At 43.5% G+C, this 142,980-nt stretch overlaps 4 protein-coding genes, 1 long non-coding RNA gene, 1 other non-coding gene and 1 pseudogene across 11 annotated transcripts in view; 2 read left to right on the top strand and 5 right to left on the bottom strand.

The window, feature by feature from the left end:
• The window catches only part of Mdm2 (MDM2 proto-oncogene), a 19,066-nt gene extending 1,654 nt beyond the window's left edge, over positions 1 to 17,412 (bottom strand). Inside the window, exons 1-12 of the mRNA XM_040754827.1 lie at positions 17,190 to 17,412; positions 16,652 to 16,726; positions 16,442 to 16,526; positions 11,123 to 11,197; positions 8,131 to 8,264; positions 7,706 to 7,755; positions 5,079 to 5,146; positions 4,643 to 4,736; positions 3,363 to 3,511; positions 2,522 to 2,677; positions 1,498 to 1,575; positions 1 to 153 (exon numbers count right to left, since the gene is read on the bottom strand). The exon at positions 1 to 153 is cut by the window's left edge and continues 1,654 nt beyond it. Of these exons, the coding sequence (XP_040610761.1) occupies positions 1 to 153; positions 1,498 to 1,575; positions 2,522 to 2,677; positions 3,363 to 3,511; positions 4,643 to 4,736; positions 5,079 to 5,146; positions 7,706 to 7,755; positions 8,131 to 8,264; positions 11,123 to 11,197; positions 16,442 to 16,526; positions 16,652 to 16,726; positions 17,190 to 17,197 (1,125 nt within the window). The 5' untranslated portion in view covers positions 17,198 to 17,412. The remainder of the gene's footprint in view (positions 154 to 1,497; positions 1,576 to 2,521; positions 2,678 to 3,362; positions 3,512 to 4,642; positions 4,737 to 5,078; positions 5,147 to 7,705; positions 7,756 to 8,130; positions 8,265 to 11,122; positions 11,198 to 16,441; positions 16,527 to 16,651; positions 16,727 to 17,189) is intronic.
• A 21,176-nt stretch (positions 17,413 to 38,588) lies between these two features.
• Positions 38,589 to 55,300, bottom strand: Slc35e3 (solute carrier family 35 member E3). Of its 3 annotated transcripts, XM_005081497.4 has the most exons (5): positions 54,668 to 55,294; positions 53,558 to 53,668; positions 49,922 to 50,080; positions 48,378 to 48,460; positions 41,409 to 43,336 (listed from the first exon to the last, which is right to left on the bottom strand). In XM_005081497.4, the coding sequence occupies exons 1-5, from the start codon at positions 55,067 to 55,069 to the stop codon at positions 43,150 to 43,152; spliced, it is 942 nt and encodes a 313-aa protein (XP_005081554.1). In that variant the 5' UTR covers positions 55,070 to 55,294; the 3' UTR covers positions 41,409 to 43,149. The 3 variants fall into 3 exon arrangements, with proteins under 3 accessions (XP_040610760.1, XP_005081554.1, XP_021089404.1); XM_040754826.1 differs by lacking the exons at positions 41,409 to 43,336; positions 48,378 to 48,460 and adding an exon at positions 38,589 to 38,939 and having other exon boundaries at positions 54,668 to 55,300; XM_021233745.2 differs by lacking the exon at positions 53,558 to 53,668 and having other exon boundaries at positions 54,668 to 55,297.
• On the bottom strand, positions 51,722 to 51,880 carry LOC121143397. The gene has a single exon (XR_005880599.1). It is a non-coding gene; the product is annotated as a U1 spliceosomal RNA (small nuclear RNA).
• A 47-nt stretch (positions 55,301 to 55,347) lies between the features above and the next one.
• Positions 55,348 to 92,059, top strand: LOC110342978. Of its 2 annotated transcripts, XR_005880472.1 has the most exons (5): positions 55,348 to 55,444; positions 58,656 to 58,796; positions 69,548 to 69,789; positions 91,446 to 91,547; positions 91,669 to 92,059. It is a non-coding gene; the product is annotated as an uncharacterized LOC110342978 (long non-coding RNA). The 2 variants fall into 2 exon arrangements; XR_002385167.2 differs by lacking the exons at positions 91,446 to 91,547; positions 91,669 to 92,059 and having other exon boundaries at positions 69,548 to 69,962.
• Positions 57,952 to 95,768, bottom strand: Nup107 (nucleoporin 107). Of its 2 annotated transcripts, XM_005081498.4 has the most exons (28): positions 95,637 to 95,768; positions 94,806 to 94,897; positions 94,303 to 94,389; positions 93,209 to 93,324; positions 91,213 to 91,357; positions 90,225 to 90,328; positions 89,444 to 89,571; positions 88,810 to 88,858; positions 84,739 to 84,810; positions 84,082 to 84,170; positions 81,146 to 81,224; positions 79,426 to 79,539; positions 78,127 to 78,217; positions 77,915 to 77,991; positions 76,336 to 76,395; positions 75,175 to 75,320; positions 75,014 to 75,062; positions 72,452 to 72,521; positions 72,043 to 72,161; positions 70,817 to 70,855; positions 70,196 to 70,346; positions 68,772 to 68,884; positions 67,399 to 67,501; positions 64,001 to 64,161; positions 62,709 to 62,834; positions 61,928 to 62,041; positions 58,504 to 58,671; positions 57,952 to 58,228 (listed from the first exon to the last, which is right to left on the bottom strand). In XM_005081498.4, the coding sequence occupies exons 1-28, from the start codon at positions 95,642 to 95,644 to the stop codon at positions 58,121 to 58,123; spliced, it is 2,778 nt and encodes a 925-aa protein (XP_005081555.2). In that variant the 5' UTR covers positions 95,645 to 95,768; the 3' UTR covers positions 57,952 to 58,120. The 2 variants fall into 2 exon arrangements, with proteins under 2 accessions (XP_005081555.2, XP_040610759.1); XM_040754825.1 differs by lacking the exons at positions 57,952 to 58,228; positions 58,504 to 58,671 and having other exon boundaries at positions 62,699 to 62,834.
• On the top strand, positions 66,051 to 66,491 carry LOC121143272 (annotated as a pseudogene).
• Positions 95,769 to 106,039: 10,271 nt separating the features above from the next.
• Rap1b (RAP1B, member of RAS oncogene family) lies at positions 106,040 to 137,157 on the bottom strand. Of its 2 annotated transcripts, none has more exons than XM_005081499.4 (8): positions 137,015 to 137,157; positions 114,536 to 114,617; positions 112,998 to 113,066; positions 111,544 to 111,600; positions 110,100 to 110,240; positions 109,297 to 109,440; positions 108,355 to 108,471; positions 106,040 to 107,354 (listed from the first exon to the last, which is right to left on the bottom strand). In XM_005081499.4, the coding sequence occupies exons 2-7, from the start codon at positions 114,590 to 114,592 to the stop codon at positions 108,385 to 108,387; spliced, it is 555 nt and encodes a 184-aa protein (XP_005081556.1). In that variant the 5' UTR covers positions 114,593 to 114,617; positions 137,015 to 137,157; the 3' UTR covers positions 106,040 to 107,354; positions 108,355 to 108,384. The 2 variants fall into 2 exon arrangements, with proteins under 2 accessions (XP_005081556.1, XP_005081557.1); XM_005081500.4 differs by having other exon boundaries at positions 137,006 to 137,091.
• Between the last annotated feature and the right edge of the window lie 5,823 nt (positions 137,158 to 142,980).

Here is a 142,980-nt window from a genome sequence, read left to right as displayed (position 1 = left end):
GCCTTCTGCCTCCAGCTTGGCCTCTTCAGAGGCGTCCCCTCTATCTTTCTCCTTATCTTCTGGAAGCCAGTTCTCACGCAGAGTCCAACATCTGTTGCAGTGAGGTGGAAGGGGAGGATTCATTTCATTGCAGGAGGTACATTTCCAATAGTCCTTCAATAAAAGAAAACATTAGCTCTTTAATTATGAGGTCAGAACCTTCATTATGCCTAAGGTAAAAGTGTATCACATAATTTAATTTTCGACATTTCATGTATTACATAAAACAGGCAAAAAAGAACATGAGGAATGTGTTAATACTGTATCCCAGAAATCAGCTCAGAGTAGATTTAAGGCACTTTCCCTACATGTACACACACAAAAGGAGAACTATATGAAAATAATAGATGTTAGGTTCTTTGACTGCAGGTCTGGGATCAATCCCTAGCACTGTTTGAAAAGAAAAACAAAGGCAAAAAAAAGTCATAAACCTCTAACTATATTAATTTTGAAAGGTTTTTAAAAACATAGTTGGGCTGGGGAGACAGTTCACTGGTGGACTGCTGTTGGACATGTGTAAGACTCTGAGTACTTTTGTCTTCCTTCTCATAGTGGAAAATCCCAAAGCTACAATCACTCATTGTGGTACTGTGCACCTATCAAGTTGTATCGGACAAGTTTGAGGACAGACACAGTTATCCACTTAAGGGAAGTAAATGGCATAGCATTTTTTCCTCTGTATTTAAATCTGTACCCACTTCCTTCAAAGCTCAATCCTGAACACAGCCCAGAAATTACATGATAAATCCAGATGAAATCTGCTTTTCCCAGATAAACCCTTCCAACCCACATGCTCTAAAGGCCGCAGTTCAACTGAACACCCCTTTTCCATCCATAAGAGAAGTCTACAACAATTCTGTCAGCTACTAGAGCTCACATTTACCACTCTTAACCACAATCCAAAATATATGCCCTACCTACCTTGTCCATCATCTCCTGTACTCTAACTGCTCAGTGTACCCCCTCATCCCAATTTCTCTCTACACAACTGGAAAGGCAAACCCTTCCATACATATCTCTGCCTGGTCACTGAACACATCCTTCATAAACTGAAGGATAAATTTTGCCTGAGGACACTTGCTAGTGTATCCTGAATATATACCCAGTTTACACTGCCCAGCAAGCAGCCTAATATAGAAGCAATGGGGGTAGACTATATACTCTCCCACACTGACTCTTTGATTCTTGTTGAATGTGGCTTCCACTCTTACCCAAAACCAAACATAAAGGTTTTACAAGGCAGGGAATCGACATTTCAATGTTTTAAATTCTACCCCATGAAACCAAACAAATGTGGCAATAGATCCCACTCTACCAAAGAAGGAAATGTTCTAAGTCATAAGAGTTGAAAAGTTTTAACTGTATAAAATTGCCTCACTTTAAGAAGTAAACTAAGCACATTTTCACAGTTCTGATCTCAGCATTGTTTGTATTTCTATCAAGTATCTGCATACTTACAGCTAAGGAGATTTCCGGATCTCCTTCAAAGGAATCTACATCACTTTCTCCTGACTGATACACTGTGACTCGATAGACCTAATAAGACAAATTTATTAGTATCAATTTACCACCTTTAACCAAGAAAGTTGAATTCTTAGTAAGTTCTAAACAAATAGCTTGAGCCACTACTGTCCATGAGAAGTTCTGAAGGGAAAGTCAAACTCAGTTCCAGTCAAGTAGAAAATATAGGACACTAAACTCTTCACCCACCATGGCAAGTTGTTAAATACTTAAATCAAACAAAATATTCAAGAAAGCCTACTTTATAAATTTAGTTTAACCAGAAAACAATGAGAATTGTTAAAGGTATAGTTACACCCAAGAGAGATACACAGATACTGACACTTTTAACTGTTGCATATTTTATGTTTGTGAAAAACAAATTCAGAGAGGGCCAGAGAGAAGGCTCAGCGGTTAAGAGCACTGCCTGCTCTTCCAAAGGTCCTGAGTTCAATTCTCAGAAACCACATGGTGGCTCACAACCACCTGTAATGAGATCTGGTGCCACCTTCTTGCCTGCAGGCAGGCAAAACACTATATACCTAATAAATAAATCTTAAAAACAAACAAAAAAACCAAATTAGTATTAAGAAGGGAGGGACAGAAGTGGTGGCACTTGCCTTTGATCCTCCTACTCTGAAGGCAGAGGCAGAAGCAGGCAGATCACTGTGAATTGTAAGCCAGCCTGGTCTACACAGCCAGTTCAGGGTCACCAGGGCTACATGGTGATACTGCCTTATACAAACAAACAAATTAATAAGTCGGAGAGCCAAATGGAGAAGTGTGTGGGCAGGCTACTACATGAATGAACACCAAAGTCTAAGTTTCTGACTTAGTAATATGAGACTATAACAAACCAGGCAAAAAGAAACTGTTATACAATTTTGCCTTAAGTCAACAAATCAAAAAGCCAGGATCAAGTGAGTCTGAATGTACCCCATGTATCCACCATCTTATTAAGATGGCCAGCATGGAGACCCACCTCGTCATCCTCATCTGAGAGCTCCTGCCCTCCTTCACTCAGGCTGTAATCTTCTGAGTCAAGAGACTCAACTTCAAATTCTACACTGAATTGATCAGAAACTGAATCCTGATCCAGCCAATCGCCCGAGTGTTCACTTACACCATCATCAAGATCCTATGGAGAAAGAATAAAGTGAACTGAAGTACACTGCCTCTGGGCTTCAGTAAGAGCTTCTTAATTCATCCTGTGCCACTATTTCCTCCTCCTGGTCACACTACAGACTGGCACATTATTTGAATCTTCCCTACTCAAAATTTGTCTACTACACAAAGGAAGAAAAAAGGTCAAGGACCCTTAGCATTGAAGTTGCACTCATTATGGCTGCATTAACATTTTCAAATGCCCCCAGCTAAACCCACTCTCCACCCTACTCAACAGCCCCTCCAGCCAGATACAGTTTCCTAATCCTGACATTAACTTTCCCGAATTAAGATGATCTGAGTTTCTAAATCTCACTCACCTTTCTTTGGCTAAGCCTCTAACAATACATTTAATGACCTTTCCTACTTGTAAATGGAGTTCTTAATTTATCTAGATAACAAAAAGCCAAAGTCAGATACAGAGGGAAATGCTGAAAGATCAGAGAGAAGGAACAAGCCACAGCCATACCTTAACCTCCTGGGTGTCTCAGCAGACAATAGTGATTTCCTGATTCTCCCTGCTTATATCCTGTTTCTGTCCAGCTACCTCACTTCCTGTCTGTCTGTATAGACCTCCAGACCTCTATGGTTATTTAATGGCAAGTTCCATTCTATGACCCTCAGACAGGCTTTATTTGTACAAGTAAGATATCACCTACCTGATTTGAGGGGGTGTCTGTGGACTCGCTGCTGCTGCTTCTCTCACAGCATATCTCTCTTAACACACACAAAGCCAGGCTTTCATCAAAGGAAAGGGACCTGTGGCGCTTCCTCTGTCGATCACCAGGTAGCTCATCTGCATTTTCTTCTATATATTAAAGAAAATGGGTAGTTAAATCCCTATATTGTGGCTACCTGTTTGTAACAAAATTTAATTTCAATTAATTTAAACAGAAAGTCAACCATTTACATCCCAACGTCAACTGGCACACTGGGATCTATCCAGCTAAGTACATTTAAAAACTTCCAACATTTTTTCTGAACTTTTCCTCTACAAGTTACAATAAAGTAATCCATGTAGAGCTTTTACTGCCCCAACAATATGCAATTTCTCTGTCAACACTAAGCTTTAAAAAAAAACTAAGACTATGCAAGACCCGGCTGGTGAAACCCAAGAGGCAGCTCACCTGAACAAGGGGGAGCTTATGAACCCCAGACTGGTGACTGAGAGGCCAGCATGGGACTGATCCAGACCCCCTGAACGTGGGTGTCAGTAAGGAGGCCTCAGAAATTTATGGGGCCTTTGGTAGTAGATCAGTGTTTATCCCTGGTGTACAAATGGACTTTAGGAACCCATTCCATATGGAGGATGCTCTGAGCCTGGACACATGTGGGAGGGCCTAGGCCCTGCCCAGGATGATATGACAGGCTGTGAATATCCCCCATGGAAGGACTCACCCTCCGTGGGGAGCAGAGGGGGGATGGAGTGGGAGTTAGAGGGCAGGGGAGGAGGGGAGGGAGAGAGAACTGGGATTGACATGCGAAGCAAGCTTGTTTCTAGTTTAAAAAAAATAGAATAAAAAAAAAAAATAAGATTATGCAAGGTATAGTGGTGCACACCTTTAATCCTAACACCTGGGAGGCAGAGGCAGGTGAATCTGTGAGTTTGGGGCCAGCCTGGTCTATACAAGGATGCAATCTCAAGAATTAAACAGAAAAAAGATTTTACATCCTTTCACTAAAAGAACCAAAATTAGGGCTTGAAAGCAGTGGTTCTCAACCTTCCTAATACTGCAACCTTTATAACATGGTTCCTAATGTTGCTACTTAACTGTAATTTTGCTACTGCTAAGAATCATAATGTAAATATTTCTGTTTTCTGACAGTCTTAGGCCACCCTGTGAAAGGGTCATTTGACCCCAAAAGGGGTCTCAACTCATAGGTTGAGAACTGCTGCATTAGAGGATGAACCCCCAAACAAATAATTAGTCATATACACCTGTCTCACTAATTGTTCTCCTTCTAGATGAGGTAGATGGTCTAGAAACTGAATCTGAAGACGACTTCTCTTCTTGTGGCTCCTGCACAGGATCCTAAGTACACAAAAAACATAAAATATGACAAAGTAAACACACATCACAGGCTCTTCCAAGTTCTGTTTTATATAACCTTCTCAGCTTTCAAGAACTATTTGTCATGAAGCTGGAGTCTCAGAGATTAAGAATATGTGCTGTTCTTGACTGGATGATTTTGGTTTCCATCACTCATGTCTGGGGCAGTTCACAACCACCTGTAACTCCAAGCTCCAGGTGATATGACATCCTTTTCTTGCCCAAGGATGCACACACATGCTCACACACTCACAGACAATACACACAAATGAGATTTTTAAAGAGAAACATTGTATTAGAGTAAGAAATGAATTTAACTATCACCTTCTGTTCACTGCCTCCTTCAGGCTGACATCTGCTCTCACTCACTGATGTGCCGGAGTCTGAAGACTCTAATAAGAGAAAGTAAAAACTTACTCAAAATGAAGAACAAGAATTCAGCATATACCAGTCTAACACAGCCCTGCACAAAGTTTAACCTTTCAACAAACATTAACCATGCATGTCCCAAGTGTCATTTGCATGCCAAAACAAAACTTTAAAATAGCCTGAACTACAAAGTGAGTTCTAGGACAGTCTGGGGGGTGGGGGGTGGGGTAGGGAGAAGTTATACTAACCGAGGAAACAAAAGCAGTGCTTGGTAGATGTGGGGGAAAGAGACTGAAGAACTGTAATAGCCTAGGCCCAAGATGGTGTATGAAAGACATTGTGACAGAAAAAACAGTATGTAAGAAAGCACCCAGACACAAACAGTTCCTGTGGCACAAAATTAAAGACTAATTCATTGTCACTGGAATGGAAGCAGGGTCACTGTGCAAAGAGCCATGTGTGCTCAGACAAGTAACACAAGATGTCATTCTTCTGAGCAGTTATATAAACTCACCTAAGGCCACCTTGTAATCTCTCACCACTAAAAAGGTTTTAGTTTAAAAAATAAAGCTCACAGAACTATTCTCCCCAAGGAGCAATCATAAAACTCCTATATACAGTTGGGTAGTGGTGGTACAAGCCTTTAATGCCAGCACTCAGGAGGCCCAGAATCACTAGGCAAGGTGGCTCTCAGAAAGGACACTGTCGCCAAAGCCTGATGACCCGAGTTCAATCCAGAGTTTGATCTTCAGGACCCACATGATGGAATGGGAACTGACTCCTCAAGTTGTCATTTCACTTTCAAATGCACATATAGCACATAAAATGTTCATAGACACACAAATAAATGTAAGGTTTTGTTGTTAAGGAAAATCCTGGAACTGGAGAGTTGGCTCAGTGGATAAAAGCACATACTACTCTTACAGTGGACCTAAGTTCAGTTTCCCAGCAAGCATGTCAGCTGGTTCATAAGTCAACTGTAATTCCAGCTCCAGAGAATCTAACACCTGCACTTATGTGCACATACCCACATACAGGGACATACACATAAATGAAGTTTTTCTTTTTTCTTCTTCCTTTGAGACAGGGTCTCATTATGTAGACTTGGCATTTGTCACACCAGGCTTCATAATTAAATGTTTTCAAAGGCAGGTTGGAGTGATGTTTCTGGAAGCTGAGAGCACTGGATGCTCTTCCAAGAGGCATCAGCAGCTCACTCACAATAGTCTAACTCCAGTCCAGGAAATCAATGCTGTTCTTCAGCCTCTGTGGGCACTGCACACCAGAGGTGCTCAGACAAGACATACAAGCAAAACCCCGTAAAATGAAAAAAAACTTGTTTTTAACTGGGGGGAAGGGAGAGTTCAATACAGGTTTCCTTGTGTAACAGCTCTGGCTGTCCCAGAACTCACTTTGTAAACTAGGTTGGCTTTGAACTCAGAGATTCACCTGTCTGCCTTCTGAGTGCTGGGATTAAAAAGACACGTGCCACTACCTCCTGGCATTTTTAATTTTTGAAGAAAGAATGAGAATGAACCATAGAGCTATTGAGGCAGCTAACTAGCACAACACTTTCCAAGTACAGATGGGTCCCTGTGTTCAATTCCCAGCAGTGCTGAATAAATGAATGAATGCCATGTGGGTTGTAATCCCAGCTACTTAGGAAGAAACAGGAAGACAGTTCTAAACCAGTCTGCGTAACTTACAAAGATCCAATCTCAAAACAAAAAAGTAATACAGGCTAGAATTATGGCTCAGTGGTTAAGAACACTGGCTACTATTCCAGAGAGTCTCAATCCAATTCCTAGTACCCACTCAACAACTCGCAACTATCTGTAACTCCAGTTCTAGGAGACCTGACAGCGTCCCTGTCCTCACAGGCACTGCATATAGATGGTACAGACATACATGAAGTCAAAACAGTGACACACATAAGAACAATATTAATTTACAAAAAAAATAGTGGGCACTGAAAGAACTGACTAAAAAAATAAGAAAACCAGAAATACAAAATATGTCTCTGTGGTGTTTTGTTTTACCTTTTACTTTACAGTGCTAAGGGTTACAGCCACAACTGCATACTTTCAAGGAAAGCACTTTTTTTTGGGGGGGGGGGTTTACGAGACAGGGTTTTTCTGTATAACAGCTCTGGCTGTCCTGGACTCACTCTGGAGACTAGGCTGGCCTTGAACTCACAGCAATCTGCCTACCTCTGCCTCCCGAGTGCTGGGATTAAAGGCGTGCGCCACCAACGCCCGGCTTGGAAAGCACTCTTAAAAGTGTTTTGTTTTATGTTGGGTGGGGCAGGGGGAGGACTGGCGAGATGGCTCAGAAGGTAAATGTGTAAAGAGAACTAATTCCACCAAGTTGTTTTCTGACTTCCACATGGGCATCATGGTACCTATATCGCACACCACAGATGCCTGTCATATACACACACAATAAGCTACTCATTTTTTTAAAAGCTCAGGTTTCTCAGCTACATAGTGCGTTTGAGGTTAGACTAGGACACATGAGACCTTGAATCAAAAAGAACTGTCTTTAAAGTTACAGTATTTTCATAGCATTCAAAATTAACTTACCTTGCTGGCTTACGACCACCAAGTTTCTGTAGATCATTATATGTATTTTCCTTGTAAGGAAAAGAAAATTACAAACAGAGAACCTAAGGCTGAGAGAAGTCAGATCCACTTACACACCCACACAACTAACCCTGGACTCACATGACGGGAGGAGGGCTGACTCCTCAACTCCATACCCAATGGCACACGCACAATTAAAGCAGACTAACTCAACAGCGGGTTTTTAAGATTCCAGAGTTCAGGTTTCCAAACGACATACTAACCCCACCCCCACCCCCACCCCCGAGAGGGGGCAGGACCAGGAGGAGTGCTAAGGGTAGTAGAGCACCAAACTGAAACCCCATCCTGTCACTTGCATACACGGCTACAGTCTCTCTGACAGAGGGGGAGACAGAGGGGAGCTGCAGCTTTACTGGCTCTTTTACCTGTGGTCTTTCACAGAGAAGCTCGGCACTCCAAACAAATCTCCTAGAAGATCGTTTGAACAATACACAATGTGTTGCTGCTTCTCATCATATAATCGTTTAGTCATAATATACTGGCCAAGATAAAATATAATCTGAAATAGAAATAAGGTTTCTACGTATTAAAGAACATTAAATATCAATTCTATGTACTTTTACCCACAACCATGTACTAGACAGTAGTTTGTCTAGACGCAGCTCTTCTGAACACATTCATGCTGATGAAAACAGAAATAACTGATTCTCAATATTACTTAAATGTATTTCTTGCTTTTCTTTTTTCTCATAAACTTTAATTCTGCCCAGAAATCTAGATACTAACATACTAACAAAGGAAGGCAAAAATAGAAAAAAAATTAAAATATGGCAGTGAATTAGAGCAATGACAAATGTAACAAACATATACTTCAATAGCTCTGAAGTCATCCCAGAGAACTCCCATGGGGTAGTTCAAAGTTATCAAGTGATCTACCTAACTAGTCCGCGGCTCCAACTATTGCTATTAAACGAATGATATTCCATGTGCTCTGCTAGCTCAGCTTTAACCACACCTTTCCCATTATCCCAAAGCCACCCGTCAGTCAACAACACAAATCCATGAGCACTCTATAGTGCACAGTGCAAGTGTCAGTGCAGTCTCATCATCCAGACACCCCACACAGTTGTTATCACTCCACAGAAATGAAGAGGTCGCCCCTTCATTTCTGACACCCAGCACCCCAAAAAAGAAGCAAGCATAAAAAGGATGAGGAAACCACCCTAGGACTGACTCTATTCCAGTGTACTTTCTACTATCTCATACTGGTTTCCACTACTTTCTCAAGTGCCCCAGGATAAAGATCTGAAAACTGGTACAGACAATATAAACAACTCTAAGTCCCACCTCCACCATTCATCCAGGAATTTGTCCTAAACATTGAAATGTTTTTCCTTGTCAATACTTCCTAAATAATACAGCATTAACAACTGTTTAATATACGTTACAGGTAATCTAGAGATAACTTAAGGGAGGCTGTCTGTACACTACAAAGTTTCATTTTTAAGGAAGAGACTTTGAAGACAGGGCCCTAACAGCAATGCCCTACAGACAGCAGAGGAAAGTCACCGAGCCACTACAGACAGCTTGGTACGAGTACCCTACACTTTTTTGATGGCCTTGATCAATTTTCTAGTCTATCTACTACTAAATCCATACTTTGTTTCCTTTAATTAATCTTATAAAGGTCAATCCAGTTATTGACCATAAAACATCACTTAACACTTAAGAGACTGGGTAGCTAAGCAGGGGTTCAGCAATCCTAAAAGGAATGTTTCTACATGTCCATGGATCACAGACACTGGTGACAGGCAGTGGGACAGACAGGAAGAATAGGTTCCTCCTACAAAGGATCCCCTGAGACATTTCTAGCCGTATGACTGAAGACAAGATTTGGGAGTCTCTTCCTGTTCCACTAACCTGTCACAACAGTGTTTTAAGTAAACAAGATAAAAACACTTGTATGTCATTTACACTGAAATTGTCTACATCTGCCCAGCATATTTTTATGAACAAACTTGAAGGTAAACAACAATACGTTGTATCCATGAGACAGGACACAGGCTCATGAATCAGCTCACTTGAGAACTTCGGTACAATCTGAAGTCCGGGATACCCAAGAAATCCTGAGATAAAATTTAGGGAATCCAACAATTTGGATGGGGGGTAAATCCTCAATTTTAGTTTTCCCTTCAATTATGAAGACAGGCAATAAACTACAATATTTATAAGTGATTTTTGTTGCCAATAAACATCAAAATGTTTTGATCAAAATGTTTGCCTCAAGCACACACATCAACAAAATCTTTAATCCTCACTACATTAAAATCAAATGTATTAAACTGCCAGTATTTTCTTACTTTAAAAGCCATATACTGGGGCTGGAGAGATGGCTCAGAGGTTAAGAGCACTGGCTGCTCTTCCAGAGGTCCTGAGTTCAATTCCCAGCAACCACATGGTGGCTCACAGCCATCTGTAATGAGATCTGGCGCCCTCTTCTGGTGTGTAGATGGAGGCAGGGTGTTGTGTTTGTAATAAATAAATAAATCTTTAAAAAAAAAGGCATATACTGGGCAGGAGAGACGGCTCAAAAGGTAAAGGTGTTTCCTGCCAAGTCAGATGAACCTTGTTTGGTTACCCAAGATTGACTTGGTAGGACAGAACTGACACCCTCAAAATGTCCTTTAATCTCCACTGTGTATGTACATACTCACACATAAATATAGCTTTAAAAATTAAAAAGAAGACAGCGGTTTAAAAGTTAGCAACGGCTGGGTGGTGGTGGCGCACGCCTTTAATCCCAGCACTCGGGAAGCAGAGGCAGGTGGATCTCTGTGAGTTCCAGGCCAGCCTGGTCTACAGAGCGAGCTCCAGGACAGCCTCCAAAACAATACAGAGAAACCCTGTCTCAGGAAAAAAAAACAAGTAAAAAATGTATTGTCACAAATTTGCTTACTGTTACAAATTTAAATGACTGAGAAGTTATGGATGGATCTGAGACTTTTTACCAGTTTGCCAAATGAGTTCACAGCACAAAAACAATAAGAATTCTATACTTCTTTCTGTTTGGGTTTCCAGTTAAAAAAAAAAAAAATGAAGCGCACTGCTGAGTGTGGTAACACACACCTTTAATCCCAGGCAGAAGCAGGACGATCTCTGTTAGAGGCCAGTCTGGTCTACATAGTGATATTGAGTTCCAGGACAATCAGAGAGACCTTGTCTCAAAAAAAAAAAAAAAAAGTCATACAAATTAGTATTTTTAGCTTCAAAATATAGTTCAAATGGTCACAAAACAATGTCCCCATTTGCTACAAATTCTTTCTGTATGACCAATCTCACCCACAAACTTGAAAACTACTATCTATGCACGGCTGTGACTATTAAGATATCAGTTCCCTATCTCTTAGTTCCGCTCACCTCTTTCATAGTATAGGTATCTTTCTGCGCCCCGACAGACTTTAACAACTTCAGAAACAATGGTTTTGGTCTAACCTGTAAAAGAAAAGAAGAACTGCTGTTACACCCATGAAAACACTCTATGGCATAAGCCCTGCAAGTCTGTCCAGAAAGCAGCCCAAAAGGGGCGGCAAATACCACATTTAACAACTTGTTACAAGTCAGACCTCAAAAAGTTGGGTTTTACACTAAGTGCAATAGACTCATAAACGGAATAGCACACATCACCAAAGAGGAGGGAAAATGCTTTGGAAAAAGCTATTATGCAATTATCATAAAATCATTCATTACTATTAGTAGTGATCACAGGGCTCAGAGATTAAGCACTCACTGCTTTTGCTTAGAACCAAATTCAGTTCCCAGCACCCACCATCAGGTACCTTACAGCTGCCTGAAACCCCAGTTCATTCCAGGTGATCCAACATCCTCTTCTGGCTTCTGCAAGGTTTGCACATATGTGGGAGTGTAGCACTATTTTCTTTCTCCAGCTCTATTACGTTTACTACCACATAATCTAGTTCCGATCCAGTATACAGTATACTTATTGTACTGCACAAACCCAATGGTCTGCTGTAAGGAAACTTACAGAATGAAGGAGAAAAGAATACGTCTTTAGGATTAAACCTATCACCAATCTATTATACACTGCTCCAGAACGAATCCAAACCAGAGAGGTAATAAGCAATTCAAAGACTGTAATTCATATTCCTCAACTACAGCTCAGTATTTTCTTCCTATGATTTACACCTCAAATACCCACTTATCATTTACAGCGCACCCAAAAAGGCTAGATACTGCCACCAAAAAAATAAAGAGAGACACAAGACCTTTAATCTAGCCAATTTAAAAGCAAAGTACTATATAAACTATTGGAGTGAATACATAATAAATTTCATTTACAAAAAACAGGTCAAGCTGGGCAGTGGTGATACACGCCTTTAGTACCTGGCAGAGGCAGGTGATATCTGTGAGTTCGAGGTCAGTCTGGCCTACAAAGGGAGTTCCCACCAGGTCAGATTTTCCTAGAACCTACAGTTTGTCTGACTCTAGCTTTCCCAGTAGTAAGATATTAATTGGTGGGGCTGAAGAAAAACCTTAGGGGTTAAAAGCACTTGCTGCTTACAGAGGCCCTGAGTTCGATTCCCAACACTCACATGATAGATCAAAACTATCTGTAACTTGAGCTTCAAGGTATCTTACGGCCTCTTCTGGCTTCTGTAGGCACCAGGCATCCACATGGTAGGTACACATACACACATGCAGGAGAACATTCATACACATAAAAATCTGTAAAGAAAATTGGACAACTGCCAACTAACTGGCAAGTGTGGTCCATAGAGCGGCTGGTGAGCCCAGCCTAGCACCAGTCTCCAGCAGTACAGCAACAGCAAGGAGCAGCATGATAAAGTGGCCCTGAACTTGCTGCAGCCACCTAAGTCTGAAGTCACAGTTTATCAGTGGTCATGCACTGCTCTGAAGCTGCTCCTCTTGTTACAGCTCCAACAACCATGGTCCTATTAGCCTGTTCTCTGTAACTACGGGGTGCCCACAAGGACAACCTTTGATGTTTTACCTAAATGTACTTCTGTGCACAACTCATGTCCCTGGCCCCCAGGGAGGCCAGAAAAGAGTGTTGAATCACCTAGAACTGGAGTTACAGATGGCTGTGAGCCATCACATGGGTGCTGAGAATGAAGTCAGATCAGCTGAGGAGTAGCCAGTGCTCCTAGTCATAGTCACTTAGCTATCTTTCCCTATTAGGACAGATTTTTGGGGGTTTTTTTGTTGTTGTTTTTTCGAGACAGGGTTTCTCTGTATTGTTTTGGAGGCTATCGGTCCAGCCCAGCCTCGAACTCACAGAGATCCGCCTGCCTCTGCCTCCCGAGTGCTGGGATTAAAGGCGTGCGCCACCACAGCCCGGCTCAGATTTTTGGGTTTTTTGGGGGGGTTTCTTAGAGGGTTTCTCTGTGCAGCTTTGGAACCTGTCCTGGAACTCACTCTGTAGACCAGGCTGGAGGCTAGACCAGGATGGCCTCTGCCTCCAGAGTGCTGGAACTAAAGATATGTGCCACCACCGCGCGGCATGGTATGTTTTTTAACTTTTATTTTTCTGTGTATTGGTATTTTGCCTACATGTATGTATGTATGTAAGTGCACCATGTGCATACAGTGCCTGTGGAGGCCAGGAGATGGCCCAGGATCCTCTGGAACTGGCACAAGAAGGCTGAGCCACTTTATGCTGGGAATCAAATTTGGGTCCTTTGCAAGAGCAGCAAATGCACTTAACTGCTGAACTCTCTCTCCCCACTTTCTTTTAAAGACTATTTCTAGCACAATTTCAAAATGTTCTTTTAAAAGTGCATTTACTCCTCAAGAGCACACAAATAGGTTATCAAATACCAAATGGTCAACCCTGAAAACATACAAATGGAATTATTCCCACATAGCAAGTTGTATTTAGAAGTGTGTATGTGTGTGTGAGTGTGTAAAAAAAATTAATGAAAAGGGCAGGGGCTGGATAAGTAGCTCAGTGGTTAGAGCACTGACTGCTCTTCCTTAGGACCCAGGTTCCATTCCAACCCAGAAGCACCCACATGGCATCTCACAGCTGTCTGTAACTCATATTCCAGAATATCTAATCCCTTCTTAGACCTCTGCAAGCACCATGCAAATACATACTGCACACCCAGCTACATAAGACAATAATCTTAAGAAAAAAAAAGAGAAAGTATATTGGAAGCTTTGGATGATGGAATCAGAATGATGGTATAATTATAATCTCAAAAACAAAAAGTTTCAAAAGAAATGGGAACCAGCCAGGCATGGTGGTACATGCCTTTATTCCCAGCACTCAGCAGTCAAAGAAAGGCTCCGGGGATTGGTGGTGCACACCTTTAATCCTAGCACTCAGGAGGCAGTGGCAGGCGGATCTCTGTGAGTTTGGGGCCAGCCTGGTTTACAGAGTGAGTTCCAGGACAATCTAGGCCACACAGAGAAATCCTCTCAGAAAAACAAACAAAATGTTTTCTCTTCTAAGATTTGAAAATTACTTTTTAATTCTTAATTCCCATGTCACTTATGCTATTCTTCTCTATAGCGTGTCAATTTTAGCACATGTATTGCCCAAGCAAACACCTCCTAATTGTATTAACTCAAATCAAAACTCTACAATAGAAAAGCTTTACAAAAGTTGGTTTAAAAACAAAACAATAATTATTATTAAAAGACAACACTCTGTGTAATCTTATACTTAAGAATAAAAAGACAGGCTAGAGAGATAGCTCAGAGATTAAGAGCACTGACGGCTCTTCCAGAGGTCTTGAGTTCAATTCCCAGCAACCACATGATAGCTCTCAACCACCTATAATAGGATCTGATGCCCTCTTCTGGCCCGCAGGTATACATGCAGAGCATTCATATTCATAAATACAAATACAATAAAATCTTTAAAAAAAAGAATAAAAAGACAATTCTGTGTAAAGATCTACATGTAAAAGTTTTAAAATGCTGGGCTGGAGAGATGGCTCAGTGGTTAAGGGCACACTGTCTATTCTTCCAGAGGTCTTGAGTTCAATTCCCAGCAACCACACGGTGGCTCACAACTATCTGTAATGAGATCTGGTGCCCTCTTCTGGCCTATAGACAGAACAAATAAACCCTAAAAAAGGAAAAAAAAAGTTTTAAAATGCTCCAGGTGGTGGTGGTGACATAATCACAGGTCTACAGAGTAGGTTCCAGGACAGCAAAAGCTACACAGAGAAACCCTGTCTCAAACCCAAGTTCCAAAACGCTACATGGAAACACAGTATGTAAAAGCCACTGAAACAGATAAGTCTGCTGACATCAAGTTGCATACAGTACTAAAATAATAACTACACTTGTGTTATACAAGACACCAAGAGCTGGGCGTTGGTGGCGCACGCCTTTAATCCCAGCACTCGGGAGGCAGAGGCAGGTGGATCTCTGTAAGTTCGAGACCAGCCTGGACTACCAAGCGAGTTCCAGGACAGCCTCCAAAGCCACAGAGAAACCCTGTCTCGAAAAAAAAAAAAAAAAAGACACCAAGAAAAACGCAAAAGGGGATGAGGAAAAGAGGGAGAAAGGGAGAGGGAAGGAAGAGGGGCATTACAGAAAGATATTAGGCAAACCTCAGGATAAACAATTACTTAACAAATGAAGTGTTGCTTCATGGGAGATCTGAGGCACATAGGGCATATATACTGAAACAACCGTCCAACAGTAATAATAGAAATTGGCTCACAGTTTTATGACATATTTTATAAAGAACTAGGAGTCTGAAGATTTACAACACAGAAATGATAAATGTTTAAGGAAATGGAAAGTTAACTACCTTGATTTGCATGCATATACCAAATCATAACATTATTCTTCATAAATATGTACAAAATGGGAGGGAGGGAAGGAAGGAGGGAAGGAGGGAGGGGAGAGGGAGAGAGGGAGAGAGGAAGGGAGGGGAAGGAGGGAGGGTGGGCAGGCTGGCAGGCAGGCTGGTTGATTCAGTGCTGTGCTGGCAGGCTTGAAGACTACCATAACCTTTTGCTGAACCAGTTACCAGGTAGCAATCAAATGTGTTTATTCAGGTCTTAGGATTACTTATCTCCCTATCTTTCTTAAAGAAGAATCACATACTTATTCTACTCACAAACAGGAGAAACATTTACATCTACCAGCAGGTCATAGTGTAAGATCATAGCTCAGCTCAGTGGGATAGTGCTTATGCACCCACACCCCAAAGGCTGGGTGGGGTTCAATGCCTGACACCAAAAGCAAGTAAGAAAAATGTTCAAATGGTGTACTTGTGTTAGTGAATGCTAAGCAGGCATTAAAAGTAACCCTATAGTTCACTGGCAAGTTGTAGAACACCACTGTATGTTAATACAGAATAGGATACAAGATACATTTCTATTTTTATTTCATGCATTTCTGTAGTGACTAGAGTCTTCACAAGGAATATGAATCACCTCTGTGACTTTTAGGTTACTATTTAAGAAGCTAAACAGTGGTAGGACGAACTAGAAAATGCATGTCATCAGCGTCTGCATCTACACCTGATGCAATGGAACTCATTTTCCAAGTCTGAAAACAGGTTCTTGCTGTTAATTCTCTAACGCAATTACAAGTGTGAAACACTTTCTATTTAAAACACACGATTACATTTTTAGGGCTGTGCTCTAATTTTGAAGTTTAAAGTTCTTACTTGACTACCTGGTTAAAAAAAAAAAAAAGTTACTTTTACACACTCAAGACAAAAATACCAACCAGAGTCTCTTGTTCCGAAGCTGGAATCTGTGAGGTGCCTTCAGCACCATCAGTAGACACAGACATGCTGGTATTGCACATTGGCCTACAGGTAGGGAAAAAGAGAAACACACACACGATAAAAACTCGAAATGGTAAAATATGTGCGAAAAATCACAAAGGAGACAGAAGGCGTCCTTAACGGTAGATGTTCTGCGGGCTGCTCCTTACCTCGATGCACGCAGGAGAGGCTCCGTCGTCGCCGGGGAGGTCCCAGGTGTCCCCTCTGCGCTGGCCAGCGCACAGCTGCGGACAACGACAGGGTTTAAATAGCTCCAGCGGAAGAGGCAAGTCAGGACTTAGCTCCTACGACAGGCGACGCCGAACTTGTCTCAACTTGACCAGCCCAGCAGGAAAAGCTGAGTCAACTCCAAAAAGGGCTGCCCCGGCTCGCCCCTCCCAGAGGACCGCGAGACAGGCACCTGTTAACCCCCGACCCCAGCAGCGAGCCCAGAGCGACCCCGGAGACCACCCTCCGCCCAGTGCGGGCCGCGGGGCCTGCCGGGAGACCCCGGCTCACCCCCCCGCCCCACCCCCGCCCCGCCGCGGGCGAGCCGCGCCAACCGAGACCCCGCCCTCCGGCCACTCGCCAGCAAACGGTCGCCCCGCCTCACGCCCCGCTCCCCCGCGAACCGGCCCGGAGGACGCGGGAACCATGGGGACCCCTACGCCGCCCAGCCCGGGACGGAGCGCTGCTTCCGGCGCGTACCTGCTCATCCCCGCGTGTCTCCCGACCCTTCACGGGACGCGCGGAGGCCCGGCGGTCCGGGTTTGGGCTTGGGCGACCATTTCGCTCCGGTGCTCGAGCGGCAGCGGCTCCTCACTGAGAGCGCGGCCGCCTCTCGGCTACCCGGGCCCAGGACGCCCCCCCCACTCCTCCCCACACAACAAACCGGAGCTCGGCGGCGCGCGCCTCCTACCGCCCGCGGGTAGAGCGCCGGAAGCCACGGCCCATCCGGGCACCTGGGAGCGCGCGCGCACGTCCGGTGGCCGCCTCCCGGACCAATGGGAATCGGGCTTGGGCGGGGCCTCGGCGGCCGCGCAGTCCGTGCGCGCGCATGAGGCGGGGAGGGGCCGGCGCCGAGCGCAGGTGCGGCGCGCAGGTTTTTAAGGAGTTGGGGTTTTGTTTTGTTTTGTTTTGTTTTGTTTTTTATTCTATTTCGTGTGTTGGTTACAGCTCAGACCGCAATGGTAGCGAGGCAAATTAGTATCCGAAGCGTTGCTGTTACCAAAACGGAAGCAAGAATAACAGCTGTGTGGTATTTTAAGCCCACCCCGCCAGCAGCTGGAGTTGTAAACAAATGAGTTATTTTCAGATTTTAAAATAGAGGCCGGGCGGTGGTGGCGCACGTCTTCAATCCCAGCAGTCGGGAGGCAGATGCAGGTGGATCTCTGAGTTCGAGACCAGCCTGGTCTACAAGAGCTAGTTCCAGGACCCCCTCCAAAGCCACAGAGAAACCCTGCCTCGAAAGGGGGAAAAAAAAAAGTAAAAATAGAGCTGGGGGCCCGGCGTTGGTGGCGCACGCCTTTAATCCCAGCACTCGGGAGGCAGAGGCAGGTGGATCTCTGTGAGTTCGAGGCCAGCCTGGTCTACAGAGCGAGTTCCAGGGCAGCCTCCAAAGCCATAGAGAAACCCTGTCTCGAAAAACCAAAAAAAAAAAAAAAAAAAAAGCACGCATAGACGTACGTACACCCCCCCCAGTGTTGACAATTTTCTAGTTGGTGGTTATCATGGGGGCTCGAGTTATGGAAAGAACTGGACCTTGAGGCTGAAGCCAGATGTAGTGATGCGTCTGTAATCCCAGACACCAGCAAGCTGTCTCCGTCTGTTTGTTTGTTTGTTTTGTTTGTCTCGAGACAGGGCTTCTCTGTGTAGCACTGGCTGTCCTGGAACAGACTCTAGACCAGGCTAACCTCAAACTCAGAGATCCACCTGCTTCTGCCTACTGAGCTTTGGGATTAAAGGCATGCACCACCACCATCCTGCAGGCCAGAAGGGGGCACCAGATGTCATTACATGATAGTTGTGAGCCATCAGGTGGTTGCTGGGAATTGAATTCAGGACCTCAGGAAGAACAGCCAGTGCTCTTAACCACTGAGCCATCTCTCCAGCCCCAGGTCTACTTTTTAAGAGTGTAGAATGTAGAGTGTCATAAGGCTCTTATTGGGGACGTCCTGCGTTGTTCAATCCTGGGCACCAAAAGCAAAAGCCCCAGATCTTAAATCTTAAAAACAAAACAAGTGAGCCGGGCGTTGGTGGCTCACGCCTTTAATCCCAGCACTCAGGAGGCAGAGGCAGGTGGATCTCTGTGATTTCAAGACCAGCTTGGTCTACAGAATGAGTTCCAGGACAGGCTCAAAAAAAAAAAAAAAAAGAAAGAAAGAAAAGAAAAAACTTGTACAATCAAAAATAATCAGGAATCTGAGACAGGAAGATAGCTTGAGACGAGCAATGCAAAACTAATATGGATAACACTAATAACCTATCTCAAGAAGTGAGAGGAAAGGACTCTTGTTCTTTGTGGTTTGGGCCAGGTGTGGTGGCATAGGCCTTTAGCCTCAGCACTGTGGAAGAAGAAACCTGTGAGTTCAAGACCAGCCTGGTCTACATAGTGAGTTCCAGATCAGCCTGGGCTACATAGAGAGACCCTGCCTCAAAGCAAACAAAGGTAACATCCTTGGGAGATGAAGTGGCTCAGGCGGTAGAGTGCTCACCTAGCACACGTAAAGCCTTGGCTCCATCCCCAGGACCACATAAACCAGGCATGATGATGCACATGAGCCATCCCAGCACGGGGGAGGTGGAGGCAGAAGGGTCAGAAGTTCAAAGTCAGCCTTGGCCACAGTGGGTTTGAGGCCAGTCAGAGACAACATGAGACCCTGTGGGGAAATAAGTCCCACCATTGTTAACACCAGAGACTTGGTGTGACTTTGAAACCAGGCCTTTAAAGTATCAAATACAGCTAGATTTCTGATTGTTAGACTCTACTCCTGACATGAGATGAATGAAAGCCTCAAGCTGGGTGTGGTGGCACGTGGCTGGAATGTCAGCACTCACAAGTCTGAGACAGGAGTTTCGCCTGGTGTATGAGGCCACCCTGGCTTATGTAGTAAAATAATGGATGGACAGATGGATGGGAGGGAGGAAGAGAGAATAAGAAAGAAGGAAACTTCAAGTAGTAGAAGTGTGTGTGTGTGTGTGTGTGTGTGTCTGTCAGTATGTGTGTGTGTCTGTGTGTCTGTGTATGTGTGTGTGGTGTGTGTGTCTGTGTCTGTGTGTGTGTGTCTGTGTGTGTGTGCGTGTGTGTGTGTGTGTGTGTGTGTGTGTGTGTAAAATGCTAGACCTGGTAGTATACACTTGCAATTCCAGCATTCAGGAGACTGATGCAAGAGGATCTAAAGTTCAAGGTCAGCCGAGACCAAATAAAGAACAGAGGCTGACCTGGGCTGTGTCAAAACTACATCCCAAACGAAAGACTCTGTGCCTGTTGGGGGGAGGGTTAATCCCACCAAAGGCCTGCTAGTAATAACCATGGTTATTGTGAAGGTGCTTGCTTAGCATGTGTAAATTCCTGGGTTTAATCTTCAGTCTTTCAAGGATTTAGTACTCCATTGTGGCGTGTACAAGAGTAGACCAATACATGCCTCCCCCAGATAGACTTCGCGCCCTATTTTGAGGTGGCTTCTTACAGGAAGGGTGGACACAAGTATCCCTCTGAAAACCATCCCCTTGGATAAAAGTCCACCTGTCTACGTTAGTGCATGGCAGACAACAAGCGGGGGCATTTGCCAAGACATGTCCAACCAGCCACAGGCTGTCACCGCTCTTCCCAGGGCGGTGCTAACATTCCAGAGTCTGCACAGCAAAGCAACCTTTTACCTCACCCTCACCTGCTGGCCACCTACATCTAGAAACCCCAAGCCCCTGTGTCTCCCTGTAGTTCAGGATATTAGACAAGCTCCAATTGCTGGGCCCTTTGAGTCTCACATTTTGTGAGGTTCCCATGTTTATGCACACAATAAATTTGTTTGCCATTTCAAACGTCTGTCTGCCCGCTGTCTGCTGAGTCTTCAGAGGAGAGGAAAAACGTTTAACTCCCAGCATTACCACACACCAAAGCACCAAGCACCAGTGAGAGGCTGAGAGGTGAACAAGGATAGGCATACCTCTTGCTGTAATGGATCCTACCCAAACTCTTTCCAGCCAAAGAAAATGCTGATGCCATTGACATCAGTAAGACTAGAAGAAGCAAAAAGTTGAGTTGTTAAGATTGGAGTGAGGAAACATCGCAGAGCACTCAGTCGAAAACCTGGAACTGAAGCTTGAGTTGGAGGCGGAGCTTCAAACAGCCAAAGTATAACTAAGAGGAACAATTAGGAAGCCAGCCTACGCAGGGCCAGAGAGCCACAGGACCAATACTGCCTATGTTAAGGACCGTGAGGAACAAGGAGTCAAACTAGATCTGCTCTCTCTAAAGCAATTGCTACAGTAGGGATAGAGCATGCCTGGCACGAGCAAGCCTCTGGTGTTAGAATCCAGACCAGACTGCTGCTCAGTCACGCCCACCTGCAGCAGCCTTTCCTCCAGCTGCAAGCTCCTGTATGCCCCATACATCCAGACCTTAAGATCCGATCTCAAGAGAAAGATGCGGAAGGCGCAGAGGCAGCATCCTCACTCCCGCAGATGGACAAGTTGCTGGAGTCTCCCCCAGGCCAGGCAGGTACCTGGAGAAGATGGTGGTTGAGTAGAGAAAAATGTGATGTTCTACAGGCATACACCTGTAGTCTCAGTTGCTGGGGAGATAGAGTGCTGTAGCATGGCATTTTTCCTCCAGAAATAACATGCTCGGCCAATCAGCATCTTGGAGCAGAGGTCGCCATGGCCTGGTAGCCATAGCAACTAATCGAACAGAACACTAGAGAAGTAGTGAGATCTGTAATAATGCCAATGGACCTATCAGCACTCCTTAGCAGAGGGATGGATGGAAGGGTGTTACGATCCTCACCTGGGGTTCCAATCATTGCCCCTTCTTTTTCCCTCCTCAATGGCAAGCAATTTGGTGAGAGACTAGAATATATACTATATATAGCATATAGGAAGGGGTAGATTAACTAAAAGGAGGACTCCATGACACAACTTGCATTAGGTCATTATCCACGAGGAGGTGGGCTGTACAATGATGCAGCTGTTCGGCGGGAGGGGCAGAGGGGCAGGAGGGGCGGAGGGGTGGGGGGACACGGCACCGACAGGACTCATTCTCATTCTCCTGTAAGTAACCCCTCACCCGTGTTCTGCAAGTAAACCCAATAAACTCACTGTTTTGTCAAGTTGGATTTTTGCGGTGTTAAACATCAAGAGGCAAAGCAGCAGCCTGCTGGTCCTGAAAGGGAGCAGGCACCTCTTTCTCCTCCGTGAGGTTTATTAGAGGGACCTCGAGGTCATGATTGGGCCCTAGGGGCATGGGGCACGCTAGACAGAAGCAATGCAATATCAGGAGATCTGAACAAGATAGGACCTGAAAAAGAAAGACAGGTGAGGGGGCTCCCTTTAAAGCCTGGAAAGAGGGGCTGGAGAGATGGCTCAGAGGTTAAGAGCACTGACTGCTTTTCCAGGGGTCCTGAGTTCAATTCCCAGCAACCACATAGTGGCTCACAACCATCTACAATTCAACCTGTGTCCTCTTCTGGCATGTAGGCAGAGCAATGTATGTGTGATAAATAAATCTTTAAAAAAAGCCTGGAAAGAGAGGGGGGGCAGCCATGAAAGGCAGAGTTGGGAAAGACCAGAGAACAGATTCCTTCGGAGAGCCTTTCCAGCAGCCCCCATCCCCACGCAGGAATCTCAGCCCAATCCCCAGGACAAAGGAAAGATCTGGGTTTTTATAACCTCTTAGGAGAGGCAGGAAGTTTCACATCACATTGCATTATGGGACTAAGAACACGAAGAAGCCCGGTGCTGGCTAGGACCATCAGCCAGAATCTGCTCTCAGGCCACAGCCCAGACAAGCTTCTTAACCCTCTGTCCCAGAGGAAGCTGCAGGAAGGCGTGACCTACTTCAGGTTATGGGATCTGGCCCAAAGGTGCAGGCCTATGTTCTAATGGGTGTAAGTGTACTTTGGCCTATCATTGGTACCCCATCTGGTCACCCATCTCCCTAGAAAAAGGAAACATGACAGAAGGCAGAGGGATTACTTGAATCCAGGAGTTCCAGGTCAGCTCAGCACTGTGGCCCCAAATATTGTGTTTCTAGTGGCTGTGTGGACAAGGGTAGAGATGGTAAACATACTTTGGAGTGGACGTTCAATATTTCTTTAGACTGCTTAGCCTCTAATCCCCTTCTCTGTACTTACAGCATTCTCTTCAAGTGTATTGATGGGAGGTAGCACAGTCTCCCACTGCTAAAGCAAAAGTCCACATACTCGCTTTCCCAGTCCAGGGCAGCTGGGGCAAGAAGGGCAAGTTACCTTGACTGAGATCATCTGCTGATAATGGGAAAGCCACGATCTCACAAAAGATTTTGCAGGCTTTACCATCCAATGTCCTACAGATGGTAAGTGTTCTCTCTGGACTGGTTTGGGTCATACCTTTCCATGTGGTTCTGGCCATGCCCGACTCCTCTCAATCTGTTCAGTTCCCAAACTATTTCTTAGAGTAATCCATGATTCATTGAGCTAATTTTTTAAAGCATACTTTCTCTGCATCACTCAAGGTTAGTGTTGCTTTCTGTGCTTACAGCTATCACGATCAACTGATCCAGCTTTTCTTTTACTTTTTCTTCATTTTTAGATTTATTCATTTTATTCCATGTGCATTTTGTCTGCATGTATGGGTGTGCACCACGTGCATGCTTGGTGCCCTCAGAAAAGAGGGTACTGAATCCCCTGGAAATGGAGTTACAGATGGTTGTGAACCACCTCCTGAATCCTGGGAAGTGAGCCCAGGTCCTCTGCAAGAGTAGCAAGTGCTGTTAACAGCTGAGCCTTCTGTCCAGCCCTGGTGCAGTTTTTCATTGAGTGAAATAGAGATAGCACAACCTAAAACTGAGAAAGTCTGACAGTCACAACATTTTTGTTATGCAGTTACAGTATTTTTGTTTAGTTTTGCTTTTTGGTTTTTAAGACAGGGTTTCTCTGTGTAGCTCTGGCTGTCCTGGAACTTACTCTGTAGACCAGGCTGGCCTCAAACTCATAGAGATCTACCTGCCTCTGACTCCTGAATGCTAGGATTAAAGGCATGAGCCACCACTGCCCAGTAGTTATAATATTTTTGAAAGATAGGCTTGCATGGACTTCAAATTAAAATCTCACAAAAGCGGCACTGCCTTGTGGGACTGCCTGGCAGTCTTGGGTTGCATGAAAGTTCTCCTCCCAAGGTGAGTCTGGAATACTTCTGACCATGCTCGGTGCGTGTCTAGAATTGCTTCCCTAGAGAGCTGCAGGCTCAAAGCCTGTTCTGTATTTGTACTTTGACTGCTAAGGGATTTAGAAATCTCTAATCATAGCCATGCCTAATAGCATAGGCCTGTAATCCCAGTTAGTGAGGAGCTGGGGGAACATAGTTCACAAGTTCAAACCAACCTGGACAATTTAGTGAGCCTACATCTCAAAGCAGAAAAATATCAAGAGAGCTGAGGGTATTATATAGCTCAATAGTAAAACACTTGTCTAGCATGTGTGAAGGCCTGGGTTCAATCCCCAGGACAAGGAGGTTTTGGGGAAAAAACTAACCACAGTTGGCTCCGGGGGTCTCAGCTACTGACCTATGAAGTGGTTAAAAATACACGTGGGCTTCGTTGTGATAGAGAACTGCCCATGCATACTTGGAAGCTTGAACTCTGTCCTAGCTGGACGTGGAGGCCAACCTCTGGTCATCTCTGTGGCATTTGTTATTTCCCAAAACACCACAGTATTCTTTGTTTCTTTATTGTGAATTGGTGGAGAGTATCATGGACAGAGGTAATGCCTGACATTTGATGTCTTGCTGGTCCCTAGATTGTAAGCTAAGCAGCGGAAAATTAGGCCTAAGAAGCCAAAATGACAGACCCTGGAGTGCATTGTGTCTTACTGGCTCTATGACCATGGACGCTGCTATGAATACTGTAAGGTATTGTCATCTGAAACTATATTTAACTTTCTACAGCCCAGAGAAGCAGCTAGGAAAGCGGCACTTTTATTTTGCCTGCATATATTGGTCAGGGAGAGCCTGCAGTTTATTAAGAGAGCTAATTAAATGCAAATATTATTTAAATGTGGTTGGATCCGATGACTCAGTAAGTTAATTTAGGCAGTATCCAATCCCTCGGAGGAGTGATGTTCAGTATTTACTTTGGATCTCTCTCTCACTCACTGTTTTCACTCTAGGTTGATTTCCTAGTATTTCAGAGGAGAGGCTTCCCAGCCACGTGCTCTGCTATGGGGCTCCTAATCACTCCGTTCCCCATCCTGGTAGCTACTGATGCTATAGTCTAGAGGTTCAAACCTTATCCCTAGGAATGAGGTCTCATCTCATGTTGCTTGCTCTGGAGCCCCGTGGCTTCAGACATCCCTATTATTGTTATGGTGGAAGTTGCACCCCAGCCCCTGGCATCCATACACCCAAAGAGTCTGGAACGTTCTGGTGGAAGTTCCATCCCAAACACCCTCCCCTATCTCCCTCCAAACCCTGCTGTATCTCAGAAAGCTGCCAAATGATGACACCTCCCCAAGAGATGCTCAAGGTCACTCCCACAGGGTATTTAAACTGTACCCCAGAAAAGGCTGAGAGGCTTATTAGGGTGCAGAAACTTTTCAATTGTTTAGACTTTAGGCCTCTCTTTTTCATTTTTGTATATAAAAGAAAGTATCTCTCTTGATTTCAAGTTGTGTTGTCTCTCTGTCTCTACACATATTTGTTTATGGGTTTATGTGAAAAGTTTCTGTACTCTGCCAATACACCAAACTAAATCAGAGCAAATCAAACCAAATAGAAAAAGCCATATTTAATGGATACGATGCTCCCAGATGGCCTTCCAGCCCCCCAGAGAGGAGGTGGAAAAGAGAGGCCTGAAAACCATGAGTCTGTTTTCTGGGGTATAGCTTAAACGTCCTGTGGGAGTGGTCTTGAGCATCTGTGGGGGAGGGGGCTATCATTTGTTGGGCTTTCTGAGATGCAGCAGGGTTTGGAGAGAGATAGGGGAGGGGACTTGGGTGAAACCTCCACCATAACATTCCAGACTCTTTGGGTATATGGATGCCAGGGTGTGGGGTGAAGCTTCCATTAAAAGCAGAAGTATATTTGGCTAGAAAAAAACATGAATTAAAATTTTTAAATAAAATTTAAACAAGTAACAAATAATGCTCTAAAACAAAAACAAAAAACAGGAGCATGCTCAAACCACTCTCTCTCAGATTTACGAACTCGGTTTACCAACTAAGCGGACTCCTCCTCGTTCCTCTCACACATTTCTCACGTTTGCATGTGGTCCTTACAAAACCCGTGTAAAGGAAAAAGCCCACCTGCTTTAGAGTCAGCTCCCAAAGGTTGAAGGCTGTTCCCAAGAACCTCAAAAGCTCTCCAGAGGTCCCAGATCATGCACGGCTTTGCTTCCCATCAGCTCCCACAATGCTCTGTCAGGGCTGATGATTTTCTAGGATGGCCAGAGAACTCAGGAACACTATGTATGCTTACTGTTCTACTCTAAAGATATGACAAAGGAACTTGCTATGTAGCCCAGGCTGGCCTTGAACTCATAGAAATCTGCCTGTCTCTACTTCTCAAGTGCTAGAATTTAAGGTGTCCACCACCATGCCTGACCTTGTCCCAATCTTTCAATGTATAGCACAGTAAAAATGATTGTACATTTGGTTGCCAATCTACCTACCAACCAACTCAGCATTCACATTTTTCCCTGAGAAACCCTACAATGGGCATGTTTGGACATGTTTGGACATGTTTTCTCCTAAGGGTGTTAGTCCCTTTGAGAGGCAGAGGTCACTGTCTAGACTTGCTGAGTCACCCTGTCAGCCTAGATTGAGACACAGCTCATTCTACTCCCCTACCTCAGGAATGTGAAGAGTTCCTTTTCAGGACCTCCACAAAACCTGGGTTTGTGTTTGCCACAGAAAAGAATTCCAGGATAGATCTGGGCATGGTGGCACATAGCCACGTTTAATATAGATCCTGAGTATGTGTGTGTGTGGGGGTATTAGAAATTAAGATGGGGGGGAAGAGGAAAAAGGGAGAGGGAGCATTCGCCCCCAGGATGAGTGTGGGCTTCTCCAGGTAGAGTCTCAATTAGGACTCTCTAAAGGCTGAAGAAAGAAGAAAAGCAAATCTCCCCACAGCATTGTTCAGAGAGTGGCTTATAAGAGTAAATGTTAAAGAATGTTCTCTGGGTTCTGGGCATGGGGGTGGAGCTCACACAGTCAGTCTTGGCAGCAAGCACCTTTTACTTACTGAGGCATCTTGATGGCCTCAAATTGTCCTCTAACCTCCACAGGAAGGCCATGGCACACATTCCCACAGGCACACACAAACAACACTTACATGCACACACAATAAATAAACATGCCATTTCTTCTTCTCCTCCCTTTCCTCCTCCTCCTCCTTCCTCTCCTCCTCCTCCTCCTTCCTTTCCTCCTCCTCCTCTTTCTTCCTCTCCTTCTCCTTCTTCCTTGGTTTTTTGAGACAGGGTTTCTCTGTGTAATACCCTGACTGTCCTGGAACTGGCTCTGTAAATCAGGCTGGCCTCGAACTCACAGAAATCAGCCTGTCTCTGTCTCCTGGGTGCTGGAATTAAAGGTGTGTACCACCACTGTCTGACTTCATACTTAGCCTTTTGAGTGTGTGTGTGTGTGTGTGTGTGTGTGTGTGTGTGTGTGTGTGTGTGTGCTCGAACACTCTTGGCAAACACTGTACCACTGTACCAGAACAGAGCCAGCTTGGTCTACAGAGTGAGTTCCAGGACAACCAGGGCTACACAGAGTAAATCTGTCTCTAAATAAAAGCATGTACCACCATATCCAAGCCCATATGTTTCCCTTCATTTTTTTAATTAAAAATTAAAATATGATGGGCGTTGGTGGTGCACACCTTTAATCCCAGCACTCCGGAGGCAGAGGCAGGCGGATCTCTGTGAGTTTGAAACCAACCTGGTCTACCAAGCATGTTCCAGGACAGGCTCCAAAACAATACAGAGAAACCCTGTCTCGAAAAACCAAAAAATAAAAATAAACAAAAATTAAAATATAATTAATCATTTCCCTCCTCCAACTCCTCCCATATCTACCTTGTGTCAGTTTCCACAAACACTAGTCTTGGAATCTTCCAAGGCCTTTGTCTTATATGTATTTGGTGTCTTCAGCAATAGGTAGTATTTCAACCACTGAGAGGTAACCAAGGACAACAGCGAGTTCCTGAATTGTTTTGTAGTCACTTGGACTAGCATGGTGAACAACGTGAACACAGGTCTCTTGTGCCTGGTAATGGGGTTTTTGTTAACTAGTCTATGGCTCTTGTGGGGAACTCCATCAGTCCAAGTGGCATAACTTCATTTTTATACACACACATGCACATGTATGTGTGCGTATGTGTACTTATACGTTAATGTATATATCTATGTACATAAATATATTATATATATTTATGTATTGTGTCTAATTTTAGGTAAATATGAAATAGTATGATTCCTTGAAGCTTCAGTTTTCTTAAATTCTTATTCTGTGGCTCTATTCTCAGGCTTCCTAAGTACATATAAGGTACATTTGCTGAAGGAATGAATGACCAAAAATTAAACTTTTATTTATGGTCTGGAGAAATGGCTCATCAGTTAAGTGTACTTGTTGCTCTTACAGTGGACCTAAGTTCAGGTCCCAGCATCCACCTGGGGGTTTAAACCATCTGTGACTCCAGTCTCAGGGAATCTGATGCCCTCTCCTGACCTCCGTGGGCACCAGGCGTGCACGTGGTATACAGACATAAATGCAGGCAAAACACTCATACACATAGTTCGAAAAATTAAAACAGAGTTTCTTTTCCAGTAGCAGGCCTCAAACTCAGGGTCTCATTCTGGGCAAGTCCTTTACTACTGAGCTGTACCCCAGCTCAAGTCAGCCATTTTCTCCCCATGGGGTATTGTTGAACAAATGATTTCTTTGTGCAGAAATACATGAGCCTACAGCTTAAACAGAGTTCAAACACTTAACTCAATTACTCCAAATATTTTTAAAGAGTTATCTGTGTGGGGTGTGGGCACACACGTGTGTGTGTGAGCATGTGCATGTGAATGCATGTATGTGTGTGTGTGCACATGTGTGTACATGGGAACACGGATAAGTGGATGTGCTTGCTGAGGTCAGATGAGGGCATCAGACATCCTCCTGTACCATTCTCTGCCTATTCCTTTGAAGAAAGGTCTCTCCCTGAACCTAGAGCTGTGTTTATTGACTGACCTAGAACCCAGCAAGCCCCAGCTATGCTATCTTCCTACTCTGATCTCCTGGGATCTGGGGCTCCAGCCGTGTACATGGTGCTCAGTTTGTTACGTGGATGCTGGAATCTAAACTCCAGTCTCACGCTTGCACAAGTGATCTTCACCATTGAATCATCTCTCTAACCTTCAAAATTATTTTACTAAATTCCTATTAACCACAATACCCTGGGTGGGGGAGGGACAATATAATTGTTGTAAAGATCACTTTTCTTTTGCTTAGTTAATTCATTAATGTTGTTTATGAACATGATAAGGTATGTGTGGTTACACACTGACTGTCATAAGACTCTGTGGTGTCCATTTTCTCCTTCTACATTTTTGTTTTGCCGGGGCAGGGTTTCTCTGTGTAGCCCCAGCTGTCCTAGAACTTGCTCTGTAGACCAGGCTGGCCTCAAACCCAAAGAGATCCTCCTGCCTCTGCCTCCCAAGTGCTGGGACTAAAGGTGTGTACCAGCACCCAGCCCTCCTATCTTTACACAGGTTCTAGGGATTAACTCTAATCACCGGGCTGACCTGCAAGCACCTTCACCCACTGAGCCGTCTCACTGGCTCTCAAAGATCACATTTTTTTGTAGATAACCACAGAGGAAGTTCAAAGGGTTTCAAGGGAAAGTATGGTAGCTGGAATTTTTAAGTAGAATATTGGGGAGACCACACTGTTTATACTTTAAAAGTAAGACGAGCTATCATTACTTGGAGAGATCATAGATGGCCAGGGTCCTGCTCTTCCAACTGAGGTTTAGGTGACAACACAAGGTCTTGGGCTGTGTGAAAGTGGTGTACACCTTTTATCCTAGCACTCCATGAGTTCAAGGCCAGCTTTGTCCACAAAGCAAGTTCCAGGACAGCCAAGGCTGTTACACAGAGAAATCCTGTCTCAAACAGACAAAAATTCTAGGTTTTTCCAGAACACTGGGGAACATCGGGCATTTCGGTGCTTTCCAATTTTCTTGCTGTGATCAATACTGCTGTGTTAAACTTCCCCACATTGGATTCCTTGTGCACAACTCTGCTTTCTTAGGATAAACCCCTGCACATGGACCTTCTGGCTTAGAAGGGGCATGAACATCTTTGTGGCTTTGCTGGAATGCATTCCATGAAGTTATGTGTTTAGAGTCTCATGATCATTGTAAGAGAGTACTCTCCCCCCCACTCCACTCTTAGCAAGACTAAATTTGAAAAGACATACTTGCAGGTCTCTATAAAAACAAAATGCTTGCCAGTTTGTTTGATTTCTATTTCACTGAAGAACAATTTTAGCCAGAGGGAAAGACTTGCAATGTGGCCTTTATAAAAAAAAGGGAATTTTCTTTTCTTTTTTAAGATTTATGTATTTTTATTTTATGTGTTTTTATTTTATGAGTGTTTTTGCTTGCATGTGTGCCTGTGTGGCATGTGTGTGCAGTGAGCGGCCATGTGGGTGTTAGGAATTGAACCTGGGACCTCTGGAAGAACAGCCAGTGCTCTTAACCACTGAGCCATCTCTCCAGCGCAGAAAAGGCAACTTTCTTTACATTACACTGCAGTGGCTAGTGAGATGGTGGCTTTTGCGGCAGCAATCTGGAACTGGGGTGGAAGGGTTTGCCAGGGGTTTAAGTTTGGGTTTACCGTGGGAAGAGGTGTTGTCAAAGGCTAAGAAACGATGTGACAGCAAATGAAGAGGCAAAGAAAGTAAGGAAAAAAGAGGACGGGCAGCAAGAGGGCCCAGGCTCTTCCACAAGGGGTCTGCTAGAGCCTGCTTTCCTTTCCTTTGCGGTTGTTCTAGTGTTTTCTTCAAACACTTATCAACTGCAGCTCCCATCCTCACCAGAGGAAATGGAAGCAAGGACAACTCCAGGCAGAGGAGCAACCCCCCTGGAGCCAAGATGAGAAAGACACACAGAATGTTTTCTGTTTGAAAGGGCTAATTCGTGTGTTGCAACCTGCTACGTCACCAGATCTTAACGTTCTGACCTTCAGTCTTTCCTTCCTTCCCAACTGTCCCCTCCCTTGGTTTCTAAATGGTCACTGTGATGATTAAAACCAGCAGGATCCCTCCAACCTCTCAGTGAAGTCTGCTTAAATCCTAACAAGCAGCATTGCTGACTATGTATTTTATGTATTTCTTCCTCTTTCCTATTTAAGAGAATTCACTGAGCTACAAAGTAATGCTGAATACTGATAAACACCATTTGTGGGAGTTTATACATTTAGTCTGGGCACCTACCTGCCTTGAGCCTAATAGACGAAACCAACAGAGAACATAATGCCTGCCAGAGAACTTGTCCTTGGCTGCTGGAGACTCTGTAACCAATTAACTGGGTGACCAGCCAGGCTGTGGCCAGTATTTTTGCTGTCTGTGTCTCACTTTGTTCTCCTCCGACTGTTGTCTATTAATGTGTTTGCGTGATTGTCTTGGCAGGAGTGAATACAGTTCAAAGAGAGTCTTGTGTCCTTCTCTCAGGCTACCAGCAAATTAAATTGGAATTTCCCAGGAGTCTCAAGCCGGGAAAAGGAAAGGCAGAGGCCTGGTGCAGCCGGAGGAGGAGCTTGTCTCCAGGAAAGAGATTTCACGGTTCTGACACTTTGTGAGACAGGGACTCAGGCAGTGATGAGCAGGGCTCCAGGCTGCTTAGCTCTCTGAGCATACCTCTTGTCCTCTATTTAAACCTAAGATTCGTGTCAGGACCTCAAAGATGGACTTAAGGGGTCACAGAGTGTCTTTATGTGTTTCTTTCCAGTGTAGCCACATTGAACAAAGTCCTCCCCCGAACTCTTTTCTGGTTTTTCGAGACAGGGTTTCTCTGTATAGCTTTGGAGCCTGTCCTGGAACTCACTCCGTAGACCAAGCTGGCCTCAAATTCAGAGATCCTCCTGCCTCTGCCTCCCCAGTACTGGGAATTAAGGCGTGTGCCACAACCGCCAGGTCCTTTTCTGGTTTTCACTGTTACTTGTCTCTTTAATTGACCCATTGAAGATTTGTTGCTGAGTCTAAGTTTGTTAGGACTTCCCACCCCGGTTCTGTTTTTTTTTGTTGTTGTTTGGTTTGGTTTTTTTTTTTCGAGACAGGGTTTCTCTGTGGCTTTGGAGGCTGTCCTGGAACTAGCTGTTGTAGACCAGGCTGGTCTCGAACTCACAGAGATCCACCTGCATCTGCCTCCTGAGTGCTGGGATTAAAGGTGCAGCGCCACCACTGCTCTCCCAGCTCTGATTTTAACAGTATCGGTGACATTTGGCTGAAGTTCTTAGACTTCACTGTGGTTCTGGGAGCTCCCTAGTCCACCAGGTCTATCTGTTTTGTTTTACTTTGCTCGAATAAACTTAATTTAATCTTAAAACAAAAATAAAAAACAGTAAACACAGAAAGTTTGTGTGGTAATGAAAAGCCTTCCCCAGCTACTCAGTATTGCTTGAACCTGAGGGAGTTCAGGGCTAACCTGGGCAATACATGAGACTGTCTCAAAAGGGAGACAAAAGTGTGTGTGTGGGGAGACTTTAGTTGTAAAAGGATGAAGTGAGAGGAAGTTTGTAGTTTCTCTGCCAGTAGCTTTAGATTTTGAAAGTAATGGGTCCACCTAATGGACCAGAAAAGTCTACCTGGGGTTTTGTTCCCAATCTTAAGGACTTTTGTGTGATTTCAAAGCTATCTCCATATGATTTTTAAAAATGACTTCTGAAAAGCTACATAGTCCTCATGTCTACTCACACTCCTTAAACGCGTCTTGTTGGGTTTATGTTGTTTAAAAGCTCACCCCCAAATGCATCACATAAAAACATGAACAAATGTTATTAAATGACAGTCTGCTTTAAAAGTCACCTTGAATTTTCATCATAGTTGAAAATAAAGTTAAGCCTGGTGGTGGGGGGCGCACGCCTTTAGTCCCAGCACTCAGGAGGCAGAGGCAGGGGGATCTCTGTGAGTTCGAGGCCAGCTTCATCTACAGAGCCAGTTCCAGGAAAGCTGGGGCTACACAGAGAAACCCTGCCTCAAAACACAAGAGAGAGAGAGAGAGAGAGAGAGAGAGAGAGACAGAGAGAGAGAGAGAGAGACAGAGACAGAGAGAGAGAGAGTTATTTAGTTATTTACTTGGGTATGACTACATATAGCCTATGTGGTCAGTCACATAATGACTGCTGAGTATACCCTCATCAAGGTTCTTGAATGGCTGTTGTTATCCTGCCCAGGAAGGAAACATTTTAAGAAGGAATTGGCCATTACCTAAAGGTTGTTTGTATTTTTGGCACAGTGCAGGCATTTGGATTATAGCCTCTCTCTCTCTCTCTCTCACACACACACACACATACATACACACACACACACACACACACACACACACACACACACACACACGATATATATATGGTCTTTCACGCTTGTAGTGTTGTAAGGGGGGAATGATTGCCTGCTATCCAGTCACAGACTATGATGAAGCATTTGAAGACAAAGAACTCGGTTCTTAAGAGGCCAGCTGGGATCATGAAAACTCTGATGGAGACACTATGAGTCACGATCCTGATGACTCAGCCACAGCATTTGGTACAGTCAGTATCACTGCTCTGTGTCATCTTGTAACATTTTAGTGTTTCACTTTGTTCTGGTCAGTAAACCAAGAGCCCTTCTGCTTTTTTGCCTGAGTACAGAGAACTACAGGCAGGAAATGCTTTTTGTTGTATTTCTCTGTCTCTCTGTCTCTCTCTCCCTCCCTCCCTTTTTTGGCCTCACTATGTAGCCCTGGCTAGCCTGAATTCAGTATACATGCTGGTCTCACAGAAACCCACCTGCTTTTGCTTCCTGAGAGCCTTGCAGGAAACTCTTAATCCATGCTGCTTACAGAGTAAAGAACTGATAATATAGGGAAAGCTGATAATGTAGGGACTGGAGAGGTGGCTCAGTGGTTAAGAGCACTTAGCTGGTCTTCCAGACGTCCTGAGTTCAATTCCTAACAACTACATGACGGCTCACAACCGTCTGTAATGAGACCTGATGCCCTCTTCTGGCCTGCAGGGATACATGCAGACAGAACTCTGTATACATAATAAATAAACCTTAAAAAAAAAGAACTGACAATGTAGCTTAGTGTTTGACTAGCATGTACAAGTCCCTGGGTTTGATCTCCTAGTACTATCAGAAGGGAGGAAGGAAGTAGATTTTTTGTTTTTGTTTTTTGAGACAGGGTTTCTCTGTGGCTTTGGAGTCTGTCCTGGAACTCGCTCTGTAGCCCAGGCTGGCCTCGAACTCACAGAGATCTGCCTGCCTCTGCCTCCTGACTGCTGGGATTAAAGGTGTGTGTGCCAACAACACCCGGCTAGGAAGGTTGATTTTAAAAAACAACTATTATTAGTTGGGAGACTCTCTTGACTGGTCAACTAGTTCACTTCATGTATTTCTAGCATTTTAATGAGTGCCTGGCACAATCAATAAGTCACTGTAGAGTAGTGAATAAAAGACAAAACAAATAAGGACCTAAAGATGTGGCTAAATGTACAGCCTAGCATTTGTGAGGACTCGGGTTCAGTCCCCAGCACCACATACACACACACACACACACACACACACACACACACACAGTGGATCCATTTTCGCCTCACTGATATGTGTCCGGTTAAAGCCCTCATTTTCTTGTTCAGTCCTTCATCAGACAATCACTGAACACATGTCCATGCCAAGCTATAGGCTAGCACTGTCTATAAGGGTAAACCGAAATGGCCGTGCCTTTATTATGCCTTTATAATGTCCGATGTTTTCTTCTGGACTCCCTGGTACACTCACATGTATACAGATCTACACACACAACACAAACGCAAATGGGCACATATAAATAAAGAATAAATCATTTGGTTGCTGTTTTGGGTTTTGAGACAAGGTTTCTCTGTGTACCTCTGGCTTTCCTAGAGCTCATTCTTTAACCAGGCTGGTCTCGAACTCAGAGATCTGCCTGCCTCTGCCTTTCAAGTGCTGGGTTTAAAGGTGTGCACCATCACTGCCCAGCCTTAAAAATACTTCTTTAAAAAAGTGATTTTAAACACTTTTATCAGAAGTAGCCTGAAGTTAGTAAACTTGCCTAATAAGTTAACTGGCCCCTGGGTGGTGGTGGCATACACCAAGTCCCAGCGCTCGGGAGGTAGAGGTAGGCGGATCTCTGTGAGTTCAAGGTCAGCCTGGTCTACAGAGTAAGTTCCAGGACAGTCTCCAAAGCTACACAGAGAAACCCTGTCTCATAAAACAAAACAAGGCTCCGTTCTCTTTCAGACCACCAGTGTGCTAGGTAAGCTGTCTACCACTGAGTGACATCCTCACATCTCTATTATTTTTTTTCGCCTTAAATTCTACTTTGAGCCGGGCGGTGGTGGCCCACGCCTTTAATCCCAGCACTCGGGAGGCAGAGGCAGGTGGATCTCTGTGAGTTCGAGGCCAGCCTGGTCTACAAAGTGAGTTCCAGGACAGTCTCTAAAGCTACAGAGAAACCCTGTCTCGAAAAACCAAAAAAAAAAAAAAAAATTCTACTTTGATATTGGTAAGCAAGCACTATCTTACTTAGATTTCCTCCTTTCTTCTGTCTTTTTAGGAAGTGTCTAATGAAAAAGTTAAACTTCATCCATTGAAAATTGTTTTTTAAATTAATATGAACTTCATATGGTTTGGACTACTGCATGTTTGACTATCATCAGGCTCTTACTCTGTTTTCTTTCTGCTGAATTCTCTTTGTTTTTCCTTTCTTTCCAGATTTCTGTTGAAGGAGTGAGGGAGATGTTGGTGCTGCTAGTATTCATCCAACTCTTGCTCAGGTGGAGAAAGAGCTTGCTGCACAGTGTGTACTTGTGTAGAGAATGGCCAGGCACGGTGGTGAACGCCTTTATCTCAGCACTCAGGAGGCAGAGGCAGGCAGATCTCTATGAGGTCAAGGCCAGCCTGGTCTACAGAGTGAGTTCTAGGACAACCAGGGAAGCACAGTGAGACCTTGTCTCAAAACCAAAACAAAAAACAAACAACCCCCCTAAAAAAACACCCACACATACACACAAAACAAACAAACTAGTGAAGCAGGAGGGCCTGGTAAAGTGCCTGTCAAGCAAACATGAGAGACTGAGTCTGAATCCCAAACTCACACATAAAAAGCTGGTGGCTGCATCTATAATCCCAAAACTGGGCAGGGTGAATAGCCCTGAACCTTACTAACCAGCCAGTCTCCAAAACAGTGAGTCCCAGGCCCCAGTGAGAGACCCTATCTCAAGACGTGGAGGGCAATCGAGGAAGACAGCCAATAGTCTCTACACGTATGTGTACATACATATATGTGATCAGCATACACATGTGCATACACTTATACACTTGCAGGAACACACACACACACACACACACACACACACACACACACACACACACACATACACACAGTAAAAATGAGATCAAGTCTTTGCCTGAGTGAATTCCAGGAAGCTACCAGTAGACGGATTCTGGTCCTTTGTTATCCATGTTTTCCTGGCCTGTCCCAAATGGACAGGAGTCAAGGAACCATTGTATCTGAGAAAGGAGACTAGGTGAAAAAGGGCAGAGATGGTATGCGATCTGTCCCTGACGGGATGAAGCCGACCGAGTCAGCCGGGAGAGCTGTCACAGGGCTTCTGGGGTCACCTGACAGGCTCACTCTGGCTGTGGAGAACTGCTAGTCTGAGGAGAGGTTATGGAGAGCAAGGGAGAATGTTGGGAGAGCCTGGGGGGAGGGGGCTGCAGTAGTTGGATTCCGGATGTTTGGAAGAGTCGGCCAGATTTCCTGCCAGATTAGAAAGGCAAGAAGAAGCATTGACAATGACCTCAAGATGCTGCAGTGAGCAAATGGTAACCCAATGTGGGGCGGAATGACGATTGGTCGTTAGGAACTCAGAGAGTTCACAGTATCCCTGCAGTCCTCTGAATGAGTTATGTATGCAGTCACCTAATCTTTCTGTTCTTCTGGCTCTGTGTTCTGTCACCAAACTCCAAGGTAGCTAAGAAAACAAGCCTGGAAATTCAAATCCCCTAGCGTGAAGACCCACTTTTTCTTCTTTTTCAAGACAGGGTTTCTCTGTGGCTTTGGAGGCTGTCCTGGCACTCTGTAGACCAGGCTGGCCTCAAACTCACAGAGATCCGACTGCCTCTGCCTCCGGAGTGCTGGGATTAAAGGCGTGAGCCACCAATGCCCAGCCATGAAGACCCACTTTTAACCCAGCAGATAAGGCCAGGCTGAGACAAACACAGGCTCCCTGATCCACGTCTTGTACTCAGAACTCGGACTGTCTCTCCTTGTGGGTAGGCCAGTCCTCCTTAAGTGCATGAGAAGGACCACTGTTTCACTTCTAACCCTTTTGAATGCTATAAAACACTACTTTGACTCAGATGTGGTGGCGTGTGCCTGGAGTCCCAGTGACTCAGGAAACTGGAGAAGAAGGATTCTAAGTCAGAAGGTCTGGGACCTTAGCCAGACCCTGCTTCAAAACAAGTAAGAAAAGGAGGGACTAAGGACACAGCTTAGTGGCAGATCACTGGCAGTCCCCCTCCCTGCCACCCTCCAAAAAAGAAAAAAAAAATTTGTAAAATATAAAATCAGGAACTGTGATTCACCGGCTCCTTGGGTAGGAAAATCACTGTAAGGTTTGGAAACTCAGACTGCTGAACACTTCTCCACCGGGGGAGGCTAGTGTTGGGAGAGGACGAAGTAAGTGTGATGACACTGAGGAACCTTAGGGTGGCGGGCCCTGTGGAGTTCTCTGGGGTCATGTAGCACAGTGTAGGGAGGAGAGGAGCTGTGGCTCATGCATTCCTTGGCCAGTTTCAGTGCAGAGAGCAGAAGAAACCGTGAGTGAGGTACTGAGCGCGTGAGCCCGAGTGCGTGAACACAGAGTGTGTGAAGCCCTGAGTGTGTAATCTCTGAGTGTGTGAATCCTAAAGAAGCTGGGCCTTGCATGTGATAACTGGTACAAGGCACCGTGGGAATATGGATGGGCTGGAAGAAAGGGCTTTTTCTGTAGTCAGGACAAACATGGTTGCTATCCGAGCCAGCATATACCCAGCTTATCTGCAGGTGACATCAAAGGCCACAGGCGCATTCCTGGCGTGAATGGCACTAGGACCAACATCCCATTAGGATGGCTGTGTGTGCACAGTATGCTAGGAAACTACACACGTGGAGTGGGAGAGGCGGGCCAGGATACTCGGTGACAGTCAATGGTAGCTGTTGGCTCAAGATAACTTTGTTCAGTTCAAGCTGGAACCCACAGTCTCCTCATTGAGCTCTATCTTCCTATGGTGCTGCAGGAGTCTGGAGCGCTGTCTTCCTATGGTGCTGCAGGAGTCTGGAGCTCTGACCTCCTATGGTGTTACAGGTGTGTGGAGCTCTATTTAGTGTAGGTTTTCTCTGGAGCAGTCAGTGGGTCTCAACTTTCCTAATGCTTCGACAATTTAATACAGCTCCTCGTGTTGCAGTGACCCCAACCATAAAACTATTTTCATGTGATTTTGACACTGTTAGGAATTGTAAATATCTGATATGCAGGATGGTCTTAGGTGACCCCTGTGAAAGGGTCATGTGATCTCAAAGGGGTCATGACCCACAGGTTGAGAACCTCTGCTCTAGCTCCTCATACGTCACACTAAAGCTCAATTCCAAGACTTGAGTGTGACCTTTCCATCTTAAAACATTATTCAAAACAAAACAAATACAACATCCAGATGTTCAGCTATGCCCGAAGCTACAAGGCACCCTCAGCAATTAGGACTTTCCTTTCCAACCTGGAAGAAGGGGAGGCCTGCAGCCTGGAGGTGGAGATGCTGCTGCAGCAGCCACGCCCCTGCCTAGGGTCTCTTCAGGGCTCCAGGGACTCTAGACATCCTCAGCTGGACTGGGACATGAAAGAGCTGGAGCGAGGCACGAGCAGCCACATCTGTTCCTCAGATCAGACCAGCAGCAGATTCCCCGGAAATCTTCAAGTTTGCTCTTGTGTTCCACTGGCGAGACAGACAGGACCAGCCCTGACTAGAAGGCAACAGAGACAGAATTACTTCAGCCTTTAGAGCGGATGTCAGCAAATACGGATGCTTCGGATGAAAAATCATTTCACCTTTTTGTCTTTTTTCCTTCCTCCCACATTTTTTGTTATATAAAACATCTGGAGGGCTGGAGATGAATGGCTACGTGGTTAAGAGCCTTGCTGCTCTCAAAGGGGACCCGGTTCTTTGCCCAGCATCCACGTGCTGGCTCACAAACATGTTTACTCCAGTTCCAGGGCATCCAGTGTCCTCTTCTGGCCTCCGTGAGAACCAGCCAATTTGTGGTGCAGACATCTCTGCAAGCTAAACACTATGCACATTACCTTTGTATTGATTCCTCCAAGTGTGGTCAAGGAGTCTCTCCATAATTCACTAAGATGTACGGGTTGTGAGGGTGGCCTTGCTCAACCCTAGCCAGAGACAGATAGACAGACAGCCCAGTCTTGTCATGGGGGTCCTCACTGTGCTGACGTGTATCTCACAGACTGCCTCTGTGTCCTCCAGACCGACCTGGTAAGACCTGTGCACACCTCTCCTGCATCAAATGTAGGCCTGACTTCTAATTGAGGAAAGAGGAAGTACAAAAACAGGAAACTGACTTAGGGGCGAGTCAGACAAAGGAAGAGTAAAACGTAGACACATGCTTAGTACATATGATTTAGTTTGAAAGGAGAACCTTAAAACTTAAACATTTGGCCAGGTGGTGTGGTGACTCGAACCTGTAACCTCAGCACTCTGGAGGTGAAGGTGAGAAGACTTTGGCATCCTCAGTTACTTATATATCAAGGCCAGCCTGGCTACGTGGGACCCCGTCTCAAAACAAGCAAACTTACTGTGGTGTGAGTGACTAATGTTGTTGGGCAATAAATTTTAAGACATTGGTGATTTTAAAACAGCAAGTCTTGGAAAGTATTTTTAAAGAACACAGCAAAGGAAGGCTGCATTTCAGAGGATTTCTCAGTTTATATTATCACTGCTATTGAGACAGCACCACACACACACATAAACACATTGAAAAGGGACTTGGAATTTTACTGTACTGGGGCTGTGGGTCTGCAAGCAGAACAGTCCAGAACATCCACACACAGAGACACCCATCTTCTTCATGAGCTCTAGTACGGAAGATACTAGAGGTCCTTGTTATTTTTAGCAAGACTTGAAGTTCAGTCATTTGACATAGGATAAAAACTAAACGCCGTTCTATTGGCAACAAAAAGACAGTCCTGTGTCTAGTCTGCTGCTGTGCTTGCCAGGGCATTGCTATATTCCCCTCATAAATTTTCTTTCCAGTTTGATGCTCATCTGCAGGGTGAAAAAATGCTTACCAGCCTGTAGTTCTAACAGTACAGTTTATTCACTTATATAAACACACCTTTACTCGTCTCTCCTTCAGACACCAGCTATTTAGTATAACCCACACACCTTCCTGTTTTACCACACTCGGTCCCCAGGTTTTAATTACAGTTTGTACATGACACAAATCAACTCGTGATCAGCTCAGTTGTCAGATGATCTCTGTGCTGGAACATTTTCCTTCTGCCCGCTTTAGGGAAACAGTTACATACTAACTTAAACATTCATACACAATGCTTCTTAAACATGATACCAAAGACCCATATGGTAGAATGGCATGTTCTGCCATTCTTAGCACAACGGCTCTGTAAATGGAGAACAGTAACAACAGGAAAGCAATACACCGATATACAACAGACCAACATGAAATCCCCCAAAATACGTGTTTAATGAGACTCTGTATTTTAAATGCGCCAGGAAAAAAAAATCCTAAAACAGGCACATTTCCTTTCCTGTTAACAGGATCTCAGAATTTAACTTAGGTTGCCCCAGAAAGCCAGGTGGTCTATACAGCGAAGGAACTTTCAACGTGTTTCCTGATTGCTTGAAAGTTTTGTTTTTGTTTTGGCAGTTCTCGGGATAGAACCCATGCTTTTTTATTTGGTTGAAAAACTAAAAACCGGGGCTGGAGAGATGGCTCAGAGGTTAAGAGCACTCGCTGCTCTTCCAGAGGTCCTGAGTTTGATTCCCAGCAACCACATGGTGGCTCACAACCATCTGTAATGGGATCTGGTGCCCTCTTCTGACCTGCAGGAATACATGCAGGCAGAACACTGCATACATAATAAAGAAATAAATCTTAAACAAACAAACAAACAAACTAAACTAAAAACACCAGGCGGTGGTGGCAGGTGGTACACACTTTTAATCCTAGCACCTGGGAGGCAGAGGGAGGTGAATCTCTATGAGTTGAGGGCAGCTTGGGCTACAGAGAGTTCCAGTACAGCCTGGTCTACAGAGAGTTCCAGTACAGCTTGGTCTACAGAGAGTTCCAGTACAGCCTGGGCTACAGAGAGTTCCAGTACAGCTTGGGCTACATAGAGAAACCCTGTCTTGGAAAACCAAACCAAAACACAATCAAAATAAAAACTCTAAAAAGCTAAGAGATATTAAGTTACCTTTCTCTGTGAAAAAAAAATCGAAGATAAAATTTATTGCCACAATGTAGGTACACACATGGCTCTTTGTCATAAGCTGTTTTCTCACAGGAAGTGTATGTATAGAAAAGGTTATTTCAAGAGGAGAGATCCTACTCTCGTGAGGTCATCAAGGGCTGTTTTTAATGGTGAAATGTCAGGTTAACGGCAGACATACACTTTTGCAATCAAACACACAGTGCCCTATTTGCTGGAGACCATGTATTTTGCCTACATCTCAATTAAAAACATTTGAAACCTCACACAACTAGCTAAATATTAGCTAGATTTTTACTTCTCTTTCACATCTTTCCTATGTGTCACCAAGTCTCAGCCTAGAATTTGAACGGCTTTTGCTCTGACTTTTGCACATAATTCAATCCAGTTTCCAATGCCATCCAGTGCTCCCCCACACTGCTTCATTATGTGGAAGGCAGGGAGTGCTGCAAGGGAGGCCGTATTAGAAATCAGTAAGATGATATGCTCGGGCAAGCTGGAAGAGCAGTTACCAAGGTAAAGAGAGCTGCCCACTCCATGTACAGTCTGCTTTTGTTGTTGCTGGGATTGTAACCAGGACCTCATGCATGCTAGGCAGGTCCTCCACTGTTGGCCGATCCCCACCTGCCCTATAGGCTTTCCTTTGAGCCCTTTTCATCTCGGGGTTTTGTTTTCATGGGGTTTTGTTTTTTAGCTCCATAAACAGAGGCTGGAGTTCACTGTAGGCTCAAAGTCACAAGAAAACCAATGAGCCTCTCATTCCTACCAGTCCTGCCGGCCCCCTCCTGTTTTCCAAACATCAAGGATTAGAGACACACAAACCCTGCCCTGTTTAACAGGGAAAATATGCTTGTATTCGTTTTCTATTAAAAAAAGCAATACTTTCATAGCTGTGGTTTATTTTATAATCATGTCTATGAGAGTTTGCTTTCTATAAATATTTCAATTCTACAATGAAATAATAAAAGCTAAAAGCCAGCTGTGGTGGCAGGGACAAGCCGATCTCTTTGAGTTCAAAGCCAACTTGCTCTATGTAGAGAATTCTAGACAAGCCAGGGCTACAAAGTGAGATCCCATCACAAAACATCTATCACTGCCCAGTTGATAAAAGCTAAAATAAACCGCTCTTTAATTTAAATTCTGTCCAGGTCTGTGGGTGCAGCTCAATGGTAGTGTTTGTCTAGCAAGTGCAAGACTCTGGACTCCATCTCCTGTACTGCACACCCTGACTAGCATATAATAACCCTCACAGTAGGAAACTATGGACGAGAGGGCAGGAGTCCTGAGTGCCCTTCCTGGGGAGACGTGACCCCCAAGCCAGGGCCCACCTGCAGCACTGCAGCGCACAACCTTCGTCGTTCCTACAGAACCGGACTTTCCTGTATTGTAGTTGGCAGAACGAACCATCCTACATGTAGTTCATCTTATTTCTTTGAAGGTGCTGGGGTGTGAGCCCAGGGTCTGATGCATGCTAGGCAAACACTCTACCAACGAGTGACAGCTGCAGCTTCATAAAGACTTCGAAAAGAAGCGTGGACCATTTTGGTTTCAGAAAAGCAAATCGATGAAAGTTATTAAAAGCAGCCATCTTTGTGAAGAAAATACTTCTTGTAAGTCACTGAGTGAACTCTGCATGGTAGCTCTTCCATGGACTTAGACATTTGACGTCTCTCATTGTTTTGGTACAGCTTTTTTTCCCCCCGGCAGCACTCAGGGCCGTTGGACCAGCTTACTCTTGCTTCCTTCCTGTTCGCTGAGTTTAAAGTGGGTATACGTGAGGATGCCGAACAGTGTGCATAAGATGCCGAGTCCCTGGTTAACTGACAGTGGATCCTTAAATAAAATGTATCCTCCACACAGGGTGATGCAGAACTTGAAGTGTCCGAACATGTTGTAGCTGAGTGTTCAGGTAAGGAGGCAAAGGAGCAACCAGCCAGATGTGAGGGTTACACAGGTGCACACTAACAGTGTAGACATGGAAAAGACTATGGCTGGGAAGAATGTCATGCAACAGGGACTCAACAGTTGCTAGGCACTGTGGTGCATGCCTTTAATACCAGCACTGAGGAGGCAGAGGCAGGTGTATCTATGTGAGTTCCAGGCCAGCCTGGTCTACAGAGCGAGTTCCAGGACAGGCTCCAAAGCCACACAGAGAAACCCTTTCTCGAAAAACCAAAATAAATAAATAAATGAAAATAAAAATAAATAAAAAAGAGAGAGACCCTGTCTTGACCCCCCCCCAAAAAAAGAACAGAACAGACAATTTGGTGACATGCTTGGCCAATCTTACTTTCTTCAGGCATGGTCTCAGCAATTTACAGACAGACTTGAAAATGGCAACACTGAATTAAAAATTGTGTGTGTGTGTCTGTGTGTGAGTGTGTGTGTGTCTGTGTGTGAGTGTGTGTGTGTCTGTGTGTGAGTGTGTGTGTCTGTGTGTGAGTGTATGTGTGTGTCTGTGTGTGAGTGTGTGTGTGTCTGTGTGTGAGTGTGTGTCTGTGTGTGAGTGTCTGTGTGTGAGTGTGTGTCTGTGTGTGAGTGTGTGTGTCTGTGTGTGAGTGTGTGTGTCTGTGTGTGAGTGTGTGTCTGTGTCTGTGTGTGTGTCTGTGTGTGAGTGTGTGTGTCTGTGTGTGAGTGTCTGTGTGTGTGTGTCTGTGTGTGAGTGTGTGTCTGTGTGTCTGTGTGTGAGTGTGAGTGTCTGTGTGTGTGTGTCTGTGTGTGAGTGTGTGTCTGTGTGTCTGTGTGTGAGTGTGTGTGTCTGTGTGTGAGTGTGTGTGTCTGTGTGTGAGTGTCTGTGTGTGTGTCTGTGTGTGAGTGTGTGTCTGTGTGTGAGTGTATGTGTCTGTGTGTGTGTCTGTGTCTGTGTGTGAGTGTGTGTGTGTGTCTGTGTGAGTGTATGTGTGTGTGTGTGTGTGTGTGTCTGTGTGAGTTTGTGAATGTGAAAGTGATGCCCGTGGAGGTCAGAAGAGGATGATGGATTCCCTGGACTGAGAGTGACAGGTCGTTGTGGCCACCAGATGTGAGTGTTGGGAACGAAACTGAGGTGTCTGCACGAGCAGGGTGAGCTCTCACCTGCTGAGCTGTCTTTCTATCCCCAACACCACTTATTCTTCCGGATCGGATGTAAACTACATAGACACACACTCCAAAGCCACAAGAGACGGCCTCAAGTATCCCTCATGACCTCTTCAAGAGGCGACCCTGGGGAGGAGGGACATCAGAGCGAGGCACAGAAAGACGTCTGCACAGCAGTTCCTGGCTGTGCTATGCTATGGAATGGCATTCCTAACAAACTGTCACTGGCAATGAGCTGAGATGTGCCAGGTGCCAGGGAGCTGATGCAATGAAAACTGCCTAAGACCAAGAGGGCAAGGGAGAGAGGAGCCGACGGGGAGTGAGAACACAACCAGCCGCTCTGTTAGGAGCTCTTCATAAGCATCTCACCTTCTTACTTCACAACTGGAGGCCCAGGGAGTCCAGTGACTTTAAAAATAGTACACTTATCATTTATGTACTCTGTGTGTGTGTGTGTGTGTGTTCGTGTGCGTGCATGCATGTGTGAGGTACATGTATGGAGGTCAGAGGACAACGTGAACTCAGGTAGGTCATCAGGCTTGGCGGAGGTCCACCTGCTGAGTCATCTCACCAGACCGGCTGTAATAACCAAGGGACACAGTTCAAGTGTTGGGAATCTAAACAAAGGTGCACTTACTTAACTCCAAAGTTCAGGCTGTAATCTAATATATTGCCAGCAATTCATTACTGGGCTAAAGTTTTTTCCCAAGTCATTGTTCATATAAAAAAAAAAGTCAAACCACATACACAATCAACCCTCAGGCATTATTCTCCTGACGCATTTTATACATAATTACTTTTCTATCTAAACTAATGCTGTGTTGCCCTTCAGATGCATGTTACAAATCTATGTGTTCTTCCTAGAACCACTCTGCCTCAGTTTCCCTGCCTATTAAATGGTAAGATGATCTTGTGTCTTATTAATTATTAAATAATTAATACCTGCTAAGCTTCATAGTAAACGCCATCCCACTAACTCTAAGTTATTAAGAGTATAAAAGCACCTGTGTTTGACAGCACCGCCCAGCACTGTAGACGTCACTGCTCCTAATTTCTCTGCTGCTTCCTTTGCACCCCACTCTGTTTGCAGAGATGGGGACAATGAGCTGACTGAGCCCAACCCCAGTGACCTCAGTGTAACCGCATGAGCTCCCACAACACACTTGGATCACAGGAATGGTAGACCCAGGCAGAGGCCTGCCTCCATCTGACCTCTATGCTCAGGCTCTCTGCTTGGCTTCAAAAGCCATGGGGCTGGACATGGTGATGCAGGCTTGTAATCCCAGCTCCCAGAAGGCTGAAGCAGGAGGACTGGAGGCCAAGGTCATCCTCAGCTCCATAGTAAATCTGAGGCCAGCCTGGGCTACATGCGACTCTTCCAGGAAACACAAAAGTACCAACCAAAAAGTGGCCCACTCGCTGGGCGGTGGTGGCACACACCTTTAATCCCAGCACTCGGGAGGCAGAGGCAGGCGGATTTCTGTGAGTTCGAGGCCGGGCTGGTCCGACAGCCTCCAAAACAATACAGAGAAACCCTGTCTTGTAAAAACAAAACAAAAACAAAAAGGGGGGGCCCACTCAGGGGCAGCCTTCAGGGGAGCATGGGTATCTCTCAGGATACCTGCTTCTGTAACACTTGAGCTTTTAATACTCCCAGCCTGTCAGAGTCATTCAGGAAAAGGGAAAGCAAATTTTTTTTTTTTTTTTTTATGAGACAGGGTTTCTCTGTATTGTTTTGGAGGGAAAGCAAATTTAATGGTGCTCTTCGGAGACCTTTTGAGGAACTAAGACAAACAGCACAAGCTCCAGATCTCTCCTGCTCCATTCAAGCTTTGCCTCACCCCAACTCTGCTCAAAACTGTCAGTGGCCTTGCTTCACTAGGTCTGGGACCAACTGCCAATCTTCCTCTGACATGGCGCTCCCTACCCCTGCTCCTCAGGTGCAGTCACCATCAATCTCCTCTCTCCTCCCCTCTGGAGCTCCTCTGCCTATCCCCTCCCATCTGGGAACTCTGAAGGTACAGTGCCCAGGGTCTGGTCTTTGCACATCCTTTCTGTGACTTTTTGCTGGGTAATCTCAGTCACCGCCCACATCCCATCTTCACAATGACTCAGGACTACTGTGGTTGGGGCCTGGTGCCCGAACCCTACAACTGGCATGCTACCTGCACCTCAGCTCTCCTCCCTAGACAGCCACTGCAATACATACGGGACCCACTCTTACTGCTTTGCATTCTTCACATCCTGCTGTCCAGGAAACCCGTTGGTGCTATGTGGGAGTGTTGGGACGCCCAGTACTTCTCACCATTCCCTCTGCCACGTAAGAGTCACATATACGTGTGCAGGCAGCATGTCTGTGTGTGTAGGCCAGAAGAGGACATCATATCCTCTAGAGCTGAACTTACAATTGTGAGCTGCCTACAATGGACGCTGAGAACTGAACTCAGAACTTCTGCATGAGGAACAAGCACTCTGAGCCGCTGGACCTACAAGCTAGTACTTATGAATTAGAAACTGCAGTGGCTCCCGATGGTTTCCCTCCTTCTCACCTTTTCTAGTCCAGTTTTCTTCAACCATATGAGCAATGGCTGCTGACAGTTGGGGTGGGGCTTGGGGTGCTCCTGGCATCTAGTGGCAGAGACATGTCATGCTGCTGGCCATCTTTGAAGGACAGCATAGGCCCCCAAACAAAGCAGTCTTGGCCTCAAGGTGGACAGTGCGAGTCAAGAAACCCTGCTCAGCACCACAGGCACCCACAGTCTTCCATGAGGACGTGGGACCATGTCACATTCCCGCTCTAAACTCTCGGGTCATGAAAGCTCCACGTGACCTAGGCTCCTGCTTCTCCATCCATTCCCCTGCTTTCTGTGTTCACCCACAGCACAGTTCTCCTCAGGCCCCTCATCTGAGATCTCAGTCTGCATAGCCTAGGCTGACTTCAAACACATAGCCTGCCTCAGCCTTACACGTCCTGGGATTACAGGCACACCCAGCTTTAAAAAGTCAGTATACTCTAACTAAAACGTTACTAAACTACCTCTTTCATATGAGGAAATGCATTCTTCACACTTGCTTACAAGTAGGGCAAAGGGAAATGCAATGACAGAGAGAATGACAGGCAGGATGGTGAAAACTGGCAGTGGAATTTGACCTTCATCACATAACTTCATTTTTTAAAAATTTGGAATATTAAGAACATGTATTTATTTGGAAGTAATAACATCCGTTTCCAAATAAATACAGACATACCCCAAAATCAGGTGCCCAGGGTATGAAATTACCTTTCATTACATAAGCTGACTACACCTCTACTTTATCACTGTAGATATCTGAAAACCAACTCAAACCAAAGCCTCCACTCCATTATTCATTCAATAAATATCACTTAGACTCACTACTGGCAAGTCATAGTGCTAAGTAGTTTTTATAAGAGAAAAGGTCACTACTACTTAAGAAGATTCAAAAGTATTCCTTTACAGAAAGCAAACCCATTTCCTTAGTTAATAAATTCCATAGACACTAGTGTGGAAAGACAGTCTTTAAAAATTAAGGGACTATAGCGATGTCTCAGCAGTTAAGACCACTTGCTGCTCTTCCAGAGGACCTGGGTTAGAGTCCTGGAACCCATTTGGTGACTTACAGCCATCTGCAATCCTACTTCTAGGGAATCGATGGCTTCTCTGGCCTCTAAAGGCATCAGGCATGCATTGTGCACAAACATACATGCAGAAAAACTATATACTAACGAAATATAACAAAGTAATAACCCAGCCTACTTAAGAAAGGCCATATAAAATGTTAAACTCAAGGTGACAAACGGGAAACAAAGCCTATACACATGTGAAAGTACATGGAAAGGATACGTGACTGGTGATGTGTTCCCAATGATCCAATAAATTGATAAGTTCACCATGAAAGCGATTACTCCAGACAGCAGTACCATAAGCTACAAATGAACCAAGAGAATTATTATAACCAGGAATATCTCATTAGGAATATGCAAAAATGCAAACTTCATCCATTTAAACAAGATGTCACATGCTGGTAACCCATCTATACATATAAAGGTAGATGCAGGAGGGTCACTGTAAATTTGAGGCCAGTGGTTTATGGAGTTCCAGGCCAGTCAGAGCTGCAGAGTCAGAGCATGACTCAAAACAAGCACACAAGACAAATGAACACACACCCTCAAAAAAAAAAAAAAAGAGTTTAGAAAATCAATTTGAGTTAGGCAATGGTGGTGCACACCTTTAATCCTACCCCCACTCCCACCCCCGAGAGGCAGAGGCAGGCAGATCTCTCTGAGTTTGAGGCCAGCCTGGTCTACAGATCGAGTTCCAGGACAGCCAGAGCTACACAGAGAAACCCTGTCTCGGAAAACAAAGCAAACAAATAAAGAGAAACTGCTTGAAGAGAACAAGCATCGTGATGGGGATGGCTCAGTGGGTAAACCGCGATGACCAAGTTTAGATACCCAGAACTCAGGCAAAAGCTGGGAGTGGCTGTGTCTGTAATCTCCATGCTGGAGAAGTGAGACAGGAGGATCGCCAGGGCCTGAGAGAGACCCTGCTGTAAGACAACGGTGGAGAGAGTAACTGAGGAAGACACCAGTGTCAACTTCTGGCCTCCCTGTGCAGGTGTATGTATCCCACACCATACATACACAAGTCAGGATAACCAATGTGTTCACACATTAGTTCCCACAAACGACCTCAGGTGGATAAGCAGCTGAGAGCACAGGAGGGCAGAGTGAATGGCTGGCTCTTTACACAGCTGGTAAAGAATAGCATTAATATCTAGACCCGCTTTGAGCTTCTCCCCCACTCTCCTCGGCCACTTCTCCGTTACCTAAGAGGGAGCCTTAGACAGCAAGTTTACAGCCCAGGCAATGGTTCTTGAGAGCTACATTGTTGGTGGGCAACCAGACAAGAGGTTCTACATGACTCTCAAGGCAGGAGGTCAGCACCAAAAAATGGTAATGTGACACCTTAGGGTTCTGGGGCCTCCACTTTCTTCATATTCCTATGTATATTCAAAAATCTATCCAATGAGTATGTACTATTTATATGACACACTAGGCCACTGTTTTTACAATCACATCATACAAATATAAAATTAAAATACAATGCCCAAATTATGTGTGGACTCCAGTTTGGCATGGACGAATGGTAACTGGGCATTGGAAAGTGCGAACTGTAACTGGTTTGCTGTCCCAGGCTAGGCCAGCCCCCTCATCTTCCTGTGCCTGTCCCCTCATCTGAAGATAATCCCCACCTGGCCTCCTTAGAGAGCAACAAGGGGTCAGATGTGAGAACAGAATTGACGTTGTGCTCTAAAATCCAAAAACCGCCTAAGGAAAAGAGTGTGACTACTGTAGTTTCTTGGCACCAAAACCATCAGAACTTACCAAAGCAGTAACTGACCAGGGGCCAAATATTCCTCCCTCTCCAAACACCGGCTCAAAGAAGGGCACAGTGACCAGCAGCATGGCAGAGGACATGGGAGCCTGGTAGTACAGCAGCTGCATGGAGTTCACTTGTAGCTCATGCTGCTTGGCTCCCACCCACTGAAAATCAGGAGACAAGACAAGTCAGGGACAGAGAGAAGCATCGTTCAGTCAGAGCTGCGCAGGCTAGGGGAAGATGACACGCCTCGTTATTCTAAGGGGTTTTAAACTGTGGGGAGACACCAGTGACCGTGAGCTCCTCAGATAAAGGAGCTCTGTGAACACAGTGTGTGACATGTTCTAAGTGGACTCCCACGTGTGGCGTTAAAGGTACGTGGGCTTCAGAGCCCCTTTAAAAATCAGTCAATGGCAGATGACATTCTCCTCTCCAGAAACTCTTCCAACACACCTGGACACACAGAGTAAACAGAAACCCTAAGACACTGACTCATTCAGTGAAAACCTCAAAACCTTATATCCCATGTCCGCAAAATACTTCACAGATATGAAGAGTCGGCAGTTTGAAGCAGATCTGGCAGAAACAGCCTGGCTTTTGAACACCTCTGCCGACCCGTTTCCTGAGTCTAGGTATCTGTTACATGAAACAAGTCTACAGGAATTCAGTGAGACCCAAATGGAGAAACAGGAAACCTGAACCACACTCCCGCCAGCCTTCACTGGAGTCCTCTGAGAATATAAAGGACAAAGAAGCGATTCTTCCCCAGCCTGCTTATAGGAGTGGCACTGTGAGCAAAAACAGGAAGGCTGTCAGTCACGCAGGCTCACCTTCCAGCCCGTGTAGCCACCCTGACTGCCACACTCTTCACACTTCCCTTCCCTTCGTGCCCTCCACTGCCACTAAACCATGGCTCTTAAACATAAGGCTCGGCAAAGCCTCTTCCCAGGTTTTTGCTGGTGTCTGCAGAGTAAAGACATTTCCTGAGTGGCAGCAAGACTTTATCATCCAATTCTAACCACTTAGCACCACCCTCCCGCAACACACCTATAGTCTAGCCTCACTGAACTCATCAGGTTCTCCCCAAATGTTCAATGCTTTCACACACATTAAAGCACGGGCCTCGACACTTCACAGCCGAGCAAGCATCCACGCCTCCAACTGAAAGGAGCTTTCCCTCTGGTCTAGCCCAGTCATTCCGAGTGCACAACTGCCATTTCTGCCTTGGCACTCCTCAAGACCTTTCTGGGCATGGAGGGATACTACCGAGGCAGGCTATGGACTGCCAAGTCTGAATGCATGTCTTGAAGGGAGGGGCTACAGTTGCTCTTCCTCATCATGGGAGCATAAAGATGTCTGTCACACAAACAAGCCCACCACGCCTCCAGCTAAGAGCCGAAGATACTTCTGTCACCTTCTCTTAATGTTCCCAGCTGCACCAGAACAAATAACTTAGAAACCAAAGAGGATATGAGAGGCAAATATAATATTGTTCAAAAGAAACTTCTCTCCTAGCTGGGCGTTGGTGGTGCACACCTTTAATACCAGCACTCAGGAGACAGAGGCAGGTGGATCTCTGTGAGTTCGAGGCCAGCCTGGTCTACAGATCGAGTTCCAGGACATGGTCCAAAACAATACAGAGAAACCCTGTCTCGAAAAACCAAAAAACAACAACAACAAAAAAAAACAAACAAAAAAAAACCAAACAAACAAAAAAAACAATAGAGAAATCCTGCCTTGAAAAACCAAAAAAAAAAAAAAAAAAAAGAAAGAAAGAACCCTCTCCTCCCTCCCTTTTTTTTAAATGGGAGAGCTTGAACGAAGTCCCCCACTACCACAAATTATGTAGTCAAGTTTCCCAAATTTGGGGAAATCACAGGGCTAGTACATCTGGAGTACAATGTGTATGCCTCGCCCTGGGAAAACTACCTTTGTGATCATGGTATCCGCTAAAAGATATCTGTGTGTGTGGTGGTGGGGGGTCCTACCTATTCTGTCCTGGTGCCTTTACTGTTTTCTGTGACAGAACCTTTGCTCATTGGTCTTCAGTCATTCCTTGATCAACCTTGCAAACCTCAGGGATACAGAACCTTTTGATTCTGATCTACGAGAGTTTGAAACCTACAGGAACAAAAGTGGCCAAACAAACAATAACAAAATAAAAAAATGGTGAGTGTTGTGAGCTGGGATTATGTATAAGGACTAAAAGAAACTCTAATATTTAACAAGCAGACCAGGTGTGGTAACACATCCTTTAATCCTAGCACTTGGAAGGCAGGTAGATCTCCATGAGTTTCAGGCCAGCCAGAGCAACATGGTCCTGTCTCAAAACAAAAAAACCCAAAACAACCAAAATCAAGTACAACAAAAGTAAAAAAGAGGATCAGTGGGTAAATGTCCCTGCTGCCAAACCTGACTGCCAAAGTTCTATCCTAGGGACCCATGTGCTGGGAGAGAAGACTCTGGTCTCTGAACATTGCCCTCTGACCTCTATCTGCACACGGTGACTGGCATGAGCATGCACACGTGTACTAGTGCATACAAACAAAATAAGTATAAAAAGTAAAAAGTAGGGAGCTGGGGATGTAGCTGAGCGGTGGAGTACTTGCCTAGTGTGTGCAAGGTCTTGGGTTCCACCCCCAGGACAACATCCTAGAAGTTTTGGTAGTTGTTGAAGTTGTTAGCCAGCTGGGTGAGTTGTAGCTCAGTGTTCAGTGCTTGCTTAGAATGCAAGAAGGCTGTGGGTCCCAATCCTCAGCGCCCCACCCCCAGGGATAGTAGATGCTTCTGGGAAATCACTACCAGCAAAGATACTAGGGTGTAGTACTAGGGTGTAGTACTGAACAAACATTCCTAACCAGAATGCCTGCCTTTATCGCCTGTAGATACTTGTGACAGAGTTGTTGTAACATTGGTTACATTTGGCTTTGATTCCCCATGCAGGCACACCCAGAATTTCCAGACCAAGGTTTTCAGTATAGTGGGAATACTGTTTCACTGTTCCTTAACCTGTTATTCCCTCCCCCCCTATACAGGACACAAAAAGCAGCTTGTTGGGAATTTATGGTAATGAAGTGACTCCATGAAAAGTTTAACTGAATCCTGGCTACAGGCAAGACACTGTTTGTACAAGAGGTTAAAAACCTAGAAGCCACGCTATTGACCTAGACAAATTACTAAATGCCAATCAGAGTTGTAACACCAATACTTCTTTTGAATTTAAAGTTTTTACATTTGATTTTTTTTCATGTTTAAATGTTTGGAAATATATGCGTTTCTTAAGAGCAACTTTACACATACAGAGTATATGACAAATATAATCAACAAACTTATGAAGCAAAGCCTTATTGCTCATTTTGTAAAGACTTCCCATAAAACAAAACAAAACAACAAAACAAAAAACAAACTTGTCTCAAACTCTAATGGTTAAGCACGCGTATCGTGCACTTACAAACAGGCATTTGGTGAGCATCAAACCCAAGTTTCTCTGTCTCCTCTTCACCAGGAGTTAGACAACTTGTCAATTATGCTTTCTTCCCAACAGTTTATTGTCTCTATACTGTATTTTCTAAACCTTGGGATACAGCTTCAAAATTTACGAAATCTGCTAAAAAGGCACATAAAGAAAAAAAATTACCAACCACTTGATAAAGGGACGTAACTAATACACCAAGGGCAGCAAACACCATTCCAAGGGAATGAAACTTCACATCGTAATAAGAATTTAGGATTACACCTACAGTTATAGGAATCTGTAAAGAAAAAGAGCAAATGCTGTTGAGATTAAATTCAAAAACAGTTTCTTACAAAACTAATGAAACACATCTCTGGGGAACACTGAACTGTATGTTTTCTTTGTTTGGGAAAACTGCCAATACCATACAAAATAGTGTAATTCTCTACAGACATTCACATACAATTCTATATCTGGGAGAAAATAATGAATCCATGCATTGGGCTTTTTAAGGAAATACTATGCGCATTTCCAGGTAAGTAAATGGATCTCCAAACTAGTACTTAACATAGGAACATAAACATGTAAGAAGGAAATACTAAGAAACACTAAAAATTACTGCTAACGTTATTTCAGTGATTTTTTTTTTTGTTTGAAGACACAGGCACTCTCAGCAGTATGCTACTGAAGGCATATCCTGAGATATTTTATGCAAAACCATTTTATAGTTATCATATGTTGTTCGATTCCCCGGGGGTAGGAATTTTTTTCCTTTCCAGGTTAAGCTTTTTTTCCCCTTGGTTTTTCGAGACAGGGTTTCTCTGTCTTGTTTTGGAGGCTGTCCTGGAACTCTCTCTGTAGACCAGGCTGGCCTCGAACTCAGAGATCCTCCTGCCTCGACCTCCCGAGTGCTGGGATTAAAGGCGTGTGCCACCGACGCCCGGCTCCAGGTTAAGCTTTAGCAGGTACTCTGATGCTTTCAACTGTACCAACTAAGTCAGCTCCTCCGCCCCCCCCCCCGCCCCCTCACCAATTTAGAGATTTCCATCACAATAGTAGTTCTAAAACCCACAGGAACACACCCTTTTACTGAGTCAGTTGAGTGCCAAATGGCTTTTCCAATCCTCTCCAAAATAAGTCTGACGGTAACTATCTTATAGACTCGTGTGTGGAGTCAAGAGGATGGTAATTAGCTGCCGGGGTGCCAGGCTATAAGCAAGGTACATTCAATTTTCCCGGGGAGCAAGACAATCAGGTTGGTGGCCAGGGACGCGCTCGCGCAGCTGCAGCTACTCACCAGCGTGAGCTGTATTCGGATGGAAAAGCTCTTCTGGTACCAGAAGGTCTGGATGGCTATGATCACTGGCGTGGTCATGGCCTTGGCCAGCTGATAGGTGCCTATGGTGTTGTTCTGTAGAGAAAGGTTGGTGAAGACCACAAAGCCACAGAAGCTGAGGGCCAGAAGCAGGAGCTTGGAGAGCGGCAGACTTTTGGGGGCAAAGATGTCCAGTTTCTGGCAGATGTATAAGCCCAGCCAGGTGACCACGAAGTGCACCAGGGTGAGGCTCATATTGGGGAAGCCGTGGTGTACATAGATCCATTTGTTGAGGAACACGATGCAGATGGACACCAGCAAGTTGAACAGGAGCCCGGCGGCGATGCGCCCGTTGCCCCGAACCCGGTCGGCCAGTGATGCCATGACGCCCGCCGGCGGCGGAGCATCACCCTCGGCCAAGCCCGGGCTGTCCAGCCTCCCCGCGGGGCGCCCGGCCGCTCTCCGGCTGCCCGGGCCCTCCAGCGCCGCGTGCCGCAGCCTCCCGCCTCTCGGTCCGGCCGGAGACAGGCATGCGCCAGCCAGGTCCCGGGCCACCGCGGAGGCTGGGCGGGATAGGCCGCCGCCCTCGGAGCGGGTACCCGGCTGCTCCCCGACCCCGCCCCTGCAGGCCACGTGACCTTGCTCGCACTTCCGCCGCGCAGGCGCACTGGGCGCCGATTGCTGCCCATCGGGTTGACCAATTCTGCTCGGAGGAGCTCTTGGCCTCTCGTGGGGTGCAGGAGGTGATAACTATCTGTGGTAGGTCACCCGACTTCCCCGACAACGTCTCTCGGGCTTTGCAGATCCGGCGACGCAGACTCCCCGCCAATTTTACACTCCACGGGTGCTGAACAGTTTTAATCCTTTGCAGACAGGAAAGCATTACTTACTGAAAGTGTATTTTTAAATTGCTTTAAAGGTCTAAACATATGGAAGACTGGAGGAGACAGTCTAGTCGTCGTATACTCAGAATGTAGATCTGAAACTATTTTGGCTTATTTGAGATATGATATCTTTCACCCACGAATTCTTTGTAAACATAAGAAGCAAGTACATTTTCTTTTTTTTAAAGATTTATTTATTTATTACATATACACCAGATTGAATTGTAGATGGTTGTCAGCCACCATGTGGTTGCTGGGAATTGAACTCAAGACCTCTGGAAGAGCAGTCAGTGCTCTTAATCTCTGAGCCATCTCTCCAGCCCGCAAGTACATTTTCTTGTATGGCCAAGATATTTGCACTTCAAAGAGGCAAGTATGAAGTCCAACTTTAAAGTTTTGGAGGTGGAGAGGACTTTTAAGCTTTGTATGCATTATTATTTGCAAATGAAAATTTGTATTTGTTAGTATTCAGGCATCTGCACTGGCCTGTCCTTGAGGTTCTGACAGGATACACCCTCAGCTGCAGCCACTAAGAGCACCTGTGCACATACACTACCTTTTTGTTTCGTTTTCTTAATTTGTCAGGGTTTCTCTGTGTAGCTCTGGCTGTCCTCAAACTCACTGAGATCCACCTGCCTCTCCTTTCCCAGTGCTGGGATTAAAGGTGGGAACTATCACTACCCTGCAACTATGTTCCCTTTTAAAAGGGCTCTGCCCACCTCCCATTTTTCTCTCAACTTCTCCCTCCCTCCCCAGAGGCTAGTCTTCCCTCCCCAATTCTCCCATATAAACACCCCCAGTAAAACACCGCTCCACCCAAGCTCTGTTGTGCACCACTTTTAAAATTACAACAATATTCAGTTTTCTTTTTCTCAACTGTCACTGATTCTTTGTGGATTTCACATCGTGCACTTCGATCCCTCTCGTCTGTCCTTTATTACCCACATATATATTCAGTCCTTCTGCTACGGGTTTTTTGAACACCATGTAAAACCTTTATTTATTTATTTATTTATTTATTTATTTATTTATTTATTTTTTGGTTTTTACGAGACAGGGTTTCTCTGTATTGTTTTGGAGGCTGTCGGTCCAGCCCGGCCTCTGCCTCCGGAGTGCTGGGATTAAAGGCGTGCGCCACCACCGCCCGGCTATGTAAAACCTTTTTATCTTGAAAAAAATGTAAAGGAAGTTAAAAGATTAGTGTTATAAACACTCCTCGGTCCTTTAGACAGTTCCTATTTTACTCCGTTGCTTTAACTGTGTACTTTAATTTTAAAACTGTTTCAATATAAAGTGCAAATTTTATGACTTTCAACCCTAAAAATTTCAGTGTGCATCTAAGGATGAGGGAGGGTACTTCCCTACATTGCCACAACTCCAGTGACCACACCTAAGAAAACTAGTATAGGTTCAACACTACTACTATATAACCTTGTTCTAGAATTTAAAAAGATTTTTAATCATGTGCATTTGTATGGGTTTGTGCACATAATTGAAGGTGCTCTTGCCAGGGGGTTAGATCATCTTAAGATGGAGTTACAAGTGACTGTGTTTTTGGTCCACGTGGGTGCTTGATTCATTTTTATGTGGTTGTTTGCTTGAATGTATCTGTTTATCATTGCATAAGCCTGGTGCTCACAGAGGCCAAAACAGGACATTAGATCTTCTGGAACTGGAATTACCGATGGTTGTGAGCTACCATATGTATGCTGGGAAATGAATCTTGGACCTCTGGAAGACTAGCCAGTTCTCTTAACTGCTAAACCATCTCTCCAGCTTGAGTGGGATGTCCTTCTGCATGTTTCTCTTTGGTTGATGAATAAAACACTGTTGGGCCGATGGCCAATGAGGCAGAAAGATAGGAGGGACTAGGAGAGGAGAATCTGGGAAAGGTAGGCAGGAGAGGCCGCCAAAACAGTTGTGATGTAACAGGCAAAGGAGTTGCAGGCCCTGCATTCTCCCATAAGCCAAGACCATGTGGAAATAGATTAGTTATAGGTTAAGAATTAAGACAGAGCTAACCAATAAGAAGCCCAAGCCATCAGCCAACAGTATTATAATGAATACAGCATCTGTGTGTTCATTTGGGGCAAGGAGGCTGTGGAACCAGGCTGGCGGGAAAGAGTTCTTGTAACACCAGCTCTCTTTGAAAGTACTCGTGCTAGATTCATCTTAACTTTACTATTCAGAAAAATACTAAATTTTATGATAATTGAGAAATTACTTATCTGGCTTGAAAATAAATAGATTCTTTAGTCTCTATTCTCTTTAAATATGTCAGAAACTTTTGATTACAGGAAAAAATAATGTAATATTTAATTTGTTCTATTACGTAAGAGAAAAGTAGCATTTATAGAACAAAAAAATTTATTTTGTATAATTTCATTAAAAATACTTAAAGAAATACTGATATAATACAAAATTCAAATGCCTAAGTTTTACATTTTCCTGCAAAATGCCAAAAAAAAAAAACCAATAATTACAAATATGTATATCTGAACAAAACCAAGCAAGCCCCGCACCGTGTTCGGGGCATCAGAGAGGTGATGAGTTATGACTGAACGTCATATCCGAGTGGGTCAAGCCCCTGGTCAAGAAGCATCAGAGAGGATTCCCTTAACTTCTGCAGCAGTTTCTTTAGTTCTTCCTTAGAAAATACCTGACATGTAAAAATAAAAAAGAATTAAAAATGAGAATATCAACTTTTTAAAAACCTGATCAATCTTAAGAAGATCTATGTCGCTTGAAGATCAGAGACCTCGTGCTGATTTTCAGGGCATATTATATACTTCCATTCATACACAGAGACAAAGTTTTTTAAAAGTACACTAAAGTTGGAATATTATTTTCAGAAAATGCAAGAACTAAAAAATGTAAACAAGTATTCACAAAATATAGGGCAAGCATATCAAATATTAAAACTCCAGAACTCACCAAGTACAGTTTGTGGCGCTCAGAGGACACCATGTCGGCCAACTGTAGGCACTCCTGGTACTGCCCAGTGCTATGCAATATGGTGTGCAGCAGAAAACACAGCATGGGCAGACAGAGCTTTCTTAGTAAAACCATCTGATGTGTTCTTTCAGGGTCTTCCTCAGCGTCCTACAGACAGACACCAAGTCATCATTTGAACAACTTTAAGTGAAATACCCTTACCAACAGAAAAGTCAACTACAGCAAGGTCTCAAGGCTCACACCTGACAGCCCAAACCCCAGCACTCAGGAGGGTAAGTTCAAGTTCAGGGCAAGCCTGATCTACATAGTGTGCCAGGCTGCTACACAGATCCTGTCTCAAAAATATAAAACACCACCACCACAACCAAAAAGTCGTCAGTCACATTAGGAACCAATAGATTTAACCAACAATAAGTGGAGAATACTTCAAAGGAAAAGTTGCATCTGTACCAAGCACGAATACTTTCCTCTCTTACTAATATTTGCTAAGTGGTACTGTATAACTAACAACTGGTTAGCATTTACACAAGAATGGGTATAGGCAATCTGAAGAAAATTTACAGACTGGGAGGATGTGTGAGGGTTTCATGAAAACATCATGCATGCCATTTCATATCATGAAAGGGAGCAATCTTGTATCTACCCTGGTCCTCTTAACCAGGAGCCATCTCTCCAGCACCTTCATTTGTATTTTTAAAGATGGATTTTATTTGGGGTGTGTGTGCCTGCCACATGTGAATGGTTGCCTGAGGAGGCCACGAAAGGGAATTGGATCCCCCAGAGCTGGAGTTACAGGTGGTTGAACTGCCAGACATGAGTGTTCAAGGTCAAGCTTGGTGTTCTGGAAGGAAGGGCAATGCCCTTAACTGCTGAGCCACCTCTCAGTATTCATAAAATAATCATTCATTGCTTTCCATCTCTTGAGATTCCAAACTATTTTATAGCTTTTATTATCTAATCTAAAATTAACAGATAATCAAAATTAAAAAATATATATCAATATAATCCTCAAGTTTTGTTATTTTACAACATTTGGATCTTCAACAAAGACTAAGGAACCCACTGAACATTTAAAATTATGCTGGAGTTTTATTACGTACTTTAGGATTAAGAAATACCCCAAGGGCTGCAGATTCAGTGGTGCCATGCTTGACTAGCATGTGTGAGGCCTGGTCTCAATTCCAATACCATGAATAAACAACTCAGAAGTGACCTGAAAAATTGTTATCTGTAGGAGCATCAATCAGAGGCCCTAACCTAGCCCTGTCCCTGTTAATATTCACTCTTGTCAGAAAAGAGAAGCTAGAGAGGTGGGAAAATGTAGCAACTAAGTTAATTACAGAGAAAGCAATAAATGTGATATGAAGGGTGGTGGAGGAAAAGACCCCAGTGCATACGACTTGCAGAATGGAGTAATGTTTAAAATGACATCCCAACTATCCAAGACGCAGCATTCTTGGCTCCCTTCAGGGGATGTCTGCAGACACAAAACTGAGTTAGCATTCTGTCATGGTCAGGCCTTGCTGTGATTTCAGTGTGAAATGTCGCTCACAGGTTCCAAGTGTCTGAGCACTGGGTGGAGCTGTTTAGGAATGTTCTGGAAACTTTAGGGAGGTAGAGGCTTCAAGTGGGTAATAGGGAGAGTGAGGGCTTGAGGTTTTATAGCCTGACCACACTCCTTCCTTCCTGACTGCAGACATACCAGCTGCCTCTCACTCCTGCTGCCAAAGACTGCAACCCTCAAAGTGCAAGGCCAAACAAACCCGTCCTCTCCTAAGCTGGTTCTTAGTAGGCATTTGGCCTCACACTAAAGAAATGAGACTAAATTCCATTAGGTGGGCATGCATGCATCTGCAGGTGGTCCTGAGGTCTAAGACAGTATACCTACCTGACAATGATCACAGCTAGCAAGAAGGGTCAGGTGGGAGGAGGGGTGAGCAAGGAGAGGAAATAGATCACTTTCTTACACAAATAAAAAAACGGAAAACTATAAATACAGGACGATATGAGGGATGGCAGGAGAAAAGACATCAGAAATACCACCAAGAAGAGTATCTAATGCTGGCCTCAGTACCTCTCCCCTTCTTACACTGCCTTGTCTGTGTCTTCCTCTTCTCACAGCCCTTCCACAGCTAGCTCTCTCTCTCTGTCTGCCCCCCCCCCCGTGTGCTGTGGGTCCAGCCCAGGACTCCACCGTGCCAACCTCACACTCCAGCACAGCGCTACCCGCAGCCAGAGTGATTTGTTCATCTGGGCTCACAACAAAATCTGCTGCGCTTTCCTTCTGTGCTTAATTGTCTTGTAGGGAGGAACAAGTGAGGCTGCCCTTGGCCCCTAATCCTCTTGCTTGAGCCCCCAAATGTTGGGGTTACAGACATAAGCCACTTAATACTTCTGCAGCTCATTCCTACTCTGGAAGCGGCATTTAAGGAAGAATATGCTGAGCCATGACCCGCCAAGTCATCTAAGTGGGAGGCTCACAGGGATGCTGCTGCTTTATGTCTCCAAGTATTAGACTCACCTATTTCTAAGTTAAGTTACACACATTAAAGCTTGACTCAGGCTTGAGGGCATTTGTCTGTAAACCAGTAGCCAGGAGGCTTTCAAGTTCCAGGGCAGCCTGGCACAAGTGAGTTCAAGGCATGCTTGAACTGTATAGCTAAAGACCCTAATCAACTCAACAACTAGGTCAATAAATGAATCGATAAATATAATTTTAGGTCTAGAACTTTTTAAAAAATTAGATTTTAGTTAGTCGGGAGTGAGTATACTGAACATGAATAGTTTACTCAAGAATGAAACACTCCTAATCCAAGGTGGTATTTTCAGTTAAACTTAAAACATGGGGGTGGGGGATGGGGAGTGGGTTATAACTACTAACTTTATATAAAATCTTAGATGTTCTTATGTAGAGAAGGAACATTAGAAGATACAGTGTATATAGTTCTTGTTACTGGTGTTGGCTTTTTAAAACTTTCTTAGGAAGGGGCTGGAGAGGTGGCTCAGAGGTTAAGAATACTTGCTGCTTTTCTAGAAGGCCTGAGTTGGACTCCTAGCACCCATGTGACTACTCACATCCATTCCCTAACTCTAGTTTCAGGGGATTAGATGCCCTTTTCTGGCTTCCATGGGCACCAGGCACATACATGATACACAGACATACATGCAAGCAAAACACTCATATGCATAAATAAATATTTAATAAATTAATCTACTTGTGTGTGTTTATATGTATGTGTAAGGGTCTGCCTGCATGTGGAGGCAGAAGTTGTTTCTCTCCACCATTTGAACCCTGAGGACTGAACTCTTGTCACCAGGATTGGTAACAATGCCTTTTCTGACTAAGCCACCTCACCAGTTTGTTAATCTTATTTTTAAAGCTATAACAAAACACATAACTTACCTCTCTGACGTCTACCATCCATCCTCCATCAACAAACAACAGGACGTTGTACATTTTCTCCTTTACGTCGGCAGTGAGGGCATCTAAATGTCCTTTCCAAATACTGTGGTCCATCTGAAGAACAAACACAAGAAGCTGTGATGGACCCAACAACACTCCTCTTATTTTGTCCTTTCAATACAGGGTTTTTCTGTGTAGCCCTGGCTATCCTGGAACTCGCTCTGTAGACCAGACTGGCCTAAACTCACAGAGATCCACTTGCCTCTACCTACTGAGTCCTGGGATTAAAGGTGTGTGCCTGGCGACAAGAATGTCAGCCTTAAGAGTTGATAATTTAGCCAGACATGCATATAAAGAAAAACTATTAATGAATAGCAGATAGATGAAATATTAAAACATTAATTTAGTAAATAAATACTAAGGTCTAAAGGCATTTCTTCCTTCTTTCTTATTTTGTTTTTCTGAGACAGGATCTCACTATGTAGCTCTGGCTGGCCTGGAATTCAGGATATAAAACAGGCTGGCCTTAAACTCACAGAGATCTGCCTGGCTCTGGCTCCCAAGTCCTGGGACTAAAGGCATGAGCCACCATGCCCAGCAACATTTCTCAAGATTAATTACCTATAGAAAAATGAACACGATTCAAAGCAGAATATGTACAGGAAAATCCCATTCCAATTAGAACATAAATGCTTAAAAAAAAAAAAAAAAGATGACCCCCTCAAAATACATGCAATTTTTTAAGATTAAAGAGGCTCATCTCAGACTCACATTAACTTACTTCGTATTTCTTTTCCTTGTGTTCAAAAGCCACTTTCTCTGTAAAAGTTGGTTCAGATATCAATGTAGGTTTTTGTGGGGCCGAATTCATATGCTTAAACCACTCATTGAAGGTCTCATGGGCTTCCTAAAACACCAAGTTAAACAAAATGAAACACATGCTTTTACATTTTGCTTTTGAGACAGGGTCTTCTTTAGACCAGGTTAGTGGAACTCACATGAAAGCCCAGATTGGTCTCATTCATGACAATCCTCCTGGCTCAGCTTCCTGAGTATTGTTGAGACTACATAAAGTTTTCATACTTTCATTGCTCAAGAGGCATTTAAAAGTTCTAGTTCTTAGAAATAATCCTCACTCAAAAGTTACAGGAAAGCGAATGTTCTGTGAAGTAACAGATGCTGATAAGGTGTGCTGGCTGTTTCCCACTGTGCTCGTGCCTATCTTGCCACTATCACTATGAGGCAGGTGTGCTTACTTCTCTTCTTGATTAGCCTCTTAGCTTTTACAGTCAAAGACAGAATTCTACCCTCAAACTTAGCCCTACTTCATGTCCATAGCAATCACTTATTTGCTGAATAAACCTTGACTGGGTATGCTATTAATTTACTCTAATACATATGGAACATTTTGTCTTTATGTCGTTGCCAAGAACAGAAGCACTAAGGCTGACACATACAACCTTAAAGTTTCAGGGGGCTGGAGAGATGCTCTTCCAGAGGTTGTAAGTTCAATTCCCAGCAACAACAAGGTGGCTCACAATTATCTATAATGAAATCTGGTGCCCTCTCTTCTGGTGTGTAGGTATACACGCAGGCAGAATATTGTATACATAAATAAATAAATCTTTAAAAATTAAAAAGAAAGAAAACGTTCCAGGCATCACATTAGTCAGCAATGGACAGATGCATGTCTACCACAAGGTCATGGTATCAACCCCTGTGAGTAAGCCACCACTGCCATCACAGAGGACCTTAGCATCACAGAGGACCTTAGGTAATCAATCACCACTTTTGGAAAAAGTTCAAGGGCTGGAAAGATGGTTCAGGGGTTAAGAGCACTGGCTGCTCTTCCAGAGGACCTGAGTTCAGTTCCCATCACCCACATGGCAGCTCACAAGTGTCTGTGACTCCAGCTCTAGGGGTTCAGATGCTCCTGGCCCCCACAGGCACCTGCACTCACATGCACACACACACACGCACCTATATACAATTAAAAATGAAAAGTTATACACGTAGTCAAGTTCCAAGAGTGGATTGGGAAAATCAAAAGACTAGTTTCCTTTTCAGTCTCACCAGATAGGCTCTAATACACAAATGCTCTCGGATAGCATTATCATCTTCAGCAGGAAGTGGGCTCTCCATGCCTTGCTCTTCCCACTGATTATAGATTTCTGCAATGGAATCCTGAGGAATTTTCACAAACACTTCTTTTGCAGCTTCATGTTTCTTTGATGCTGTGGAAAAAAATATTAAAAATATATGGACTTCTACATACTGTTGTCCTGGAACTTGTTATATAGATCAGGCTGGCCTTGAACTCACAGAGGTCCATCTGCCTCTGCCACCAGAGTGATGGGATTAAAGGTGAGTGTCACCATACCTAGTCTGTGTACTGCCTCTTACAGTATCAAAATCACTGACTACTACATGTTTTCATTTCAATTCCCATAACTCTCCAAAGGTCTTGGAGATCTCTGATTCTTTCCCAGTGTAAGGTAACACAAAAACAGTTACTTTCACATACACCTATGTCTTAAAGAAATGACATTTCCCAAAGTCTGAGGCTATGACACTATATACAAAGCTGATTACTATAGCGAGAATTTACTATTAAATTGGTTTGGTTTCACAATACAAAGCCTGATAGAATAGCTGGCTTTCTCCCCTTTGGTGGGACTAGAAACTGTGGGCTGTATCTTCCCCCAGATACACGCCTGCTACATAAGCCCTCCCTGGGGAAGTCAGTTCTACAAGGTTTAACTAGTGACACAGCAAAGCCAGAGTTCCTCTCTAGAACATTTTTTTTAAATGGTTGAGTCACCATGTGGTTGCTGGGAATTGAACTCAGGACCTCTGGAAGAGCAGGCAGGGCTCTTAACCCCTGAGCCATCTCTCCAGCCCTAGAACATCTTTTAAGAACAAGATCAGAGCAAGTTTTATTCTGCTTATGGGTTTGGTCAAATAGCTTTTGATCTATGCAACTTAGAGTTCAAGTCTATCTGTTAATGTATATGGAGAAGCACACAGAGCCACAGCCTTTCAGAGAAATGGAAGAGGCAGCGTCATCTGTTCAAACAAGGCAGGCTTTCTTGGCAGGATGAGTGTAAGCAAGTGCCTGTGATTTTCAGATTGCAAACCATGTTGGAAAGTGTCTTAATTTCTTTTCTGTTTCTATGATAGAACAGTCCAAGAGAAGGCAACACAGGGAAGAAAGGTCTACTTTAGCTCACAGTTCCAAGTTACAATCTACAAGACAGCAGAAAAGTCAAGGCAGCAAAACCTCAAAACAGCTGGTCATATCATATCCAAAGGAATGCTTCACATCGCATACACAGTCAGGTGTGCAGAGAAATGAATGCATGTGTCATACCCATAGTCAGGGGCGCAGAGAAACGAATGCAGGCACACTCTCGTGCTCGCTGGCACGCAGCTTGATTTCTCTACTGCAGTATAGTCCTAGAAGCCCTGCCTCGGAAATGGTGAACTATGTAACTGCGTCTTGATCTCTGAAGCATTAGTTTCTCTTTTCTTAGTTCCTGTTTCTAGGCTGTCACAAATTTGGTATCGTGGTTTATAAAATATAGTTTTGTTTGTAAGATGTAGTTTTACTTTAGGACATTACTAAATAATAGATTTCCTAATAGTTCATAAAACCAATTCACTTTGAGACTGAACAGCATGAGGAAGCCTTTATAACGAGTGTCTGGATGGGATTCCTGCACAGCTTTGCTCAGCTGTTTGTTAGCATATGGCCTGCTACGTGGGGCTCGATGCTACGCACCTCTCTGTGGGAATCCTCAGCCTTTTACACACACAGCTTCTGCTAAAGAACTACTTACTGACTTGGGGCTGTGGAAATGGCTCATCGGTTGGGAGGACCCAGGTTCAATTCCCTGCACCCACATGGCAGCTCACAACTGTCTGCACCTCCAGTTCTACAGGATCCATATATGCATTTAGGCAAAACACCCACACACATAAAATAAATTAGAAAAACAAACTACTGACTCGAGAGACCATGTAACTTGTGCTTTGTAGGAGTGAGGGCCTAGCGGAGGGGATGAGTCAGAAGGTAAAGATGCTCATTGAGGCCTTTTTGCTGGGAAATGGCTACTTGCTGTCGATGGGCAAGTTCATGAAACCAGGAAAGTGGTGATGGTCCTGGCTGGACACTACTCTGGACGCAAAGTCATCATCGTGAGGAACAGGATGATGGCACCTCAGACCGCTTTTACAGCCATGCTGTGGATGTGGCTGGAATTGATTGCTATCCCCAAAAAGTGACAGCTGCCACGGGCAAGAAGAAAATTGCCAAGCGATCAAAGATCAAGTCTTTTGTGAAAGTTTATAACTACAATCACCTCATGTCCACAAGGTACTCTGTGGACATCCTCTTGGACAAATCTGTTGTCAACAATGATGTCTTTAGAGACCCAGCCCTGAAATGCAAGGCGAGGCAGGAAGCCAAGGTCAAGTTTGAGGACCGATATAAGACAGGGAAAAACAAATGGTTTTTCCAGAAGCTTCTCTTTTAGGTATATTTTTGTTTCCATCATTAAATGTTAAAAAAAAAAAAAAGATGCTCATTGAGAAGTCAATATGGTGGAAGGAGAGGAGTTGTAAGAAGACTAAACTGTCCTCTGACCTCCATACATGCACCATGGCACACACATACTCCCCACTCAAAAACAAAAACTAGTGGGGCGGTAGTGGTGCACGCCTTTAATCCCAGCACTTGGGAGGCAGAGGCAAGAGGATCTCAGTGAGTTTGAGGCCAGCCTGGTCTACAGAGCGAGTTCCAGGATAGGCTCCGAAGCTACACAGAGAAACCCTGTCTCAAAAAACCAAAACAACCAACCAACCAAACAAAAAACAAAACAAAACCCCCCCAAAACTAAACAGATATAGTAAGGACAAGCACCTGTCACCGATGAGGGACAAAGGTAAAAACTGTAACTTTAGTATCACGGACTGAGTGTGCCAGAGATAATTAGCATAGGTCTGTCACTATCAGGTTACTCAGTGCTCACGAGTGTTCTGCCTACATGAATGTATGTGCATCATCTTGGACCTGGTACTCACAGGAGCCAGAAGAGGCCCTGGATCTGGAACTATGGATTGTTGTGAGCAGCCACGTGGGTGCTGGGAATTGAACTTGGTTCCTCCACAAGAGTAGCAAGCACTCTCAACTGTGAGCCATCTCTTCAGCCCCAGTAAACAGTTACTGATGAATGGATGACTACACAATGCTGTAGTCAATTCAGACGGTTTCTCAATGGGTCACTGACCACTGAGGGTGCACAGCGGGAGGCAACTGATTGCCAAGAGCATCCTGCTCCCCGGTACTGAGGAAACTTAAATCAAGGGTCCCACCTTCCCATTTACTTACGAAATAGATGAAATGTTCTGTAAAAGCAAAAGCTAAAAGAAGAGAACTTATGGATCTGATCAAATGTGAGAGCACAGCCCACCTAAGAACTTTCTCATGATGGCGTTGCCTTGCTTCAGGGCCTCTGCCCTCTGCGCTGGGTCGAACACCAGCCAGTCAATCACGTCCACCTTTACACGGTCCTCCTGTTCATTGGAAGCAGAGAAAACCCTTTATTTCAAAGCTACCTTGCAAATGAGGGGAACATATAACACACTCTAAATGGAAACATTTTCCCAACATGATATAAAATTATGAAAGAAGCCAGGCAGTGATGGCGCATGTCTTTAATCCCAGTACTCGGGAGGCAGAGGCAGGTGGCTCTCTGTGAGTTTGAGACCAGCGTGGTCTACAGAGCACGTTCCAGGACAGCCTCCAAAACCACAGAGAAATCCTGCCTCAAAAAAAACAAAAAACAAAAAACAAAACGAAAATTATGAAAGAAGCCGACAATCCTCAGTTTGTTTTATTTAACAGCTTTCCACTAAATTACTGAAAGAACTCCCTGTCCTATCAATGTGGAATTATTCACTGTATGTCTCACCGACCTAACTCATCAGATATGGGACACAGAAAATAACTCTGGGGCTCACAAGTGCTAGGCAAGCACTGAGCCACCGCCAACCCACGCTGTTGCCCTTCTGAAACGTCACCTTTTGTCCTAAAGACAGACGTCAGCAGATTTTAAAGCATCTGCCAGACCCGATGAGCAAAAAGCCAACACTCAGGTCTGCTCAATAAAAGAATCCTTCTTGACCAGAATTCATAGTTTCAATAAAACCTTAAAACTGCTGCCAACTTTTGTCATTTAAAAGGCCTTGGGGGCTAGAAAGATGGCTCAGTGGTTAAGAGCACTGGCTAATCTTCCAGTGGTCATGGGTTCGATCCCCAGGGTCTACATAGTGAGTCACAATTGTCTCCAACTCCTGTTCCAAAGGATCCAGCACATTCTTCTGGCCTCCTTGGTCACCAGACATACATTCATGCACGTAAAGCACCCATGCACATAAAATAAAAAGGTTTTAAGAAGAAAATATGTACAGTAAAAAACGTATAGCCCTTTATAGTGACATGCAGTTTTTTAAAAAGAAGCGCATGCCTTTAAACGCGGCACTTAGAAGGCAGAGGCAGGTGGATTTTTGTGAGTTCAAGGCCAGCATGGTCTATAGAGCGAGCTCCAAGATGGCCAGGGCTACTTGGAGAAACCCTGTCAAGAAGAACCAAAAAAAAAAAAAAAAAAAAAAAAAAAAAGAGAAAAGAAGAAACCCTGCCTCAAAAAAGCAACCCCCCCCCAATGCCCCCCAACCTCAAACAAACAAAAGGCAGAAGCCAGGGTATTTTAAGGAAGGAGTTCACCAAGGAATAAGAAAATAGTTTATAAGTTACATGAAATTCAACCCCCCTCACCCAAATTACCTCAGTAGTGCCAGTATCTAGGGATGGAGCCAGGTCATGGTGACTAAATTCACCATTATCTTTCTTTCGAATATTCTCAACTACAGTTTTTGTTATTGTTGCAACATCCAAATCTAAGGAATTTTCAAAAATGAAAAACAAAAAACAAAGAGTAATTATTAATGTGAATATTCTCTAAATAGTTACAACAACTTGGTAAATCTGGAATAATTCTTTTTCATATTTTTGGCATTGAGGATTGAATGGATGACTCTACAAAGGTTAGATAAGCATTCTGCCACTGAGTTACGTCCCCAAACCTTCGAACAACTTCTTAAAGATGTAACACACAGTGAGATGGTTCAGCAAGTAAAGGTGCTTGCCACCAAGTCTAATGACCCGAGTTCAGTTCCCAGGGCCCACATGGTAGAAGGAAAGCAACTGCAAGCCATCTTCTGCTCTCCACATGACCACCATGGAACCTGAACACATATGAACTGCCAAAAATTTATTTTAAATAGATACACTTGGGAAGACCCTACAGAAAACATCACAATTTGAAAATATTTTAGGCTGGCTGTGGTGCCTATACCTGTAATGCCAGCACTTGGTAGATGAGTCAGGAGGATCACTGAATCTGAGGCTAGCCTGGGGCAAGTTCCAGGGCAACTAGTCTACATAGTGAGAGTTTTTCGGTAAAAATCAAAGCCGAAAACAGAAACAAAATTTTTACACAAGTTGTTTTCATTCTCCAAAAGAATTTCACTGAGACCTTTACTCCTGCTTTTCTTCTTCAGAAGAAGACAAGCCCGAAGGCCCATCAGCGAGCTGAGTGCATGCTGCACAACAAAGAACGAGGACCCGGGTTCAGACTGCCAGACTCAGCCTGGCAAAAGCTGGACGCAGTAGCAGCAGTGTAACAGCAGTGTTTCTATGGGGAGGAGGGAGGCTGCGACAGAGAATCCCAGAAGCCCTGGGACCAGCCAGCCTGGCTTATGCAGCAGGAAAACAACAGACCCTGCCTCCAAACAGGGTGGAGGTAGGGAACCAACATCTAAGGGGGTTTTCTGACCTCACACATGTGCTCTGGCATGTTCATATCCTGGCATGAGCAAACCCTTCCTGTTCTTTATACACAATCACAATTTTTTAATGTGAATAGATGTAGGGGACAAATATGAATAAAATACCTGTAAGTAATCATTCAAAAAAGTCATAACAAACTCATTATTTTATACAATTACTAAAAAGAAGTAATAGATGAAATTCTTTTCTTTCAAAATATGGATTCTCTGTGTAGCTCTGGAGGTTGTCCTAGAACTCACTCTGTAGACCAGGCTGGCCTCAACTCACAGAGATCCACCTGCCTCTGCCTCCTGAGTGCAGGGATTAAAGGCGTGCTCACCACTTCCTGGCAATAGGTGAAACTCTTAACTACTTTTTACCTGCTTCCTTAGCCAGCTCCAGGCACTGCTGCCGTTGCTCAAATTCTGTAACACCTTCCAAAAACAGTGCATACTGGGCAACGGCAAGGTCTTGAGGCAAATGACACGTGTAAAATGCGATAAGGTTTGTGTGCTTCTCACTTATTAAAAGCTAAGAAACAAACAAAACAAATCAAAGTTAGCAACTGCTTTGAAAAAAATTGGCTTCAAAATTTCAAATACATTTAGGAAAGACTCATAGATATGTATTTCAGGTTGTAATACTTTGAAATTCTAGAAATTGTAGTTAGAAGAATTTAAAGATTTCTATGGAGTCTGGTGGTTTCCATATGGTATTATGGCTGTATCATCTGGGGGTAGAGGGATGACTCCATAGTTAAGAGCACTTGTTGCTCTTGTAGAGGACCCAGGTTTGGTTCCCAGCACCTATATGGTATTTCACAACCATCCAATATTCCAGCGCCCTCTTCTCACCTCTAGGGCACATGCATGCATGCACATAGAAACATTCAGGCAAAACACTTATAACACATAAATAAAAACAAATCTTAAACAGTGCCATTTTATTTTTGTTTTCATTAAAATAGACAAAAAATCAAATTGTAGATTCTTAAACCTTACCTGTATATATGTCTTTAAAACTTCAATGGAAACTTCTTCCTTCATAGGAAAAAATCAGTCCAGTTATTAACACAACTACTTATAGGTACAATAATATAGTTTCTAATAAAAATTCTAATTTGAAGCCATTTAAGGATTTAATATTTCACTAATCTAAATGCTTATCAAAGCTCATGTATTGCTTCATTTCAATTAAACAAAATAAAACAAGGCAACTGCTGGGCAGTGGTGGTCTATGCCTTTAATCCTAGCATGGGGGTGGGGTGGGGGGATGTGAGGGTGGAGTGGGGGGCTAGGGGGTGTCAAAGGCAGGTGGATCTCTCTGAGTTCAAGGTCGAGGTCAGCCTGGTCAACAGAGCTAGTTCCAGTACAGCCAGGGATACACAGAGAAACCACCCTGTCTCGAAAAACTACCCCCCCAAAACCAAAAACCCTCTTTTTTTTTTCTGTTTTTACAAGACAGGGTTTCTCTGTATTGTTTTGGAGGCTATCGGTCCAGCCCAGCCTTGAACTCACAGAGATCCGCCTGCCTCTGCCTCCTGAGTGCTGGGATTAAAGGCGTGAGCCTCCACCGCCCGGCCCCAAAACCCTCTTTTTAACATTTATTGTGTATGTGTGTATACAACTTGTAGGGGGTCAGTTCTCTTGTTCCATTATGTGGGTTCCAGGGATTGAACCAAAGTCACGAGATTTGCTGCGACAGGTCACTGGCCCTCTCATTCTTTGTGGGTGGATACTGTCCATGATTTACAGAGGAAGGAAATTCTTACATACTCTGTCCATGTTTCACAGAGTAAAAAAGGAGTTCTTAGATAACTATGGTAGATACTGTCCATATTTTACAGGGGGAGGAAGGAGTTCTTTTCACAGAGCTAGAAGCCACTGACCGAGTAAGGATCTAAATTCAAGATTCTTAACTCCAAAGCCCAAACTTGTCAATAATTCTGCCACTATGCTATAATATTCTCCCACCAAAATGTCATCAAACAGAAAAATGAAAAACAGAAAGGATTTTAATTCTCACAGAATTAATTTTGGTTCCATTAGCTTTAGCTAGGTAGCAACAAGGACCAAATTCTTCAAAATTGGGCAAGCCTCAGCATCTGTGGCCAGAGAACCTATCAAGTCAGTGACAATGAGTTCTCGGTGGGTGACCACCGAGATGGTCCTGATGACAGTGGTAACCACAAGCATGAGGGCAGGACACCCTGTCGGTGTTTACCTACTTTGGTCTGTAGGCCCAGGGTGCGGAAGAACAAAACAAGGTGGGTCATGAAGCGGAGCAGGTGTCCAGGAAGATTGCTTCTGCTCTTGGAAAGCCACTTGCTAAACTCATCCATCAAACCTACAAGGTGTCACACAAAGTTCAACAGTGAGAACACAGAGAAATGAGCATCCCAAGGGGTGTCTGGGTGTCTCACTGCCAACACCCACACCATGGACACTTTCCACCTCCAGATATCTGGGCAAAGCTCAGATTTGGCTTTATAGTGACAAATAAACACGTTTACACTTGAGGCGGTGGATGACTATAAGATGTAGTGTGTCATGTGTACTGCTTCAAGAACAGTTACTACAAAGAGGACTGCCCAGAAAAGAAGAACCCAGGCAAAGTAAAATAAAGCTGCATCTTACCATCAAGGTCTCCCAGGATAAGGAATTTCTGAACTACATGGTAATGTTCTTGATTCTCTTCCAGAACTCTCTGAAAAAGTTTTACATTTTCGTAAGTCTTCTGTGTTCATTTTGAAGGATGTATGTATTCATTGCTACACTGAAAATGATATACGAAGCTAAAAATGAACATGAGAAGGATGCTGCCTTTAGAATATATCCATAGCACAAACCCAAAACTGAACACTATCTTCCATAAGACAATCTAATATTAGGGATTTTCTTTCTTTCTTTCTTTTTTTTTTGGTTTTTCGAGACAGGGTTTCTTTGTATTGTTTTGGAGGCTGTCCTGGAACTCACTCTGTAGACCAGGCTGACCTCAAACTCACAGAGATCTGCCTGCCTCTGCCTCCGGAGTGCTGGGACTAAAGGCGTGTGCCACCACCGCCCAGCTATAGGGAATGTTTTTAAAACATCCATTTATTTACCCTGCGTGTGTGCATGCACATGTGTGTGCACACATGTGCCATAGTGCCACTAGAGGTCAGGTCAGAGGACAGTTTGTGGGACTTCAGATGTCCATCCCACATGCGGGTCCTAGAGAGGACACTCAGTGGTCAGGCCCGGCCTGGAATCTTTACCCGCTGAGCCACCTGTGGGCCCCAAACTTACTATTCTAAACACTTGGCATACCACAGCAAACTAGAAAGAAAGGACCCATGAGTCTTAGGCAAAATAAATTACAAGATAATCTTCAATACAAGCTGCACTACCCAAAATAATTTTGAAGCTGCTTTCTTCTACACGTCAGGGAGAGACAACAGTTGGTGGTAAGACAGCAGCCGGCCGTGCTTTAAATATATTCTAATTTTTTCTTAACAGTCTTTTAACATTTCTTTCTATATTCAAAACATTTGCTCTATCTGGCACTAAACCCAATTACATGGCATTAGTCAAGGCTGTTTCCTTTCAGATGGAAGATCAATACTGCCAGGACTGTTACCTTACATAATCACTGTTTCCTGTGAATCGGAAGGTTCAGGCACAAATACCAATACAAATACAAATACAAGCCTGCTCTAATTTAGACATACAGACTCGCTCTGATTTAAGACACACAGGCTCACTCTGACGTAAATACACAGGCTCGTTTTGATGTAGACTTACTCGCTCACTGATTTAGACACACAGGCTTGCTTTGATGTAGGCATCCATACATGCTGGCTATAACGTAAACATATATGCTCGCTGATGTACACCTGTGGGCCACTGATCTGCTTACCAACACTAACCACACTGCACTGCTGTGTGCTCACCGAGTGAGGAAGTGAAGTGCCCTGCTGCCTTTTCTGAATGTTTTAGGAAACTTAGCCTTTTAAAAAGACACCAATAAGCCGGGCGTTGGTGGCGCATGCCTTTAATCCCAGCACTTGGGAGGCAGAGGCAGGCGGATCTCTGTGAGTTCGAGGCCAGCCTGGTCTACAAAGTGAGTTCCAGGACAGCCTCCAATGCTACAGAGAAACCCTGTCTCAAAAAAGACACCAATAGCAGTAAGCTCACTCATCTTAACACACAAACTCTACAGCACCAGAACCAACCCGAATATCTTCTAGTGGGAAACAAAACAAAATAAAAAATCTCTACACCTAATTCTACAGAACATATTACAGCTATCAAGAACAGTGGAAGGAGAACAACTAACAACAAAGTATAATGACATGTATATGAAGATACTACGACAAACCCACCACCTTGAATGCTAACCTAAGGAAAAAAACATATCTTTTAAAACAAAGAGAACATTAAAGTCAGGTATGATGGCACACACCGGAAATTCCAGCACCTGGAAGTCTGAGGCAGGAGGAGTACCAGGAATCTGAAGTTAGTCTGGGCTTAATTTTAAGTGCCAGGCAGTTAGAGCTATTCAGTAAGACCTTCTCTCTTAAAAAACAACAACAACAACAAAAAAAAACTAAAGAGTTGGCTAAAATACAGCAATTAACTTGGAAAGATTACCACTAAGTAAAAAAACAAGCTATGAAGCCATGTGATCTGAAAAACCCCATCACTGTACTGCAGTGATCACTGTACTGCGGTGTCTACACCACACAGAAACCAGACGCTGTACTGCAGTGTCTACACTGCGCACACTTATTTGAAAGGCCGTAGAGAAGACACAGGATGTAAGTGTTGATATGGTTTACTGTCTGAGGAAACAAGAACAAAAGGGTTGGAAGGTGTAGTGACATTGGTGTTACTGACACATTTGCTTTAGTTACTGGGGGGGGGGATCCTAAAGAAGTGTTTTTCTTTTTGTTTTGAGACAGGGTCTCACTATGTAGCCCAGCCATTCTTCGAACTCATGGCAGTGTCCTGTCTCAGCCTTCCGAGTGCTAGGATAACAACATGGACCACCAGGCACTATCCAACAAATACTATTTTTAAGGTCTCCTATTTTGATAAGAAAGTATGAAGAAAAGACGAGAAAGGAGAATTCCACATTTTCTTCCTTTTAGCTATGGTGCATAACTACATAACATTAATTTCATATGTTATATGTAACAGGCTTATTTTAACATTTACCTTTTTATCAGTGGCTTGAAGTTCTTCAAAAATCTTTTCTAAGGTCCAGCTTCAAAAGAGAAGAAACAAAAGGGACAGAAATGGTAACATGAAGAGTGTTGCACAACAGACCTCCAGAGCCAGTGGAGACCCCCCGGACCCACTCAAGCTGCCACACTCACTTCGCTTCCATGTACTCTCTAGGGAGCTCTTCAGTCTCATCCAGTGTCATTACTGATGTCCGAATCTCCTGCTCTACCAGGCTGTCCACCATCACCCGGAAGTAGGCCCACACTGTGTCTTCCCAGGTGTCACAGACAGGAAGAAGCTTTTCATCCATTCCAAAACAAACACAGATACAGTCAACAAAAAAGAAAAGGAAACCAATAATATTCACTGATAAGGACGTTAAAACCATCTTATAATGACAGAAACACTGTGGGGTTAAAAATTACACCAAATAACCCTTTCTCCCCCAAACTACATTTTTAAAAAAGATTTAATTACTTATTATGTGTACAGTGTTCTGCCTGCATTTATGTCTGTGTGTCAGAAGAGGGCACCAGATCTCTTTATGGATGGTTGTGAGCCACCATGATTGCTAGGAATTGAACTCAGGACTTCTGGAAGAGTAGTCAGTGCTTTTAACTGCTGAGCTATCTCTCCAGCTGCCAAACTAGAATATTTAAGAAGTCTGTATGATTAAGATTTTTTTCCATACCAAATTCATAGTCACAATTGGCTTTGCATGCTAATATCAAAGGGTATTCCAAATTATTATAGCATCCCTCGGAACAGCTGTTGAAATGTGAGGGACAAAGGGATTTTGAGGAACACATATATGGGCTAAGTCCAAGCATGCACTGTGCCTCAGCAGTACATTTCTAGATGGATCTCTAGGTTCAGGAGCCATCAGTAAATGGGTGCTGCAATTCTTCTTTAGGAATTAAAGTCTGACTTCATTTATGTAGTCAGGCATGACTATAGCCCTAGCACTGAGGAGCTGAGGTAGTAGGAGCGTAAGTTCAAGGTTGCTCTGGTCTACAAAGCAAGACCTTAGTCTCAAAAACCCAAACAAAACCAAACAGCAAAAACGCAAGTGTGAGACCAGATTAAGTGATGTATCAAGCAAAATAACATCAAAATGAGCAAACCACCAAAAAACCCAAACAGAAACAAACAGCTAAAAGCCATGTGTAGGTGGGAAGTGTGCAAACAAGCAGCTTGTCACCGTCCTGCTTTCTGACCGTCTCAGCACAGCTGCTTTCAGGAAGCACCCCAAGTCTGTCACACAGAACCACGAGAATGTCTCAGTACTTGGTGAACACCACGACACTACGTACCTGCTTGAGGTTCCCACTCAGTGCTGCGTAAATCGCTCTTTCATATTTATTGAAAAGTTCCTAAATGATGAATGAAAGGATTTGAGATTGTTACTTTTCCTAGCGTGCTACTTTTCGTCACTATTCTTCCAGATTGAACCTGGTCACTTGGTTCCTAAGCTTCAGTGACACATGAAGGGGAGCAGGAAGGAGGACTTCTTTCTCTGTGGATTTGGAGGCTGTCCTGGAACTAGCTCTTGTAGATCAGCCTGGTCTCGAACTCACAGAGAGCCACCTGCCTCTGCCTCCTGAGTGCTGGGAATAAAGGCGTGAGCCACCATTGTCCAGCCAGGAAGGAAGGACTTGTAGTTTAAGAAAAGAACTCCCAAAATCTTCAGGAAGAAAAACAATCAAACATTGAACTCTAACTGAAAGCAAGGCTGAGTCCCATGTTATTTGGATTATTTATAAACAGTTGTCTACACAGAACCTAGGCAAGGTGTTTGCTCTACAGTTTCTCAGCGTCAACACTCCTGACGCTGGGGACAACACCAAGCCAGGTGTCAGTTTACAGATTCCTAAGTCCTTTACTCCATTTTATTTCAAGGGCTTTGGCAGCGGTCTTTCAAGATGTCTAGTCATCAAACAGGACACTTGGGAGACTCCCCGTTCTAAATCTCTACCATCACAGGCTGGCCCTTAGTGGTGCTGACAGCTCCTCATTACTTCCTGTGGCTTCAGTCCATCAAGTTTAGTCTGCACCCTCATGCTACTCTTCTTAAACACTCTTGCTCTCAGCTTTCTGACACCCAATTCAACAAGCAAATTCCAGGTCTTTCCAAAACCCAGTGCCCACTTCATTGTATTAATATATATATTAACTGTTTGACAGATTAAAACTCCGTTACAACTTGTACTGCCTCTAAGAAAACTTTAGTTTTCATTATTGTGTGGAGAGGAAGAGACAGGGAGAGGGTGTGTGGGTGGAGGTCAGAGGGGACTCTGAGTCAGTCCTCTCCTTCTAGGTGGGTTCCAGGCACCAAATAAAGGCCGTTGAGCCATCTCTCCAGCTCTCACTCTCACCCACTGTTCATGCACCACTGATGACATTTTGAAGTATTTCCTTGTAACCCCACGACTTTCCCATAACTGAGATTTCCTGCATTCTGTGGTAACTTTAGGGATGTGTTCACCACGTCGTAACAGAATTGGTACTTCCTTTATGAGCATTCTGTCTAACTTCACAGATCTCCCATCCCTTTAGCTTCCCAACCTATGTATTTACCTTCAACTCCATTCCCAACAGCCCACATCTATTAAGTTCTATAGAGTTAAATGGGGATGTCCTCTGAGAAGCCAGCTTTGAGCTTAGCTCACAGTCTTCTCTAAGCTCATATGGTTGGTCCTGTATGCTTCTGCCTCACAGCAAAGTTAATTCTTAGTACCTGGTGTCTGAACAGTTCCTACATCACCAGGTCTATTGCTTCTCAATACGGGGACTTTAGTCATGTGTTACACTGAATGCTTCATAGCTCCTCAATGCACCTTCATTTAATTAAACTGGGTGAAAGGGGTCTCAGTGAGTGTTTCATTATCTTACATCTTCAGCCATTCTCCAGCAACTAATCTTCCAAATCCGTCTATATGGATTCCCTTCAACAGGCTCTAGCTCTGTTCCTACGAAACAGTAAAGAAATTCACAATTTAAAATGAAACACTTCAATCACTTCTACAAAGAAAGGCTACCATGCACCAAGACTGCACACTGAGCTAAATACCTCCACACGCTCCTGAGAATGAAGCCTAACATACCTCCATTAACATTAGGGTCATGATAGAGTTTCCAGCCTTCCAGGGTTGCAGCGCGCCATGCTTGCCCACAACGTTTGCAGAGCCGTTGTGCCTTAGGAAACAAAAACGCACAGTGGCATCATTGACACAGAACTTAGCCATGCTAAGTAGCAAAGCAAACCCAGTATGACAAGATTAGCTACCAAGTGGCACCAATGTCACAGAGGATGAAGGCAACTGGTAATGGCATTCCACTTTACCCACAGACCGTATCTATCAGGGGCTGTTCCTTTTTTCTTTTGGCAGGGCTAGGGATCAAACCCAGGACTCCATGCATGTGAGGCAAGCACTTAACCAATTGTGCTATATCCTAAGCCCCTTATCTTTCTAATAATTCCTTTCTTTCTTCATTTTAGGCTAGCAGGGTACTACAGCACTATCTCATTAACATGGATTTTTACTATAAATTTATTTATTTACTATAAATAAAAGGATTTGATGACCCTTGATTTGTAGAATAAAAAAAATTATAAAGAATCTATAAGGGGCTGGAGAGATGGCTCAGAGGTTAAGAGCACTGACTGCTCTTCCAGGGGTCCTGAGTTCAATTCCCAGCAACCACATGGTGGCTCACAACCATCTACAATTCAATCTGGTGTCCTCTTCTGGCATGTAGGCAGAACACTGTATATGTAATAAATAAATAAATCTTTAAGAAAAAAAAAAAAGAATCTATAAGATGGGCAGTAGTGTTGCACATCTTTAATCCAAGCACTCAGAAGGCAGAGGCAGGTAGATCTCTTGAGTTTGAGACCAGATTGATCTACAGAGTGAATTCCAGGACAGCCAAGGCTATACAGAGAAACCTATCTCGGAAAACCAAAAATAAATAAATAAATAAATGAGAATAGCGCTATTACTCATTTAGTTCATTGGCATTTCCTTAAATTCAACATAGTCCAGAAGGAATGGTAGAGTCAATGTAGCCTTAAGTATGTGAGGAGCATCAGCCAGTGTCACGCTGAAAAATGAGAAGAGATAAGGAGGCTGTAACCATATAGAGGAGACTAGAGTCTGCAGTGCAATGGAGGGGCAAAGCTTGGCTTGCTGAAGAATCAGCTAAGAGTTTTGGAAACCAGAGTGAACTGCTCTATGAAGGTTCACAGACAATGTGCTTTATCATAAATGCCCCAAGGCAGCAGACACAGCACACTAGATGGGATCACAGCTCAGGAGAAGCACAGTCGGGGCTACAAAGACTCTTCCAACTTTGGTCTATGGCACGTAGAACCTGAACAAGCATGGTATCGCATCACTCACCTCTTCTGTCATTCCAGCTCGAATAAGAGTGAAAAGATACTTGAGTAATCTAACTTCATCTTCTCTATCCAGGTCATCAAGCGGCATTTTCTGTCTGATAGGAGCATCAGGGTCCTATAAAAAAACGCACCATTAACTGTAGATATTTGGAACCTACATACATTTAAAATTTTGTTCATCCAGTCATACATACGGTGCTAGGGGTCAAACTCAGGGCCCTACTGCTGAGTGTATAAGCTACAAAACCCTGGCCCTATATAATCTACGCATTTCAAAAATCATCATGACATATATGGTATTTACATAGAGAAACAAACTCCTTTATAATCAGTTAATAAAGAGAAGGAAGTGTCACAAGGGTTCCTAGTTGGTCTATTTGTCTGCTGCCCACGCCCACGCTGAACAGACACTGTTGGTCCAACATGGTGCATGCCGAGTGAGCCGAGTACAGCACCACTCTCCAGCCCAGCCAGTTAGCACTACCTATCTGAGCCCATTGTCGCTGGACGTAGAAGACACCTAGAGGATGGACAAACAGAAGGAAGGATGGAAGGACTCTAGTCTGACTAGAAAGCTTGAAATTTCTGGGAACACAGGGCAAGAGAGCTTACTAAGTACTCCTTCCTCCTTGTGACCACCAAGTCCTCCTTGTGATTACTCCCATGTAAGCACAGATGGAGATGGAGGCATAGCTCAGTGGTAGAGCAGTTACCCAGCATGCACATGGATTCAGTCCTCAGTGTAAAACAAAACACAGGCAAACAAGTACAATACCCACTCCTTCAAAAGATAAAACAACAAACCCAACTACACACTAGTTACTAATAAACAAGTAAAAATATCCCAGGGCACTGGGGGTGGGATCCTCAAGTTCAAAGCTGGCCTGAGCCACACAAGGATCCTGTCTCAAGGGAAAAACAAAACAAAACAAAAAAACACAAAAAATAGGGTTGGAGAGACGGCTAGTCAGTTGATCAGGAGTTCTGTTCTTGCAGGAGACCTGAGTTTGGTTCTCAGCACCCAGGCCGGGCAGTTTCCAACTGCCTGTAACTCCAAGAGACCCAATGTCCTTCTGGTCTCTGCACACAAACACTTATATGCACAATTAAAAAGAAATCTTTAAAAACCAAATAAAAAAAATGCCACAAACTTCTAAAATCATGATTCTTACCACATTTGCATGTTTTTGAACATTTAGCATTAATACTGAACATTCAGTCTTTAGCAGCAAGTAACACACACAATCATGATGAGTTTCATAGGCTCAGCCTATGGTGGTTAGTGCCATTCCTGGGCTGGTGGTTCTGGGCTCTCTAAGAAAGGCGGCTGAGTCAGGCGAGTGGCGCATGCCATTAAACCCAGCACTCAGGAGGCAGAGGCAGGCGGATCTCTGTGAGTTCGAGACCAGTCTGGCCTACAGAGAGAGCTTCAGGACAGCCTCCAAAGCCACAGAGAAACCCTGTCTCGAGAAAAAAAAAAAAAAAGAAAGAAAGAAAGAAAGAAAGGAAGAAAGAAAGAAAGAAAGCAGGCTGAGCAAGCCAAGATGAGAAGGTCAGTGAGCAGCACCCTCCATGGCCTCTGCACCAGCTCCTGCCTCCAGGTTCCTGCCCCGACTCCCTTTGGTGATAAACAGTGGCATGGATCAGATAAACCCATTCTCTTGGAGTTGCTTTGGTCATGGTGTTTGTGGCAGCAGTAGTCACCCTAACCAGGAACTTACCAATTCAGTGACAAGAGGCCGGACACTTCCTATGTAAGGCAGTAGCTGCCGCTGTTTTAGGGTGTGGAGGGTATTTTCCCTGAAAGAAGAAATAGCAGGTTCCTAAAGGGGGCAATCTGAATACTACTTTTTTTGTAGATAACAACAAAACTCACTCCCCTGCTCCCCAACAAATACACCTGTGTGTTCAAAATAAGGGAAAAAAGACAACAAATGTAGAAAATGTACAAAGTCCTTAACACAGAAAAGATGGTGAACTTGTTTTTATGCCTTGGTAGCCAATCATAAGCCTGCTCTTATGAGGCACATGTTTAAGTCTTTTGCCTTTTACTGTGTTATCTACATAGTCCTGGATCTCATTATCTACACCAGCTGGCCTAGAACTGGGACTTACCTGCCTCTGGTTGCTGGGACTAAAGGTATATGCCACCATGCCTACAGGTTCTCACTTTTTATTTTATATATATCAGAGCCCCTTGGAGCTGGAGTACAGGTGGTTGTGGAGTCATCTATAGTGGTTTGAAAGAAAATGGCCCCCAAAAGGGAGTGTCACTATCAGTAGGTGTGGCTTGTTGGAGTGGGTGTGCCATTGTGGAGGAGTGCTTTGAGGTCTCATATATGCTCAAGCCACACTCATTATCTCAGTAACTTCCTGTTACCTTCAGATTAAGAGGTACAATTCTCAGCTCTGCCTTCAGCACCATGTCTGCCTGCACACCGCCAACTCCCAGCTGCCATGCTGATAATGGACTGAACCTCTAAAACTATAAGGGGCTACCTTAGTTAAATGCTTTCCTTTCTAAGGCTTTCTGTGGTCATGGTGTCTCTTCACAGTAACAGAAACCCTAAGACATCATGCATTAGGGTACCGAGAATGGAGCACAGGTGTTCTGAAAGAGCACATGTGCTCTTGCTCTTAATCACTGAGCCATCTCCACATCCCCACTTACTTTCTTTATAGTGCCCCACCCCCTTTTTGAGACAGGGACTCATTATGTAGCCTTGACTGGCCTGGAGTTCACCATGTAGACCAAGCCAGCCAGCCTTGACCTCAGAAAATATGCCTGCCTCTACCACTGACTCCCAAATGCTGTAATTAAAGGTGTACACTACAATGTCCATTGTGTCTTTAAACAAGGTTTTCAATTTTGATGAAATCAATTTTTTCTTGAAACATTTGCTAATGCTAAATTAGAGTAATAGCTTCCAGTTATCCATCTAACACATTCTGGATTGCTTCTAAATTCAGAACTATAATCTATATTAAATTTATGGCTGGTATAATGCAAGAAGGTTAATCTTTCTTAACACATGTTGTTCTGCAGTTTGTTAACACAATCCAGCTCCCCAGTTGTGATGCCTTGTTAAAAAACAAATGATCACATAAGTTTAAGCTTTAAGAAATGGAGCCAGGGGGCTGGAGAGATGGCTCAGAGGTTAGGAGTACTAGCTGCTCTTCCAGAGGTCCTGAGTTCAACTCCCACCAACCACATGGTGGCTCACAACCATCAATAATGACATCTGGTGCCTTTTATTGGCATGCAGGCATACATCAGACAGAACATGATATACATAATAAATCTTTGGGAAAAAAAAAGTAATGGAGCCAAGTGTTGGAGCAAGCCTTTAATCCCAGCACTCAGGAGGCAGAGGCGTGAGATTCTCTGTTGAGTTCCAGGCCAGCCTGGTCTATAGAACGAGTTCCAGGACAGCCTCCAAAACAATACAGAGAAACCCTGTCTCAAAAAAACAACAAAACACACACACACAAAACCAAAAACAAACAAACAAAAAAAGAAATGGAGAACAGCTCATGGGAAAAGTTGTAAAAGTCTTTATCAGGGAATTCACCCTCCCTCAATTTCTCTTTCAGAAAAACCAACTACTCAACGATTTCTTCTTTCTTTCTGTTTTAGAGAGAGAATTTCACTTGTAGCCCAGTCTGTCCTAACTCAGTATCCTCGGCCTCAACCTCCTGAGCTGCTGCTACTACAGACTCAAATCAAATTTAACCCATACCTGCCTTCTCCACAAGCAACACTTGTCTGTCTGTTCTTACTCAGAACACGTGCAGGCAGACTTTTTCCCGCTAAGGCCCCTTGATCTCTTTCCTTCTTTTGTGCTGTCTCCTTCTCCTTCTGGACAGGCATTTGCTATGCTGGTCAGGTTTGCCTTGAACTCTGGGACTCAGGTGATGCCTCTGCTTGAGTCTCCCAAGTAGCTAGGACTACAGGAGACAACACTAGACCAGGTTTCTTCCATTTCATTTTTTCTTTCTTTCTTTCTTTCTTTTTTTGGTTTTTCGAGACAGGGTTTCTCTGTATTGCTTTGGAGGTTGTCCTGGAACTCACTCTGTAGACCAGACTGGCCTCTAACTCAAGAGATCTGCCTGCCTCTGCCTCCCCAGTGCTGAGACTAAAGGCGTGAGCCACCATGCCCAGCTCTTCTATTTCTAAGTCTGCCACTGCTTACTACCTTTTTAGAGGCATGGTCTGCCCAAAGATGGATTCATTATCTTCTATGTATTAATTTCCCCAACACAGAGTCTCATTATGTAGCCCTGGCTGTCCTGGAACTTGCTCTGTAGACCAGGCTGGCCTCAAATCTACTCTTCTTCCCAAGTGCTGGGATTCTGGGATTAATGGCTATGTGCCACTATTGCCTGGATTATTCATTAAGTTTAATTCATGATTTTCCCAAAGGTCTTATTTCCTCCAATTCTGGATGCATGAATGAAACTGTCAAAGAATAAAAAGTATTCTTTTTTTTTTGAGACAGGGTTTCTGGGTGTATCTCTGGCTGTCCTGGAACTTCCCCTATACACCAGGCTTGACTTGAACTCACAATCCACCCACTTCTGCCTCCCAAGGGATTAAAGGCATGTACCACCACACCTGGCTTAAAGAGCATTTTAAAAATAAAAGTTCGTTACTTACCAATATACTGATTTTGCATAAAATTCAATATTATCAGAAAAATCTCCAATTTCATCTTTGGCAATACTTTCTAACCAATCTACCACCAGCTGGGAAAGAAACAAATAAAGATAATTTTAACTCTAAAATCTATTTTATTTTTAATAGTACTTCCACCCTTAACCTGAAGTTTCTGATATCAAATAACAACTTTCCCCAACCACTATTTTACTTTTTAAGATAAACAAGCATAGCATACAAAAATAGCATCTCCTATAGGAATAATGTTATTGCTAATAGTCTGCCTTTGGAAACACAAAGGTTGTTATTTAAAAGTTGAAGAACAACATAACATCCCTTATTTCTTTTAATTACATAAAAAAATCAAGTAGAGAATTAAGAGATAAGGTAAACAAAACTGCTGCAGGGTGGTGGTGGTACACGCCTTTGATCCCAGCACTTGGGAGGCAGTGGCAGTGAATTCTTAGAGTTCAAGGCTAGCCTGGTCTACAGAGTGAGTGTCAGGACAAGCTTCAAAGCTACACAGAGAAACCCTGTCTCGAAAAAAACAAAACAAAACAACCACCCCCGCAAACAACAACAACAACAAAAACCTGCAGGACTTTGTATGTCTTTTCCCCATGTTTCTTTAAAGAAAGAATTGAACTCCAGCCACACCTGACTCTGTCGGACCAGTGAGTCTCTCTGAAATAAAGCTTCCACAACAGTCTTCTCGCTGGCATTAATAGCCTGTGACAGAAAACAATAAAAGGGAGGGGAGAAAAGGGAGTTTGAAAGACTTTAAAACAAAGACCAGTTACAAATAAGTGCATTTAGCAACCTGCATTTATTGGACTTTCTTTTGGGTTTTTTAGGCAGGGTCTCTCTATGTAGCCCTGGCTGTCCTGGAACTATCTCGTCAAACTCACAGAGAACCGACTGCCTACCTTTGTCTCACGAGTGCTGGGATTAAAGGCATGAATCACCACACCTGACTTTATATACATCCTTAAAAATATGTTGTTTGCTTATTGGTTTTTTGAAACAGGGTTTCTGTGTTCAGCCCTAGCTATCCTAGAAATTGCTAAGTAGACCAGGCTGGCTTCCAACTCAGAGATCTGCCTGCCTCTGCTTTCTGAGTGTTGAGACTGAAGGCGTGTGCAACCACCACCTCCTTCTTGATCCTTAAAAGTTATTTACACATAAAATTTAAACTATACACTGTTTATTTTTTTACCTGAAATTTTAGTTACACTTGGAATTTTATTTATTTATTTATTTTTTTGGTTTTTCGAGACAGGGTTTCTCTGTGGCTTTGGAGGCTGTCCTGGAACTTGCTCTGTAGACCAGGCTGGTCTCGAACTCACAGAGATCTGCCTGCCTCTGCCTCCCGAGTGCTGGGATTAAAGGCGTGCGCCACCAACGCCCGGCTATACACTTGGAATTTTAAAATTCTGTCTCTGAGCTGGAACACAGCTTAGTGTCGCACAATGCTGGCCTGATACTCCCAAACTTGAGTCTACCGCTAGCACTGAATGAAAATAACATCTCCCATTTCCATAGATGATATTCAGGAAAAGGCATGCACGCACTCACGCACATACATGGAAAGAAAAAGGTTACCGGTTATTTTGCTGTACTCCTATGACCTCAGCAGCCAGGAGGCAGAATCAGGAGGCCATCCAGGCTTACAAGACCTGTTCTGAAACAAAACCGCCCCTCCCCAAGAACTGGGGAGTAGTGTCACCTTACCAGAAAATGAATATTTCAGAACTTTAAAGTATTTTCATTTAAGACAGCAATAAAACCTAAGTGCTACCCAAGGCTATTGAAACTAACTTTACAGTCGGGTCAAAGATACACACCTGCAGCCCCAATATTCAGGATGCCAAGGCAGGAAGATCAAGGTATGAAGCCTAGGCTACACAGTAATGCCTGCTTGAACAAAATCAGAGGTTGCAGAGATGCCTCAGCAGTAAGAGCACTTGCTACTCTTACAGAAGACTGGGGTTCAAGTCTCAGTACCCACATGGTGGTTTACAACCAATTCTACTCCAGTTCCAGGGAATCTAACACCCTTTTCTGATCACAGCAGGCACCAGACACACACACACACACACACACACACACACACACACACGGTACACCACACACACACACACACACACACACACACACACACACACACACACACACGGTACACAGACATACATGCAGGCAAATACATAAAATAAAAATAAAATCTCAAAATAACTTTTTAATTGAAAGAAAATGATGATGCCAATGTAATACACTACTTGCCTGCCTTATGAGTAGAATACTTGCTTTAAGATTCAGAATCCTGGGTCTGGAGAGATGACTCAGCATAAGACCAAGGCCTCTTTCTTAGAGGACATGAATTTGGTTTCCAGCACCCACATGGTGACTCATAACTGCATAACTCCAGTTCCAGGGGATCCCAGGAATACATAGTGCAAAGATATGTATGAAGGCAAAACCACATTAAAATGATAAAATAACTTTAAAAATCTGTAGCCTGGGCTACACTAACTGACCCTATCTCCAAGATAAAGACAAAAACAGAGGGGCTGGGGATGTAGCTCTGGGGTAGACAGGAACAGCAGCAGCAGACCTAATCCCTAAAAGGTAGTGCTCCTCCAGACATCGCTTATCCTTCGGTGAACAGGATTATTTGTGTGTTCTTTAACAGAAAACATATACAACCCCTCCCCAAAGTTTTCCAAACTTGTTCTGAAGAACCACATACTAGACATCAAGACTATATGAGGATATTACAGATGCAGACCATGGACTTGAACGTCTTAAATAGTGTGCTTAATAAAACCTAGTGGTGCCAGCGTTGGTGGTGCACACCTTTAATCCCAGCACTCGGGAGGCAGAGGCAGGTGGATCTCTGTGAGTTTGAGACCAGCCTGGTCTACAAGAGCTAGTTCCAGGACAGCCTCCAAAGCCACAGAGAAACCCTGTCCTTGAAAAAAAACCAAAACCAAACAAACAAAAAACCCTAGTGGTATCTTTAGGACACCACCCGACTCAGTTTACCTTATCTGAAATAATACAATATTAGTAAACTATCATCAGAATCCATTATGACAATAAATTAATGTAGTGAGATGTTTTACTCTTTTTATTCTTTGAGGGGCCACTGCTGAGCTCCCAAGTAAAGCACACACAGAGGCTTATTATTCTTAGTTATGAATGCCCAGCCTTAGCTTGGCTTGTTTCTAGCCAGCTTTTCTTAAATTATCCTGTCTACATTTTTCCTCTGGGCTTTTGACTTTCTTCTTTATATCTTACTTTCCTCTTACTCCACGGCAGGCTGCATAGCTGGCCCCTAGCATCCTCCCCTCCCTCTTTTCTTGTTCTCTTTGCTCCTCCTCCTCCTCCTCCTCCGTTCTCCTATTTATCCTCCCTGCCTGCCAGCCCCGCCTATCCTTGCTCCTGCCTTGCTATTGGCCATTCAGCTCTTTATTAGACCATCAGGTGTTTTAGACAGGCAAAGAATCACAGCTTCACAGAGTTAAACAAATGCAGCATAAACAAAAGTAACACATTTTTACATCATTAAATAAATGTTCCACCGGGCGGTGGTGGCGCACGCCTTTAATCCCAGCACTTGGGAGGCAGAGGCAGGCGGATCTCTGTGAGTACGAGGCCAGGCTGGACTGACAGCCTCCAAAACAATACAGAGAAACCCTGTCTCGTAAAACCAAAAAATAAATAAATAAATAAATAAATGCTCCACAGCATAAACAAAAGTAACACACCTTAAAATAATATTCTACCACAAATTAAAGTTGTTATAGATGCTAATCGCTCACCCAAAATAGTGACTATATCCAGTCCCCTATTAGCAAACAACTGACTGTATCTAGCCCCCATTCCAACTAGTTGTAAACAAAAAAAACTTCCCTCTTACCAATGATCAAAAACTTAAGATATGAAAATGAGATATTTTCCTCTAAAATAGAAAAGTAATCTAAAACAGTTATGATGCATTTATATCTTCACATACAAATAAAAATAAGAGGTTGAGGGATAGAAAAAAGGTAACCCTATATAAAGTTTTAACTGACACACAAAAACCTGTGGGCTGGGATGCACCTGAGTGCCTGCCTAGTATATGTAGGACCCTGGGTCTGGACGGTGCTACAGTGTTCCCTCATAATCCTAGCAGTTCTGGAGCCACAGACAGAAAGACGTTCAAGGTCCCACACACAGTTCTATGCCAGTTTATACTTCAGGAGACTGTCTCAAAATTGCTCAAAAAAAAAAAAAGCGCTCAATAATAAAGTAGTAACTAAAATTAAAACAATACAAGGCTATATGGTGTGGTGGTACATACCCATAATCTCAACATTTGAGAGATGGAGTCAGAAGGATGGTGACTTTGAGGCCATCTGGACTTTAAAACCACACACCCAGTCTCAAAAAAGCCAAACCAAAAAAAAACCAAACCAAACAATACTTGAGTAGTTTGATTATGTGTGTTATGTATAAAAGATGCACAAAAAACACCTGGTAGGACACGAACCAAGTTATTATGTTAAATAACTGGGGGATAGAAAAGAACGTTTACCTTTACCCACAAACATAAATACTTGATTACTTTGTGTTTTTTATGTACTTGTACATTTTTTTAAATGGGGAAATGCAAATGGAGGGTTGAAAAAAATAATCACCCAACTGTAAGCACTTGTAATGGAAAAAAATTAATAGAAAACTTACAGCAACTGCAAACATATTTTCCTCTTCTAATGAAGACTGTATTCTGTCTCTGGAAAATAATACAAAATGAAAAGGCTTTACTTCACACAAATGCATGAAACCACTTTTTAAGCTGTTCCACATTCTACTAGGCAGAAACAAATAAGCTGCCAATTATCTTAATCGATTAACTTAATTTAATGTAAGATATAGTAGTAAATATGTGATTAGTCTAATCTCAACACCTCAACAGAACTATAGTTAGCATTATAGCCTTTAATGGCAAAATTAATGACTTTCTTTCAGTATTTCATAATAAAAACCAAACCACCAAGTCTCTCTTTCCTGGCTTTCTGCAGCTCAGGCTAGCCTCAGTCTTTCAACCTTTCTGCCTTAGCAAAGGCTTGCCTCAAGCTTTCAATCCTTTTGCCTTAGCCTCCTGGGATTACAGGTGTATATTAGACTAATTTTTTTTTGTAGCTACCTGCTTTATGATCAATACGCTCTTCTTCTCATAACTACTCTTGACACAGAAATGATCAATCTCAAGATTAGCAAAACCTATTCTAAACCTCTCACTAAAATGTTAAGTTAATTTGCCTAACTGGCTCATTACCTCATGTTCATCTCACTCATGAGTTCTATACAACTTTACCTATACAAAGAGGCAAGCAGCCTCCATGTGACCGTCTCTTGTTGAAGGAGCCAGAGCATACTGGCTGTCTTTGAAAACTTCTGCAGTCCAGGTGTTGCTCGGCTCACTATTTTACTCAGTATATTCACCTAAATTAAAAACACAGATGTACAGAGTGCTAGCAGGAATCTTGTGTAACACAGAAATACAAACACATATTGTTTACTGCCTTTCTATTAGGTTATTTAATAGAATGCAATGAAGATTCTCACTACAAATGACCATAATTTGAGCTTAATATCCTTTCCTTTCCCTCCCTTCCTCCCTCCCTTTGCCTGAGACAAGGTTTCTCTGTGTAACAGCCCTGGCTGTCCTGGAACTCACTTTTGTAGACCAGGCTGGCTTCGAACTTCTGCAGCGTGCATGCACGTGTGGAGGCCTCATTCTTTATTTAGTGAGAACAGTTTTTCACTGAACCCGGAGCTGCTCTTTTGGCTATACTTGCTCATCAGCAAGCTTCCTGGATCTCTCCACAACAATGCGCTACAGGTGGTGGGGATCCGAACTCAGGCCTCCATTACAGTCAGCTTTTTTCTCACTGAACTGTCCAGTCTCTCTAGCCTCAGACTTTCTTTTTTAAAGAGTGGATTCCACTTTTCCTCCAAATAAGGCTTCTATGGCCTCAGAATATGTGAGAAGCAGACGTCCTCTGACCCTTTCCCTGCCCCTCACCATGCACTCTCAGTAAGCACAGAACAAGAATGAGCACTCAAGTTACTGACCACAGGAGAGGATTACTTACCTGACTACCACAGATATTTTCATACTCTTCTACAAGATCAAAAACTGTGGTTGACGAGTGCTTCAAGAAAGACTGCAGGAAATCAGAGAACATACTCATGGATGCTAAAACACGAGAGACAAAAAAGGACAAAGGGTAAGCCACATACTTAGAGAAATTCTAATGCTTTAAAAACACAAAAGTAGCTACAAGTCCTTTCCCTCCTTCCAACACAACTGTATTTTTAAGAAATAGTGACTTGCTTCAGGTCGATGGTGGCACACGCCTTTAGTCTCAGCACTCGAGAGGCAGAGGCAGGCAGATCTCTGAGTTCAAGGCCAGCCTGGTCTATTGAGTTTCAGGACAACTAGGGCTACACAGAGATACTGTCTCAAAAACAAAACAAACAACAAAAAAACTTTATAAATTAAGTGTGTTGTTCGGTGGCTTTAGGTACATCCACACTGTAGTGTTACCTGTACCAACACCTATCCACAGAACTCTGTATTTTGTAAAATTGAACCCTGTAACTAATTAATCAGTAGCCCTCCAGCCCATATTTCCCTCACCCCCCAGTAACCACCACTCCACACAGAAGAATCCTCCTGCGTTTATCCCTGAAGTGCTAGGATCACAGGACTGTGATACTGTGCCCAAGGGCCTTAGAATATTTAGATTCTCCATTTTTACTAGCAGTTGTTATTTCCTTAGTTTGATATTCTCCCTCCCTCTCCCCCCACCACACACTTGTTGAGACAGAGTGACAGAGTTCTGCTATGTAGCCCAGGCTGGCTGGCAGGAAATTGCTATATAGTCTAGGCTAGTCTCAAACCCACAAAGACCCACCTGCCTTTGCTTCCTGAGTGCTAGATTATAAGGCTGTACTACTCTGTCCAGCAAAAACCCCACAAAAACAACAACAGCAACAAAACATATTTTGATAAAGCCCAGGAAAAGGCTTCCTTGATTTCCTCAAAGTAACTAGCTACTTAAATCTCAAAGTCATTACCAGCCTCTCCAGGGTCGTCTTCACGTAACATAACAGCACTCAGATTTACGTCCTCGGTTACACTGTGGGGCTCCACATTTGTGCAGAAGCCCAAACGCTGTGACGAGAATGCAGCTGCCCAGTTACTGTCATCCAGGTTAGTCACCTTAAAAAATAAACAAATAAAGGAAAGCAATGGAGCAATTGTCTGATCTTGTTAAGGAAGCTACAAGTTTTCTTTACTTTCTTTGCAGTGTTTGGACGTGTTGCCTGCATGTGTATCTACATACCACTCTCGTACATGGTGCTCACAGAGACCAGAAGAGAACACTGGATCCCCTGGGCTGGAGATAGAGGTAGTGTGTGGAGATGTGGGTGCTGGGACTCGAACCTGAGCCTTCTACAGAAGCAGTCAATGCTCTTAACCAGTATCTGAGGATTATTCTTTTAGTTTTAAAATGATCTTTTGTCTTACAGGCTGGAGAGATGGCTGAGAGGTTAAGAGCACTGGCTACTCTTCCAGAGGACATGAGTTCAATTCCCGGCACCCACATGGTGGCTCACAACCACCTGTAACGAGATCTTATGCAGCCCAAGCCCACCTCCAATGTACTGTGTGGCTGAGGATGACCTTGAACTTGTGATCCTCCTGACTCTGTCTCCTGAGTGCTGGGATATCAAGCATACACCACTAATGGGCCCCTGGCTCTGATTCCTAAAACGGTTTTAAAAAAAAAGGGGGAGATGGGTTTAAGCTTTGACGAAACAAAGTTAAAAGGCAAAACTACCCTTCAGGAAATAATACAGATAACTTCATATGTGCATAAAACTCTCTATGCCTGCTTAATAAACCACAATGCCAAAGACAGAACCATTTTGATTTTGGAATTAATATGCCTTGAAAGTCTTCTAATATAGCAGTTTTTGTTTCCTTCTTTGACACAATGTATTTTTTTCCTAGTTGGTATATTTATCAACCAGGTGATGCCACTGCACATCATAGCGTATGACATTTCTTCTTCTGCTTTCAGTACTGTATCATAGTGATTCCTGGAGACTGCCTCATCCTTCCCCAAATATTCTCTTCCATCGAGAGTAGAAAAGCCCAGCTTGGCTTCTCCTGCATTTTCACAGCTCAGAGCACTCCTGTCACCAAATGTGGGCAAGAGGGTTAGGAATCAATTCAGAGGCACACACAGGTGGGGGTCCTCTAAATCAGTTCAATTTGGATACTGTTTACAGGTAAAGTCTTCTTCCTTACCACGTCTCTCATCTTTGACTAGTCACTTTCTTGTTTTTGTTTTTCTTTGAAACAGGTTTCTCTGTGTGGCCCTGCTGTCCAGAACTCCCCCTGTAGACCTGAGCCTCCTAAATGCTGGGATTAAAGGCCTCTGCCATCTGATCCTTCACCTCATTTTTAAGACAGGGCCTCTCACTGAATCTGGAGCTCAGTTTCGGCTAGGATGGCAGAGAAGTGAACTCCAGGTTCCTCCTGTCTTTTCCCATGCCCCCACACAAGTTCCCAGTAACAGTTCTAGGCTTCCACATTAGTGTGGCGAATCCGAACTCAGGTCATATGCTTGTGAGACAAGCAATTTACCCGCTGACCCCTCTTCAGCTTTCTTTATAATTAAAAATGGCCGGGCATGGTGGCACACGACTTTAGCCCCAGCACTTGGAGGCAGAGGTAGGTGGATCTCTGAGTTCAAGGCCAGCCTGGTCTATAGAAGGAAACCCTGTCTCAGAAAAAGAAATCCAGAACCAAAACCAAACAGCCAACAAAACAGGGCTTGGCTTTAACAGCCATCATCAGTTTTAGAATGTGTTTCATTTGGTTAGCAAACAGCCAGATTCAGGTGTCATTTTCCTTCTGTGACATGACATGCTCCAACATTTGATTTTTGTTCCAATGTCTAACCAAATATATCTCTCCATACTTTCATGATGACTATAACTTTGACTTCCATTAAAAGGCTTTTAAGCCAAATATCAAAGAGCATTATTTATTTATACATACCATGGATAGATTTCCCAAGAACCCAGAAGACTGTGTGTGTCGGGGAGACTTCCCTTCCGTTCCAAGGATGCAGGAAATATCTGGGTGTCTTAGTAAGCTTCGGCTTGGTGGGGTAACTACAAGTAGAAAGGCCAGAACTGTCAACACAGAGCAAGTAGACCAGCAACAATTTTTCTGGGTATGGGGGAGATGGCTCCGTCAGCACAGTGCTTGTGGTACAAGCGTGAGGACCTGAGTTTGATCCCTAGCATCCAGTAAGACACTCTGGCACAGAGGTGCACGCCTGTAATCCCAGTGTCGGGGAGAGGACACAGGAGTCACTGAGAATCTACATTAATCAGAAAGCCCTAAATCCTAATGGGAATCCCTGTCTCAAAAGGCTGAGGAATAACACCCAAGGACTCGACACGTGTGCACACATATATATGCATGTACTCCTGCATACACACACACACACACACACACACACACACACACACACACACACACAACTCCTCCAGTCATACACAGGAACACGTATATATACATGCACCTACATATACACGAACATGAAACACACATATGAAAGAATAATTTCTCAATTTTCAATTAGATTGAGATCAAACACTTTAAATTAGCTTATTTTGTAAAGCTGAGCTTATCATACAACTATTAAATTTTTTTTACTATGAAAGATACTTTCAATATAAGTGTTACCTGCACAAACTTAAAAATTAAAACAACCAATTCGGCACCAGTCAGCAGATCCTTCATTGTCTGATTTCAGAGAGCACAACGAGGCATACAGTGTAGGGGGCATGGACTTTAAAGCAAACCGACTGTTATCTGAACTCTGATTTCGCTGTCTAAATAACAGCGCTGACTCCTCCAAGTCCACCTTCTAGCTTGGGAAAGTAGGTAACAGTATGCCATCATTACTATGTGTTGATATAAAGTACAGTCCTTGTTCAAAAAGACTTCAGATAACTATATCATTACTATTTATGCTTACTTCCTGATACTGCTGCCACATATTTCATTATGCAAATTATACAAATGTTAGCTGGAATTATGACTACTACTCCATTAAATAAAAGCAGAAACAACAATCTTACAAGGTTGTCGAAATGAGCTTGGAGTTCGAAGAATCATTTGGCTTCTTGGTGTAGTATTACCAAAATTTTCATCTTGGTTGGCCTGAACTTTGGAAGAATTAAGGAAAATTTTCCATGTTGAGAAAAAAAATCACTAACAATAACAACAGATTTACTACACAAGATGCATGAATGCTTTTTTTCCCAAGAACAAAGCATTTTACTGCTACCACGCTTCCTGTGTTTATATTAATTAATTCCTTCTGTCATTAAATTCTCAGACCAGAATTAGATAAGATGTACTGACTACTAGTTGGCTACCATGACATACTAGTAGGGAATCAGAGAAACAGAAGTCTTAACCTCACTGAAGTTCATCGAGAGCGTGTATCCCCCAAGTAAAACACCCGTGGAGGTAATAAACCAATTTTACCACAGTTAATGTCTGATGCCTCAAAGAAAATCCCGCAACACTGATTCAAAGCATTCTGCAATGTGTGTAATTCTTAACACACAAAGGATACTTAGAACTCTTTTTTGAGCACTTTGCTTCCTTGCAGTCCTTGTCACTTCTGCCTCCCGAATCACAGGGGATGACATCTCCACGAAGCCACTCCTAAAATAGTGTAATTAAGCTTTTAGACAGCATTTAAAGAAACAACGTTATCGTTGCAGTTAGAACAAAGGACCCTGAGTCAGTCAAAGGACAGGTCACTCCAACAGCCAAACCGTAAACCTTTTTGCCAGGAATACCAGCTAGCAAGTTACCTTTGACAGGATTCCCTGACACTCCAGTGACGGGGATTTAACGTCCCCTTCGCTTATTTTCCCTCAGTACAGTATAACACGGCTTAATTACCCTGCTTGGCTGTCTTCACAACACAATCAGTTCCCCGATGCCAAGGGACTCGAATAACCCATCTTTGTCGCAGGCGAGCATAATCAGCAGATCACAAGAGAAAAATCAACCACCTGGTACCTTAAAGTCTAGGCTGATCACAGTGACATCCACTAACCACGATAAAGCCACTTTGTAAGTCTGTACTGAGATGTCAAGTATTGCTGACGGGCAGTGAAGGACCCGGGATTGCTCACTTTACCATTTCCAATGCCGGAGCACCACCTACCCCGCCCACTTCGGAGAGAACCGCGGCGAGGGAGCGCCCAGCAGATCCGGAGCCGGGGCGTGGAACGCGGGGAGCTGCATCCTCTGCACCCCGGCTGCCCCCACACCAAGCGGCCTTTCCCCCATCAAATCCCGGCAGGGAGAAGGAAGGAGTGAACCTGCAGCCCTCCGCTCCTCCCCCGCTTCCCGCGGAGATAGCCTCACCCACGTCGTCTCCACCGGAACTCACCTGTCCATGGCTGCAGCCTCCGCCACCTAGAACCTGGCAAATCCGCCTGCAGTCCTGCCACCGCGTTTCAGCCTTCCCGCTCTCCGGAAGTAAACCCTTCGACCCGGAAGCATGCCCCTGGTTAAGCCAGCCCCCGCGAAAAGTACTGGGAACGGAGAAAGTGTTCCTACGTGACGCATGCGCAACTATCGTCGACAGAGTAGGCGCAGGCGCGGAAGTATGCCAGTGCGTGGCTGCGTGACTGGGCGGTGCCAGTCAGGCTGGAAGGGGCGGGGCTTGGTGTGGTGCCCCGGGCGGCATTTGTGGGCGTGGTCTGGATGGGGCGTCCTGCTGGGAAGCCAGAAGTCGCTAAACTGGGATTCCAATGGAGTCCGCCTTGGCGTTCCTACGTGGAGTTCTGCGACACTCCATAGGAACGGGCCTGTCTCGGGCGCTTGTGGTGTAGCCTCAGTGGGCGGGTTTTAAAGCTGTTTCCTATCATTGTTATTTATTTTCCCTGTACAGAACCAGCCGTCTTTTTAAAAATTGAAAAGCAATGCATAAATGCCACATTGGCTCACGCCTGTAATACCAGCATTTGGGAGGCAGTGGCAGGAGGATCACCATGAGTTTGAAGCCAGGCTAGACTAAGAATAAGATCCTAGCCGAGCGGTGGTGGCGCACTCGGGAGGCAGAGGCAGATGGATTTCTGTGAGTTTGAGGCCAGCATGGTCTACAAGCTAGTTCCAGGACAGCCTCCAAAGCCGCAGAGAAACCCTGTCTTCGAAAAAACAAAAAAGAAAAAAATCCTAACTTAAAAAATATAGTAATAATTTTTAAAAGTTTTAAGCATGGAGAGACTTAACCCGTTCCAGCATCTTAGAGTGTTAGGTCTCAGGCTCTTCATGTGTCTAGAAATGAGCTCAACCTGAACCATAGAATTTCTGGCGGTTAGATAAAGGCCAGCATCCCCCTGAAACTTGAGGTTTTCCATTCTCAGATGGAGTCCTTCTCTTTAGCTATTTGGCCTCTTCCAATCCCCACCCCCCACTAATTTCTAGTCTCTGCTCTCCTGTCATTAAACTCTCTCACTGGCTATCTTTTTTTTTTTTTTTTTTTTTTTTTTGGTTTTTCGAGACAGGGTTTCTCTGTGACTTTGGAGGCTGTCCTGGAACTCGCTTGGTAGTCCAGGCTGGTCTCAAACTCACAGAGATCCGCCTGCCTCTGCCTCCCGAGTGCTGGGATTAAAGGCGTGTGCCACCAACGCCCGGCTTCTCTCTGGCTATCTTGACTGCTCCAGCTTCCCTAGGTCTGGCCAGGTCTAGTCTGTTTCTCTTTCTGCTCTGGACTCTTCCAGGTGCCTCTGGACCCTTTCTCTTCCTTATGCACAACAAAAAATGTTACCCCTAATGGAATGGTCATGTTGGCACTTTCTTTACTGCTCTTTTTCTTTTCTTTTTAGAGACAGGGTTTCTCTGTGGCTTTGGAGACTATCCTGGAACTCGCTCTTGTAAACCAGGCTGGCCTCGAACTCACAGGGATCTGCCTGCCTCTGCCTCCTGAGTTCTGGGATTAAAGGCGTGCGCCACCAAAGCCCGGCCTTTACTGCTCTTGCCCACTGGACCATATCATGACCTCTTTAACTTATAGACATTAACATCAAAAAGTACCCTAAAATATTTAAATGATACACATTTGATTACTTTAAATTTCTGTAAAATAAACTCCTTATGTGGCATATATTGTATACAAACTAGTTTTTTGTTTAGGGTGCTTGGCCACAATGACAGAAATATCTAACTAACGCAAAAAAAGAATGTACTGGAAGAATATCAAGTGCTCATGGTTAAAAAGCAAATAAACAAAAAATAAACAAGCAAACAACAACAAAAAATGTAGGAAAGGTTTGGGGAAACACGGCTCCTCTGGAGGCAAAAACCAGGAAGCAGCCAGGCCCAGACATAGAACCAGAACTTTTCTGACTTATATCCTCCTTACTTTCTCCTCAACAGTCTCAGAAATCAAATACAAGGCTACCTCACTCCTAAATACTTTAGTGAATATCACACATGTTAACTACAATTGATGGGATGTGCTGTATGTAGGGGTAAGTGATTACACTGCAACAGACTGGTTCAAACCAGAAAGAAGTCATTCATGCAGTGGCTACAGAATCACACAGCATTTCAAAGCCAGCCAGACACCAGGTGATGGTGGCTGGTGGCGCACACCATTAACTGAGAAGCAGAGGCAGCCAGATCTTTGTGAGTTTGAGGTGAACCTAGTCTACAAATCAAGTTCCAGGACAGCCAGAGCTGTTACACAGAGAAACTCCATCATGAAAAACAACAAACAAACAAAACACCAACAGACCAGAGGCTGGAGAGCAGGCTCAGTGGTTAAGAGCACTTGCTTCTCTTCCAGAGGACCCAAGTTCAGTTCCCATCACCCCTGTCAGGGAACTCATAACTGCCTGTAACCTCAGTAGATTTCACATCCTCTTCTGGTCTTGAAGACACCCATGGATAGTACAGAGACACAAACACGCACAAATAAAAAAATGAAAATCTTCAAAACAAAGCAGGCCACGAGATTTACGGTGACAGTACGAAGTTGCCAGGCTACCCAAGCAACTCTGCAACAAAAGTAACTCTGAAATAGTCAATCTACTTTTCTATTTTTGCCCCATTGAGCCCATTTCTGTTTACAAAGCCTCTGTAGGGCTTTGAGCCTACCCATTTTGTGTGTAGGATGCCACCCAACTCATGCATCTCTGATATAAGAATCAATTAGATCTTTAATATTCATGTTGAAATTTTGTTCTTTGGCATTTCTAAAACAAACGTCAACTGGTCACAATAAGCCTCCATAACATCAATATTGGCAGAATGTCACAATTAGATCTGAGTTTGCTGGCAACATGCCCATAATCAAGGATGACCTAAAGTTTGAGACCAGTCTGTTGGGTTATTTAGCAATTTATAGGCCAGCCAGAGCTGTGTCATCTTTTTTTTTTTTTTTTTGGTTTTTCCAGACAGGGTTTCTCTGTGGCTTTGGAGGCTGTCCTGCAACTAGCTCTTGTAGACAAGGCTGGCCTCGAACTCACAGAGATCTGCCTGCCTCTGCCTCCCAAGTGCTGGGATTAAAGGCGTGCGCCACCAACGCCCGGCAGAGCTGTGTCATCCTGAGTCATGTTACACACACACATACATACACACACTGCACATGCACATTCATCTATACATACACACCACACACACCACTCACCCACACATCACTCACATCACACACACACACACACACACACACACACACACACACTCACACAATTTTTTCTGGCTTCTATATTTCTAGTTTGCTTAGAGTGCATTTGTGCAGCCTCCAATGCACTCCTCATAGGCTTACTTTGTGAAGTTGGTCTCCTGTCCTGTAATAGTTTGTGACAGGTTTAGCCCTGGTGTGGCCTATGCTTCTGAAACCCCAATACCTTCAGCAGAAGCATTTCTACTAATGAGCAAGTCATCCACCAATTGCTCTCTGTCCTACTGACCACATTGCCCTCCACCTTGAAGCTCTGTCCTCTTGGATCTCCTAGAGTTCAAGGTCTGGGTAGATGACTACCATGGTGGCTGTGGACCCTAGCAGTAGTGTTCCTTTCTTTCCCTTTCCTGTCTTTTTTCCCAAGTCAGGGTTTCTCCATGTAACAGCCCTAGCTGTACCTTTTCACTGTGCTTGCACCTGTAGTGCCTTAAGGACGGTGTATCGGTGTATTTAGGGTGACATTTTCAAGGCAGTGCGAAGCTTCACCAGACAAGTAAATCATCTGCCGTGACTCCTCTCTACAGACACTGCAGTCATCATCAGTAGTGGAAGTGCTCTTAGAAGCAACTGAAAACTAAAATCGTTATCCCCGGTTTACACAGGACATGCTCTAGCTAAACCACAAACCATCTCTGCAAGTTCAGCATCCTTGTTCTTGTCTTCACATACTTCTTCGCAGACACAGACATCCTGTAAACACAACACCTGTCCACATTTCTTTGGGTGATAAGGAAACAGTTTGGCTTTTTCTTTAATTAGAACAGCGTTTATTCTGTCTCGATTGAATTCTGTGAAGACGTCTGGCTGGCATAATAGTCACATTCAGTTTTGTTTTTCTTCTTGTCTTTGTCTCCGGTGTTACACCTTCATTCTGCCTGGTTTGATGGGCAGGGGCGTGTCCCAGGAGTGTCTCTCCTCTGGTACTAATCGCAGAACCTAGGATCTTCACCTCTGCTCTTAAGAATACAGTGAAGCTGGGCATGGTGACAGACACCTCTAATGCCAGTGTTCAAGAGGCAGAGGCAAGAAGATCTCTGTGAGTTTAAAGTCAGCCTCGACTACACAGCAAGTTCCAGGCCAGCCAGGGGTATGAGATCCTGTCAAAGATAAATATACAAAAGAAAACAAAAAACTAAAATAACCCCCACAGATGAAGCCAGAGTGGTGGCTCAGACTTATCTCAGCACTCAGCTGAGGCAGGATGGTTACAAGTTCAAGGCTAGCCTGAGCTACATGATAAGGGCATCGTAAAACACCCCACTTGTGGGGAAGGTTTCTCATCTTGGGAGACTCAATGGATCTCGATGGAGAGCCATTACTGGGCCTCAGAGGCACAGGCTGGATGAGATGGACTGGGAGTGAGGTGCAAGGGGAGAGCAAACACTCACTGCCTGAATAAGTGATAGGATTGATTCCTTCAAAAGAGATTTATTTGTGGTGTGCATGCACATGTGTGTGGTAGAATATTACTTTAAGGTGTGACTTTTGTTCATGCTGCATTAACTCTGTGAAGCTGTGATTCTTTGCCTGTTTAAAACACCTAGTGGTCCTAATATTAAAACCTGAACGGCCAATAGTGAGGCAGGAGCAAGGATAGGCAGGGCTGGCAGGCAGAGAGGATAACAGGAGAAAGAGCAGCAGCAAGAGAACAAGAAGAGGGCCAACCACCCAGCGAGCCACAGAGTAAGAAGGAAAGGAAGAAAGATAAAAGCCCAGAGGGAAAAGGTAGATGGGGTAATTTACCATAAGAAAAGCTGGACATTTGTAACTAAGAATGAGCCTCCCTGTGTGGTTTATTTAGGAGCTGGGTGGTGGCCCCCTCGAAAAGACGAGAGAGTAAAACATTACACTACACAGGTGGAGAGGGTGGCCCTGAAAATGTCAACTTTCCAAGGCTGACATGCTTGCTGTATTGTATCTGCTGTTTGAATGACATCCTGAGACCAGTGCTTTATTTTCTCTTCAACAAGGGCCTAGGGCAATCGAGCCCAGAAGTCTGCACCTGTCATTAGCCACATCCTGTCTGGGTGCCCTGGTTAGACTATCCTGTGCTGGTTCAGACTGGGGAAAGGCACGGTGGGTGGGTGCCACTTCCTCCTCCTCAGAAGTCCTCCAAATATGATTAGTGACTAACAGTCTTGAAGTCTCTCGGTCTTTTTTAAAGATAGCCTCCAAGCCATGAGAGCAGCCTGCCCCTGCAGTGCTGGGATTAAAGGTGTGCCCCAACACATCTGACTCCAGTTCAGATTTCATTAAACCCAAGACTTGGATATTCATCAAAGAAGCAAAAAGGTTATGTGATAGCTGGTAATGTGTAAGACAAACTTTTGGGGATACATACCACTACCTGGAGGATCAAAGTTCATTCCAGGTATGAGTATAAAAGCAGACACCCTAGCCCAGCCCTAATGTTGGATGTACATGCTCCCCCATCAATGGGTTGAATTAGAACTTGTTCAAATGTTCACGGTGTTAGGAATCAAACCCAAAGGCTCACACATGCTAGGAAAGTGCTTTATTAATGAACTACATATAAGCCACCAGATGAGGTCATTTCATTTTTTCCCCCAGCTCAAGGGCAATTTTATTAGTTTAAGAGAAAATTACAGTGCAGGGTAGGTGAAAACCCTGGCACTGGCCAGAAGAGATGGAGTTAAAGTTATGCCTTTAAGTCAGGCATGGGATAGAGATTAAAAGAGAACCCTGCCCCGCACCCCAACACCTGAGGCAGGGAGAGCTGGCCCTTGCACCATCCCTTGCAAGGGGTGAACTCACCAGGTCAATGTAGGAGTGCTCACTCTGGTGGTGATGAGGGAGAGCTGGTGGGCTGACCAACCCTCAACTACCCAGGCCCAGAGTCAGGGTTACACGTTGGCTCACCCCAACACCCACCCCATCTGTGATCTGCTGGAGCACATGAAGGGACCAGTCCTGCAGACCCAAAGCTGCAGGTTCTCCACAACACAGGACAACAGCAGGATTACCAATAGGGGTCCAGTGAGGGCCCAGCACTGGTAGTGTAGCAGAAACCAGAGACCGTGAACAGACCAGCGACTCTTTGCAATGAACTCTTCCAAGTAAAGACATATGGACAAAACGGTATACTGTGTAACTCACTGTGCCACACTACAGCTTCCATGAGATTTTTCTTTTTTTTAAAAAATATTTTTTTTATTTATTATGTATACAGTCTTCTGCCTGCATGCCAGCAGAGGTCACCAGATCTCACTCAAGGTGGTTGTGAGCCACCATGTGGTTGCTGGGAATTGAACTCAGGAGCCCCGAAAGAACAGTCAGTGCTCTTAACCACTGAGCCATCTCTCCAGCCTGAGATTGATTTTTCTTTTCTCTTAAGTTTTATTTATTTTATGGGGGGACTTGCAGAGGGTGGATATGAAGGGATGTGGAAATGGATGGGATTAAGATGCATGGTATGTATGACAAAAAGTAAAAAAAAAAAAATTCCTAAGAATCAGAGTGGGTTGAAAACTTGAGGAGGAAAGAGCCCAAAGCTGAGATCATTTCATTCTTCCACTACTCCCTTACAATGCCCCTTTTAGAGAACTTACTGAGGAACAATCCTATTGTCTTGGACAAAAGCTTTACCATGGAGCCTGACCTATAACTCCCTTTCTCTTTGGGGAAGGTTTTGATGTAGTCAAGGCTGGTGTCTCCCTGCCCTGAGCACTAAGATTTTAGGCATGTGTTATCATACCCAGTTTATCTCATTTCTTAAGATTGAAAGCCCCCTACCCAGGCAGCAGGCCAGGGTAGAGTTAAAATCCTGCAAATAAACACCACCACTCAGGCTCTGAAGCTCTGTGGATCTAATGTCTGATGGGTGGTGACTCATGAACATCTCACCTAACCCTAGTACTGCTCAGGACACCCGCTGAGAGGTTTAAATCCAGGAAGGCTGCCTGAGGCCCCCAAAGCATATGCTGGCATCCCAAATCACAAACCTTTCATGTTACCTTCAACTGAAAAAAAGAGCACCTGCAGGTGCAACTCCAAGTTTGGTAAATTACCTTGGATTATTTGGATGGAGTCTGGATGCCATCACAGATATCTTTAAATGCCCAAGAATGCGCTCTCTTCTGGCAGCTCTAACAAGTGTGCAGCCCTGGGAATCCGAGAGTGCACTTCTCTGGTTTAGTCACATCTGTTAGAACATCCCTAATGTTTAGGCCACAGGTATATTTCCCCCAGAGAATCAGACAAATAGAGTAGTTCATTATGGAAACCCAGTTAGTAATCTATCTCAAACATTTCTGGCAAAATACCATTTAAGGACAAGAGAAAAGGTCTGAGCCATACTGGGAAGGCTGTGGAAGAATACTGAAATGTCACATCTGGTGGCTCGTACTGGCAGCTGTGACACAGCTCAACCTGGATGCTTGCTAACACCAGCCCAGGATCACTCGGCCAGTACTTTGAAAGAGGATGGCATTTCCAAAACCACCCCATCATTTCCTTGGATTAAGTCAATTCCCCACCAGGAAGTATATGGGAGCAAAAATGGTGTAAGGTGAGAAATGACAATCTAGATTGCCACCTCCTCTGCCCAGGAAATCTACTCTTGTGATCTAGTCCTTTCCATCCAAAGTTGCTTATACAAGGCTTTCATGCTTAGTTCTTATGGAAATAAACTGCACCCACACTTAGTAGTCTTGACACCTAAGCCATTCCAGCGGTTCTCAACCTGTGGGTGGGGAACCTCTATCTCCAAAACTATCAGTATACACAACAGTAGTAAAATTACAGTTCTGAAGTAGCAATGAAAATAACTTTATGGGGTTCGCCAGAACACGAGGAACTGTATTAAAGGTTCACAGCATTAGACCCAATTGGTTAATGGCTAACCAATTCTCCAGTCAACTCTTACCAGGGTAATATTCCCAAGTCACTTCAGGGTTCCCTCTACCTCAACTATTACTTGCTCCTGGGTTTTCTTCACACAGCTATCAAGTTTGTTGCTGTCCCTGGCGCAGCTGCTTTCTCTGCTGCATGCTCAACTCCGAACCTTCCATTTGGTGGTGGATTTGACTAGTTCTTCCCACTGATGAGTAACTTACTAAACTTGTCAGCAGACACCAGATTTACCTCATCGTTTCTTCCCCAAACCTACAGCGCAGTACAAGTTTGACAGTAATAGTCTTTTCTTCTGAAATCAGTATTCACAGGGGACACATACTACCAAACTATGAAAGGCTTTTTGTTCTCTATTTAAAAACTGCTGTAACCTTTTGACTTAAGTAGATACACTACTCACATAGAACTCCTCAAAGATTGGTGGGTAGTTCCCAGAGAAGACAAATGCTTTAGATGCTGCAGAGGCCAAAAACCGACCTAACCGACCAAAAACAGTGAGGAAGACAAGGCTAAACCAGGTCCATCATAAGTACATGGTAACAAACCACAAAGTTAAAAGCACGCTGGCAGTTTAAGAGAGACAGACCCATAAATCATTATTATTAAGGTAGTGGGAATATTAAATTATAAAATACATTCCTACTTTGTACATGCTAGTTAAACACACTGAGCCACACCTTTGGCCTTGGAGTTTACACTTAATGAAGACACATAGTAGCTAAAAACAACACTTACAGTGATGACATGTTTGCCATCTACATCTAAGATGAGATGATTAAAGGAAGAAAGCAAAACTTAACTTCACAATGGAATTTTTAATGTCAACTTATGTTTATATAGTGAAAAACCAAAACCAAAACCAAAATAACAACAAAAACCACAACCAAACCAAACTATGTAAAAAACAAACAGCTGCTTAGGGACTGAAGAGAGCTCAGTAGGTGGTGCAGAACTTCCATGCAGCTGTGGCAGCTGACGGTAATCCCAGAGCATGGGAGGATGGGAGGATGGAAGGGAGGGAGGGAGGGAGGGAGGGGACAGGACCCAGACAGGGTAGCCAGCTAGACTAGCAGAACCTGTGAACTTTGGTTTCAATGGAGAGATCTTGGCTTGATATATTAAGGTGGGGAGTGATTTTGGACACAAATCTCTGGCCTCCACATGGAACACACCATGTACATCCATACACACGCAAACAAGCAAGACATTCTTACAAAAGTGCATGAATAAAATGGGTTTCTACTAGAGTTCAGTTTCCCCAACTATTCTTGGGAACATGAATAGGAACTGTCAACCTTTTCTATCTTTATATTATTCTTAACATGCCATCTACATATTACTTTCCTGCCTTAGACGCAGTGCCAACTTCTGCACGAGAAATCGAGCTCTACACAATAATGGCCTACTAGAATTCAGCAGCTGGATAAAACCGCCCTATAGGACTGCAAGAGCATTAACTCCTGTGAATGTTGCTAGCACCCTCATTTAGCAGAGGGAGAGTTGGGGTGTAGCTTCGATACTAGAATGCTTGCATGGAACCTTGGGTTACAAGAGAAAAAATGCTACATGGACATTTACTTTAGGTCTCCCACTGAATGGAGCTTTGTGAGTTAAATACATAACGAGTAAGACTGTCCCATTTCAAACAGCATGTGTTGAGGGTTGGCACACACCTGCAAATTAGAAGGTACCACTAAGTGATTGCTCCAGCAGCTGGTAAATATTATGAAAGAGTGTACAAGCTTCTTTACAAATGTCACACACACAATTCAACTGTAGCACACATAAGACAAACACTATTATCTAAAAGAAATGTAACATGAGTCCACATCAAAAAGTTTTACAACCTTATTAATAGTTTAAGCATAAATGTTGCCAACTTCCATGATCAGTTCCCCAAAGATTTGCATTCTGCATAAAAACATCCATAGCGCAGTTCTCAAAGTATCTGAGTCCTTCTTCTCTTCCCACCCCAAAAAGCTACTGAACACTAGCCAAAAGCATTTGCTTTAAGTAATACTGCTTGACTTAAAACATTCTACCTCAAGGAAAAGTTAAAGGGTGGTTTTATGTGGACAGTCAAAAATTCTAGAAAAGAAAAAAAAAAAACAAACCACAAACCAAACCAAAATCCTGGCATCTTTCATTCATTATTATTGGGTTTAAGAAGTCTGGTTTACCTGTATGTTATAAATTATGAAATCACACTGTGTAAAATAACACCTATTACATTTAAAAAGGTAAACCCATATTTATTTACTAGCACTGTTAAAACATTACACAAAACACATTCAAGTGGCAAGTAATTATAATGCAAGCCCTTGCACGGCAATCCAAATTTATTGAACTACGGATGCTAAGTTATACAAAATTGCACCACTTTAATTAAGGCTTTTAGTTACATTTGGCCACCTCAAAGTTGTTGTAACATCAGGTTGGTCAATTTAAATACTGTGGCTCCCTGTTGGATGGATACACAATCTTTACACCCAAACGTTAATGCATACAAAGCAACAAGGCATTGTTAAATAAAAGAGCAAGTTACTGCAATTAGGCCTTGTGACCAATTACACATGATTAAAATTACTTCCCACATTCACATCCACAGTACTCGTTCACCATTTAACATCTCAACCAAAACGTTACACATGGGAAACAATCACTAACAGGCAAAGGTACTAAACCTGTATATTTGGTATTGCAGACACACGTATGCATGAGCAAGCAAGGGGGTCACAGTGAGAATCTACAGCTGCAGAAGCCTGAAATGATTTACAAAACTTGTTAAATCATTAAAAAATTGTTTGAAAATATACACTTCTTGTTGTAGACCCCCACTGTACACACAACTATAAACATTGTTCCCTATGTAAACAAAAAAGGAAACATATAATAAGGAGATTTGAAAAGTCTGGACATTTCCTTCCCAACAGATATTAAAGGCAACGTCTTTAATCTAAGACATTATACTGAAAGGGCTATCATATTTTAAAGACAAGATCACTGTCTCCACAGGTTTTTGAAAAATTAAAAAAATTATATAGCTGTGTTAATCAAAGCGCTTATTTTGTATAATACAATGATAATGACCTTGAATTTAAAAAAAATTACAATAAGCTACAATAAGTATCAAAGAAGCGAAGTTATCTGGAGTAGTCTATATAGGAGCTCTTTGGACTTTCTTTTATTATGCTAAAATAGTGGTGCTTTTAGGATTTACATTACTGTACTCTCCAATACAAAGTATGGGGTGTGTTAAAGTATACAGTACACAGTTTTCATACATGTACAACATTGGTGGATGAAGAATGTCTCTTAGCAGTAATACTGGATGTAGCCTCTGGTCTGACCAGCTGCATTCTCTAGAACTATTATATAAGTAAAAATCTCTTGTGACACTGGACAGTAATCAGAATGTGCAAACTGATAGAGTAGCTTTCATCCGCCTCTTAAGGGAACCACCACAGGAAAGTCCGTTTAAGATGTTGGTAGGTTTAACAAAGTTGGAATGCTGGCACTGTTGAATTGGGCAACAGTTCTTCAGACCTGTGAAAGGGGAAGAAATAAATACTGAAACAGTACAAGGAACTTAAGGAAACAGCGAGACAAAGGCTCATGTTCTAATAATTGCATTAATGACAGTTAAGACATTATTACTTGTCAAATTTTCAAAAGGGAAAGAAATTGGAGGCTGGAGAGGCAGTTTAATGGCAACGAGCCCTAGCTGCTCTTCCAGAGGACCCTGGTTCCATTCCTTGTACCTCTCAACTCAATGCTTCTGATTCAGACAGACTTTCCCTAAACTCTCATGCCAGTTTGGGGCCCCGGTCATGTAACAGCATGGCAGAAACCATGGACTCAGAAGCTAGGTAATCTACTGAAATTCTGGCTTGGAATTGCTCATTATTCTGGAGTTAAATACAGAGTGCCTATTTAATGCCCAGGTTCCTGTTAAGTCTTACCTCAAAAGCTTGTTTTGAAGTGTCCTCCCTGCTGGGGTGAGCAGAGGGACCACAACACACAGGTTATATCTCAGTTTACCTTGCCTTTGATGATAACTAAATGAAATCTATAGTTTTACTTTCCAGAATTATCACACTATAAGGCATGACATCATTTTTTCTTTTCTTTCTTTCTTTTTTTGGTTTTTCGAGACAGGGTTTCTCTGTATTGTTTTGGAGGCTGTCCTGGAACTCGCTTTGTAGACCAGGATGGCCTCGAACTCACAGAGATCCGCCTGCCTCTGCCTCCCGAGTGCTGGGATTAAAGGCGTGTGCCACCAACGCCTAGCTGGCATGACATCATTTGCTTGCTTTTTTTTTTTTTCTTTTTTGGTTTTTACGAGACAGGGTTTCTCTGTATTGTTTTGGAGGCTATCAGTCCAGCCTGGCCTCAAACTCACAGAGATCCGCCTGCCTCTGCCTCCTGAGTGCTGGGATTAAAGGTGTGCGCCACCGCCGCTGCCACCACCACCACCACCCGGCCATTTGCTTGCTTTTATGGCAGCCTTTGACATAAAGCAAGCAGTAAGTGGAACGTCACATACCTGGCTCAGAGCTACAATGCACCCAGGGCATTAAAGCAGCTGACATGACGACTTTTTGCGGGCCTTCCCAGGCACTGGGGTTTTTCTGTTAATTTGCCGCACTAGGTCATAAAAGATCTGCAAGTAAATTATTATGATTGTTAGTTTTAAGAGGAAAAAAACCTCAAAACTCAAAAATGAAAAAGTGAAGCTAAAACTTATGGCAATTCCTACAGCTAAAAAGAAAAACCCAGAAAGCCAAAATTCTTTTGCAGTGTTCTTACAAGTACTAAGTTCTTTTTCCAAGTAAGTATAGTTGAAGGATCTCTCTCTCTCTCTCTCTCTCTCTCTCTCTCTCTCTCTCTCTCTCTCTCTCTCTCTCTGTGTATGTCTTCACTCTACATGTGAAATTCTCTCTCTCTCTCTCTCTCTCTCTCTCTCTCTCTCTCTCTCTCTCTCTCTCTCTCTCTCTCTCTCTGTGTATGTCTTCACTCTACATGTGAAATTTTAATGTTTTCCCACACTGGCCCTCCTCTGCCCAACTTTCCTTTTAACAGTAATTTCATTGTATAAGCACCACAAAGTATATTGTTACTTATTTACATGCATACACTCAATAAGATTGTTTTCCACCTATAAGAGCACATATTAACTAGGCATTCTATTGCAGTACTGTCCCATTAATTGAACATTCTTTAGGATTTTATTATTTGCGTGTGTGTGTCCGTCCGTCCTTGTGAGCTCATGAGCACGCAGAGGTCCACAGAAGTCAGAAGAGGGCATTGGAGTCCTAGGAACAAGAGCTCCAGATACTTATAGTTGCCATGTAGGTGCTGGAAACCGCACCAGGGTTCTCTGTAACAGTAAGCTTTCTCAAAGGCTCAGCCACCTCTCCAGCCCCTTCCCATTAATTTTAAAATGTTATATTCAATATAAAAAGCTCCCCAATACTCGCGGACATACCTCATTAACATTTATTTTTGATTTTGCAGAGGACTCTAAGAATGCACAGTTGTTCCATTGTCTTGCTAGGTTTTGACCTTGTTCCTTCCCTACAACTCGTTCATCTTCCAAGTCACATTTATTACCAACCAGAATCATTGGAACCTGCAAAGACATTTGTGAGGGGAAAAACAAACAGTTACAAACAGTAAAGACCAAGCTATAAACTGCTTACAAAAGAGGGGAAAATTATACTACAAAAGACAGTGATCAAAACAACCTTTTTAAAAGGAAGTACAATGGGTGTTACCATGAAAAGCCAACAGATTTCAACACTTTAAAATGTTCAAGGATGTGAATCAACTTCACAGTTTTTTTTTTTTTTTTGGTTTCTGACACATTTAATGAATTGCACAACACAAAAAGGAGAAATTAAGGAGGTCCCAAAAGCAGAAACTTCAGCTTCTCATGGTCTCAGCTGGAACCTCTCACTTTCTGTATGATATGATGAAATAAAGCAACTTCGTAAAAGTCAACATATTTATTAATGGCATCATGTTTGGATATACCTCATATTTGTACATTTAAAAAAGCAGTCTAGGGAAAGTAATGCTTATTTTACCAAACCACCAATGGCCATTTAAAAATCATCTTCTAAAGTACTTTTTGGAGGGGAAAAAAAATCCAAACAAGGAAAACAAGAACCTAGGCTTTTAAAAGAAATTTAAAAATTTCTTTAATCCAATGGATAGAAAACCAGACCTTCACAAATTCTCAGCTACAGAAGCGTAGAAAATGATGGCATCTACCAGATGCCTGCTTACATCATCAGTGTCTTTAACCCGAAGAATCTGCTCTCTCAGATCTTGTAAATCGTTAAACGTGGACTGTGCAGTGATGGAGTAAACCAAAGCAAAGCCCTGCCCATTCTTCATGTACAAATCTCTCATTGCTGTAAATTGTTCCTACAGTAGAAAGATTAAGAGACAAGAATGTGTTGTGATACCAAATCAGACAACAGCTTAATACAGTTCTTAAAATGACTAAGATACTGTTTGAAAATTACATTGTTAAAAAAGTTCTTTAAAGGATGCCACAGCTTTATATACAACACATGCTCAACTGGAACAGACACTATGTCTCTAAAGGCAACTTTTTTTGTTTATGTTTTTCTGAGAGAGGGTTTCTCTGTACAGCCTTATCTGTGCTGCTTTGTAGACCAGGGTGCCTCTACCTCCCAAGTGTTGGGAGTAAAGGTGTGCATAACCACAGTCCAGCATTAAAACCAACTTTTGAACCTATCATAAAGTGTTTAGCACTAGTCTTATTCCAAAGGTACAGTAGATCATAAAGCATTTCTGTGGGGATGTGTGCATTCACACCTGTATCTTACCATCTTTCTACACTTCTTCACTAGCGTGTGGGCATCTGTGGGGAAGAAGTGTCTGGCATAATTTGGGTTTTCAAACATTGTCTGATGTCTACTGCACAATCAAAATCTTTCTCTTACTTTCAGATACCTACAAACATAATTGACTGTTATGGTTTGGATATAGACTGGGTAGTCCCAAAGGATTCATGCTCCAAAATTTAACCTCCCATTCTGAGGCATCCAGAGGGCAGAAACACAATTCTGTGCACTTAAGAGGTAAGGTCTTTGGGAAGCGGTTAGGACTGAGTATGGTGGCTCTCTCAGAAACAGCCACCACCAGATTCAGCTCCTAGACCTTATATCTCCAGAATAAACCAAACCAAATCTCCATTCGTAAAGTTAGCTGGCCTTAGGTATTTCATTATAGTAACAGAGTTGGTACAGTTACTTAAAAGTACCTTCAAAAAGGACAACTACCAACCAAAACATTTCACATAGTCATCAAAGAATAAATGTATATCCAAGTATTGTCAACATTATCTAAAATATGTAATATACTGTCTTAAAGGACTAGTACAACCATTGACAATGAAACTGTCCACTCCAATAACCAATTCACTGCATTTAGAAAGTACATTTAAGAACTGATACACACCGGGTGTTGGTGCCACACACCTTTAAATCCCAGCACTGGGGAGGCAGAGGCAGGCAGATCTCTGTGAGTTCGAAGCCAGCCTGGTCTACATAGCAAGTTCCAGGACAGCCTTCAAAACAATACAGAGAAACCCTGTCTCGAAAAACCAAGGAACAAGGAAAAAAAAAAAAAGAAAGAAAGAAAGAAAGAAAGAACTGATACACACACACTGCATATCCTTAAGTAATTATAATTTACATACCGTTCCTGCAGTATCCAAGATTTCAAGCATACACTGTTGTGCATCTACTTCAACTTGCTGAAGAAAAAGTTAAAATATTACTTTATTTTTTTACCTATGTTACCTTAAAATATCCACAACAGTTAAGATTAGAACAGATACAAGTTATGGCAACTTTACAGGGTACTATGGAGCAATACTTAAAGCTAGTTAAGTCACTGTGGAGGTTTTAATGAGAATAGCACTATGGGTTATGGCAAACGAGCACTTGGGAGGTTTTAATGAGAATGGAACTATGGGTTATGGCAAACGAGCACTTGGGAGGTCTGGAGTGGGAGCAGGACGATCCTGAGGATAGCTTTGAAGTTTCAAAGTCATGGACCCTTCCCAGTTGTTCTCTGCCCCTGCTGCTATGACTGCCACCTGCTGCCAGGATGGACTCTACTAAATGTATTTTTCCTTCTACAAGCTGTCTTGTTCATAGTGTTTATCACAGCAACTGAAAAGTATCAAATACACTCATCGAGTTTCAAAGCCCCCTATTTCTAGTCAGGTGCAACTGCATGTACTGATAAGTCACTAAGATTCAGTCAGTGTGACATACTCAACACTTAATTTTGGATCAGAAATGCCTTCAAAATAGACTGACCAGAAAAGCAATGGCTCCAACAATGTTTGCATGATTTTGCCTATCAGCTTTCCTATAGTACTTTGGGTATGTCTTTGTTTCCCCTAGACACTTTTTCTCATCACAGTGGACACAATTTCTGGCGGCAAGGAAGCAGTGTCATAATTAGGAAATAAAGCCTACGTCCCTGTTATTCCTTCTGCTATTTCCGAGGGATGAAATTTATTTAGAATTAGATCCGGGAAAGAAAGCAGTGCTTCTGCTTCACTGCTGGATGCAGGAAGCAGTTTCCAGTTTTGTGGTAGGCAGAGGGGAGGATGGAAACACAGCAGCTTTACAATTGGAGGGCCAGATGCTACAGAAAAGAAGAGACAGCTCTCACAGGAGCACACTGTTTTATCAACATGCCCTGTGTGTGCTCTCTGCTGGGGTAGTCTCTAGGCTTTAAGTAGCAATGGTGGGGTGCCCACTGGAGGCTGAAAGGAGGAGAGAGAGAGGAGAGAGCTGGGCCAGTCTTTCCTGTGAATAAGGCCCGGGAATACAGGCTGCCACTTGAAGTGACAGTCAAATTACAATTCTGGGATCAGAATAAAATAAAGTTCTACGTACGTACGTGTGTGTGGGGGGGTGGGTGCGGTGTGTGTGTGTGTGTGTGTGTGTGTGTGTGTGTGTGTGTAAATGCTCGTGAGTCTTTGAGAGTAGTAGACAAGTGATGCCAACAACTAGTAAATTTTCTACCTAAAAAGCCTCTCTTTATCTTATTTCATATAAAACATTTGATAGCTGCAAAACAGAGTAAGTATGTACATTTGTATTGAAGTCAAAAGGTTTTTAAAAATTGACATACCTTTCTATAAGAGTCTTCTATCGTAGGATCATACTTTTCAACAAAAATTCCTTGAACAAACTGTACAGTCTGGAAAAAAGTTAACATAACATTGTATTTTTAAAGAAAATAAACTAGCCTAAATCTGTAAATTCTATTTATTTTATTTTTTTGAGACAGGCTATGTATCTCTAGCTAGTCTGGAACTCAATATGTAGACCAGGCTAGTCTTGAATTTGCAGAGACCCTCTAACTTCTCCCACACAAGTACTAGATTACAGGCCTGTATCACTATGCCCAGTGATTTAAACTATTAATTATTTGTATCTGTGGGTTTTATAACCCTGGATTTAAAATATTTGGGGATAAGGACAAATCAGATTGTGTGTACTGAGCACATACATACACACATATATACATATTTTGTGATTTTGTTTTTGTTTTGTTTTTTGAGGCAGGGTTTCTCTGTGTAGCTTTGGAGGCTGTCCTGGAACTCACTCTGTAGACCAGGCTGGCCTTGAACTCACAGAGATTCATCTGCCTCTGCCTTCCAAGTGCTGGGATTAAAGGCGAGTGCCACTACCACCCGGCTAAAATGGTTTCTCTTATTAGGGGGGTAAAGAGAAAGTCAATCTATGTTTGTTCTGAAACAAGGTCATATGTAGCCCAGGCTGGCCTGTAACTCTGATTTGACTTAAGCCTCGAGTGCTGGGACTGCAGGTGCACACTATCACACTCATCTTCATCTATGTTCTTTGGGTGCTCTGCTAAATTCTAAACTATTTAAGGTGATCCTCTCTGTCCTTCTCCATTTCCCAACCCTCAAATCAACCTGGTTCTTCTTTCTTGCTAAAACTAATCCTTGCCCATTAAAACAACACAAAAGTAGACAAAGATTTTGAAAAGGACTAATAACAAAAATACAGTACATGCCTATTTATAAATTTAAAAAATAGTTAAATTTCTATATGGTACTAAAATGCAAACACACACAGGTGTAGGCTGTTACCCTGGAAAGCCTAAGCTACATTCTCATTAACTTAAACATTACTCATCCAGATACAACTCTGAATTACACTAGCAATTGTCTAAAATAACAAGAAAAATTTTATATTGCTTGTAAAGTTATGGGATAGCTTAATCTGATAAACATAAATAACCACAACATATTTTAGAAGAGGTGTGGTGGTGCACACCTATAGTCCCAGCACTGGTGAAGACAGTCACACGTTCAGGGCCAGCCTAGTCTACCTGGAGAAAATTGTCTCAGGAGCAAGACATTAACAATAAAAGCTGAGCTGTAGTTCCAATGGGAGAGCCTTGCCACCTGCATGGAGGCGAGTTCTACCCCATCACTACATAAAATGGCACGTGGTCTTGGAAAAGCTATAACCTCAGCTTTCCTGGAGGTGGAGGCAAGAGTTAGGAATTCAAAGGCAAGGTTTCCACTGGCTACACACTAAATACGAGAACAAAACAAAAAAGACCTCAGCTGTTAAAGGCTAGGCTCACAACCAAAAATATAAAAGAACATCTTACACTGAGAAAGAATGACTTACCAGAGCCGACTTGCCAACACCTCCCGAGCCAAGAACGACTAGCTTATATTCACGCATGATGAAAACTTGTTACACTTAGTACCTTGTTAAAGAAAAACAAAAACAAACCATAAGTCCTGCTATGTACATGCTTTTTAAAAGACTGCCAGACAGCAGATTTATATAGTGATTTACCAGACTAGCCTGTAGCGGGAGCACCGCACAAATGACTACAAAACTAAAGTTAAGGGTGAGTGTGACAGCTCAGTATGGTACTTGCTGTGCAAGCCTGACAACCTGAGTCTCTAAGTCCATGTGAAGGAGGAAGGTAACAGCCACCACCACAAAGCTGCCCTCTGACATTTACATGTCACACCTGGTACATGTGCCAGACATGCATGTCACACAAACAGTAGTGAAGCAAGAACAGGGACTTACAGACAGTAAGTACTCTTAGCTCTTCTGTAATGAGGCAGACAAGCATAGCAAATGGCTTATCAACTGTGACACCGTGTTGTCTGGGCAATAAATATGCCCTTTTGACCCTCAGAGCAGGCACTAGGCACAGATTCTCCCCGTAAGTCCTAGCATCCTAGGACCCAGCTTGATACACCTACATGCATACCCCACCACAAACAATGGAATACGTTTCTAAATCTCACCAAGCAACTATCAAGAAGAAGTTCGGTTTCCTGGATAGTTTCCATTCAAATAAATTCCTAGACATATCCAGGAATGGGAATGACAGGGCAGAACTGGCCTGAAAATGTGTGGTAAGGCAGACTGTGCTCAGTGAACTTCTAGAGAATTCCTAAAATACTATCTTATGCCTGCCCATAACTGGGCGTTGCATATGGTTAAAATCCGGTGCATCATGGAACAGACATGGACAGTGAGCAAGGACTTGGATTACTCACACAGTCTAAGCCTGCCAAGCAAAACAGAAACCACCCATGGTATTCCCCTTTGCGATCAAACCCCTTCTCTTCCTCCAAGACCCCACCATAAATAAAGCAAGGCCGAGACAACTGCCTGGAGCCCCCAGCTCTTTCAGCTCAGCCCACGCATGTCTGCGGTAGCACATCCGACCGGTACAGCTGCTTTGCTTTTGAAGAACCCTTTGCTACTCTGCAATCTGTGTGCATGTCTTCAATTCATGAAGACCCAAGAATCTGGAAGAACCGACCAACAGCAATTCAACTAAGCATATCCAGAGTAAAGGGGGGGGGGAGTGCTGAGAAACACTGAGGCTTTCTACCATTTACAACAAGACATCTCTACCCCTCTTTTCTCAAGCCACCTTAAGAGAAGAGGAGGAAACAAACATCCCAAGCCACCTAGAAGTAGTTGAGTACAGGGATATACTCAGTGAACAAAACAGAAAAATCCTTGTTCTCAGAATGAATGGGGTCGGATGGGGACTAAGAACACAGCAGCCAAACATAGCAGTGCATCCCTGCAATCTTGGACTCAGAACAGCGTCGTTTGTGTGCTGTCCTGGTTATCTTATGTCACAGCAGCGGAGTAAGTAAACAGGTGAATATTTCCCATCTTGTCAATCACGAAGGCAGGTGAATGGCTAGCTGTAAATAAGCCTGCAGGGGGCTCTTCACAGCAAACCTCTGAGTGCTAGCTAACCAATCCACAACTGCTCCACTTGAGTCAGTGCTTCCTCAGTCCATACTAACTTACTCCTCCTTTGTGAAGCTGTCAATCTCTACGTCTCATCATCCCCTCAAATCATAAAATCAACAGACTGCTCTGCCCAGGGGAGGCAGTTTTCTAGCATGGCCAGTTTTGTGCTTAAGTAACCAATCGATGTATGCTTATGTTTCCTGTTTCAGACGTCTCCTGCCCTCCTATGCTGAAGACTCTTGTGACATCACTGCAGAAAGGTCCTCAGGTCCACCTTCTTGCAATTTTGTGTCAACACTGTTAGAGGCTTCCATCTGACTCCCTGAGCTCCTCTTCTCGAATTGCTGTCTTAGGACATGGAACCAAACAGGCCTTTGTAGACGGCAACTGGCTTCTTGAGTATCACTTTGAATTGTACAACTTGGTTAGTATTCTGTCATTAGCCTGACTCTTTAGGTACTAACTTTAACTTCTGTTCATCTACTTGTGAACTGTTTGTCTCATGTTTTGTTTTGGCCTAGGTTGTCTTGCTTTCACTGGCTACTCTACAGAGAATGGATAGAGACAGAGGGCCAGAACCTTCAGTGCTACTCAAGCTGACCCACTGAGGAGTGACGATAACTAAAACCAATAATCAATTCAGGCAAATTTGAGGGGTTATGTTCAAACTCCACCCGACTCACCTACAAAACCTTGATGATAACAACTGTTTTATCAATTTGTAATCATTTTGTCTTCTAACATCTGCTTTGTCAAGGAACCTCACAATCTGTTAGGAAACATTTTTTCCCATTTGTTAGCAGTAAGGTCTCATTGCAGCCCAGGATGGTCTCTAACTCATGGTGACTCTCAGCTTCCTCAATGCTGGGTGGATTACAGGCGTGAGCCACCATGCCTGGCTCAAGGAAAATATTTTTAAAGCATTCAAAATGTCTTAATTTATGGGAATATATTATATCCAGCTAAACATGTAGATCTTGAGTATTAGATAAGCTTTGCTACATGCCAACACCCATGTAACCTAAACCCCCAGTATAATTTACAGCATTTAAATATTACAAAGCACTTCTTTTTTTGTTTGTTTTGTTTTGTTTTTGGAGACAGGGTTTCTCTGTATTGTTTGGAGACTGTCCTGGAACTCGCTCTGTAGACCAGGCTAGCCTTGAATTCAGAGATCCGCCTGCCTCTGCCTCCTGAGTGCTGGGACTAAAGGTGTGCGCCACCAACACCTGGCTAAGGCACTTCCTTTTTTAATGTAGTATTATTTTCATGCCATGAGCACACCACCAAAGCTACATTTCCTTATGCTTCAGAAATGGGCTGCAGACTTTAGGAACTTGTTGAGAAATGTTCTAGAACACTATAGTTATACCAGCTTATCTAGCACCTCATATAGGAAAGCCATCAAGAGCACCAAGATAGGTGAGATACATCATGAGATGTAAATAATTCAACATAGCTCTCAAACTGAAACCTATTAAGAAATCTTCCTTAGGGATATATTGGTCACAAATCAAAACTGTAAACAATAATGAGATTGCTATGTAGGCCAGGCTAGCTCTGAACTCATGAGCCTACTGCCTCAGATGAATGATAGGCACGAGCCCACCACATTTCAATTATTTAGTCATCAATGCTTGTTAGTAAGGCTAGGTTTATCCACACTATTGCATCTATCAATACTCTATTCATTCTCTTTTCATTTAAAAGTCTATGGACTGGGTGTAGTGGTGCACATCTTCTATCCAAGCATTCAGAAAGAGGCAGTGTGATGTATAAGAGATTGTATGTGTGCAAAACACTTACGAGGATTAAGCTTGGGAAGAACAAAAACCAGAAAAGTGGGTGTGGTAGTCCAGGCTTCTAATCTCGGCACTCCGATGGTGAAATCAGGAGGACCACAAGTTCAAGCTTACCCTATGTAGTTAGTTCAAGGCCAACCTTGATTATGTGGGACCTTGACTCAAAAAAAAAAAAAAAAAAAAAAGACAGCTCACAGCTGTCTACTTCCAGTTCCAGGGGACCTGACACCCTTGGCAAAACATCAATGCACATAAAATAAAAATAAATAAAATTAAAAAACAAAAGTAAAAGTCCACATACCAAATATGGCAGAAACGTGGACTAGGCAATCAAGTCACCGGATTATATAGTTTTAAAAGATGGGAATACTATTTTTTAGGAAGACTTTCATTTGGGGCTGGAGAGATATGGTACACACAGCTCTTGTAGAGGACCAGCTCAGTTCCCAGCACCCACACTGGACAGCTCACATCCAAGTACAGCCCCAGTTCCAAAGGGCTGGATTCCTTCTGGCCTCCAGGGGAACTTGAACACACACTTTAAAGAAAGACTGCTTTAATTCTGTTCAGGATAGAATGCAGATAAAAGGAATCAGAAAAATGAATCTAAAATTACCTTGGAAAGTTGGAAAGTAAATAAATTGTTTCATCTTAAAAGGGGGGGGGCTGACACATGTTTAACTAACATAAACCAATCCTGCATTTTAAGATGGAACCAAACAACCCTAGTGATTTCTTTTGGTACTTTCTTTACTAAGTGAGGCCAGTCAGTAAGTCGTTTGGCTGCTTGGAAGATTTTAGCTTTTTCTTATATACATTAAACACCACTCAGAAATCAAGAGGCATAGAACTGGCACCTATGTAACTTACCAGAGGGAAGCCACTTATTTCTGTGCTGGTATCTTACTTAACTTGTGAAATGGACCATAACCAATTTCACAGGGCGATGGACAGATTTTAAACAAGAACCCCATTCAACAGTCACCAACAACATTAACGAGAGGGAACATGAATCTAGATCATTCTGGTGTTTAGTGTGCGGTCTAAAATTGTTTAATGAATGAAGGATTTGCTAACGGCTGGGAGTATATAATTCAGTAGTACAGTGCTTGCCTATCATGTACAAGACCCCATGTCCAAGCCCCAGCATTGAGAAACATTGTGTGCTGCAGTACACCACTAATCCCACTCTACAGCCTGGGATAGGAGTATAGTGAATCCAAAGCTTGCTCCTGTTTCAAAACACCAAACTCAGTGAGGCAGCTTGGGCTATAGAGCAGTTTCAGGCTAGTCACACAGTGAACACATCTCAAAACAACATAAAACAAAAGAACCAACCAACCAAAGAACCCAACTCAACCTAACCAAAGCAATTCCAACAAATGGACTGCACTTAGGCTTTGAAAAGTCAACCTATTATTTACCTTTACAGTAGCTAAACTCCCATTTAGTTCACAGCTAGTATTAACAGATACCATGAATCTAAACTGAAAATGAATCACACACATCTTGGTGTTAAATACAAAGGTTTTCCAGTTGACCTCTGGGAATTAGTCTAGTTGGAAATGAAACGCCCTGCAACAGGAACAGTGTTGAAACCAACAGCTTTTATGTTCTGTGGGTATGTGTACTCTTAGACTCAAATTCACTCTTTAAATGGTAATAATAAATGCCCCAAGTAGGTCAGGATAAGAACTGAGTCTGAAAACTGAAAAGCAACAAGACTTTATTTATTGTTGTCCATGTAAACATGTGTATGTCGCCGGGCGGTGGTGGCGCACGCCTTTAATCCCAGCACTCAGGAGGCAGAGGCAGGCGGATCTCTGTGAGTTCGAGGCCGGGCTGGACCGATAGCCTCCGAAACAATACAGAGAAACCCTGCCTCGTAAAAACAAAAAACAAAAAAACAAAACAAAACAAAAAACATGTGTATGTCTACCTATGAGGCCAGAGGACACCAGATACTCTGAAGCTGGAGTTGCAGGCAGCTGCGAGCTTCCTGGTGTGTGTGGGTGCTGGCCACTGAGATCAGGTCCTCTGCAAGGTCCTAACTACTGAGCCATTTCTCTAGTCCTGAAATGCCACATTTTACAGGCCTGGTATTTTTTTTTTTTTTTCAGTAAAATGCTATGTTAAAGAGTATACAACTAACTGTAGGCAAACTTTTTCTCCCTTCGAATGTTGGTAACAAGCAGTTTTCTTATCCTCAAGCTGTTTAGTTTTAACTCTCCTCCCTCAATTGAAATCCTGTGATCTTAAATTATAAGGGCTATGTAAAACCCTTAACTACTAGTTCCTGAAGTCAAGTGACATTACTTCTCCCACTGAACACGGTCTGGGAGTGAAGAGCTTGACTTCTTTCCGCCTCCAACTCCCAAAGTAGTCTCATCAGTTACATATGATTACCAAGTTCTCTTCTCACTTCCAAAGACTTTAATGAATTCAACAGGAGGGCACAGCCCTAATCCTACCCTGCTGGGCATAGTAAAAATTTAGAACTGAGCAGATTTAAAAATCATCTTTAGGAAAGAAGGAAGGAAGGAAGGAAGGAAGGAAGGAAGGAAGGAAGGAAGGAAGGAAGGAAGGAAGGAAGGAAGGAAGAAAATGAGGCCCAAATTCCCATCAAAAATAAAATTCTTAGTTAGGTATATAGTGGCTTACATGAAACCTCAGCTCTTGGGATGCTGAGGTAGGAGGATTGGCTTGAGTTTTCGGATACCCTGGGCTACAGTGTGAGGCTGTCTCACAACACAGAACATAACCAACAAAAGGGCACACCAGTATGAAGCTGTTCACAGCATCTGTCTATTCTGGCCATATTCAATATTTCAAACAGAGAAAAGTCTTTCCCTGCCATTTTTTTATTTAAAAAAATGTATTTATTTATTTCATGTATGACTGCTCTATTTGCATGTAAGACTTTGTGCCAGAAGAGGGCATCAGATCTCACTACAGATGGTTGTGAGCCACCATGTGGTTGCTGGGGCTCAAACTCAGGACCTCTGGAAGAGCACCCAGTGTTCTTCACAGTTGAGCCATTTCTCCAGCCATTGCCTGACATTTTCAAGGGTTATTAATAGTTCCAGTAAATAAAGCTTTTCCCAATAGATCCTGCCAAATCTTTCATTGACATATTAATAACAAAATCTGACCTGCAACTTCAGATCATGTCTTTCAGTTTTATTACAGTAGTCACCCTTTAGATCAGTACTTGATCATTAGAGAATACATTAACTAGAGTACAGCAATTATCAGCAAGCTGACAAATACAAAAACACCAATTTCTTAACAGACTTCTCAGCTGAGTAAGCAAATAAACAAGGTAGTGACCAAAAACCAAAATGAAAAACAAAAAAATCTTTTTTCTTATTAGACTTAGCTGTAAATTCTACAGACAAGCATACTCACTCAAAACATGCTATCAACATGCTATCTGTGGGGCATAATTTTGATAACCATAATATAAACATTAGCTTACTATGTGCCACAGATATTAGGATATGACAAGAAAGTTTTTAGTTAACTTAGGATAAACTTGAAAAAATGCAGCAACAGTTAAAACATGACCTATGCCATGTTACTTGATCTTTTTGTGTGTGTATGTCATTTCCTTATCTCGAAGTGGAGATAACAGAATCTGCTCTTTCTTTTAAGATTCAAATGAAATAACTTGCTCAGCACAAAATGTGGTGCCAATGAACAAGACAGTAAGTAAGTAGTCAGTAAATATTAGCTTGCTAGTTTTAGAAATCCTATCTATAGATGGCTGTTTATAGTGCTTGAAACACCTAAGGAACTCTGAAAGCAGTGCTGGTGGGATGGCTCATGGGTAATGCACTTGCCAATTAGGTGTGACCCATGAGTTTAGTTCCCAGAACCAAATGCAGGCTGGGAGCACACAAAAGCCAAGTCAGGCAAAGGAACAGGAGGCGCAGATCCTTCTGTGCACCGGCTCACAGTCTCTGCCTGTGGCCAATGAGTAAGCCATGAAAAGAAAGAAGGGCAACTCTCAGGCTGCTCCACACTTTACCCAAGCATCACCAAACAGACTACACAGCTTCCAGCCAACAATTGTGAGTAACAGCACTTTCTAGAAAAGCCACCGGAATGTATCACACGTAAATAGACACTAAGTGGGAGAATAAACTGATCAGTGCACGTCACCTGACCATTTAGGAATCTAAAATACTGCATTAGAAATGTAAAAGCCAGAGTGCCCTAGTGCCCCCACTACTTCTTACTGGGTATTACACTTCTGTGGAAAACGCACGACAACGTGGAAAGATGTCTACAGCTAAAATGAAGTAAATCTTGATAGGCTTTGGTTTCATCTTACATTTCTTAGTTATAAAGGGAAGCAGCATATTTGTTTCCAAGAAGTTTTGCAGGAAGAGACAAAAAAACATAGAAAACAGACTAGGGATATGGCTCATTGCTTGACCGTAACCTAGCGTTAGGGTTTTGGTTCAAAACTGTACTGCCACTAAGGAGGGCGGGGCATATATTATGAAAAACACAAAACGTGATGAGAGTTCAAAAGGGGATCAGAAACTGCTTTATAGAAGAGAAGGAAGCATCAAGAAAATCTAGTGTTTCAATTAGAGAAAAAAAAATCTGGACCAAGAACAGTACAAAGGTACCAAAGGAAGTCTACCGTGGAATTCAAACTCCTCAGAGGGCACAGGCTGACCCTCATCACAGGAAGAGGAAAGAAACAGCAGAACACATTTACAGGAAGACAGGAAAGCTCCACTGTGAAAAACCCTCAGGGGCTCTGACTCAGTAAGCAAGGCACTAGACAACCCCAAGGGTGGACCTCACATTGAGAAAACGGAAGACACTTAAAAATCAACAGAATTCTAGTAGTAGGCAATGGAACCACATATCTAGAGTATTATACATTCTGATTTAGATTGATATGTGGCCTACTTTTAAAATACACAAGCCCTGGCTTCAAAGAAAAACCCATTTTATAATGATGAAAACAAAAAAAAAAGAGGGGGCTATAAAAATATACCACAAACAATGTCCCACATAACCGACCTAAGGACAGTTAAGAAAACTGGTGTTTCAACTTTATTCAACAATATTACTTGGCTATTAAGTGTCTACTGTGTACAATGAGCATAAAAGCAGATACATATTTGCAGGGTATTTTCCTGAAATACAGCACCTGACCACCAAGGCTGCAGTTAGTTATATGGTTATAGAGCACAGCACCTCATATCTGCCTAAGGTATCACATGCAGTGGCAGGCTGAAACAGAAAGGACACTCAGGGATTGAACCCAGGACCTGGTGCATCCTAGGCAAGCACTCTGCCACTGAACTGAGTTTCCAGTAGCTGCTGCCTGTGTCTGAAAACAACTTACTTGGACCACAGTCATGTTTACTCAGTGTATCATCTAAGGTTGTCGCCAGGCTAAAATGGCAGAACTGAATGCCCCTGATAAGGACAGTATGTAAACAAATCCTAAATTATTTACTTTGTTTGATTTTGAGACAGGGTTTCTCTGTGTACCTTTGTAGATCAGGCTGGCCTTGAACTCACAGAGGAATGTGCCACCATTGCCCAGCTCAAAACCTTAATTATTATCCTGTCCATTACAGAGGCTTACCCGACATAGGCCCTATAGCAGTGGTTCTCAACCTACCTAATGCAGCAACCCTTTTAATACAGTTCATGTTGTGCCAACCCCCAGCCATAAAGTTATTGGTTGCTACTTCATAACTGTAATTTTGATGCATGTAAATATTTAATATGTAACCCCTCCTCAGGGCTTGCAACCAGAGGTTGAGACCCTGAAAGAAATGAGGGAAGATTCTGTGTAACACTTCAGTGGTGGCAAATTGGTGTTAAACTCAAATGTCAATTCAAAATATTAGCTACCTGTCTATGTGTACAGAGTATGGTAATAAGAACAAGTGTGAGAGCAATCCACATTCAAGGAACTCCGAAGAAGAGCATGTTCTTACTTAGCAATGTCCACTGTGGTTTAGGCAAAGGAACAATAGGGCAGAAACTTCTGCAGAGACATATGAAAACATGTCCAACAGACAATATGGACTATCCTTTTGCTTTGCAAAGAGATGATCCTAATTCCTCAGACCTCTACCCATTGATTCTTCGGTAATTTAAATAACTACTCTTATTTAAGCTTACATAAGTCATGGGGGGTGGTAAATCTCCAAAGGAATAGCATTTGCTGGGGGAGGGGAGAAGAAGAAAACCTATCTATTATAGCCCTTGATGTACCTAATTTAATGTTACCATCAAAGGTGTAGGTCTGCACAGACTGCAGAATTAAAGGAACTATTCATCCACCATAATGACATCCCCAGGACTACTACTTCTTTTTTTTCTGTTTTTTTGGTCTTACGAGACAGGGTTTCTCTGTATTGTTTTGGAGGCTGTTGGTCCAGCCCGGCCTCGAACTCACAGAGATCCGCCTGCCTCTGCCTCCCAAGTGCTGGGATTAAAGGCGCGCGCCACCACCTCCTGGCATCATCCCCAGGACTTCTGTGAAAAGATGTGCATTCGCATATTTTAAGCAAGTACTAAATCCAATTTGGAGATGCTGGGGGGCAATGGTATAAGAAATCAGAAATCAGGCTATCAGTACTAATATATGTTTTAGTTAAGAGTAGGATGTAGGGACTGTTGAACAAATCACACCCACTTTTGTGAATGGAAAACACCACACACATTTCTAAATAGAAACATCAAGTTTTTACCTCACACAAGGATAAGCAAACTTTAAAAAAATATTTCATTTTCCATGGTTACCATAATCTGCATAATTATATATCACACAAGAAACTTCAAGACCAAGGTATTTCTACTAGAAATTCCCTAGTAAGTCTGCCAGAAGTGCAGAGGAGAAAACTAACTGTGGACAAAAGGCAGAGGAAGCAAAAGCACTTTCCACAACTTTCTTCTAACTAGTTTTAGTGTTTCAATCTAACCAGCAGCTTATGCTAGCCACTTAGTGTCCATGTTTATAGTTCTCAGTTTATTCAAAGATGCCTTTGAAACCTAGTAAAGGCCACTTAGAAAGATAAAGTGGGTGTCACATGTCACTGGGAGCAATAAAAAATGCGTTCCTTCCATGTTCACACACAATACCTGCTTACTTACCTGCATATCACTAGGTTAACAAAACGCAGTTGGGGATGGACACCAGCTCAGTGCAGAAGAGCACTTCTCATACTTGCAGAAGACCACGTTCAGCTCCCAGCACCCACATGGTGGCTCACAAGCATCTAAAACTCCCTTCCCAGAGATCTACTTCCCTCTTCTGGCCTCTGAGGGCACCAGACACATTACATTGTGCACATACATGCAGGCCAGCAAACATGTACACAAAAAATACAAAGAGATGCATATATTAAAAGGCATCTTTAAAAGCTCCTTTCTTGCTAAATCTCAGACAAGACTATTATCCCCCCCCCCAAAATCATATGCATACATGTTAGCGTATTTCCAACATTAGCTTATTTACCAAGTAAAAAGTCTGGATGTTAATTAGGCTGTTCAGTCACCAGAACACACTCAGGAAAGGTAGGCAGATACTTCCTGTTAACAATGTAGAGTTTCAAAATATCCACTTCAGCTATTTACGTCTTCCTGTCACTATACCAGGTGGTTCCATCAGGGACTTAAAAAATAAAATCCTCTTTAGACTTATTTTATGGTCATGGGTGTTTGCCTTTATAATGCACTGTACCACCTGCATGCCTAGTGCCCAAGGGTGTCAGAAAAGGGTATCAGGTGCCCTGGAACGAGTTACCGATAATTGTGAACTACCATGTGGGCGCTGGGAATTGAATTTGGGTCCCCTAACAAGAGCAGCAACTTTCTTAACTGCCAAGTCATTTCTCCAGCCCCTTATGGAAAATTGTTTTACTACATTCAGAGTGTGTGAGTATGTGTGTGTGTGTGTCCGTGTCCACGCTCGAACATGCATATATGCACCTCAAGAGCACGTGCAGCAAGATTTGCACGTGGGGGCCAGAGAACAACTTTAGGGAGTCGGTTCTCTCCTTCTCCCACAAGGGACCTTCCTAGATAGGAGCACCTTCCCTGTGGCTTTCTGGTCGGGTGGGTTAGCAGAATGGGTGAGCTCCAGCTCACTGAGGCCTCTCCCTAGGAAGGTGGAGAGGGAAGGACCGAGGAAGACAGCCAACGCTGACCTCTAGCCAGCCTGTCAGTTCCTAGTAGACTGACTCAAGTTGCTCGATTAACCTTTCCATACTCTAATGCCTATTCCAGAGAAGACACTGCTAACAAAACTTTCTAGTTTCTCAACAACCCGATGAATAAATAAATACAGTCTTGAATCTGACTTGGTGGAAAGCCCTGGTCTGTTATGAATTGTCCACACTTTACCTGAACACTGATGTGAGTCTTTCCATGTTCTACTCATCTTGTGTAGTGTGACTGCTCATGCTTCACATGAACAGTATTTCACCATCCTCACTGAACTAGAAAAGATTTGCCTCCCGAGTCCCAGGGTGAAGATACTTATCAATAAGGGTTACACATTATCATTGTCTTACAATCCATTTCACAGGCGTCTATTAGAGCAGGGTGGCACCTACCCAGTTGGTTTGTTTTGTACTACTGTGTCTGTGTGTGGAGGGAGTCAGGTTGTCTTATTGGACCCTACAATTCATTTCACATACACCACATACACAAACAACACACACAGCTGACAACCAAATACAACACTCACAAGGAGTGCAAGAGGCAGATTATGATGGCCCCCAACCACGACAAATCATTAAATGCTTTATATACAGAATTTTCCCATTACATTTTTAATGTTAAAAGCCATGAATTACTCTAGTAGAAGACCCAAGTTCCAGCCCCCACATCGGGTGGCTCACAATTGCCTCTAACTCCTCTTCTGACATCCTGCACACACATAGTTCACACATACACACCCAGGCACACATATCTAAATAAATAAATATTAAGACAAAAGAATAGATCTGGTCCACACTAGAAGGGCATTATAGAACCCTTTGAGAGCTCCAAAAGGCCTCAGCTATTCAGTCACAACTATCTCCTAGGAAGACAAGGTCTTGAAGAAGAGTCAACCATGTTCATAGGCAGTGCCAGAGAGAGAACTGAAACCTAAGACAAATCAATGTCAACACACCACTAAGTCACAAGTAACCAAATCTATAGGACTGCACATGGCAGAAAAACTGCCTCAAGTTTAAGGGCAGCCTGGGCATTCAGTGCATTCAGACCAGTCTAGGCTATAGATAGAAAAGGCCTATCTCAAAAAGCAAAAAACCAAAAACCTAAAACTCTAACAGTAGAAACAAACAGAACCAAAGGTTGGCAGCTACCTAAAACACACAGCATTTCTGTAATGCCAGCACTCGGGGGCTCAGAGGCAGGATGACAGGTTGGAGATACAGCCTGGGCTTTGGCTGCACAGTGAGATCTGGTCTTAAGTATGTAATTTCTCTGATTTATCCTTACACTCCAAGGAGTCAGCTAAAACACAAAGGACAGTGAAGTGAATGTCTAGTGTAGACACCTGGGGGTGGGTTTAATGTCCAGGAGCTTCTGTTGGGGACAACAGCACTGCCAACTCCACTGTGCAGTGACAAACTTCCGCACCAGACTTTATTCTGTGCACAGGACTCATGGAAACCACGTGCTTCACAAAGGGCTCTACCATTCTGTTGAACCACAGCAGGGAGGAATGGCAGTGGCGGGTGGCCCTGTCACTCAAAGCAGAACCTCTTCAGCACCCTGTCCTCCTACCATTCCACTTCCTGCTCTTTTGCACCTTCACGGATGCTATCAACAACGACATCACTTTCTCCTCAATGACAGAAGTAGGATCCTGGTGACACACATCTGTAATCTCAGCACTCAAGAGGCTGAGGCATGGCACTCACAAATTCAAGGTCAGCGAAGGTTCCAACCCACCATCTCAAAACAACCAACAGTAACATTTCCCATCCCAGAGAAATGTTATGAATTCTTTTTCATCACTAAAAGCTTGCAAAAGGCCTGCAATGGTGGTACACACCTGCAATCCAGTTAGGAAGCTAAGGCAGGAGAATTCTCAGTTTAACATCAGCCTCTGCTACACTCAGATGCCCCCAAAACTCAAAAACAAACAAAGCAAACACCACATCCCCCAAGCCCAACAAAAAAGCCAGTAAAGCCTATGATTCAAGTCATACAGCTCACTGGGTGGGAAAAAAGCACCAATGTATGAAAGCTAACTGAAATAGAGAAACCACACTGCATTTTTTAGTGCATAAACAGTATTTAGTGGCAGCCTGTGATGGATCTGGATGTCCTGGACATAAACTATGATCCTGGTATGTCCCCTAAAGCGGAACAACCTTACAACAGCTGAGCAGTTAGTTACTTAATTGAAGAAGCACCAAAGCTCCGCTTAACCTTCCTCCCCCACCAGGATTAGCTCGTGCAGGCAGAAGTCTTTCAGTACTTAATCCCTGAAGTGGGCACTGCACATCTCCTCCTTCTCTAAATCAGCCCCCAATCCTGTTCCTGGTGTTAGCCCTGCCCTTTAGAGAGAGTGCTGTTCAACAGCCTGGCCTCTCTTCAGATCCTGTAAATCTGCCTTTTACTGACTGCTTCAGCAGGAAGAAGCAAAGATGGTTTTTTAACCAATTTATTTATTTGGTTTTTACGAGACAGGGTTTCTCTGTATTGTTTTGGAGACTGTCGGTCCAGCCTGGCCTCAAACTCACAGGGATCCGCCTGCCTCTGCCTCCCGAGTGCCAATTTATTTTTTATTTTTCATTCTGCATTGCACGTGAGTGCTTGTGCCTAAGGGAGAGGCCAATCACCAGGCCTCTGAAGCTGGAATCACAGACAGTGGCTAGGAACTGAACCCACCCGGGTCTCAGCAAGAACAATACCTGGTCTTGTCAGCTGAGCACCCTTTACAACTTCCCAGAGGGAGTCAGCTCTCTCCTCCCACCACAGGGGCTCATCAGAGGTCTTGTCTTGGCAAGGCTACTCAAGTGGAAAAAATAAGATACCACTTTCTATGGAAGTATTGTACAACAGGCAGTCTATTCCTTTGCAGTTTAAACAGATTGCAAGAGGTTATAGGGCAGGGTCTTTTTCTATCTGTAACTTTCCCAGGCTAGCCCACCTTGCTAGTTAGTAGTGGGGTGGTTACAAATCAGGGGCAGTCTCTCGCCTTCCTCTCTATGATGTAAGCTGAAGAACCCCGAAATCTTGGGATTCTCACTGTAGACCCTTGGTTTGACCCCAGCATTAAAACCTAAGCTGAGAAGACTGGAGCACAGCGCACCACAACCTTCCACAGTCTGAGACTAGTTAACAGAGCTTGGTCTAGGTTACTAAAAACCTTCTAAAACCTGTTCACTGTTTAACAAGATTGCAACAACTGTGCCTAAATAAACAGGGAAAAGAAACAGCATTTTCTCAAAAAGTAGACATATCAATAATTATCTAAATTTATGTGATCAAAGGTCATGTACTGCCTAGAGAAGACTGCTACATATATAAAACCCAGTTCCTTATTAGTAAGGATTCAGAAATGAAGCCACAGTACTCAAGATTTCTTACAACATCTTGTGCTGGTCATTTTGAAAATACTGCTTATAGTTACACCGATCTCCAAGTAATGGCTCATTCCATTATGCATATCTCTTAAATGTTCCTTAGTTCCACAGAAACATGTTCCCCTCAGTACTAAGAGGCTATCAAGTATCAAGGGCCCAGTGCCTAGAAAAGCTTTCCAAAACTCTCATTTTTGCTTAAGAGCTATTTACAATCATCTGGAGATACTGTTAAAAGTTTCCTTAAGACAACAAGCAGGCTTGCTGTTTTCCACGGTATGTCAGGGGACTGGAGCAATAGCTCAGCAGTTAAGAGCACTGCACCCCTTCCAGATGACTTGGGCTCAATTCCCAGCACCCAGATGGCAACTTACAGCTGGTTTGTGACCTCAATCCTAGGGGATCCAATGCCCTCTTCTGGCTTCCATGGGCACTGCACTCATGTGGTACACAGACATTCAGACACTCATACATATAAAACAAAACAAAAAAACCCCCCAAAATCTTAAAAAAAACTTAATACTCTGAATTTGAGAATTTATAACATTTCTTTTTGTTTGTTTTTTTCGGAGACAGGGTTTTTCTTTCCCCCCTCTGTGTAGCCCTAGCTGCCCTGGAGCTCAACCTATAGACCAGGCTAGCCTAGGACTCAAGAGATCCACCTGCCTGCTGGGATTAAAGGCATGTGTCACCAATGCCTGGGTTACAGGTATTCTTTCAAGCCAAACTTTTCCTTTAAAAAGTGAGTAGTTCAGGGACTGGAGAGATGGCTCAGAGGTAAAGAGCACTGACTGTTCTTCCAGGGGACCTGAGTTCAATTCCCAGAAACCACATGGTGGCTCACAACCATCTGTAATGAGAGCTGGCACCCTCTTCTGGCCTTTGGGCATACAGACAGATGCTGTGTACATAAATAAATCAACCTAAAAAATGTTTTCAAAAAAGTGAGTGGTTTAGGGAATGAAAGAGATGGCTCAGCAGTTAAAAACACTTGTTGTTCTTGGAGAGCACCCAGGTTCAGTTCCCAACACCCAGGTCGTGGCTCACAACCAACCTGCTATGAAAGATTCAACCCCCTCTCCTGACCTCTGAGGGTATTAAACACATAAGCATGCAGGCAAAACACTCACAAAACAAAAAGTAAATCTAAAAACAAGCGACTGGTTCGGCTCTGAGACCTGAGACTTTTCTTGGAGACAATCACTATTTTTCAGTGGGAAGTCTTATGTTTCAAACATTCTCCTATTTGTCATATTAAAAATACCTGTACAGGGGCTGGAGAGGTGGCTCAGAGGTTAGGAGCACTGACTGCTCTTCCAGGGGTCCTGAGTTCAATTCCCAGCAACCACATGGTGGCTCACAACCATCTACAATTCAATCTGGTGTCCTCTTCTGGCATGTAGGCAGAACACTGTATATGTAATAAATAAATAAATCTTTAAAAAAAATACCTGTGCATAGGGAAAGACTTAAGTTATTTCTAAAACCTCAAGAACATTTAGTTGGAACTTTTCTTTCTTTTAAACAGAATCAGGGTAGTGAAGAATACACCAGAGTTCTAATCTGATTCCCTCCATGGTGTCACAAGCTGTGTTTGTACCACAGAAACAAATGTCAATATAGTAGAAAGGGCAAAGGATGTCCTTGCATTATTAATATAACAAACAGCTTTGTCCTTGCAGACTCCCCAAACACATCTACAGAATCTGCAGATTCCCTTGGATCATACTTTGAAACAAATCACCGAGCAAAAATGATATTTAAAGCTCAAGTTTGGAGATGCACATATTTCAGTCCTTCCAAAGCCGAAGCAGGAGGATGGCAAGTTTGAGGCTAGAGTGGGCAATAGAGTAAGACCTTTTCTCAAAAACAAAACGGCTCTAACTCACAGCCACTGTTGGTCTGTTCATTTGTCACTCATTCATTCATTCCTTTCTTTCTGAGAATCTCAGATAATGCTAGAGAAGAGACGCGCTAAACAACTACAGGAGTATGTCCTACTATTGATTTCTAAAGCATTTACAAATGAGACTTGGCTTAACCCTCAAGTCCAGTATCTACATGTCATCTTGTCAAGGGAAAGGCCATGGTCCCCCAAAGCACCAGAGAGATTAGAGATACTCATGGTGTTGTTCTTACCATCTGTATTGGAAATATTTTAACAAAAAATTGTAATGCTGAACATTTGAAAACTCAATTTCAGCAATACAAATGTGTAGTAAGTATTTCCAAACCAGAGAAATTCTAACAGCAGTGAAAACTAATTATAGGTACACATATCCTTTGTCCTGATCACCTTTTTACCTGTAAAGAATTTAAGGTTTCAGAGATGCCGGAGTATATTACAGAGAAAAATCATAGATGTTGTATCTGTAATTAATGCATTAGTATACTAGCACCCCATGACCACTGTAACTTAAAACACAGGATGATGAATTGTGTAGAATAACTATTTGCTGTCTAAAATTACTAAGTGGATGAAAGTAATTCCTACTCATAACATTCCTTTTGTTTCATTGACTTAGAACCTAGAAAATCCCTTAATTTACTACAGAGTGATTCTGAAGGGCTGAGGCTGTAGCTCTGTAGTACTTTGTACAACACATGCAAAGCCCTTGGTTAGAGTCCTCCTCATTCAGCGGAGGATGACTATGAAGTATATATTCTAATGTGAGCATAAACTTCACAAGACAAGCAACTAGGGCCCAACTGTAGCTAATACTTCCTATGTCCGTCCACCCCAAGTCCACGAGGAGTAGACAGAACATTGCTTTCCTCTTTGTTCCTATCACACAAGCAAAGAGAAAAACCACAGGAAGTAGAAATAGTTATGGTTTAAGTGAAGGAAAACAGGCACAGAGACACAGTCTCACATAGCCCAGGGTGGCCTAGAACTTGCTGTGAAGCATAGGCTGACAGAAAAACTGCCTTCCCTATGCCCCCTCAAATGCTGGGGTTACAGGTACAGATCACCACACACAGCCAGGAAAAATCTTATATATAGTTTGATCTTATACTTCAAACAGCTTTCACTCTGCGATGCCCTTTTCCTCTAACACCTCCAACTGGCTAACTATCTGCAATCCCCAACCCCTGCAACAGTTTGAGTCCCGACCTAGTTTAGACTTAGATGGAATAGTCTCACTGATATAAAGTAGCACAACTATAAAGTCATGAAACAGTAGGTAACACCCAGAAGCCTTAGGAACCAGTTCAATATGTTAAAAACTCAAACCCAGGCTGTAGTCAGGGAAGGATACTCTTAACCTAGAAATGAGTGTTTGTACTATTCAAGCATCTCAAATACAACCAATTTTAAGCACAATGATATTCCAGAATCGTATCCCTTCGTATAATAAAAACAAGACAGAAATTTTTAAATTCCTGTTCCAAATATTGTTAGAGAATTTAAATGTAATTTTAAAGCCTTATACTCCCTAAATTTTCATTTTTTTTTCCTGGTAAGTTTTAGGGCTCTCTGGAAATTCAATTTGAACATTAGGAGTGAGCACAGCAGTGTTTATAAAGTGTGGGAAATAAGTAACATTCCTTTTCTTCGTGAATTTTATGTGCTATTTTAAGGTGGCAAAAAAAAATGCTGATTAACTTTTTACAAAATAGAAACTCTCCTGCTAAAGGGATTGATCTTAGAATCCAGTCAAGCAGGTTCAAACAAAGGACAACAGATTACAAAGCAAGTCAAACTTTTACTATAAATGGGTAAGTTCCTTCTGCTCGCTTTTTCTTATTTATGTGCACCTGCCGTGGGCATCTGAGGCCAGCAAGGAGGCTGTCTGAGCCCTGGCACTAGACTAAGGGGTCGTGAGGCAGCTGATGAATGCAGGTGTCTGTAAAAGCGGCGGGCACTCTTACCCCAGCGTCACCAGCCCTCACTCCAGCACTTACACTCACTGCTTCACGGTGTCCTTGAGATTTCTAAAGAACTGATCTCAAGACTCCAGTCCTCAACGGTTATCAGAACCTTCCAACACTACCACGGAATACCCGCAAGTACCGAAAAGAATCTGTCTACTATTACAATGCATCAAGCTATCACTGAAGACATTGTTCTTGTTCAAAAGAAGTTCAGTTTGAAAAGACACAGTACAAATGTCAGCCTAATCTATGTGACTACAGGGTTCACAAAAGTGAGAAAAAAGGAAATATAACATACACACTCTTCACATATGAACTAAATGAAACCAAAAAACACAAAACGTATTTAGTTACAACTTTAAAGAGCCTCAGACAATTGAAGAATAGTTGTTTTTCAGTGAGGGCATGAACCCACTTGGACAAGAGAGGCAAACACCCCATCACTGAGTCACAGCCCCAGGCAGAAAGATGAATTTTTATGAACTCTATGGAGTGACGACATGACATGACTGAATAGCCTCTGACTATTTATAAACACTAAACTAACCCAGTAGCAGTTCAAATCTGAACACCATAGACCAACACCTCCCCCTTAAAATCTATTTCCTGGGTATGACACACGTAAATCAACAAGATCTCCTTGACATTCAATAATAAAATGCCAAATGTAAACAATACCTTGGGGGAGAGAGGAGGTAAAAAAAATCAGCTAAGTTCTCTCAGCACTCATTCACAGGTTAATTTCATTCAGTAAGTATCTATCAAGTACCTAAGTGAAAAGCAAAGAAAGAAGAACATGGGCTGTCCATCCCAATTGGAGGCTTTACAGCTAAAACAGTATGTAGTCAGTTACATGCTATCAATTCGTACATAGGCATTCAGTCTTTGAAAGATCTTCATAAACATAGATCAAGTTATTTATGTATTTACTAAGAGACAGGGTTTCATTAGTCTAGCCTTTAATTTATGGCAATCTTTCTGCCTCAACACCCCCCCCCCCAAAGACAGGGTTTCTCTGTATTGTTTTGGAGGCTGTCCTGGAACTCGCTCTGTAGACCAGGCCTGTCTCTGCCTCCTGAGTGCTGGGATTAAAGGCATGCATCACCAACGCCCAGCCTGCCTCAATTTCTTAACTGCTGGGATTACAACTGCAAAATACCAGGCCAGGCACCACTTCAAAAAAAAAAATTCTGTATTTCAACTTGAAACTTGATAGCCACTCCAGGTTCTTTGGTGGGAGGGCTCACTTTCTCTGCACAATTTAAAGAAAATACTGGAATCATTATAAAATAACCAATGATAAAAATGATGATCAATTTGTAAAGTGAGTAAGCCCAAAGAAAATGTATAAGTAATTCTTTTTAAAAAGTTACAGTTTTCTTTAATATCTTTGAAAATTTTCCCATTCATCTCTACATTTAAGTCCCAACCATCACTAGTGCCCAGGTGAAGTACTAGTAACTAAGAAAACAACAGAATTCCTACCCTCTTGTTTTCATTTAACTCCACATAAACTTCCATCTAGGATCTGTGGAACAGCAACATACTAGCCATCTGAAGCATACAAAAGAAATAGATCCCAGCCTTGGACTTTACAATTTAGTAGACTAGATAAAAATATACAACTGTAACACAAGTCAGGAAGTGATACAAGCCACTGAAAGGAAGAGCGATAAGTTAGGCAGAAAACGGAGAAAAAACTTGACCATCATTTCCGTGCCCCAGACATACTAAAAATTAGCCAGCTTAGCATTGGGCCCTTCAGCTGTTATTCTGATACCAAGCACATTACAACCCAAATAGCAATTTACTTTGTGGCTTCCACAGATAAGGTTATTAAACTACTGCAAATGTCAACAAGAAAGTACAAGGAATATAATGTACCACAGAGATTAAAAGTATGGATAAGCTCAGACAAGACAGTTATTAGGGATTCCGTGTCTTTAAGTAAAATGATTTCCTCCCCAGAGTATTAACTTCCTCTAGCCAAAACACTACCCAAGTGATTATTCCACAGTTTAGCTAACTAAGGTACTCTGTCTTGGAGAGGAGAGAATAATACGACTAATAATTTTTCCAAGATGCACCATTGAAACGTCACATTTCTTCCTGTGGGTTGTCTCTTCGAGATAGATCACGGGCTTACAAAGTCAGAGGATTCAGGTAACTGGTTATCTTATCTGTTCTAAGCCTCACTTTCCTCCTCCATAGAATGACAGGGTGGGACCAGATGATTTAAATAGTCCCTTTCCGGTCCTTTAAAAGTCCAGCAACTCTATTAGGACTTAATACATAGAATCCAAGTTAGCTTTTAAGAACGATAAGGGCTTTAAGAACGAAAATAATTTCTCCGTTCAAATTAATTGACTTCTTGCTAAGATAAATTCCTAAAAGGCAAGTCTCAACAACGTTCTAATTATACAAAAGAAAACCGAAAAAAAAATGAATTTACAAGTTAGAAACACTAGGTATATGTTAATACCCACTGCCAGCAAAGCAAACATTCAACGAGGCTCAATTAGCTTTAAAATATTAAAAGTCTAGTCTTCAATGTAATGTCAACTTTCAACTCAGTAAAAATGTGATTTTTCCTATTACTGTAATAAAGAAGTGCCTGTATTCACACCAGTCAGGAGTCGCGGGGCCAAAATGTCTTTCTAAAGTATTGGAGGGTAGGGGGCAGGCGAAAGGAAAGCAAGTCCATCCGCTCAAACTCTGAAGGGAAGAAAGATCTTTCTCCCGAAAGGCATCTTCCCCCTCCACCCCAAGGAAAATCCGGAGGGCCCTGGGAGCAGTTTCAAAGAGAATTCACGGCGCTGATAAGTCAGTTTCAGAATCAGACATATCGAGATGGCGAAAAAAGGAGAAGAGGACAAACTTCCTGGATTTTTCTCTCTGCAAGAGAAAAAAAAAGAGATTTCCTCTTGCTGACGAAGGGAAAGGCCCCTTTAACATTTTTTTTCTCTCTCTCGCTGCACAGTGGCGGCTGCCAGACTAGGTGGGGCTCGCTCGGTTGCCTTCCTCCTGCCACTTCCCGCAACAAATGAAGCAAGCCAGCCCAGATCCGGGCAAACTTTTTCGCTGTCAGGCTCGAGCCCGCGGGGCGCCGGGGAGTGGTTCCCCCCCCCATGCTACTCCGCCCGGCCCGGAGCTGGGAAGAACCCCGGGTGTCCGCAAAGGACAACTTTCTGGTTTCCGCTCTAACTTCCACCCACCCCGCGGCGGGGAGAGCGGGGAGCGGGGCGCGGCGGGGAAGACTGCGGGGCGGCCGCGGGCGGCGGGTGGGGGTTCCTCGGGCGCTCACTTCCTCCGCCATATTTCAGACATTTGACCCCTTCCGCAAAGCGCGCTGCTCCCCGCCGCGGCTGAGCTTCCTCCCCGGCCGCTCCGAGGCGGCTCGCCCGGGGAACAGAGGGGACGCGGGGGGTACCCCGGCAGCCACCTGCCGCGCGCCCGGGCCACCGTCGCCACCGCGGGAGCTCCCCCCACTCTCCACGGCTGCCCCGCCCGGCCCGGCGCCGCACCCCACCGCTCCCCTCCCGCCGGCGCTCGCCCGCCCCCCCTCCGCCTCGCAGCCACGCACGCACTCCGCCAACCTCTCGCGCTGTCACCGGGTCCCCGCCGTCGCTCCGCGTTCCCTTCGGCTCGCTGCTCCCGGCGCCACGGCGGTCTCTGCCGCCGCCGCCCGCCCGCCCGCCCGCCGCCGCCGCCGCCGCTCAGGCTGCTTTCCACGCCTGACTCTGGGCGAGGTTTGGCGGTGTCGCCTTGACGTCAGGCGTTCAGCCTCGTTCTAGCTTCCGCCCGCGGGCGGGGCGCGCAGGAGCACAGCCCGGGAAGGGGCGGGGAGGGGCGGGCCCTTGGCCCGAGGGGGCGGGGCCTCAGCGGGCTGGTCTTCGCCTCGGGCCTCGCCCGGCCTCTTGCCGGCCGGCACTAGCCGTGGTCCCCTTCCTTCCTTGCTTGCGCCCCCTGGGGTGCTCCGATCAGCTTCGCCTCCGCCTGCTGGCTGACCGATAGAATTGGGAGTCAGCCTCAATGGAGCGCATCCCTCTCGATGCCAGCGGATAACGGGAAGCTCAGGGCTTGGAAACCCTCTGAAGCTTTCTCGGGGCCTCCGAGTGCACACTGGAATTCAGTCGCCAACGCCCCCAGACCGTCGTCGGTGTTCGCGTGGTCCTTTGTGCTGGGGAAAGTAGCTGGAGAACTAACAGAGAGAAAGCCGCAGTCCCCACTCCCAGAGCGCAGTGAATGAGCCTGGCGAGGGCAGCCTTTTCATTTTTCAATTGGCCTTTCTTTGGATTTGACAAGTATTTCAGCCTGCAGTGTCTTAACCAGGGCGAACTGTCCAAATTGCCCTACCAGATGCAGTTCACAAATGGATGATTCCCAGGCATGCTTATACCCTGTGCCTAAATTAACACTGTTTATAGGATTAAAATAAGTGGCTCATTGAAGTGCACGCCGGGGGCGCCTTCGTGACTTTATAGATTACTCATAGGTGTAAGTCTATGATGTGATCCCGGAAAAAGCACAAGACCATTAAAATACTGTCCCACCAACACCTCTAATATACGAACCAGCCCCATCAGAGCTTTGTCTTGAAGAGTTTGTTTCTGTTCTTCGTTTGTGAAACAGGGTCTCACCCCATTATGTAGTTCTGTCTGGCCCTGAACTTGGTATGTAGACCAGATTGCCTTTGAACTCAAGGAGATAAACCTGCCTCTACATCTGGAGTGCTGCATTTAAAGGCATGAACCACCAAGGCCAGCTATTGAAAAGGTTTTGGTGGGAAAAAAAAGAGTTAGGGAAGAAAACTCAGAGGAATATAGGCAATTTAGCTGGGTGCTGTACCAATTATTCTGGACGTTTACGAACTCTGGAAGAGAAATGAAGAGTGTAAATTTCACACTTTTTTTTTTAAAGAAGTGACAACTAAGGTAATCTGGGTTAAGTGAGTGGATAGGAATGAACGGTAGCTGGGCCTCAGGACACAGGTCTGTAAGAGGCGACCTTTTCTGCAGGCTGAGCAGGAGGAGACTCATCACAAATCCTAGGCTGGCCGAGGCCACAGACTAAATTAAAGCCAAACTAGACAGTTTTTTGTGAGCTTCTCAAAATAAAAGAAAAAAAGGTAAAATTAGGGTAGGGATATAGCTCAATGGGCCCAGTTCTTGCCTAACAAGTGTGGGAGTGTGGTAATCAGCCCTTTAGTACAACAAAAAGGAGGAGAAAGCATCATAATTAACACTCGTGTGTGCCTGAGCACTCGAATGTGGGTACAGAGAAACCAGAGGTCAACATGAGCTGTCTTTTATCTCTTCCCACCTTATTGTTTTGAGACAGGCTCTCTCACTGAACCTCACCAATTAGGCTTGAGTGACTGGGCAAGAAGCTCCAAGGATTCTCCTGCTCCCTTCCCCCCAATGCTGGATTACAGGCATGGCGTCGGGGTTCTGTGACTGCTGGGGACGGACCTGAGGTTCTCATACATGTGTGACAAGCAGTTTACCCACTGAGTCATCCTCCAACCCCCAAGACAGATTTTGGTAGCAGTGTTTTCTAGGTGTTTTACAGTTTATATTACTTAAGTAAACATGACCTATTTTAATAATTTTTTGTTTGTTTTTGGCTTTTCGAGACAGAGTTTCTTTGTGTAACAGCCAGCCTGTCCTGGAACTCACTCTGTAGACCAGGCTGACCTGGAACTCAGAGAGATCTTCCTGCCTCTGCCTTTCGAGTGCTGGGACAAAAGGCGTGCACTACCAATGCCCTGCCATAACATTTTTAAAATGGAGGTTTCAAAGGGAAATTTCAAAGCAGTCTATTGGAATTGTTATCAATTATGAATGAATAAACTGCAAATTTGATTTTGTCATCTTATCAATTATTGAATGAAAATTTGACACGTCTGAAAGCCTGAAACTTTGAGCAAGAGTTCTGAATAAATTGATTTTTTCTTTTTTTGAGACAGGGTTTCTCTGTGGCTTTGGAGGCTGTCTTGGAACTAGCTCTTGTAGACTAGGCTGGTCTTGAACTCACAGAGATCCAGCTGCCTCTGCCTCCTGAGTGCTGGGATTAAAGGCATGCACCACCAACGCCTGGCTATTTTTCTTTGTTTTTAAACTCTTTGACATTTGGGTAATTGCTTTTTCCCTCTTTGTTCAGTAAGAAGGTGGAGCCACAGTTTGTAGAATTGCTCATTTTAAGTTGAAGTACTTTTATCATCTCATTAGCCTGATAACCAATGCAACTTGTATTAAATTGTGATTGGCATACAGAGAACAGCCAAGCTCTGTATCTTGTAGTCCTGGATTCCTTTTGAATTTGAACCTCTTGTCCTATTTTCCTGGCAGACCAGGATGTCTCCCACTGGCAGTTTCACTCTGACTTGTGTGCAAACCAAGATCATTACCATTGTCACCAAACCAGTTTTGTCTCCTTTTCCTTTGCTAATTGTGTTTCTATCTTTTAAATTGCCCAGTCTTCACGTCCACACCCTTCTCGACCTTCCCTTGAATAACCCATCAACTGGTGCATCTATTAGCAGCAGTTGGACAAGATCTTCCAGGCTTCTCTGGTCCATCTCAACTAAAACTGGACGGGTATGTTGACCCAACTTGGTTCCTGGAGGCTTGCAACCTCATAGCTTCCAGCCACCTACTGTGACCCATTTTACAGATTGTTGCTAGATAAACTATCTTAAAGTATACTCAGTAAGTCCTTCTCTTCCTGAAGAAGCCTTCAATTACTTTCTACAAAAAAAAAGTTATGTCACACTTTCCCTTTTCACTTAAAACTGACTTGGTCAGAATGGACTTCTCATCTCACTCAAAGGGTAACTTCTCCTCCCCATAGTTGGGTCTAGGTGATTTGCTGTGTTTGGAATGCCCCGCCCATCCCATCTTATTACTCAAGGCCCATCTATTTTCTCTAAGAAATTGTGGTTTTCCCCCTGGGATGTCAACCTCAATGTGTTTCTTTCTCTTTTGAGTTCCACAATGCGGTATTGCTTTTCTTTTGTCAGCTGTGACTTTCCCTCTAAACGGGAGTTTGCAAACTTTTTTCTGCCAAGGGTCAGGTAGTAACTCTTTAAGTGTTTGGAACAGAGGGTCTGTGCTGAAGTGAGCGGATATTCAATTCTGCAACAATAACACAAAAGCATCCATAAACAATACAAAGAGGGCCAGCAAGGTGACTCACTACTTACTAACAAGTACTTGTGGCCAAACATGATAACCTAGGCCCCACATGGTGGAAGGAGAGAATTGACAACCACAATTTACCCTTTGACCTCTACACTCACAGGGACACACACACACACACACACACACACACACACACACACACACAGAGTTACATGTAATTGTAGTTCAATAAAACTTTACCCATGGGTAGGGGCTGGAGAGATGGCTCAACCTTTAAAAAGAGTTTTTGCTCTTGTAGTGGACCCAGGTTCAATTCCCAGCACCCACAGTGCCTCACAACTCCTGTTCCAGGTCAGAAGCCTCTTCTCACTTCCACAGACATCAGGCAAGTATACGTACATTCAGGCAAACCATTCATACACATAAACTAAAAACAAAAAAAACCCAACAAAATAAAACTTGACTCATTGACCTTAGAATATGACTTTCAAATAATTTCATCTGTCACAGAGTAGTAGTTTTGTTCTTGTTGTTTGTTTGTTTTTGAGACAGGGTTTCTCTGTATTGTTTTGGAGCCTGCCCTGGAACTTTCTCGGTAGACCAGGCTGGTCTTGAACTCACAGAGATCCTCCTGCCTCTGCCTCCCCAGTGCAGGGATGTTTTTTGTTTTTGTAGGTTTTTTTTTTCCATTTTCCACAACATAGTCTCCCTGTGTAGCTCTGGCTGTCCTGGAACTCACTCTGCAGTCCAGGCTGGCCCCAAACTCACAGAGATCCGCCTCCCTCTGCCTCCTGAGGGCTGGGATTAAAGGTGCATGCCACCACTGCTGGTCTGTTATTTTCCCTTTTCATCACTGGTGAGCTCTGTGCTGAGCCAGTTTCACAGACATAAAACTCACATAGTACTTAAAAGGAGCCCATGGCTAGTTTAACATTACAATGCTACCATGATGACATTTTTAAGTTTTTATTTATTTATTCATTTTACTGAGACATGCTTTTTCATTTTGTACTGACTCAAAAGTTATGTAGCGGATCCTGCTTGGGACACTCAAATATAACATCTAGTTCTTATTTTGTCACTGTTGGCACCTGTCATGATGCTAATCATATAATAGGTTTTCAAGATACATTTGCTGGTACATTCTATTTCTAAAGTAGCATGGAACTGTCGAAGATAGATTGGAGAGATGGTTCGGCCTCCCCCTGTGTGAGCAGAGTAGACCTGGGTATTCTGTAACAATGGGTGTTTTTTTCTTCTACGGTGGTGACAGAGGATAGCATCTGCCTTACAGAGATGATGGGTACAAAGTAGTAAGGCCTCAGCACCCAGGGCAAGAGCTTAATGCTAGTGTTTCCTCTTTTAGGAAAAGTAAATGATCAGAGTTGGTGTGTTTAACCTGACACAATATTTCTGATCTTTTGTGCTTTTTGCTTCCCTAAAATTTTACTTTACAGCTGGGCGGTGGTGGCACAAGCCTTTAATCCCAGCACTCGGGAGGCAGAGGCAGGCAGGATCTCTGTGAGTTCGAGACCAGCCTGGTCTACAAGAGCTAGTTCCAGGACAGCCTCCAAAGCCACAGAGAAACCCTGTCTCAAAAAACCAAAAACCAAAAACAAACAAACAAAAAAAATCAAGAGCTCTCAGCTAAATGTGGTTATACCGGGGCTCCAGGCTAGGCAGAAGGATATTGAATTCCAGGTTAGCTAGAGCTATATAGCAAGGTCCTGAGTCGGAAAAGGGAAAGGAACATGAAAGCCCTAATGTATTATTTTTCTTAACAGTTAATGGTTATCAGCCTAAACAAGGCTCATACTATTTAGCTTCCAGCCAAGCTTGTCAGGAGCATTAGATGTTGTATGGACCTTAGGCCTCATCATGTTATTTCATTCACAAATAAAAGTACTGAAAAGTGAGGTTTTCAGGGCAGGGGGTTGTTGGCTGTTCTCTTGTTGTATGTGTGTGTGTGTGTGTGTGTGAATATGAGTATGTGTGTGTACATATATACACAGTTCTGCAGATGAATATCAATATCAATATATATGTATATATATACACACACACATTTGTATACACACACACTCACACACTCAGTTCTGCACCTTTGCAATCACCCTCTATGGCAGGAGTGGAGGTTGAGAAGGAAAAGAAGATGGCTTATTGGGTGCAAATGTGAAAAAAGAATCATGTCTTAAGTCCTTAGTTTCCCACTGTGTTCTTGGTCAAAGCTTGCATTCCAAAGCTTATGTGGCTATTTTATCCATTCTGTCATCAAGTAATTACCCAGGAGACCAGGTAAAGGCATATAAGGCTCTCCTACGGTGGGCAAACATCTCACAACTTGCAGTCTCCTACGGTACTTTGTGTACCTCTAAGATTTCTGTTTGGGGGAAACCATGTACTTATAGGAAAGAAAAATG

The sequence above is a fragment of the Mesocricetus auratus genome, unplaced genomic scaffold (genome assembly GCF_017639785.1).
Source record: "Mesocricetus auratus isolate SY011 unplaced genomic scaffold, BCM_Maur_2.0 Super-Scaffold_100011, whole genome shotgun sequence".
NCBI classification, from domain to species: Eukaryota; Metazoa; Chordata; class Mammalia; order Rodentia; family Cricetidae; genus Mesocricetus; species Mesocricetus auratus.
The sequence above is the reverse complement of the archived record's forward strand: the minus strand, read 5'-3'. Positions and strand labels throughout refer to the sequence as shown.

What these genes read in the sequence shown, in the direction of transcription:
- Nup107 (XM_005081498.4), bottom strand. An exon ending in GAGCTGGAATGACAGAAGAG is followed by an intron (nt 78,218 to 79,425) that starts GTGAGTGATGCG and finishes TTGTTTCCTAAG; the next exon opens with GCACAACGGCTCTGCAAACG. An exon ending in TGACCCTAATGTTAATGGAG is followed by an intron (nt 77,992 to 78,126) that starts GTATGTTAGGCT and finishes ACTGTTTCGTAG; the next exon opens with GAACAGAGCTAGAGCCTGTT.
- Rap1b (XM_005081499.4), bottom strand. Translation starts at nt 114,592, where the DNA reads ATGCGTGAATATAAGCTAGTCGTTCTTGGCTCGGGAGGTGTTGGCAAG. An exon ending in TCTTGGATACTGCAGGAACG is followed by an intron (nt 110,241 to 111,543) that starts GTATGTAAATTA and finishes TTTCTACTGTAG; the next exon opens with GAACAATTTACAGCAATGAG. An exon ending in CAAAAATAAATGTTAATGAG is followed by an intron (nt 108,472 to 109,296) that starts GTATGTCCGCGA and finishes ATTTACTTGCAG; the next exon opens with ATCTTTTATGACCTAGTGCG.
- Slc35e3 (XM_005081497.4), bottom strand. Translation starts at nt 55,069, where the DNA reads ATGGCATCACTGGCCGACCGGGTTCGGGGCAACGGGCGCATCGCCGCC. An exon ending in TTACGTCCCTTTATCAAGTG is followed by an intron (nt 50,081 to 53,557) that starts GTTGGTAATTTT and finishes CCTGATTTTCAG; the next exon opens with TGGGTGGGAGCCAAGCAGCA. An exon ending in CCTGGTCAGTTACTGCTTTG is followed by an intron (nt 48,461 to 49,921) that starts GTAAGTTCTGAT and finishes GTTCATTTGTAG; the next exon opens with CTTATGGTACTGCTGTCTGG.